General features: G+C 41.8%; 7 protein-coding genes across 22 annotated transcripts; 5 read left to right on the top strand and 2 right to left on the bottom strand.

Moving 5' to 3' along the window:
- Nucleotides 1-432: 432 nt before the first annotated feature.
- Nucleotides 433-20,519, top strand: UBE2D1 (ubiquitin conjugating enzyme E2 D1). Of its 3 annotated transcripts, none has more exons than XM_030452850.1 (7): nucleotides 433-537; nucleotides 11,092-11,155; nucleotides 11,253-11,284; nucleotides 14,013-14,090; nucleotides 14,358-14,463; nucleotides 16,195-16,288; nucleotides 18,303-20,519. In XM_030452850.1, the coding sequence occupies exons 1-7, from the start codon at nucleotides 514-516 to the stop codon at nucleotides 18,346-18,348; spliced, it is 444 nt and encodes a 147-aa protein (XP_030308710.1). In that variant the 5' UTR covers nucleotides 433-513; the 3' UTR covers nucleotides 18,349-20,519. The 3 variants fall into 3 exon arrangements, with proteins under 3 accessions (XP_030308710.1, XP_030308711.1, XP_030308712.1); XM_030452852.1 differs by lacking the exon at nucleotides 433-537 and adding an exon at nucleotides 8,127-8,202; XM_030452851.1 differs by lacking the exons at nucleotides 16,195-16,288; nucleotides 18,303-20,519 and adding an exon at nucleotides 14,744-16,165.
- Nucleotides 20,520-21,292: 773 nt separating this feature from the next.
- Nucleotides 21,293-27,851, top strand: TFAM (transcription factor A, mitochondrial). The gene is made up of 7 exons (XM_030453105.1): nucleotides 21,293-21,378; nucleotides 21,495-21,631; nucleotides 23,903-23,973; nucleotides 24,837-24,986; nucleotides 25,927-26,022; nucleotides 26,332-26,388; nucleotides 26,972-27,851. The coding sequence occupies exons 1-7, from the start codon at nucleotides 21,311-21,313 to the stop codon at nucleotides 27,179-27,181; spliced, it is 789 nt and encodes a 262-aa protein (XP_030308965.1). The 5' UTR covers nucleotides 21,293-21,310; the 3' UTR covers nucleotides 27,182-27,851.
- A 577-nt stretch (nucleotides 27,852-28,428) lies between these two features.
- DNAJC9 (DnaJ heat shock protein family (Hsp40) member C9) lies at nucleotides 28,429-38,144 on the top strand. Of its 2 annotated transcripts, XM_030453033.1 has the most exons (6): nucleotides 28,459-28,671; nucleotides 28,764-28,904; nucleotides 29,117-29,371; nucleotides 30,123-30,206; nucleotides 31,321-31,448; nucleotides 38,025-38,144. In XM_030453033.1, the coding sequence occupies exons 1-5, from the start codon at nucleotides 28,492-28,494 to the stop codon at nucleotides 31,438-31,440; spliced, it is 780 nt and encodes a 259-aa protein (XP_030308893.1). In that variant the 5' UTR covers nucleotides 28,459-28,491; the 3' UTR covers nucleotides 31,441-31,448; nucleotides 38,025-38,144. The 2 variants fall into 2 exon arrangements, with proteins under 2 accessions (XP_030308895.1, XP_030308893.1); XM_030453035.1 differs by lacking the exon at nucleotides 38,025-38,144 and having other exon boundaries at nucleotides 28,429-28,671; nucleotides 31,321-33,090.
- FAM149B1 (family with sequence similarity 149 member B1) lies at nucleotides 33,621-47,722 on the bottom strand. 2 transcript variants are annotated; one of them, XM_030453031.1, is made up of 15 exons: nucleotides 47,612-47,722; nucleotides 46,580-46,684; nucleotides 45,847-45,979; nucleotides 44,759-44,901; nucleotides 44,006-44,125; nucleotides 43,271-43,441; nucleotides 41,670-41,857; nucleotides 41,291-41,421; nucleotides 40,710-40,763; nucleotides 40,134-40,246; nucleotides 39,273-39,479; nucleotides 37,390-37,516; nucleotides 36,935-37,060; nucleotides 36,296-36,359; nucleotides 33,621-34,596 (listed from the first exon to the last, which is right to left on the bottom strand). In XM_030453031.1, exons 1-15 carry the CDS (start codon nucleotides 47,659-47,661, stop codon nucleotides 34,523-34,525), a joined length of 1,806 nt encoding a protein of 601 aa, XP_030308891.1. In that variant the 5' UTR covers nucleotides 47,662-47,722; the 3' UTR covers nucleotides 33,621-34,522. The 2 variants fall into 2 exon arrangements, with proteins under 2 accessions (XP_030308891.1, XP_030308892.1); XM_030453032.1 differs by lacking the exon at nucleotides 40,710-40,763.
- ECD (ecdysoneless cell cycle regulator) lies at nucleotides 47,713-58,321 on the top strand. Its single transcript, XM_030453030.1, has 13 exons — nucleotides 47,713-47,981; nucleotides 48,173-48,290; nucleotides 48,491-48,578; nucleotides 49,939-50,117; nucleotides 50,752-50,944; nucleotides 51,807-51,935; nucleotides 52,251-52,376; nucleotides 53,340-53,425; nucleotides 54,200-54,306; nucleotides 55,075-55,252; nucleotides 56,449-56,516; nucleotides 56,645-56,865; nucleotides 57,469-58,321. The coding sequence occupies exons 1-13, from the start codon at nucleotides 47,780-47,782 to the stop codon at nucleotides 57,670-57,672; spliced, it is 1,899 nt and encodes a 632-aa protein (XP_030308890.1). The 5' UTR covers nucleotides 47,713-47,779; the 3' UTR covers nucleotides 57,673-58,321.
- A 3,572-nt stretch (nucleotides 58,322-61,893) lies between these two features.
- On the bottom strand, nucleotides 61,894-71,461 carry NUDT13 (nudix hydrolase 13). Of its 9 annotated transcripts, XM_030453606.1 has the most exons (10): nucleotides 71,359-71,426; nucleotides 69,872-69,983; nucleotides 68,839-68,978; nucleotides 68,132-68,239; nucleotides 67,656-67,762; nucleotides 66,636-66,761; nucleotides 66,309-66,420; nucleotides 65,557-65,711; nucleotides 64,896-64,998; nucleotides 63,206-64,247 (listed from the first exon to the last, which is right to left on the bottom strand). In XM_030453606.1, exons 2-10 carry the CDS (start codon nucleotides 69,952-69,954, stop codon nucleotides 64,168-64,170), a joined length of 1,014 nt encoding a protein of 337 aa, XP_030309466.1. In that variant the 5' UTR covers nucleotides 69,955-69,983; nucleotides 71,359-71,426; the 3' UTR covers nucleotides 63,206-64,167. The 9 variants fall into 9 exon arrangements, with proteins under 9 accessions (XP_030309470.1, XP_030309466.1, XP_030309468.1 ...); XM_030453608.1 differs by lacking the exon at nucleotides 64,896-64,998; XM_030453612.1 differs by lacking the exons at nucleotides 63,206-64,247; nucleotides 71,359-71,426 and adding an exon at nucleotides 71,147-71,216 and having other exon boundaries at nucleotides 64,266-64,998.
- Nucleotides 71,462-77,163: 5,702 nt separating this feature from the next.
- On the top strand, nucleotides 77,164-112,658 carry P4HA1 (prolyl 4-hydroxylase subunit alpha 1). Of its 4 annotated transcripts, none has more exons than XM_030453041.1 (15): nucleotides 77,164-77,320; nucleotides 84,293-84,409; nucleotides 85,369-85,465; nucleotides 87,901-88,052; nucleotides 90,211-90,348; nucleotides 92,770-93,009; nucleotides 94,065-94,255; nucleotides 94,767-94,943; nucleotides 98,688-98,758; nucleotides 103,793-103,892; nucleotides 105,363-105,416; nucleotides 107,457-107,522; nucleotides 108,016-108,084; nucleotides 108,738-108,834; nucleotides 109,267-112,651. In XM_030453041.1, exons 2-15 carry the CDS (start codon nucleotides 84,322-84,324, stop codon nucleotides 109,335-109,337), a joined length of 1,611 nt encoding a protein of 536 aa, XP_030308901.1. In that variant the 5' UTR covers nucleotides 77,164-77,320; nucleotides 84,293-84,321; the 3' UTR covers nucleotides 109,338-112,651. The 4 variants fall into 4 exon arrangements, with proteins under 4 accessions (XP_030308901.1, XP_030308904.1, XP_030308902.1 ...); XM_030453044.1 differs by lacking the exon at nucleotides 98,688-98,758 and adding an exon at nucleotides 97,498-97,568 and having other exon boundaries at nucleotides 77,219-77,320; nucleotides 109,267-112,658; XM_030453042.1 differs by lacking the exon at nucleotides 105,363-105,416 and adding an exon at nucleotides 105,480-105,533 and having other exon boundaries at nucleotides 77,221-77,320; nucleotides 109,267-112,649.
- The last annotated feature ends 4,870 nt before the right edge of the window (nucleotides 112,659-117,528 follow it).

The raw sequence follows: 117,528 nt of genomic DNA, 5'->3' as shown, positions 1-117,528 counted from the left end.
GTGGTGAGACACTGGAACTAGTGACACTAGTGACTAGTGACTAGAGATACTGGAACCAGAGAAGCTGTGGCATGAAGACCAGGCTGGATGGGGCTTGGAGCAACCCGGTCTAGGGGGAGGTGTCCCTGCCCATGCAGCATGGTTGGGACCAGATGACTTTTAAGGTCCCGTGAATCCATGATATGACCTCACTTCGCACAGGGAGGCGATGTATGGAGGGAAGGGGTGTATGTATGGGGTGCTGTACGGAGGCCGCCGCCTTCCCGCCTCGCCCACCCCTCATTGCCCTTCCCGGCGCGCCCCGCGCACGCGCCCGGGTGCTGCGCAGGCGGACAAAAAAGCGTCCTGACAGCGCGCGCCCCGCCCCGCGCCCCCCCTCCCATTCCCCCTCCCCTCCCCCCCGGCTCCCTACCCCACCCCCCCCCTCCCGCCGCTGCGGCGCGCGCGGATGCCGTTACCCGCCCGCCCCGTCCCCTCGGCCGCGCTCCCCGGTGCCGCCCGCCCCGCGCTCCAATGGCGCTGAAGCGGATACAGAAAGTGAGTGGGACCGAGCCTCGGGAGGGGGGGCGGGAAGGGCCCCCGCCCCGCTGCTGTCCGGGAGGGGAGCGGCGGCGGGGACGGGCCGCGGCGTAGCGGGAGCCGTTGTCTCCGCCTGAGGCCCGTCCTTTCACCCTCCAGCGTCCGGGTCGTGCCCCCGCTGCCCTTCCCTGTCTGCCCGGGCCTGGCCGGCGACCCCGCGGGGTCGTCTCAGGGGGGTGATGGGGCCCAGGCAGGTTCGGGGCGCGGCAGTCCTGGGGGGAGCGGCCTGAGGTGGAGAAAGGGTGGTTGGTGCAGGTCTCCTCGTGTTTTCGGGACTCTTCACCTTCTTGAAGCTCCCCCCTCTCCCGGTCCCAGCTAATAAACCGGCTCGGGTGTTTTCTGAGGGAACGGCTGTGTGGTGGTGGTGGTGGTAAAGTACTGGGTGAAAGGCGACGTTGTGCTAAGGAGTTATCTATAGCAGAGGTGTGAGAAAGGTAGGTGTTGCCAAAATACTGTGCTCCGGTTATGCACAGCTTGGTTACCTCTGGGTGTAAGTTGGTTTTTTCCACATCAGAAAGTGTCGTCAGCCCAGTACTTGAGATGACCTTTGAATGTATCCTTGTTGAAGTTTCTGGGTAATATGCCTAAATAGTTAGGTTTTAATTGTGGAGTAAGTTTCTAGATTCTTGCTGTTTGGCAGGACATAGCTGGTCGTGGCACAGTACAGACAAAAATAGCGTTAAGGATGGTAAACACAGAGGTTAACCTTTTGTTCATTGGTCGTGATATAGAATGAATAGGGGGGGGGTTGTTGCTGTTGACCTATCACATTTGGTTGGTGTTTTAGTTCTAGTTTAGTGACAGACCTGTAATTTCTTGTTCTGAATTCCCTTTTGCTATTAAAAGTGATGGTATTACAAAAACAGAGTTCGATAATGAGCAGTTCACACTGCAGTGCACAGATTTGGGATACCTTACCATAGATATGAAGTTATTTATACTTTTCTATCAGAATTTGGTAGTTAGGACTTGCATTAGAAAACTTAGTACACTGATTATGTCAAATATTAACAAAGGAACTACAGTGATTTTTCTTTAGCAGTGAGTTCTTTTATATGTATTATGGATATGTTTTGTGTTTTCTTAGCTTTTTAATTTCATGCCATATCTTTGAGTACTCCTTACGCTTGCATTTCTAAGAAAAGGATTGTTCTAAATAACTTTCTTTCCTCTTGTTCAGTTGCATTTTGCTAAGGTGAACAGACAAAGAATCTTATAGTATTTCTGAGGTGGAGTGGTAGTTTGTGGGCTTACAAATGAGATCCTGCTAGAATAGGATCGTTCTCCATATTTTTATCAAATTCTTTGTCTAACTTTTCTGTCTGCTTTAGAGACTTATGGATGTATTCAAAAGCCTCAACTTTCTTTACCATGGCATTTAAAAACTGTGTTCGACAGGTGTGAGATTATGCGTAGAGTATTTATGAAAGAGTACCTTTCATCCTGTTAGCCTTATTAGGTTCTGTTTCTGCTCTTTGAAAATGAAGGAATGTTTACATAGGATGCTGACTCCAAGGTAGTGTAAGGTTTCCTTATGCAATAACTTCTGTCTGAAACATGATGAGGTATCGGGGGAGAACCTACCAGAAGTGTTGAGATTGGATTCAGAACTGGTTACTTCTTGCTTCTAGTTTGCTTCAGAAATCACTATTGCTGGTGGGTTTTCTTTAACTACACTCATCAATATCTGCTGCCTTTCCAGGGTAAGTAAAAGAAGAAGGATTTGGCCAGCAGCCTGACTCTGCAGCAGTAGAAAAGTGGCAAGGAAATAGGATTGTTGCAAACAGAAAGTTAAAACTAGAGGCAAGATGTTGAAAAATCAAACTGTCTTAATGTCAGTGGAATATGTAGAGCTTTCTTGAAAATTCTGAAGTGTATTTATATGATGGTATGGTTATCCCATCTATATTCAGATATAAGGGCTATAAAGGTTGATAGCTCTGCTGTATCTTGAGGGTAGGAAGAGATGTAGAGGAAACACTATAAGGGACTTCAGTTTCTCAAAGCACCTAGAGGAGGAGCTCTTGGGAGAAGAAAGTGCTGTCAGAAAACACAGTGAGTTGGGAGCTTTTCAGTCTAGACATACTGTCTCAAGCTGGGATGGTTTTAAGGTTGTTCAGTATTGTACTTTAACACAGCTGAGGGATTTTGAGGAGCCTGTATTAGTTTACCTTGGCAGTGCTTTACTCTGCTGTAGCATGAAAGTAGAGGCAGTGTATTTCTGCACTGTCAAAAACTTCAGACCGTGCTCTGTGTGTTGAGCTAAAATAAATGTTCCTTGGGGCTGTATTTGCTTCTCTCTAGTCTGTAATGCATCAGTTGAAGAATAACCTATGTCTTTGTGAACACTTTAAATTCCAAATGTTGCAGATTTTGAGAACTAAACAAATAGTGCAGGTTTAAGTTGTGAAGAGATGTTCTGCAAAGAAGCCTCTATTGTTACTGCCATTGAGAACTGAGACACCATGGCCTTTGTGCAAAGTAGACAATAGTTCAGGCTGTCAGATTATGTAAGTTAGTGTGTAGGTAAGTTCTGTCCAGACACTTTTTGCAGAACAATTTTCTGAGATCCCTGCTCCAGATCCTTTGTTTACATCTCTAATTGCAAGTTTACTGTCCTGTCAGTTCAGTATCATCGTTCAGGAGATGGCTTTCATCATAAATCCTGTACTTCTGGGTGTTCCTCCAGTGTTAATGAGGGGTTGATGTTATGCTTGTTAAAGGCTTAGGCTATTTTGAAATACAGAATCACAAAATAGTCATGGTTGGAAAGGACCTCTGAGTCCAACCATACACACACATACCAAAAAACAATACCCCTACAATCTCTGCCATCAGAGCATGCCCTGAAGTGCCACATCTACATATTTCATAAATACCTACAGGGATGCTGAGTCAACCACCTCCCTGGGCAGGCTGTTGCAGTGCCTAACTACCCTTTTCAGTAAAGAAATTCTTCCTAATGTCTAATCTAAGCCTCCCTTGCTACAACTTAAGACCATTTCCTCTCCTCCTCACTTGGGAGGAGAGACCAACACCCACCTCCTTTCAGGTAGATGTAGAGGGCATTGAGGTCTCCCTTCAGCCTCCTCTTCTGAACTAAACATGCCCAGTTCCCTCATATGACTTGTTCTCTAGGCCCCTCACCAGCTTGGTACCTCATCTGGACACCTTTCAGCACTTCAGTGTCCTTCTTATAGCAAGGGGCCCAGAACTGACCACAGTACTTGAGATGTGGCCTCAGTAGTACCGAGTACAGGGTCAGGATCACCACCTTACTCCTGCTGGCCATGCTATGCCTGTGCTGTTTGCCTTCTTGGCCACCTGGGCACACTGCTGCCTAATGTTCAGATGGCTGTCCACCAGCACCCCCAGGTCCTTTTCTGCTCAGGAGCTTTACAGCCATTTTTTGCCAAGCCCGTAGCATTTCCTGGGGTTATTGTGACCAAAATGCAGGACCTGACACTTGGTCTAATTGAACCTCATACAACTGGCATTGCCCCATCAATCCATCCTGTGCATGTCCCTCTCTAGAGCTTTCCTACCCTCAAGCAGATCAACACTTCCACCCAACTTATTGTCTGCAAAGTTACTGAAGGTGCACTGAGTCCCCTCATCCAGATCATTGACAAAGATGTTAAACAAGACTGGCCCCAAAGCTGAGCCCTGATTAACCCCATTAATCACAACTCTCTGGGCATGGCCACACAGCCACTTTTTTACCCAGTGAAGAGTACCTCTGTCTATGCCATGATTCTCCAGCTCTTTCAGGAGGATGCTGGGGGAGACAGTGTCAAAGGCCTTACCCAAGTCCAGGCAGACAATCTCCACAGCCTCCCCCTCATCCAGAAGGTGGTCACATGGGCATAGGAAGAGATCAGGCTGGTTAAGCAAGACCTCCCTTTCATAAACCCATGCTGGCTGGCCCTGATCCTTTGGCTTCCCTGTACTTGCTGTGAGAGCTCACTCAAGATGCTCCTCCCTATGATCTTTCCCAGTGCTGAGGTCAGACTGACAGACCTGTAGTTCCCCAGATCCTCCTTCCAGCCCTTCTTGTCAGTGGGCACCACATTAATCATCCAGGACCTCCCCTGTTGACTGGAAGTGTTGACTAGTGATGGAGAGAGGCTTAGCAAGATGCCCCACCAGCTCCTTCAGCACTCTTGAGTGAATCCTATCCAGCCCCATAGACCTATGTGTGCCTAGGTGCAGAAGCAGATCATTAACTCCTTCCTCTTGGATTAAAGGTGGGGGGGAGGTTGTTCTGTTCTTGTCCTTATCTCCCAGCTCAGGAGGCTGAACACTCTAGGGGTAGCCGGTTTGATTATTAAAAGATGGAGGCAAAGGCAGCATTAATTATCTTGGCCTTTTCCTCATCTTTGGTTGCAATGTTTCCGCCCTGCATCCAGTAAAGGGTGGAGATTCTCCTGAGCTCTCTTTTTATTGTTCGTGTATTTATAAACACTTTTGTAATTTTCCCTTATGTCAGTGGCCAAGTTGAGCTCCAGCTAGGCCTTCCTAATTTTCTCTCTGTAAAATCTAACAAGATCTCTGTACTCCTCTTGAGTTACCTGTCCCTTCTTCCAGAGGTGGTAAACCCTCCTTTTTTTCCTAAATCCCATTAAAATCTTCCTGTTCAAGCAGGCCATCCTCTTTCCCATCCTTTAATCTTTTGACACGTGGTGACAGCCTCCTCCTGAGCCTATAAGATTTCCTTCTTTAAGAGCATCCAGCCTTCCTAGACCCCTTTGCCCTTCAGGACTATTTCCCATGGGCTCTCTCGACCTGTGTTCTGAACAGGCCAAAGTTTGCCCTCCATTAAGTCCAAGGTAGAGGTTTGCTAACCTCCCTCCTTAGATCACTAAGAACTGAAAACTTGACCTCATGATTGGGCTCATGATTACTGAGCCCAAGACAACTTCCAAACACCACATCTCCCACTAGTCTTTCTCTATTTGTGAACAGGAAGTCCAGCAAGGCACCTCCCCTGGTCAGCTCACCTACCAGTTGTGTCAGGAAGGTATCTTCCCTGCACTCAAGAAACCTCCTAGCCTGGCTGCTCTCAGCTGTTGTATTTCCAGCAGACATCCGGTCGGTTGAAGTCCCCAACCAGAACAAGGGCTGGCGATCATGAGACTTCAGCCAGCCACTTGCAGAATGCTTCATCTGCCTCCTCATTCTGTTTGGGTGGTCTGTAACAGACTCCCAGCACAATATCTCCTGTATTTGCCTTCCCCTTCATCCTTACCCATAAATGCTCAAATTTATCATTACTGGTATCAAGCTCTGTACAGTCAAAATACTCTCTAATGTACAGAGCCAAACCACCATCTCTCCTTCCTTGCCTGTCCCTTCTGAAGAGCTTATAACCATTCATTGCAGTACTCCAGTCATGACGGTCATCTCACCACATTTCCTGGTGACAGCTATGTCATAGCTGTCCTGCTGCACAGTGGCTTCCAGCTCCTGTTTGTTGCCTGTGCTTCATGCATTAGTGTAGATGCACTTGAGCTGAGCTACTAATTTCACCCCCATCCTTGGGCCTTAACCTCTAGGCTCATCACTGGTAGGCCTGATTTTATCCCCTTCAAGTCTAGTTTAAAGCCGTGTCCATGAGGTGTGCTAACTCTTGCCCTAGTACCCTTTTCCCCCTGTGGGACAGGGTTTTCCCAATGGTTGCGAGCAGGCTTGGTGTCCTGTAGATCAAAGCATGATGAAAAAAACCCGAAGTCCAGCTAGTAGCACCAGTTTTGGAGCCAGGCTTTGATCTGTCTGGTTTTCTTGTTCACCGACTTATGATTCTGCAGGACTGGAGGGACAGCGAGCACAGCTTGTACTCCTGATCCCTTGACCAGTCACCCCAAGGCTCTGAAATCTTTCTTCATTACCCTCCAACTTCTTCTCCCTACCTCATCACTGCCTACCTGAAAGATGAAAAGAGGAAAGATCAAAATACGTACAAACCCAGTATTTACTTTTGTTGTAGGCATAACAAAATCAATTTAGAAGATTTTGAAATCAGTGACAAACTGTTTTCTCACACATTTGACGACTGGTTTTAAAATAGCTGGGTTTTTTGGTGCATAGGGCTGGGTTGTTTTTCTCTTACAAGTCAGAAAGAAGTATTCAAACACTTAGGTATGTAAATTAACTATATATCTTGTTTCTTTCTGTGTGTGTTTGGTGTAAGCGTAGACTAGCAGGACATAGTGACTTGAATATTTATGTTAAAAATAACTTTTCTTACTTTAAATTGAGTCAATAAATACAATTCTATCAATATCTGTAATTTAGGTTTTGACTTTAAACTGTTGTGTCCCGTGCTGTATTTGTATGGCAATAAACATGCTAAGGAAATCTGCAAATGGAATTCTTTAAATTTGCTGGCAAAACACCAGGTGTGGTATCACAGCAATTTATTTACAATAAGATGACATATTAAGGTGTTCATTTTCTGATTTTTTAATACTTAAGCTTATATTAAGAAATATTACAGTAAACATTTGCTTTACATTTTCCAAATTTTGATAGAACAGAGAATCATTTAACTAGTGTAAGTATAATTACTGGTGATTTTTTGACAGGTGATTCCACACATTAATGTAATAGTAGCAGTGTATGTTTGGAGTTAGTAGGAAGTGAGTCTGCGGTATAGAGTTTCATTTTGAGCAAGATATTAAGAACTTATCTGGCAAACATTTAAAATAATGATTTGGAAAAGAGCTCCCGGCTCTGTGGCTTTGTCTTGCTTAGAGATTTAAAATAGCTTTTAGTGATGCTATTTGCAGTGTCTTTTGGTCTTCTGATACTCTGCAGTCTTTATTAGGTGGTTTGGGTTTTTTTTACTGAAAAACTGGTGACATTTTTAGGGTGGTTTTGGTTTGGTTTGGTTTGGGTTTTTTGTTACTACTAGTGCTTGTAGCCATTGATTGTCCTGTCTGCAATGCTGAGACTATTTAACTCCTTATTATCAAAGCATCCTTTACAATTTTCTTTGAGTAGTTTTGTGGGAGAGAGTCCTGGCTGCTAATGAAGCATGCAAGTATTAAACTGACCTTGCGGTCCTCACCACTTGTATACCTTTATGAAATGAATACTGTGTTATACTTGAAAATGAGTACTAGTCCGTACATTCAGAAATATTTCCAACATTTATCACATCTATTTTACATCTGTTAAACTTGATTTTCTTTTTTTTTTCTTTTTTCTGTGCCCAGAGCTATTCCATTGTGTGTGTGGTGCAATGGAGAGTGGTGATTTGGAGGCTTTGTTGTGTCCAGTAATTGTTGCTTAGAGTCTGTAGCATTACAGTAGGTGCTCCTTTATTAGCTGCACCTCATCATGCATCCTGCTTACTCAAAACTGTGCTCTGCTACTGTTCTGTAATTACAACCAGGAGAAACAGTTTGCTCTGAGCACCTATTCATTGCAGCCAGTCAGGGCTATAAATTAATAGTATTCTATTCTACTGTGTTTGAGGTAATTAGCCGAGTTATTCCTACTGCTGTCTTCAGCTTAGCCTTTTTCTCTGTACAAGTTCATCCTGGCTGCGTTGGGATAGCACAGCATGTGTTGGAGCTCCTGATAGATGCTTTTGTGCTGTGACATTCACCAGTATTTGAAGTAACCAATAATACCAGTATTTCTGTTTGCACCTCTTGAAATTTTGGATCTGTGTATTCTTGTGCAAGATGTTGCACTGGTATATGCTGTAGTTTGGAGTGCTAACTTTCTCTTCTGAAACTGAAGCTGCACTGCTTAGAGTTCTAATCCTGTTTGTTAGCCTACATACATCAAAAGTCTTTCACCACCATTCTCTGTACTAGCGACTAACAGTATTGGGGTACTCAAGGCCTTGAAGTAACCAAACCAGCATCATGCAACCACAGAGTGATAATCCATAAAACGTGGACAAAACTGATGTAACCAATTAACTTAAAAATTCTAGTGTTGACGGTATAATAATGCCTCATGCAGTTCTCTTGCACTTCTTGAAGTTTCAGTACATTGTTCTTTATAACTCTTCAGCCTTGTCTCTTGACACAGCAAGGTTTTGGGCTTTTTGTGAAGCAGCTTTGCTCCTTGGTGTAGTTAATTCTTGTATATAGAGAATTCTTGAACAAGAAGCACCTTGTTCTTTTGTGAATATGGGAAGTAGGTTTGCTACATCTGCTTACTTACATCTTCATCTGCTTTACTTACTTTTATGTCTGCTTAGAGATAGATATTCTGACTGTCCATGCACCATTTCAAAAGATGTAGGAAAGCTTGAAACCTAAATTTTACAACTCTCCAGCTAATTTTACTTTGAATATGCAACTTAAACAGAAAAACTAATGGTATAACAGTGATAGTTTTTTGTTTTTATCACAGCTTGTTCTGAGCTTGTCAGTAAAGGCTCATATTCATAATGTTGTCAAATGCAGTTTATTTAATGTAATCATTTTACCATTTGTGAAATAAAATCAGATTAGCTACTATTTCTTGTGATTGGAAAATACAGCTTGTATTTGCTCTCTCATTTGAAGTTTGACCTGGTTTATTTTTCCTGGCTACAAAAGCTCTCGAAACAGCAGGTTTGCTCTCATTTAGTAAAGTTGGTTGAAGAGAGCCTTTTCATCATTATTAGGGAAATAGTAATAATAGGAATTGATAGTTCTGGGTTTTATCAATGTTTGATTAAAAACTTACGTTTTGTCATGAACAAATTGTAGTGCTTTGAGCTTGAACAAATTAGAAGTGGATCCCTGAGGAGCTTTCCCCAATTCCTACCAATTCTGAAGTACATGTGTACATATGAATGAAAACCGGTCTGGGTGGGTTTTGGGTGGATTCTCAAGCATGTAGCAAATGAGAGTGCTGTTATAGATTTGTGACTCCAAAATTAAGTGCTTGCTTAGCAGTTCACATGCATAAAGGAATGGTTGCATATATTTTAGAGATTTTCTGAAGTTTAAGCTACATGTTTATCCCATCGCCTTTAATTTCGTAGTCTGCCATGATTGCTGTAAAACACATTATTTCACTTCTTTGTTTCATCTAACAGTCTTGTGCATCTGACTTTTTTTTTAATATGTGTACAGGGTTTAATCTTTTGTTAGAGTAAATCTTGAGTTGCAAATTAGAGTAGACAGTGGCTGGAACTGCTCTGCTGCTGGTAATGCTTGTTTACAGCTCTCATGACTCCTGGAAACCTGAGACTTGTTGACTCCCTTCGTGTGTTGGCAGGAGTTTGGCTTTGCATAGGTTACTTTTTCTCTGTATCACTCCATTCTGAAATATGAATCCTCTGATCAAAAAGGGAACTGAACTTTTAAAGGGTTTTGCTATTGCCTTTATTGCTCAAAGCCTTGTCCATAGTGTTGTTTCTGGACCAGCATAGCAGTTTCACCAACAGAATAACATTCAAGAAGTGACAATTAACACTAGTTGGCAACCTAGTTGAAATTTTTCAGTATATGTATATCAAAGAATTGTCTCTTAAATTGCAAAGATTGTGAGGAGTAACTTCAGAGCAAGTAGTAATATTACTACTACTCTTTATCTGGCTTAGGGTATGTGCAGATCCAGAGCCAACAGTGGACCTGTAGGAAGTGTGCCTGGATTGAGCTTCCAGGTCCATGGTAAATTGAGTCCCTCAAAGAGAGAATTGTGTGAGCTGAAAGCTTACTGGGTGTTTTGAATGGGTAAATGTATCACAGCAGTTGAGAAGTGCTGAGTTTTAACCCTCTGGATTGTATGGAAGATCTGCACATTACTTACACAAATGCTGTGCTTGAGTTAAACTTAGTTCCAGTTTGAGTTTGGAAGTAGTCTTGACTAATGATGTTTTGGTAAAATGTTTGCGCTGTTATTCCATAAGCTAAATTCCAGGAGGTATTTGCAGACCCAGTTATGTCTACTTCTTCCTTAAATGTGTATATTTTGAGTAATTAGTTGACTGACTTATATGAACAGTAGCCTAGCATACATCTTTTCAGTTTTTTCAGTGGAATTACTTATACACAATCATTAAACTTTTCACAGTACAGTTCCTATCAGCTTAGAACTGGAAAAAGTTGTTAATTGTATAGTAAAATTTTAGATGTTGAAAGTATTGAATCAAAACAAGGAAAATGAACCAACATTAATGACTGGCTTGTTTTGCATTTGACATAGTGACCATAAATCAGATGAAAGGCTGAGCTAGTTTTGTCTGTGAGTTTACAGCAAATCAAGAAAACCTTAATTTTCTTTTCCCCTTCCCCACCTCCTCATGTCTACTTTGGTATATTTACTCAGCTTATTATGAACTGGGCTATAACTCTTAAATACTTCCAGATGCTAATTTATAGCATGGTGTTGTCTTTAGCCGCAGATCTACCTGTCAAAAAAAAACCCTTGGGTTTTTCAGATGTTGATTTATTTAAAAATACCACAGGTCCATCTAATAAAATCTGTTTGTCTTCTCACTGCCTAGTGATGATTATTTTCATGCAGATGTCTTTCCAGTGTTTTTTTTCTTTCTTGCAGGAACTAAGTGATCTGCAGCGAGACCCACCAGCCCACTGTTCTGCTGGACCTGTTGGAGATGACTGTAAGTTTGTTGTAGTACACTGGCACAGGTGACCTTTTTCTGTTATGGAGAAGCTCAGAAAAATCTCTTTTAATTGTTGTATCTTTTTGACTTTCAGTGTTTCACTGGCAAGCAACAATTATGGGACCTGTAAGTATATAATTTATGCCACATTTTGTTATGGAAGGATTAATTTGGGTTGCTGTAAACATGGCAGTCAAATTCATCTGTGCTGTGTACAGGTGAAATATTTAGTAGTAGTAGTAGTAGTATTTTTCTTAGTAGTCTGGTACTAGTTTCTTTGTTTAGTGATTGAAAAATCTGTTGTCTTCATGAACTTAAAGGTGCTCCATCAGCCAGCTGCAGTGTTTGAACTGGTGATGTGGGCTTTTCAAAGATGATAGTTTTGGTTAGGGAAGGTTCATCCATCTGAAAGGAGAAGGGTAGGTGTAATGCCATGCTAAAGTTGGTAACTGTAAGTAAGAGTGGGGTTGCACAGGGTGATTTTGGGGCTTTTAGAGTTTGTTTGATGGCTGTAATGTGGCTCTGACAAACAGATGGGTTTTCCAAACTGCAGACCAGTAATTGTGGGTACTTCTGGTTTCTGTGTGAGAAAGGTCTGCTTTCCTTCAGCTGAGAGAGATCTCTAGAAGACCCCATTTCTGACCCTTGTCAAAGAAATGACATAAAGAATAATAAACCTTAAGAACACAAAGTTTTGAAAGAAAACTAAAAAAGGCTTTTAGCAAAAAAAAAAAAACAAAAACCAACATGTAATGAGGGAAGACATGTTTATTAATATCATGGCAAGAAGTTTGTATTACTAGTGTTTTCCTTTTGGATTTAGGAATTTGGAAAGAATAGACCAGTTCAGATGGTGAGCTGAATCACTATGCGAGTTGAAGTTGAAATTTTGAGACAATCCTTAATTCATTAGGATGCAGCATCACATGGTGGAGAAAAGTGGAATCGTGACTGCTTTGAGACTATGTATTTTCAGCACAGCTGCTGTGAAGCAATGGAAGATTTTTTACTAATCTATCAGGGTTGTGCTGGAGTCTGTTGTCCAGCTTGTCAATGGCCCAGCAGTAACAGTTTTTCTTTAGGATACTAATCCTTTTGCAATTTTTCTGCAACTTTTCTGTTCTTTCAAATATCAAGTCATTCTGACCCTTGCCCTTAGCATTGCTTAAAGTTAAATGTCAAAACAACAAAGAAGTTACAAGTCAACAAAAGCTTACATGCAGTTTGCCACCTGTAATGTCTGTTCTAAAGAATGCTGATCAGCTGAGAAAGGGAAGTACTAGCATGTAAACACCAACATTTTTAAATTCCAGCTTGCAATTCACCTTTTCATATTCTGTAGTGGAAAATATTATTTTCTTTGCTTCAGGCTTCTCAAATTTCTCTAGTTAAGGATAAGAATGAGCATCTTGCCAACTTTTCTCAGTCACATCTGCTGAGAACATCAACCTCAGGATGTTCATATTTAGTCTTGATAACATCAGGAAATAGGGATGCACATACTGTGTTTCCTGATGGCTGGGGGAAGCATGGAACTAAAGCTTATCTCCAGAATTCACTTGCTTTGTGTGGAAGTAGGGTAACCTCAATCATCACTGTGCTTTGTATACCTTACCAAACATACTGTGACCTCACTTTGCCTTCTGACACTGAATGTGTCTCATCTTCAGCTTATTTTATCTTAGACAAATCCATATGCAGGCAGTCCTTTCAAGCCTTCTTGGAAGTACAGTGTCAGTCTTTCCTGATGTTACCTGATGCTGACTTCTTAGGAATACTATTTATAACCTGTCTTACATTGGAACAGTCTGCATTTTGAGTGTGTAAGATGACATGTCTTAGCAGACCACTTCTGACTTCACTTCTTGTAGTCATCTCTAAAATCAGAAATTTTTGCTCCTTTCCAATAAAAATATTTATTTTTTTAAAGTCTGCCTTTCATAAGAAAACCCAAAAACTTGGTATTTTTGCAGCTTCACTGTGGCTGAATTTCTGTGTTGCTGTTTTAAACTCACCAAGTAATGAGAGAGATTGTCTTCTCCCTTTAATCAGAAATGGCAGCACTGCTCTCTATTTAACAGTGAGGCTTTTCCCCTCACACTTGTAGTTAATAAAAATGAAAGCTTTCCTCAACAGATGCCTCCAACAAAGTTATTTCTATCAACTGTGTGCAACCTGGACATAAACCTGTGCACATGTTCTCTAACAAAATGCATGTTCACAGATTTGTACAGGTCACAAAGATGTTGTGTGTTTTAAAACTCCCTGATGTCATCATGATCAACTGAGTTTTGTTGGAAAATCCTACTCTTTGCAACTGCAAAGAGAAACCACTTCTTGAGGTATGTATATTTGTAGCTTAAGGATGGAGGAAGATCAGAGCAGCTGTGGTGTTGCACAGAGACAGGATTTGGAAGACCTGCTCCAAGTTTTGTATTCCCCTTGGTGAGGTGGAGCTGAGCTCCAGAAGTGCCTTACAGCCCACAAAGGGAGCTAGTTTGGAGCTGTGGATGAGCAGTTTTGTAGTTCCATCAGTTAAACACTGATCCCTCCCTTTCTCTCCCTGAGAATGGCAGCACTCAGGAGCTGTGTTGGGCTCCTGCAGCAGTAGCCATGGCTGGCTTTGCTGTAGCTCTGCAGGCCAGTGGGAAACTTCAGTTCTCTCTCTGCCTTCCCAGTATACAACCCACAGTGGGCAGTGGCCCAGAGGATGGGCTGTGTACTGGAAAAAAAATGGATTTTCTAAGATACACGCAGGTTTGGGAGGTTATTTGTGTTCAAAAGGGAGGCTCCAAAATAACTGAAATGTATTAATGTGTTTTGTTTGTTTGTTTTGTTTGTTTGTTTTCCCTAGCCTGATAGTGCATATCAAGGGGGTGTTTTTTTCCTCACAGTACACTTCCCGACAGACTATCCTTTCAAACCACCAAAGGTAAGTCCTTTCTTTGAGAAGTTATGCAGTAATTTGGTCAAATTTTTGTTTCCTTGCCTTAGTTGTTTGGGCCTAATTTTGGAAGTTAAAAGCAGAAAATCCATCAATAAGATACATATTTATAGTGGATGAAGAGATAAGACTGTACAATAAATTACGTTGGTAGATCTAGTATGAATGGAACTCAAGGGTCAATGTTAAGGGTTCTGGATATAATAAACAGAATATGTTGCTACTTGGGTGTTTTTTTTTATTTTTTTATTCCAGATTGCTTTTACAACAAAAATATACCACCCAAATATAAACAGCAATGGGAGTATTTGTCTTGATATCCTGAGATCACAGTGGTCACCAGCTCTGACTGTATCTAAAGGTAAACTCACAATTTGCTATAAATTTATGAAATTGCATACAGTGCCATGCAGTTTCCTTTTGTATTACTGAACTGTCTGAGGGTGGCAGTGGGAACTTATCCCACTGCAGGTTACAGAAGTGGCAAATTCCATTTGAATTCTTACTATGATCCAAGGTCTTGCACAGCTTATTCAGAGTGTCAAATAACAAAATATTTGCATGTCAAAGAAATGTTCTAAAACAAATAAGGTAAATTAATACATGTCCAGCTAGCCTGAAATGCAACTTCTGTATTATAGCTGACTGTGCATGCAGAACGGAGGAGAAAACTGGTGAAGAGAGCTTCAAAATCAAATGATGAATTTGGATGTAAATGGAAAACTCTTATACTAATGAATTTGGGTTTACTTCAGAGCTCTTTGGGTTGCCTGAGCATCCTTGTATGGGATAAGATCTTAAGTATGCTTTAATTTAAAATGAGGTTTGTTCTGGTTTGTATTCCTGTGTAAGATGAATATTTTAAAATGCAGCTGCTTTGAAAGCAGTGAGTGAAGTATTTATAAAAATATTCCAGTCCTGTAATAAAACTTTCTCCAGTCAGACACTGGATTTTTTGAACATTGAGGTTGCAGATAATTGATTCTTTTGTTGTAAGCAGTTTGTGTCACTTCAAAAGCTGCCTAAAATGTGTGTATATTAGTTTTTATCCTCACCCATCTTCAAGATGCTTAGCCACACTTTTAGTCATACTGCAGAAAGTTCTCATGTGACCAGAAAAGTCTGGTTTATCACGTCTTGTTTATTGCTAGAGAGCTCTCTAAACTATGCACCTTTTTTAGAAAGGTATGAAACAAATTGTCAGTCTTTTTCCAGTGGAAATTGCTCTATGCAATTGTTAAACCTCCATGGAAAAGCAACTTCACTCATGCATAACAACTCTGTGTAGTACTTAGAAGTTAAATACAACCTAAGTTTAATACTGTTTCTTGGTGTAGTTGCTAAAGACATGAATTATTCTTGTGTGTAGTTGTTATCAACTTTACAGGTAAATCAGTTGGTTGTTTCATTGCTGAGCAAAAGTTGTCTTATTCCTAGTTATTTAGAAGGTATTTAGCAAATAAGAGTCAGCACTTGCATTTAACAGTTGGCATTTACAACTGAAAGCTCCCAAGTTTTCAGCCCTGCTTGCACATCATGTATATTTTATAAACATGAGCTCAGTGGCTCATGGAAGCTTCTCTTTTGCAGTTCTTGTTTTACTGAATCAAAGGATTCCAGCGTACCAATAGGAACTCTGATAGGTGTGCCCAAATATTCTAATCTGATTTGCTAAAATTGATGATGCTTATAATACTTCAAAAATGAAACATCTTAGTATGAAGGGGTTGAACTTTCTACAGCTAAAAAAAAGAGAGCTGTTAGGGGTTTTTTTGTAACAAGATGAAACAAAGAAAAAATGCACTATTTTACATCAGATCCTTATTGTAGAATCAAATACCCTTTCAGAACATATTTAGAATTACTACAGGTCCATGAGCTGTGAGTTCTCTAGGCAAGTATTAGGTGCTGTTTGCTTAGGATCCAGAAAAATTATGCTATATAAATGTTTCTGAGCAGAACTGCTGTGTAAAAGTATAATATGCATTCTCTCTCCAATCTCTCTTCTACCATTCTCCTTTAGTCTACTGGAATATATTAAAGAATTATAGCAATAAAGCAAACTAATCTGTCTAGTGTCTCTTTTATTTAGTTTTATTGTCCATATGCTCCTTACTTTGTGATCCTAATCCCGATGATCCTTTAGTACCGGATATTGCACAGATCTACAAGTCAGACAAGGAAAAGTGAGTATAACATGTACATATTTGTGTGTGTGTTACTTGCAGATGCTTGTCTGCTATGCCACCTTCTGTCTTACTTTAAGATACTCTTCATAGATTTCTACAGGATTAGATTTTTAAGTCTGATAGATACCTATCAATGGAATGTCAAGCAGAAAACTGTAGACATACACCACTGCTGGATACTTTGTAATTTTTGTACTTCATGTTGCATAAAACCTTTACACTTTCCTGTTGTGTTTATAGTCATTGCATAAAAAGTCATTCCTAAATAGGAATTATTTGTTGCTATTGTGACCGTCTGGTTGTAAAACCTGTGTGCCTTTAGTAAGAAGTTGGGTATGCTGAAGGCCAGATTGGATGGGGCTTTGAGTAACCTGGTCGAGGGGGAGTTGTCCCTGCCCATGCAGGGGGGTTGGAACTGGATGATCTTTAAGGTCACTTCCAGCTGAAACCATTCTGTGAATCTGTGGTATGATTCTATGAATAACAAATGTGGTTTTGACATAATTTTGTAAATGTAGCGTAGGCTAATAGTCAGGTATTTTTAGTACCGAGAACCATTGTTACACTTGTTGCAATATGTAGCATCTTACAGAGAAAAAGAACCTCTTACTTTCTAGAGCAGCTGTAGAGCTTGGGAGGAAGTTTCTCGTCTTAGGTAGACAACATGGACAGCATGTAACTGAAGCCTTTGATTTGAGGACTTCCAGCTCTAAAAGTTCTACACTGACTGGAATATCTGGTTTTCACAAAATTCAGTTTTAAGGCTTGCTGACTCCTAAGGAGGGTTTTGAAATGCTGTCTTACAACTACATGGATGGCAGAACCTTCACACTGTCAGACAGCAGGATTTAGAAGTCACTAGCAAGCCTGGTACTTTGCTGTAGTGGTGTTTCTTTCCAGAGCACTACCTCTGCACAGTGATTCACTTGATCTGTCACCCTGTGAATAGTGTCATCTGTGGATATCTGCACCAAGTGATGCACTGATTTCTTAAGAGCCTGTAGCAGCTGTGGCTGGCAGTAAGCTCAGACTCTTTATTTCACAGATTAGACTGCATGATTTCCAAAGGGTTCCATGGAGAAAATACTACTTGTGTGAGATTTTCTATCATAGCTGCTCTCTATTGTTGTACCAGCTACACGGTTCTCCTGGACTTACAAACTTTAAAAATTTATGCATGGAAAAGGTTACAGAATCAGTGATCTGGGAAGGAGATACTATTTTGTTAACCAATGGGAGATTTTATTAAACTCTGCTGCTATAGGTGTTTTGAGGACAATCCAGGATGCATTCTACAGTCTTATCAGCATGGCCTGACCTGTCTTCTGTAACAGGGTTTTAGCACCTGTGGATTTTCTAGGTGTGTGTGGAATTAAGACAGACAGACTGAAACACAGAATTAGTTTAGGATAGTAAACAAGGAGTAGAAGCCGCTAAGCTTTTCCAACTACATCCAGTCCTGATTTGCCAAGAATGGAATAACCTTCCCCAAAATGGAACCATCACAAATTTTTCTGGTGGCCTTGACAATAAATTAAATGGTCAAAGCCATGCAGGGCATTTATAGCCAGCCTACATACTATTGTTTATCTGATGAGTTCTTCAAGGTATGGAAAAGGTTATGGATTCAGTTTGAGGCAGGCTTTTTATCCTTAGTACCCAAGATGCTTTTTGTTAGCCCTCCTGTTAACTATTATAATTGTTAGATTCTTTGTCATGTTCTTTTTAAGCTACAAATATGGGAACCAGTTGTGAAATGCAAATTAAGTATGTATAATGATATGCATTTTAATACAAACTCATGAGACTGATTTTCAGTGAGTTTAAGTAGCTTTGGTAGGTAGCTTTAGTAACTGAACATACTAAGGGTATGTCTTGGATTTTAGACCATTTTAACATTTGAATCAGTGCAAAGAGCTGAAAAGCTCACTAATGTCTGGATTAAGGAAATATGTGACCTTTGTCAATGTATTGCTAACAGCTCTTCACTGTAATGCCTTTTTTCACACAGATACAACAGACAAGCAAGAGAATGGACTCAGAAATATGCAATGTAAACTTGTGAAGACTTTTCATATACCACAGAGTACTGTACATTTTAGAATTTTTTCAAAATTAGAAGGAAATGGAGCACAGTTTACTGTTTCAGTGTGTCATGATGCCCCCCAAATTTATTTTTTTTCCACCCATGTAAGTGTGTTTCTGGAGCAAGGGAGAACAGACTTCTAAAAATAACCTTATGACTGTGATACAAATATTTATCCTCTTTGTATGCTTTGCAGAATACATTTATTATGGGTTTTAAAACTTGGACACCTGCATCTTCAGACTAGCAGATCCATAATGCAGTTGTAAAACAACCAAAATATTTTTGCTGGAAAAAGTAGCTCTTTTTATGTGATGAATACTGTACGTGTGTCCTTAAAGTACATTGTCTGTTTCATAGGGGTGTTTAAATTTTATTTTGTTAGTTCACTTATATAATTTTTTTTTTTTTACTGTATAGACTGAATATTTTATTTACCATGTAAGTCGTTTGATTTAGGACTTACTTGCTTGTGCACAATATTGACAAGATACAACTGCTAGTAATGAAAGTAATTGGACTATCCCACCCATCAGGGTATTCTAAATACTGACTGCAGATTTCTTAAAGTAATCTTTGCACTGTATTTCTTTGTACGCTGATTATGGAGAAACACTTGTTTTTGATTCTGTTGCATACTTGACTTAATTTTATTGCAATGTGAACTAATTGCACTGCTTTGTAGAAAGATATGTAACCGTTTTGTTGCTATTCACAACTGATTTTTGACATGTGGGCAACATAACACTATTACAGACCTTTACAAATCTAAATGTAGCCTTTTCCGTATAAATAAAATGCATTTTCTACTACTTGTCTTGGCTTTTTTTTTAAATAATGCATATTCATAAAGTGCTTCTTCTAACATGAGAGAATCAAAATACTAGATTATGCATGTGTCTTGTAAACAAAAAGGAAAATAAAGCCATGCATCATATACTATTCAGACTTGCATTGCTATGAATTTTTCTGCTAGCTTTAGCTTATAGCATGCTATGCCCATTGTTTTATGTAGGTTTTCCACTAGTTTAATTACAACTATTTTAATTTCTGGAGGAAATACCACAAGTGTTTTAACGTGGTACACTTCAGTGAAGGCTGTGCATCTGCAGTATCAGATTATTACAGTAAACTTCTTGCACTTGAAGCTAACTTTTCCCTTAACCAGCCTTGTGTTGCTTCAAACTATGCATGTGGAAAACCCAGCCTGCTGGAGAGGGGCAAGCTTTTTCTGAAGTGGATGAAAACCAGAATTTTCCTACTGTACGGTCTTCTTGGTTATCTGAAAATAAAAATGCTTGACTGATGTTTTTCTCTGTACCTTGCACATGAAAGAAAAGTGAGAGTTGGGAAATTTGTCATTATACATTTATAAGACTATCAAAATATTTGGGTTTTTCCCTGCAATGAATGCCAAACTGGAATTTGGGGTGTGGGTGAATGTTACCTTCATGATTGCTGACCCCAGTGGAGTTAAGTTGATCATATATGGGGAGAATGTCACTTCTGTGCTACAGTTTTATCTGTGATTTAATGATAACTTTTGAAAAGAAAAAAAGAAGCTTGATGGAGAGCGACTCCATTGATCTTAAAATAATCCTTGTTCACTTTAGATTGTAAACTGAATAAATGTTTTTTGTTATTAAAATGAATGCTACATTGCACTTGAACAAGGACAATGTAGCTCTGAAGGCAAAAACATTGTTTGTACTTACAGCTAAAATGGTGGTAGAAAACTTTGACCATCAGAATGTGTTCCCAGAGTTGTTATTTTTTCTGGATTGGTATTAACACGTTTGTAGTAGGAGTTACTTAAATGTTTGCAATATTTGTATTGAACTGTGTGAAACTGGAAGTTTGACTTGCATCTCAGCATATTCTCTTGGTTTCCTGGTTTGAAAATACTTGATGTCAGTTGCTGGGTTTGTTTGTTTGTTTTCTTTGCCGTGTGCCTTCTGTGGAGGGAATGACTCCATCACAGTGCAGGATGAGCAGGATGATCAAAAAACAAAGACCAGCAGCAATGAGTGAGTTTGCCTATGGCATATTTATATACTTTAAAAAAAAACAAACTCCATTTATGGATATGCTGTGTTAGAGGTGTGAAGCTAAGTCTTTGATTAAAAACTTAAGTCTTTCAAAGAGTTGGTCAGATTTAATCTATGGAGATGGACATCTCTGCTGTTGCTTCTTCAGACTTCCTTTGTTAATGCTTTTTAACCGGGGAAAAATTGCAGGTGAAAGGTTTTGCCATCCCGTAGTGTTTCCTGCGATGGCAAAAGGGGGAACGATCTCAGTGTCCTCTTTCCTACTCTGAGCTGCGCTGTCTCCCCTGCCAGGCACACCCGTAGGTGCTCTCTGCCTTTGCCACAGCCACAATATTGCTGGCAAGAGGCAATCAGTGAGCCTGTACCGTTAATTTTTGCCCGGAGCTCCTCAATTTCTGCTCTATTACTTTCTACTCTGTATCGGTTTCTGCCACCCTGAGGTCTGGCACAGGAACCACGGAAGAAAACTACCGAGAAACAGGCGTGCCTCTCGGGAGGGCTGGGGAATGACCTGCGTGCCCCGGGCGCTCGGTGCTCAGGGGTCGGGCCGGGGGGCTTTAATCCCAGGAGGGGGGAATTGAACCCGGCGGGGTTTAACCGGGGAAGGGGGGATTTGAACCCGGGGAGCCGGGGATGTGACCCCGGCAGGGGTTGACCCGGGGCCGGGGGAGCGGAGGCGCCGCCGCGAGGTGACCTTGGCCGAGGCCTCACCTGAGGGAGGGGGCGGGGCCAGGAGCTCAGGTCCCGCCCCTCGCCCCGCCCCCCGCCCCCGGGGCAGCCAATCCCCCCGCAGGGCCGCGGCGGGGTCTGCGCGCGGCAGTCACGCTCCCAGGGCGCCGTGCGGCGGGCGCGCGGGCCTGCGCGCGCAGGCGCGTCGGGGAAGCGATGGCGGCGGCGGTGTCGCTGCTGGGCAGGGCCGCGGCTCTGCTGGGCGGCGCGCAGCGGCTCCTCAGGTGCGGGCGGGACGGGAGCGGGGCTGCCGGGACGAGGGGTGCCCCTCGCCGGCCCTCTGGGGCTTTCGGCGTCTCGTCGGGCGCCGTGGCGGTAACCGACGGTGCTGTTTGTGCAGGGGCTGCGGCGTCGGCGGCTCGGTGGAGAGGTGCCTGTCCCGGGGAATCAGCTCGGATCAGCGCCCGAAGCGGCCCCTGACGGCCTATTTCCGCTTCCTGAAAGATAATCATTCTGCTTTTAAACAGAAAAATCCAGGTATGCGGGCTGGAGGACTCGGGAGCCTGGGGTTTGCTTTTAGAAAGTCCCAGAGGTTTTATGAACCCTAACGGTGCCCTCAGGTACACGGGGGGTTCTCCCGCCAGAATGTCTGTCATAAAAATAAAACTGGTACAAAATATCGCTTTGTAACACTAAAGGTTACAGAGTACTTGACCCAGAATTCAGGAGACTGAAGACACCCTGTTAGCTGTAGCACGGCAATGGTAAGTTCTGTATTGCCATAGGGGCTGCCTGTACATGGGTTAGCTCAGCATCCTGCGCTTGGTAACTCAAAAAGTACAAATGTAAAAATGTTTGAAGAAAAAAAACCCAAACACCTGGCCAGTGCGTATTAATAAGGATATGTGTTTTTTCGGTTCTTTTTAAATCTGCCTGCATCTGAAGTACACTATTTTTTATTTAATAAGCTGTGTATGATTTTGTTTTGGTGCCTAGTAATTAAAAGTTACATGTTCTGGATTGCCTCATTGGAATGGACTGCCCAGGGAAGTGGTGGAGTCATTATCCCTGGAGGTGTTTCAGGAAAGGCTGCGTGTGGTCCAGCCAGGGTTCTCTGAGGTCCCTTCCAACCCAGCCAGTTCTATGATTCTATGATTAGGTCATAGGCTGGACTTGACAATCTCTGAGGTCCTTTCCATCTTCAGTGATTTTGTGATTCTGTGATACATGAGACAAAAAGTAAATTTATTCAGAGGAAAATGTTTTTCTGCTAATATATGTTTCTATATAATATCACAAACTGGGCTGGAAGGGATCTAAAGGCCATCTAGTGCAAACACCTCCCACTAGACGAGGCTGCTCCAAGCCCTCTCTAGTGTGGCCCTGAACACTTCCAAGGAGGGGGCAGACACAGCTTCCCTGGGTGACCTGGGCTGGTGTCTCACTACCCTCACAATGAGTATGTTTAATTTATTCCCAGAAACCTCAAAACTCTTCTTGCCAGATCAGCAAAATGGCAAGGTGTCCTAATTTTGAAAATATTGTTGTAATGAGTGTTAACATGTTTGAAGACCTATGATCATATTGGGCAGGACATGAGATCAGTATAAGCAGGGAAAACCATTTCATACCTTGGTTTTCATAGTAGCTCAAGAGTGCAATGGTCTGAAAGGTTGAGAGGTTGAACTTGAGTTTACTGTAGGTATGTTCTGCACTAAGGTTTTCTGTATGTTTCCAAAATTCAAATACTCTGCAGATAAATATACTGTGTCCCAAATGAAGACTGAGAATTTGGGGCTTTTTTTTCCTAATGGAGTTATTATTACAAAGTAACCTGGATTTTTTTTTTTTAATTGTTGGCAAAACATTGTATTTTCAGAGATTTTTGGATTGATACACTTGAACTAAAACCTCACTATCTGTCTTGGAATTCTGAAGTTCTGGAAGCCTGGTTACTGATAAGAGTTTAGTTCTGCTTTTCCTCTGTTGAGATGGCTGAACTTTGCGTTTGAGGTGGGAGAGAAGAAATTCTGTTTGTTTTTCTTTTAGTGTAATCAGGGAAAACCTGAAAATAATTTTTCAGGACAAGAACATCTTATGTCCTCTTTCCAGCATCCTCTCATTTTTATTTGGGTTTTTTGTTATTTTTCCCCCTTCACAAGTGCAGGTCTTGCTGGAAACCTCATCAAATTACTATAGTGCAAGTGCCAAGAGTCAGGGGAAGTCAGATGAAAACCAAGACAAATTCAAGTCACTGTAATTCTGGTTTTGGAGGAAGGAAATTACTTTTTCTTTAACCTTACTGCTGTTGAATAATGCTGTAATGAAAAGACTTTATTTTAATGAAGATCAAGTATGTCTCCTGTGTCAGGTAGATATGGTCACATTTGAAGAATCCAGCAGAACTTTTGTGCCAAAAATAAATAAATAAAAGAGAACTGGGAATTTTGATTTATTGCCCAGCCAACCCCCACGTTCAGACTATTGAATGGTATGGAAAAGGATGCTGCTAGAAAGACAAAAATCCCAAAACTGTTGTGGAGTAGTAGTGGTGTCTGTGTTGAAATGGTGCTTCAGTTTACAACTGCATGCTTCATTTGAGTTTCAGCCAAAAGCAAGGACTCCTCCCTTTCCTGCAAACATTCCAGTTCCCTTTAGCTGCCACAATAAGTTAGTTTCATGAAAGGAGGAAGATGTATTTGTGCAGGGAAAAGATGCTAGTGACAGCTTTCCTTGGGAAAAGTGGCAAAGCTTACTACAGGTAAAATACTAATCTTCATTTTCTTGTTTTCTAATGTCAATGTACAGAAATTAGCAACATGGAGCTGGTTAAAAAAATAGCAGGTGCTTGGAAGGAGTTGCCAGCATCACAGAAGCAGGTAAGCACGTGTCCTTGTCCTGAGTACTTTGAACTCTGTGGAGTCTTAATGGTTGTTTTACTTAATTTGATGTCCTCAGAGGTGGTTTTATTTTGTGGGGTTGTTGTTGTGTTATAAACAAAAATTAAAAAACATTTTTGTACAAAAGTTCAGACAAAAACAGTACTGAAGATAAGGGAGAGCGTAAGGTACTTTGATACTTTTATACATGACTTTGGTTTTAGTAACTTATCTGTTGCCAGAGAAACAAATGAGATGGAACTCCCTCTGTGGGAGGATCTCATTTTCTTATGAATGGCAATTGTATGTGTGTGTGTGCTACATGTCTGACAATGTAAGGATTGTAAAGATGTTCTGCTTTCATATGCAGAAGCTAGGTGAAACCTCAGTTAATTTTGGTGAAAAGACCAACTTTTTTGTGTCTGCAGATTAGATAGTAACCAGAGACAGAACTTGCAGGCAATTTTCTTTTAAGTTTTGTCTAATAAACTTACTTTTGGGGATAGCCAGTGAAGTTCCTGTAAGAGTATAAGACAGCTCTTTAAGAGAAATCATTTAAATCAAGCCTCAGCTTTTTCTCCATTCATGGGAAGATTGTTACTGCCTTGAGCTGCACCCGAAGATTCACCTGATATTACTGGATTAACTGAGATAATTCATGGGAAGAGTCCAGGTTTGAATTCTTCTGAATTCATTCTGCTAATCAAACAGATCTGAAATTCCTACTTCACTTTAAGAATTTTATGCTCCAGGACAATCTGTAATATTTTTGTATCAGAATGTTAGATGTGTTAGCTTGTTTAATGGCCAGGTGGTTCTGACTGAAAGCATCTGTTTAGGGCTAGTGACTGTTTGCATTGTAGGTTTATGAGGAAGCCAGGAAGACAGACTGGCAAAAGTATCAACAACAGTTGGCTGCATATAAAGCACAGCTCACTCCAGCCCAGGCTGCAGCTTTGAGAGAAGAAAGAAGAAAACGACTGGCAAAAAGAAGATCATTCAGGGCAAAAAGAGTAAGTATTTTGAAGTTCAAGTTTCTTTTCTCTTAAGGAACCTGAAGTCTGTGTAGTGTACAGAGGAGAGTTTAGGCATATCTCGGAACAAAAAAGCCCAAATAAAACAAAAAACCCCATGGACTAAAATAATTGCTGGAGCTGGCAGTTATCTTAGTGTCTTTCCTATGCTTGAAGACCAAATCTTCCACATATCTTTTAGAAGTAGATTATTGCTTGTTTATTTCTGTGAATTAAACTGCTGGGGTAACATTTCCCTAATTGGCAAAAGTGAAATTAATTTGGTTTGAAAGACCCTGAGTTAGAGTTTTTCATCAAGGTGATTCTCTTGATCCTTTTTAGGATATGGCTCCACAAGGAATTTAGCTGGCAGACCTGACAGCTAAGCAGATGCTAACTTGCAGCACCCAGGTTGTAGTGGGAATCCTAGGGCTGGAGAAAACAGCAAGTGTAATTGCATACATAACTTGCTGTGCTTCCCATCATTCCTGTAGGAAAGGCTTCCTGACAGCAGAAACCTCTCCCTGTTCCCCTGGAAATCTGTTGAGTCTGTTCCACCTCTCTGCAAGCAGACAGAGAATTGCACACCAGAAATCAAAGCCTTATGAAGAGAATAGGAAGCCTCATGGCTTTCTTACTGAGTGGAATTTAGTGTCAATCTTTGATTTCTGGTAGACTTATCTGGAGCAAGAATCAGGTTTTAAAAGCCTTTTTATTTTATTTTTATATCTGAAAGTTCAAGTTGTTAGCTTGTATTAATTTGTTTTAGCATTAGTCTTGTGTCAAGTGAGTGAGAATAGCCAAATACAGGTCAGTTTTCAGAATAAAACACAAATTTATTCAAGCCTCATTTTTGTATGAAATATAAAGACAAGTGGTAAATATAGTGTTGGAAAAAGTCCATGCTTGGTAGATTGAATAACTTCTCTTGTTTTTAAAGGAACTGACTGTGCTTGGAAAACCTAAAAGACCTCGTAGTGGCTTTAACATTTATGTGTCAGAAAACTTTCAAGAAACTGAGGGAATTTCACCTACGGTAAGCCAGGAAAGATTGCTTTTTAAAATAGATTCATTATATTCAGAAAGTCTGTTCCAGGTTCTGTGAATTTCAAAGAAACTGTTCAACAGCTCAGCACCTGGATTTTGCTTTGCTTAGGTTTTTTTTTTTTAGGCTGTGGTGAACTTCTGGCTTGTGGAATGTCCTATATAAACTGCTGTGTGGGTGAACAGACCCACCATTTTTTGTTTATACTTGGCTTTACTAGTGTGGCATTCATCTCTAGCCCTCTGTGATCAGTCTGCTGTTAAAATAATCCTAAAATATTCTATATTCTATATCCTATAGGCAAAGCTGAAGCAATTATTTGATGCATGGCAAAAACTGTCCAGTTCTCAGAAACAGGTATGTCAGTGGATTTTGAGATTCTCACCTCTAATTAGAAAATTACAAACATGGGTGAAAATTACTTAATTCATACAAAATCTTGAACTTGGTTTTTCAAAATACAGTATGAGCAAAACAGTCTGAGATCTTGTTTATGTGTCTTGAAAAATAGATGGGCTACTACTGGAATAAAAGTAATGACATTTTAAGTATTCTGCACCTTACTGTCCTTTATCCTGAATGCCCTTCTTCTAGTTTGTTTTGAATGTGTACTAAGAACATATATTCAGTAGAAAAACAATTTGAAATAGTTCTACAGAAACACCTATTGCTGTTCAGTCAGCTCTCAGAGTAGTACTCCAATAAAAAGCCTTAACTCTTAGTAGTAATATGGAATAAAATTCCTCTTCAGCAGTGACTATCTGTTGACACAACAATAACTCAAGGCTAAGGTTTTATATTCTTGTTCGTGTTTGATGGGGTTTGAATTTTCTGGAGGTAAAAGTGTGCAGGTCGTGTTCTGAACAAAGGCAAAGATGGGAAATGGCTTTTACCTTGACAAAGCCCCTCCTGCAACTACTGATACATAATTTTCTTCCAGCCCTACCTGCAGCTTGCTGAAGATGATAAGGTTCGGTATGCAAATGAAATGAAGTCATGGGAAGCAAAAATGGTTGAACTTGGACGTGAAGACCTGGTACGTTCCAAAGAGCAGAAGCCAAAAAAGGAAGCTGCAAAGAAAGCTGGAACAGCCAAAGCTTCCTCACGAGAAAAAAAGGCAAAATTGAAATCAAAAAAATCAGAAGAATAAAACGGTTAAGTATTTTATATTTAATGTCCTTTGGCTGTCGTGTCCTTACCTGCTGTGCTAGTGCTGCAGTCAGCATTAGCACTGAAATTTGCAAAGCCTGGGAAGGGCCCGCTGGAGAGGTAGAAAAGATGATCAGGTAAGAGAGGATTTGGTGTCTCTTGGAACGGACTGAAATAATCATTGCAGGTGCAGCCTGAACTGTACAATAACAGGTTAATCAAGCTGTGAACACTGACATCAGCAGAGCTCTCCAATAATGGTAGATAACTGCTTTTCTAAGATACTTTTTTATGAAAGCCCGAGTATTCTACAATGTTACCATCTAAATAGGAAATTAAATCTGAGTTAACGCTGATGTGTTTTATTCCCTCCATGGTATTGATAGTGAAATGTTCTGCATTTCAACAGAAGGTAAAAGAAATACATAATACTAACTTGTATTCTATGCATCTGTCCTTTTTGTACGTTTCAATCTGTGTATACCACTTGTGCTGCATTTAATTAAAGACCATATGTGTTTTGTATAAACATGCCTTTATTGGACTTTTATTCCATATTTTTTGTTTGGATACATGCAGGCACTTTTGCCTTCCTGTTTTATTCTGGACAGCCTGAATGTGTGAACTGCTAGAACATCAGGTTTTGATGCAATAAATACAGGTATTTTGAAGACCTGCTTGTTTTGTTTTGTTTAGTTTTTCCTGGGGTCTGTGTCTTCCAGTAAAAGTCTCAGGTATTCTGTAGCAGCTGCATTTTTGGAAGGCAGACACGCTTTTTCAGAAGTCAGTGGGTTTCACCCAGCCTGAATGATCCACAAAGAGCCAGCAAATCTTACAGCTTCCCAGTGGGAAGGACAAAGCCACGTGGGAGGGAGCCCCTTGCTTTCTGGGGGGTTTGGGGCTTTGTTTTGTTTCCAGTTTACTGCTGGTGCCTGTGAGCGCCTCCCTTTGCAGCACCCGCACCGCGTTCACAGGCGGGAGGGGAGGCTCCTGCTCTGAGGCAGCTTCGCAGCGCGCCCCTGAGAGAACCATCTCGACCCAAACCGCTGAATCCCTCGCCCCTGGGCTCTCCTGCTGCCACGCAGAGGTTCAGGCGGGTTACGAGCGCTCCCCATAGGAGCTGACCCAGGTTCAGGCGGGTTACGAGCGCTCCCCATAGGAGCTGACCCCTCTCCCACCGCCCGCCGCCCCTTTCCCCTCCGCCCGCCGTCTCCTTCCCGCCGCTGCCCCTCTGCGCCTGCGCGGGCCCAACTCTCGCGAGAGCCGGTTGGCGCGCGGCGGCGTTCGGTGCCGGTGTGCGGGGGCTGCGGGATGGGGCTGCTGCGGGACTGCGAGGCCGCCTTCGGCTCCACCGACCTCTACCGCGTCCTGGGGGTTCGCCGGGAGGCCTCGGCCCAGGAGATCCGCCGCGGGTACCACCGCGCCTCGCTCCGCGTCCACCCCGACCGCGCCGAGCCCGATGCCAAGGAGGAGGCGACGCGGCGGTTCCAGGTGAGGGAGGGACGGGGACAGGGACGGGGGGGAAGCGGCGGCGGCCGCTCACCTGTCCGCCTGACCCACCCGCCCCTCCCGTGTCCCCCCAGATCCTTGGCAAGGCCTACGCCGTCCTGAGCGACGCGGAGCAGCGCGCCGTGTACGATGAGGAGGGCACGGTGGATGAGGAGGGTGAGGCGCTGCGGGGAGAGCGGGACTGGCAGGAGTACTGGCGGCTGCTCTTCAAGAAGGTGAGAGCCGGGCTGGGGACAGGGAACCGGCGGCCGGGCCCTGCAGGGATCACCTCTGCGGGACGCCCACCTCCTTTTTGGGGAGGGGGAAGCCCTCCTTTGCCGTGTTTCTCCCTTAGGAGCTTTGTGTCAAACGCTGTTTTTTTTTTTAATGCTGTATCTGAAGTCCTAAATAAATTCTGTAACTCAAGACGTGTCACCTCTTGCTCCAGATTACTGTAAAAGACATTGAAGATTTCGAAAAGAGCTATAAAGATTCAGAGGAAGAGCTTGCTGATATTAAAGCCGCATACATGGATTTTGAGGGTGACATGGACAGAATAATGGACTCCGTGTTATGCGTGGACTATACAGATGAACCCAGAATACGGAAGATCATAGAAAAAGCCATTGACGATGGAGAGGTTCCAGCCTACAAATGCTTTGTAAAAGAGTCTAAACAGAAAAGGACTGCAAGAAAAAGACGGGTAGGTTATATCAATCAGGGACCAAAGAGAAGTAGTATTTATGATAACCTTTTAATCTCCCGTGGTAGAAACAAATTAAACTGTTCTTAAGACAAACATTTGTCACAGGGTTGCTGAGTCACAGGTTTTGCCCAGTATCTTTGTCTTTCACACCTGTGTTCTCCACCCCCCAAAGATGTGAAAATCTTTTGAACTGTAATACACTGTCACCTATTGCTTCTTTATTTCAATATTGTTATACACAAAGGTTTATTACATTTAGCATGTCCCTGCCTTTCTCTACAAAGCCAAGAGCTGCTGGAGTTTACAAGTGTACATGGGATGGAAATACTTGCATGGATGTAAATACAATACCAAAATGCTTGCCTTCTGGCCTAAATGGACCTGATCTCTAACCTGGGTTTTTTTAGACACTCTTTAGAATATAACACACACACATCACAGTAACCTTTCTCTGAGTTGAGGCAAATTTAATAGCTCCTAGGACAAAAAAAGGGGGCTGGAGGGTGAAAGGGATGGGAATGAGCATCTCAGCACTTTCAGCTCTGTGGAACAGCAAAAAGCTGTCTTGGTCTACAAACTGGGGAACCAGAATGGGTTCTCTATTTCATCTCTCATCTGTGGCCAAACTCGGAAACTGTTTCCTTGAAGCTATTTGTGTACAGATGGGGAAAAAAAAAGTTTGGCAACTACTTTTAGACTGTCAAATAATGTGCAAAATAACTTTCTAAAAAATAGTTTGCTATTTCAGGCAGAGAAAGAAGCTAGAGAAGCAGAAAAGACTAAAGAAGAACTAGGTCTTGGTGATGAAGATGACTTGAAAGCACTGATTCAGGTAAGGCTTTCTGTATCTGCTGAAGACAGAAGTTACTGGCTTATAGTTGTTTTCCCTGAGCATCTTTTTATTTTGGATCAGTGCAACCCTTCTGACCATAAAGGCTTCCTGAGAATAAAATGCGACCTTAGTGTTACTTATCTGTGTGATTTAAGTGTCAGCATGGTATGGATTTTATTACCCATTCTTTAAAGATTATTGAACTTACTCAAACACATTTATCCTTACTGCATATACACAAAATTTTTAACTTCTAGTTTTAAGCACTTAGATAGTATTAATGACTTTTTCTGAGGGATTCCATGAGAATATGGAAGTTGACAGTCTTCCAGTTTTACAGCTTGGGAATCAAATAAGGAAACACTCTGTTAACATTCCCTTTTTCAGAACGTTTCCCATTTCTTCTTTCTTACTGCCCAGTGGGCTTCTTAGAATGTTCATGCTTGTCATGGTTTGAGTGGACCAGGATAATTTTTGGTACCAGTATGTCCTAAAGATGAAGTCTTTAGGACACTGAGGGATCCAACAGGGGCAGAACACAGAGGGGTCAATATTCCCTTCCATTTCCTGCCCATACAAGTCAGGAAGACTGAAAGCCACGGGGTCACTGAGATGGGGCTGTATGTACATTTGTGTGTTTGTTCCTTATCCCATCTGTTACTGCCCTTCTGTTCTAGAAAATGGGTTTCAGTTTTAATTTCCAACTTTTAAGTCTCAGCCTTACTACCCTTTTATCTTCCCTTGGGAGGGTGTAAGAGGGTAACAGAGAATAATTCTGTCCTCTGGTTTTTGGTCCACCCAAACTGCAACAGTGCTTAATCATTCCTCAAACTGTAATAAGAGTTTTGGGCTTAAACTAGAAATTGTTTTGCCTATCTTAACCTTATGCTTTAAATTTTTATAGCCACTTGATACTTCTGGAAGGTAGGTACAGAGCCAAGTATAGAAGCAGGCAATTTTGCTTGACAGTACTGTACTTTATGTAGTTTGTATTCCCTTCTTAATATATTCCAAGATTTTATGTAGCTATCTAATTTCAAAAGATTAAAAAAGAATAATCTGTATTGGGAATTAAAAAAAGCTTTGGTTTTGTGATGCTTTTTTTTTCCCCTAGAGAAGAAAAGAAGATAGAAAAAAGGAAATGGATGACTTTTTATCCCAACTGGAAGCAAAATATGGGAATAAGGGTAAAAAAGGAGGAAAGAAGACAACAGCTAAGAAAGGAAAAAAATAAAGAACTGTGTAGGTATCATTTCGGATGGGAACATGCAGATTTGGGAGAATTTCAGAATTTTTATGGACTACTGTTTCGGAGCACATGTACATTAACTTGTGTGACTGGGAGGTATACAGAACACATAATGAACAAAGACAAAGCACTGTGATTCTGATGTCTAAAATTCTCGTGGGTGCTCTTTTGTTAACATCAAACAGATTTTAGACTAAAAGCTTTGTTACAGTAAGGATGTGGTCTGATGTTTGGAATTGTGGTGTTCGTACACAGAACTGTGTTGAAGCACCTTCCTTCCAGACACCTAATGCATATTAGTACAATTGATGTTAAAACAAAGTAATCCCACACCTTCTGAGAGTCTTCAGTGGTGGTTACTGTGGTTTCTGAGTTGGAGACCTTACCTTTTTGCTATTCAGACATTTCTTTTGTAATAAACCTCCTTGTGTTTTTAAAGGTCTTTGCACTTAGCTGGAACAGGGGTTTTTCAGATATTCCAGTGCTTTTATAAAGATACTTGGAAAATTGCAAATTTAATAAAGGAAAGATGGGTTTTTTTTTTTCAGAATTCTGTGCTATGTTGTTTCTCTAGTCCTCTTTACTTTTTCTAAGTAGCTGTTTAAAACAAAGTGATCATGTCAATTGATCTGGTTTAAGAAAATAGTATCTACTTCTACAGCAGCTGCAACTATGGCTACATTAACTGGCATCACTGCTGATTGTGCCACGTTAGCTATGACTAGTAGCCACAGTTAGTAGTAGTGACCACCTAGTAGTAGTTAGTAGTGACCACCTAGTTTGGTCACTACTTGTGGTAGATGCCTTAGGAATAATTCAGGACTGCAGCATCTATATGACTGTGCAGAAATCCTCTAACATACTGAGGTGAGGTAACAGAATGGAGATGATTTGGTCTATTTCTAGGGTTTGTGATGTCCCATGACAAGGAATTCAAATGTATTGCATATTATTCTGGTAACATCACAGTCATCTGGTGAAGGACAACAGTGATGAGCTACCTCCCTGTATTTGTCAACACTTCTGTTATTTCAGACACTAATTGCTTCTGGAAGATGTGCAAATATTTTGGAGGTTTTTACTTCAGCTGATTTTAAACCCCATGATGTAGAGTGCAAGGGTATGAATTTGAAGGACAACCAGTTTTCAGCTTACCCTGTGGCTCAAAGAAGTGAGGCTGGCTTTATTGTGAATCATTCTGCAAGGGCTTATGAGCCACAGTGTGGAGAGTTACTTTTGTAGTGAACATCCTTACTGCATTCAGGAACTAACTTTAATAGAGCTTTCTGGGGGAGAAACTAGAGGTAGATGGTAACTGTTCTTCATTTACTTGGCTGCTTGCAAAAAACTACCCTGATTCTGAGAGAGTACAGCCTATCTTGTGTAGCCTGTGACTTCAATGTTACTTCTAGTATGCAAAATAGATGCCTAGCAGCCCAAGAGAAGTCTCTGGTGTCAGGCATTTGTACAGAAATGAAATTCAATTACCTTACTAATCCACTAGCTCATTCAGGCAATAAAATACAATACTAGAAGTCTATTCTAGTTTATCTGTGTATTTTTATAACTTGTGCACTAGGGCTACAGAATACTAACCTGTCCCTGAGGAATGGCACTGTTACAAATGGGATGCTTATCTCCAATTAGCTTGAGATAATTAAATGACACACTGTACAATGTTCCCATAGTCTTTACTATTAAAAAGAAATTGTATTTTGAAGAGATTTAGTGAATAGAGTGAACAGATGCCTCTCTTTAGCATCAGTTTATCTTTGCAACCTTAAGAGGCTAAGATTGAGCCCAGAGCTTTTTTTCCCTTCTAGAAATGCAAAGGGAAGTCAAACCAGTTACATTTGCATGGTTTTGCTTTGCTTTCTTTTCTCAGGGAGAGCATGCTTGGATCAACTGGACTCAAGCACTTCCATATACATTAAAAATTATTAGCTAGTTTGTATGTACCATTGACATTTGATAGACTGTGGAACTTCAGATAGGGGAGCCACTTCATAAAGAATACTGACAGGTTTTTTCATTGTTATTTGGAAAATATTAATGACATTTAGAAAAAAAAGGTCCTCTTTAATTGGATTTTAACAGAACAACTGTTTTCATACAGTATCCTATCTTTGGTAAAAAGTGTCTTTACACTGACTTGCAGTCTGGTGTTTACTGCTTGGGGAACAAGACCTTCAACTAATCATTTATTTTGAGAAGCTGGTATTTCATGGTTTTGTCTGACTTGCAGCCACAAGGGCAACTACAGGGATTATCTCCAGTGCACATTCTCACTCAGAGCAGAACACATCTACTAACAGCTATGCTGCATCTGTGGGCTGTGGGACTATATGGCAGAGTGCAGAAATCTTATAAAACAGCAAGGGAGACTGACCTATTCTGGGAAATTGCCATACTTTCTTTAAATACTCTTGCAGTAAGAAACTCCTTTTAGCCTCTTAAACCTTTGTTGGTCTCTGAGGAAGGGGTGTAGGTGCAGACCACAGGGTGAGTCAGTGGGTGCTGCCCGTAAAGCTGTCAGGTCTCTGCCGGTTTCCGACCGTATTTTTACACCAGTGTGTAAACATCTGCTGCAATTACTACAGGATTCCTAACTTGACTGAGTTGTAGAAGCAGTATCATGATCACTGCTTGCTTTTGATAGCATAATATTGTTTTAAACATATTTGTGTTTTAAAAATGTAAAATACTACTGCTATGGAAGGTGTGATTCATCTTTTGTAGAGCTAACGGAAAAGGTGGCAGGTTCTGCAGTACCTGCCTGTGTAGCAGCATCAGCCACTCACAATCCAAGAGTAGGAAAACAGCAACGACCAGTTTGCTAGATTTTCTAGGAGTTAGTTTCATTGTTTACTGGAATATAACTCTTTCTACTGGTAGAAAATGGAATGTTAAACTATACCCCTCCCAATCTTTGGCAGCTGCTTCCTAGATTTATATAAAAATAACTCTCCATAAGAAAGGGTGTTTGAAAACTCTGTAAACAGCGTTGACACTGCTGAGGAGAGGTGGTTCATGACTCTGGAGATGTAGAGGTACTTCTTGTGGCATGTCAGAACCCCTGCTTGTTTTTTGTGACTGATCCACTTCGACTGTGGGCTTTCACAGAGCCATGCAGCTGAAGACCTAATAGACACAGATCATGCACAACTTTTAAGACTTCTGCAAGCTATTAAAACTAAATACCAAACACATCTCCTTTAGCTTAAAAGTGAAATGCTTCTTCCAGGGTGTTTCATTCTTATATAAGTGACTGGCCTTCCAAAAGGCACAAAGCTTTTGCTTTTGTATTTCCTACATGCAGGGAACTCGTGTTCTTTGATTTCTTATTAAGTATTCAAGACTACAAAGTTCTGGTCATTTCAGTATTTTCTTTTTTTTTCTTTTTTTTTTTTTTCTAATACAGCAGTCAATAGAATTCAGCTTGCATTTAAAGATACTAAGGTGCTTTCTTTTGCAGAAGAGCAGGTATTTTCATTTGAGTAGGAACACATTTCTTGTTTAAAAATGTGTTACTTCAGTTGCATGCATTAACTAAACTGAAGCTGCCTCTGGTATCATTTATAATAGTGGTAGTAGCCCATTCAACTATTCAAAAAGCTAGAAGACCTCTCCTGTGCTCTAATAATCACCCACACACATGAGTGGTTAATATCTGCAGCTTCCATTAACTCTTCCAGCTTGTTAGTAAATTTTTATACTGGAAATTCACAGAGAACTCCATGAGGAATCCCAGAACACTGCTGTGAAAGGAATCCAGTGTAACTTGTCTTGACAGACCTAGTTTCCCAGAAGTGCCTCTAATGCCCTGCTCTCTGCCTCTCCTTCCAGGTGACTCTTGGCTTGGTATTGAAGCTAACAGGGAGTGCTAACTCAGCTGAGACCTATACAGATGGCATTCAGAAAACACTCTTCCAGGGCAAAAAAGTTAACCTTCTCCTCTGAAAAAAACCTCCCTTTTAACAGACTATACTAACCCTTGTGTGTGCCATAAGTTCAAAACCTAAATTTTTGAAGGTAGAGTTGAAATGTTTATTTCAACACTATGAAATTAGTCTTCATATATGGTTCAGAATAGCTGTGCAGTCACAGCCAGGGTTGTTCTGTGGTTTGTCTATTAACTGAACAATTTCAGGAGATGACTTTGCAGTGAAGGAAGGGAAACTGGGGGGAAGAGTACGTGTTACATTTGCAACAAAAATGCCTTCATGCTGCCTCAGTATTTTGATCAATTAAAAATAAATAATTTCAGGTGAGGTTCCTTTCAGATTATGCTAAATTACTGCACAAAGTTTATCCAGTTGTTACAGATTAAACACTACAAGCATATTTTGATTTCAGAGCATAAATGTGAATTGTACTGGCACAGTTACTGGCTTCAAAATACAGTTCTGAGTTGATCAACTGATTCTAAGATGCAGTGCAGATCTCTTACAGATACATAGTAGATATAGTGAGAGGTTTTTTGACATAGTGCAATTTCTTTCAGTTATATAATTGAGCAGAAGAAAAATCCTTGGACAGAAAGTAGTTTTAAATTGGGAACTGCTGCTCTTAAATCTGATGTGGGAGGCTTTGGGGGCTTACTGTATTAAGCTTGCTTAAATGATTTAAAATACTAAGTGGTAATAAGAAAAAAAACAACCCACTTATACCCAAACATACTCTACATGCAAGTATAGAACTTGGGTAATGGAAAACTAAAACATTAAGTAAAACTTCGAAAAACCTCCTCAATATAGTTTCCTTTGTAGGAAATACACCCAATACGTCCCAAAAGCCTACTTGTTGCTTGATCTTATTAAATTCTGACTGATGAACATACCTGAACCTGTTGATCCTCTCCTATAATCAATAACAGTGCAAGAACGGCGATGCTGTGGATCTGGCTGGAAAGACAGTTCAGGTTATTCATCTTTGCATGAAAATTCTAACATCAAGATTACATTAAAAACTACTTAAACATATCTGTTTAATTTGTAAGATGTTTTAAAGGCCCAAGCAGAACTTTCACAAGTTTAACAAGGGTTAAGTCAATCTAAAGTTCAACTACTATGGAGTAGGAAACACTTTTATAACACTCTTAGAATGATCACTGATCCAGTTAAAGCCCTTCCCACCACTTTGGAAATTGTTCTTTTTCAAAATAGATCTTAGAAAGTTTGAGTACTTAGCTGGTAAGGATGTTGAAATTATATACAGAAAAAACCCAGCAGCTCTTCAAAATCTACAACTGAAATTATAGCTTTTGAAACAGACAAAAATACTTTGTTAGACAAGGCAAAGTATCAGTTGAGTGGGTGTTTCAATAAATTAAACCAAGAGTATTTGATAATGAAACAGACTGGACTCTGATAATACAGCAAACTGTGTATCTCAAGCTTGCATTTTTTGGCCTATGTTAATTGTCAAGGCACGATACTCAGTAACTCAGGATGAGTTCCTGTAATTTGCTGTGCTTTACCAGGAATATGTTGGTTGTGTTAGGCTTGCAGACACGACCAGGTAAGAAAAGCCACTCCTGTAGCTGCTGGTTGGTATCTTCTTGGGTTGTCACACTGTGAGCTTGACTGGAGTTCCTTCGAGGTCTCTGCATTGAAGAATAACACGGTTTTGACTTATTATTATTGCAGTGGTATATTTAAAATAATTAGCCTAGGAATGAAAGCTAATTTTCCAAGTTGATCATTCTATGTCTACTTGAGGGGATGAAAAAATTCTGACATTAAATGGAGTTAAAATTAATCAGCTTTGGCTGATGCTGTCACTCAGAACTGATACAGCAGGGTTTTATGCATCTATTTCAGTTTCTATCACAAGATAACAAATAAATTGGAACTTTTAGGTTTGGTAATCTGATCAGCAGTGATTAACATTTTAGACTATTCAATAATAAAATTAAATTATTGTGCCTATTACCATTTGCCTCTGGGATCCTGCAGTGCTCACGTGCTCTGCCACGCTGGTGGCAGCAATAGGCGGTAGGAGAGTATTTCGGTTTAGCAGCAGTGGGGAGGGTGAGGTCAGCTGCTCATGTGCAGTCAGACTGAAATGCACCAACAAGAACAGAAAACAAAATTCAGTTTCAATGGCTGGCATTTTGTAAATGTCAGTGTAAATTTGTAAATCCTGTTTGGCACTAGGTAGAAAAATCATGTCAGAACTAAGAGCAACAACAGCATTTTGCTGGAAGGTGCAGGTGTTAAGGCTGACTATTGGAGACCAAATGTAAAAAGAGTTCTGCAGAGGGTGAAGCTGGGCAGAAATCTTTTTCATCTATTAACAGAAACTTCTAGTTTTTTTATGTCTATGTTTTTTTAATATTTAGCATATAGGCTAAGTGAGTCTGAGAACATGTACCCCAGCAGAAGTCCTAGTAATTGGTCTACGTAAAAGCTGGTTGTGGCCAAAATACACCTTGCCCAGTGAACTTTGAAGGAGGGTGCTGGGTGGTGGTTACTGCAGCACAGAGGTGTGTGCATATACATGGTAGAATCTTGTCTGCCTATGCCAAGACATGGAGTTATTTTCTGCTCTTATTTCATATCCTTTAGGATGAAGTGCTCCTCACTGCTAACTTCAGCCTAACAACTGAAGAGAGCCTAGACAGCAGACAGCAAGCCTAGAAAACAGCAGCAACCTGTATTTTGAGCAGAGCAAGTAAAAAGCTACATAATACAAAGGGATATTGTGGCTCTCACTTATTCCAGGCATCATAAAATGTCCGGGGGTTAAACAAGGCTTCCACATTCTTCATATTTTGAGTATCTGAAGAGGTGCAAGAGGCTTTTAGAAGCCTTCTAAAGGGAGCTAATCCAATCTAATTGCACAAAGTACAAAATTAATTAAGATGGAAGAATGTAGAAGTTTAAGTCATCAGCCCTTGCACTTGAAAGGTGTCTGTATATTACTGTAGGTTGGAGAAATGCCAGAAATGTTCAACAGCACTATACGTGTTCTGGAACTGACTGAAAGAAAGATGATGTTCTTTAAGAATACATCAGAAACCATAATCAGCATCTTTAAAAAGATGTTCTTAGTGCTCTCTATGTACATTTAAATATATATGATAATGAAGGGTAGATGTTAAAAATTGTTAAACTGATCAAAGCCCCTGGAAAAGGAACATAAACCAAAACTATTCCAAGTAAATATATCAGTTGTGCAGGGCCAAGGAACAAGTCTCCAAACAGTGCATGACACAACAGGCTGGATGAGTTTCCAGGTGAACTGCAAAACTGGAAGGAACTCCATTAATTTACAATACATATGAATATAAAAGTATATTAAACCCTGCACTGTAGTTCCTGTAAATCAGGTCTGTTATGCCAAACAAAAATGAGATATTCTAGATGTAACTGTGGGTTCACTAAGTTCCTTTAAGAGTCCTTTGGTAAGTCCTTATCTACCTAAGGTGAGCACCTTCTTTATTGCCCAGTCTGGGCTAGGACAGCAGCCAGCAGTTTGACTACCAGTTAATGTCATGTTGAAAACAGGCTATTGAAAAAGAAAGCAGATGTAAAGAAAGAGAAGGTGGTATTTGCTTTGCTTGTAGTGAGGTTTGCATTTTTCAGAACTAGCTAACTATGTATATGATTTATTGAATCACAGCTTGTGGCACAGTAAACACTAACTGCAGCAACTTGGCTTCCTCAGAGGAAATTGTGCTTTAATGGGTAGTTCATTTCTTTAGTCAAATCATTATTGTTCTTTCTGCTCAACTGAATGCTTTTTGTAAGCTTGGTTCTCTAAGTAGGTAAGACACACAGAAACTGGCAGTGAGAGCTGCTTTTAGGACATACAGTCGAGTTCCCCTGCAAGCATCATCCACAGACCCCGGGGTCCCGGTCCGAGAGTGGCTGGTGCTGATGGGATGCAGGGTACGTGGGGGAGGGTTTCTCCTTCTTGTGGCTCGTGACAAGGATGATGTGCTGAGCTCTAGAGGAGGATTTGGCCTCGCTCTGGAAGAGGAGATGGTACTGGAGCCTGGGTGTTTGTCATCCAGGTCCCTAACAGCAGAATCACAGAACAAAAAGAGGTAAGTCAGCATGGCTGGTAACTACCCTGCTACCAAAGCTCTCATCCTCAGGTGAGTAGATCTACTCATCTACTCAAATTATGTGTGAATAGAGATGTGTTTAAATTTTTTTTCACATCTGTATCAAGTAATTTACTGGCAAATTAGAAAAGAATAGGGGATGAAAAAAAAGTCCACCTTTTTTTTTTTTACTGAACTATCAACTTCCTTATTTCAGATTTAATATTAAAGTAAAAATTAATTGCAGAAGAGATGTAAAAAGCCCCTGTAGACACCACTTTTCACACCCATAGCCTTTTCACACCCATAGCCTAGATCTAACACAAGTCCATTTCTAGGAACTGGGGAAACTGGTTTCTCAGTCACATTCTGAGCTTCATCTCTTTTCAGGATGTCATTTAGTGGCAACAGTAGTGCCTCAGCCATTCACTAAGTGGTAAACCAGCAGCAATCAAACAGAAAACCTGTACTAGAAGTGTCCTGTTTCATGGAGGACAAATAAATAGACAAGGAGGAAAATAATTGATAATTGCCTTCTCCAGTGTAGAAAGTTACAGTGATTTGGATTGAACCCCTTTCACTGTGAGAGTGCTCTGCTTTAGAACAGACAATCTCTAGTTCTTACAGTGTTTTCTCCATTGCAGGCAGATTCCTTTGCTGTAACTGGATCCCATGTATCACCATCAAGCCATTCAGATTACGCTGAGAGCCACTACTTGACCCTTGAGAGAGAGTCACCTGAAAGTTTAAAAAATAAGTGAATTATTGTGTGGCAGAGGCATCCACACATATTATTATTATGTGTAGATTATATACTTGTAAATAATTTTCGAGGAAAGAAGTTAATTTCTTCCATGACACACAGATACATATGTAATTATATTATTTCCCCTTTTAAGATCAGCATCTTTAGCATTATATTTTTCTTGCAAATAATAGTGCTTAGAAACTGTATCCTACCATGCTATGTCATACTTAATATTTTTTCAGTGAGCTTCTCATTTGCATGATACAATCTTCCAACAATGTCTATAATCAGAAGCTTTACAAGCTGAATTTCAGTCTATGTTGGTATGTCAAGAATAGAACTGTAAGCTCCCTTCCTGGAATACAGACTGGTCTGGAAAAAACATCAAATTCCACCCACCATAATGACAGCAAATAGAAAATACCAAAGCTTTAATCTCTCCAGCATACATACTTGAGGTGTTTTTCTCCTCTTTTTGCTTTTGCTGCCGCATCTGGTTTTTGGACACTACACATACAGTAAGGGGAACACCAGGAAGAGGCAGGGGTAAAGATAAAGGAGAAAAATAAAAAGAAATAAGAACGAAAGATCTGAATTAAAACTGAATGAACAGATAACACTTTGGTGCTCACTAAACAAGAAGCAGATTATACAAAGCCAGTGTCTGAGAAAAAAACCTGTTTTGCAACCGCACTGAGATTTGTCCTCTGTTGTCTGGTAAGTTAGTTGTAAGATAAGCTACCAAGAACAGGACTTCACAATTTAGTTTGAACATTATTAAAATGTGGAAATAACTACAGAATTAACAGTCACCACATGACTGTTCAATACATATATAAAATACTAAGTTTTGAAAAGAAAAGAATTAAATTGCGCAACTGAGGAATAATAGAAGTGTCAGAAAGGACAGAGCATTCATACCACATCCAGACTAGGTCTGTATCTGAGCAGTCCCTGGCATATTCAAAGCTGTTGGCTTAGGTAGTGCTGTATTGATCTGGCCCTGCACAAACTAACTGGCTAAAAATACTTACCAGATCTGATGTCACAGAGGGCATTTTATTTTGTGGCACACGAGGTAACAATGCTGGCAGAGGTTCAAGCTGCAAAGGGCTTCCAGCATCTGCTCTGATTGTTTCTACTGGAATGATGTTTTTCTCATCATCTATGCAAAGCAACAGATAATTCCTGTAAATACCTACTTGTTGGCATTGCTAGTTGTGAACAGTGCTACAAATACATTTTTTTAGAGAGTCCTCTTAGATACGAAGCTCTATTTAATCTTTTGAAGGCAGCTCTCACATTGCCATCAAAATAACTGTTTTCCTCTCTGAAGAGATTACTCCCAAATACATCTCTCTCTCATTGCATCCTTGCAAAGTTAAGTAACTGAAATCCCCTTTTGAATCTTACCAAAGATTGACCCTTCCCAGTGCCTGCAGATTAATTCTTCCATGCAGCCTAGAACTTCACTCCACACATCATCAAACACAAATGTGAGCACAGAATCCTTCATGCAGGAATATGGAGAGATGGGAGGAAATCCCAACTTCTGTCTGCCAGAGGAGAGTCCTATCTTCCTCTCTTGCAATTCTTCCTCCCTGTAAAAATGTGAGCATTAGCTGTACCATAAACACGTTTTGTCTCCTCTATTTTGTTGCATTTAATTAATAGGATTATCACTGCATACCTTGGTTTCCATGTATAGAATGACCACAAATGATACTTCAAGAGTAATAAATAATTTACCAAAGAGATCAAAGCTCCATTTAAAAATAAATATTAATAGTTACAGTGGTATTTGTTCATCACATTGTTAGGCTCCATATCTAATGTCATTTCAGAACTCTGATGAGAGGAATGTTACTACTCATGGCTGTTTAACGCTCAGTCTGCTGCTCTCCCAGACAGGAGGTGTTCAGGGAACAGACTTGATTAAAATCAAAGAGAGAGGACAAAAAAAAAACATAATTCACAGCAGCAAGTGGCCTGTGCTGCAGACTCGTCAACAGCACAAGAGGTATAATGAAGTGTAAAACCTGGAAGGCAACTGCTCAAAAAAAAGAAAAAAAAAAGTTCATCTCCCAGAAGAAATTATAGAAGGGAGAAAACAGTACTGATGCACATTTATTCTGGCTTTTATATCTACTTTCTGAATTAGTATTTAACATTAAAAAGCTAGAAACCTTGAAAAAAAAAGAAGCAGCAGCACTAGAAAAAGCTGTAATACTTCTACCATTATTTTATAAAAATAGCAATATTGCTTGCTGCAGCAATGTCTCTCTGCCTATTTGAAACTCATGGTCCATGCAGCTAAGTGGCTTTATTTATTAAAACAAATTAAATACTAAGCAACAGACAGTACCATCCTGAGCCCTTACCCAGGCCATATGTTCATACTGTTGGGTTGAACTAAGTAAAGGGACAAAAAGAATCCTCTTTTTACTACTCTTAATCCTTTCTTCTCAGCATAAAAACAGTGGTAATTATTTCTTGAGAAGCATCAAATACACTCTAATTCTTAAATTACCACAGAAGATCTGGAAAGAAAAAATTCCACCCTAAAGTAGAAAATCAAAGCAGTACACTGCTAGTGCATAACAAACAACAACTATTTGACTTAGTATAAAATATAAATGGCATTTAAACAGGTTTTATTAAATATGTCAATACATAGCAGGCTGTTAGTCATGATGGAATGATTAAACCATCATTTTATACCTAAACCAGGTACAAAAATAATTATGAAAAATTACAAAAAAAAAAGAAAAAAAAATCAGAAACATAATTTAGCAAAATGAAACTGTTCTAGGAAATTGATTGCGAGAATTCCCTGTGCCCTACCAACCTCAGGCTTTTGGAAGCTCTCTAGAGGAATGAAATATAAAAAAGTATCAAATACTTTCTCAACCAACATTAAAATCATATCTTTATGTATCTATATAATCTATGTATTTAATAGCAAAAATTTCAGGACACTGCCACTAGTTGCTAACTTAATATTCAATACCTACACAGCTCTGCAGTCGAATGCAAAATATTCCTCCATTATGCCTTCAGAGACAATTACTCCATCTTCACCTTCTTCACTCTCTGGAGAACACAAGGTTGGAGACTTGGAATGGTCAGCCTTTGTGTGAACAGGAGTAACAGAAAGAGGCACCTTCTTGCCAAAAACACTGATTCTGAACAGGTGACAGTTTTCAGAAAGCAGAAATGAAAATATGAAATGAAATGTTATTCCACTTCAAACATCAGCATTAGGTGATCTGAGAGACAACACGGTAGCTTGGCCAGCCAATTATGCATTGCAGTAAAAACTTCTTTGGTTTGGGTATTTTTAATTCTTACAAAGGAACCTGAAAACTTCATTTAAAAACTGCTAATTAAAAAACCTTCTAAGACATTAAATAATAAAACTCGTACCAATGTAGTGCTTTGTGGGTTCGAAGTACTATCCAGGTTTAATAGATGATTAACAATAAAACCAACTACAATACATTAATTTTCTTAAGAAGCCACCAGCAGCAAAAGTATTTCTATTCACTGACTGGTTTACTGTAGTCAGTAAAGCACAGCTATGGAGCCTTAACATTCTTGGTGTACTACTTTTAGTTAAAAATTAAAGTGCTGTACTCGAAACAGCCTCACAGAAAGGCTTTGTGTCTAAGAACCTTATCCCTACTGACCACTGAGACCAAAACTACCTTCCCAGCTTGGCACGGTCTGGATGAACCACTGGTACTTACTCATTAGAATCTTTTTCTTGTAGTGAACTTACATCTGCAGAAACTGAACTGCCAGAAGGTGAACTTGAATACCAGCCATACCCTTCATCTGTGGGGATCACCATCTGTGTCCCCACAACCCTACCACAGCAAAAGCAAAAGATAAATGAATCAGAAAATGTTGAAAGTCAGATTATTGAAGCTATAAGAACACAGAGCAGCAAATCCTAAAAATTCTGTAGAGAATCTGTGCCATTTTCTTGGTGACAGTAAAGTGTAGTTGCAGTTGCTTTGCCCAGCACTGATTGCTTTGAGTCAAGTAAATATATGAAGAACCTTTTGCTTGACTTCTTATGCTTTGCTAATTCTAAGACTTCTGAATATGGACAAAATTGTTCAAGTGCACATAATGAAGATTTAAAATTTAAGTTTCCAGATAGCCATAAGTACTGCTGAGCTAGGGTAGGAGGATGTTTTGTTTGTTTTAAGCAACTGGCTTTTAGCTCTACCATACATATTTTCTAAGAGAATATTGCTATATTATAAGGCCAAGTCAGTTGCAAGTACCACTAATCCTCTGGCAAGGAAACAAATGTGAGACAGCAAAACGTTTATTAATGACAACTGCATGCAGATTACCAGAGTGATCTTTTTATCTACAACACAATTGTATAAAACCACCTTGACACTAACTTTGTTTTAAGAGTAATCATTTCCATCCCTACCCTTTTATAACTCCGTGATGGTACTGGCATTAGTCTACTAATAAAATACCTGAGATGAGGGAAGTGGGATGTCCACTGGTGGCATTCCTCCCGCAGTCCCTCAACATGCACATTTTCTTTCTGCTCATACAGAAGCTCATCAATTTGTCTGAACATTTGCTCAACTTGTTGTGTGGCAGCTTTATCAAATTCCTAGAAAGGAAAGTGATGTGATAAATACCTAAGTAATGTGCAGACGTTTTATTTTTTTAATTGATTCTCCTTACAATTGAAAAAGACAACTATTTATTTAAAGACCAGTGGGACTAATTTAAACAGTTTATTTATTTTGCATAAAAAGACATTAACTTCAAATAATTTTTTCCCCAGAGATGATGCAGACTGCTGTTAGGACTGGTAGTAGCTACATAAAATGCTTACATTGACACAAGAATTATTAAAACACTTTGAAATGTCTGTATTATTATATTAAGTTAAAGACATAACAAAGAAATCATCAGGAAGAATGAAATTTGGTAAATTTTAATGAAATAGCAAATCAGTTGTTTGCAATGTCCATAGACAACAGCAAAACAAAAAGCAATGCAAACTGCTGTGAAACACTGCTAAAATGAACAATGTTCAGGACCTTTGTTACATTTTCTCATGTAGCTAGAAAATGGGGTCGGGTCTTGGGTAATTTACATCAAAACAGTTCTACCTCATCTCATCTCACAGAAACCAATAGCACACTTTCGTTTGGTAGATGAAGAATAAAACAAATATTTCTAAATGAAAACAAGGTTTTAGGGGCTCACTGTATTTTGAGAAAATTACAAGTACGCAGAGGTTTGCTACACGCATACCAAGTCAGCCTTTCATGTTTGGCATTCCACAGTAATAGCATCTGTATTATGTGGTACAGGTAGGCGGATGCATTAAATTATTTGCATTCCCAAATTTTACATGGAAATGCAGAATATTAACTGTCTGAGTATATGAACCTAATACATTTTAATCCATGAGAAACAAAAGATGTTTCTGTTATGATCTCTGTTATGATTCCTATTTTTTATCCTGAACTGTATTACAATGGTATTTCAAATGTCTTTCTACCCACTGTGCTACACTGAGCTTGGATGATTCCATGTTACTCACATCACAGCCCCAGGAAAAGACTGAGCTGTCTTCTGTGGAGGTGTCAGCGTAACTCTGACTGTCACACCGTGAAGTCCCATCATCAGCTGGAACAGCACGAGGGTTATCTGATTCCTTACAGGTTTCAGACCCCCTGAAATGCACACATTGAGGGAAAAAAAGGAAGAAAAAAACCCCAGTAATACACAATGGCAAAGTGGGTAACTGAATTTTCTTTCTGTACACAAGAACACAGATATATAAGCACAGGATTTAGTTACGAAAGCACATTGTTTCACTAGACAGAATTTCATTTCAGTATACATTATATAAATTCAGAATTCCAATAAAATATATGTTTAATTCCATAGCCACCAGGCTCAATACTCCAGAGGGATTTAAGCAGAAGCCATAATAATTATAACTGTAATTCCTAATAATCTCAGAGACATAGGAAGTCTTGAATGAAAGCAAAATACAGATTTTTTCCAAACATTATCTTACTTATCTACTCCTGGTTATGCACAACTCAGGAACTTTCTTCTCTTGTTTGTGCTATCAAATGAGATGACCTGGGAACAGAACACAGCTACACACTATTTTCCAAAACAGGAAGGATATGTTCTATGGTGATACAGTTCTGAGGTAGCAACAGCTAAAAAGCTGTACCACTTCTGTAAAGGTAACTTAGCACAAAGGTGCCTGCTTTGCCATTGTCTCCAGGCAAACACCTATGTCACGATATGACAAGTACCTTGAGCTGTCACAGTATTTTTCCACCGTGGGTATGGCTGGGCACAGCTCAGCTCGTGGTTCAGGCAGGGGATGATGCTGCAAGACATGTTTTGGAAGGCCTTGTCTGAAACAAGAAATGTAACTTGGCATTACTTATCAGAATCAGTATTATAGAATTCCCAAGATTTACAGGGTTTTCTTTCTGACTTTCAGGGCATGCACTCATTTGCATCCCAGAGCTCATTTGTTGTTACAAGGCTAATTCTTGTTACCAAAGCTTTCCAACCACAAGCATCAAAACTAACTTTAGGCTAACTATGGAGCTAAAGGTCTTTGTTTACAAATTAGCGTCTTCCTTTTAAATTTAAAATGCTGTGATCCAGGTTACGGCTCTCTGAAAGCAGGTGTCATTGTCACTGTAAGAGGCAAAATCAAATAGTTCAAGAGTGGCCACCAAACCGAGCAGTAGGAAGTCAGGAGAAAGAGCACTCTGCTGGGGTTTTTTTGTCTGTCAAGGTTTAGGAAAGAGGGACAAGGAAAGTCAGTAGTTGGAGACAGAGAAATCAACGCTGGAACAGAGGGTAGGTAACGACCAGACTGGATGTATTTATTTAAATCTCTTACTCCCGCAAAAAAGCGCCTGCATGTCCGTCACCTCGGGTCACAATTTTAAAAAAAAGGATTTAATCACGTTCTCTCACACTGTATTTTCCAATCGACGGGCAGGCTCGGTGTGAAGGCGTTACCGCCGGGGCAGCACTCTTGGCCGCCGCCTCGGCCCCGACCCCCGCCCCGCGGTCCCGGCACTGACTCCGCGGAACTCCCCGTCACCTCCAGCCCCCCCGCCGGGACGGGCGAGCAGCGCCAGCGCCGGGGCAGTAACCGGGACCTCGGCGCGGCCCCGCCGCCCCCAGCCTCAGCTCGGGGCCCGGCTTTCGGGATGGGGGTGAGGGCTGGCAGGCCTAAGCGCGCACACAGAGCGGGGGACTGCGGGGACCGGAGCGGCGGGTCCGGGGTAAAAGGATGGGGGAGCGGTTGCGCAGCCACTCACATCTCCAAAGCGCCGCGGGGCACCGGCTTCCGCGCGTATCGCGATATCATCCTCCGCTCCGCCGCGCCACCGCCCGCCGCCCCGCTGCCGCCATGACACCGCCCCGCCCCGGGGGAGGTGGAGCGACAGTGGCTCCCGCCTCGGCACCGTGTGGCCCGGCGCGGCGCCATGGAGGGGCTCTGGAGGGCCGAGGTGCCTGAAGACACCGTTCGCTACCGCCTCTTCGCGGCGGCGGGTGCGGGAGCGGGCGCGGGTGTCGAGGCGCTGCTGCGGCGCTGTGCTGAGGCGATTGTGGTGCGCTTCGCGCCCCTCCTGTCCGCCTACATCTGGCAGCGGCAGCCATTCCGCCTGCGCTGCGTGCCGGCGCGGGGTGAGCTCCGGGTGCCGGGATGGGTGTGAGGGGAGCCGGGCGGGGGAAGCGGGGCGGCGTGAGGGGAAGCTCAGCCAGACACAGCGGGGCGAGGTGAGCTGAGCCCGGCCGGAGGGAATCGGGGCTGGGGGAGAGAGGGGAGGGACGTGGCGGGGTGCTGAGCCGCCTCTTCGCTCTCTGCTGACGGCCAGGCGAGACCCCGGCACACATCGGCGGCACGACGCAGTTTGGGGATAACGTGGAGGACGAGTGGTTCATCGTTTACCTCATCCAGGAGATCACCAGGGAGTTCCCGGAGCTGGCGGCCAGGTAACGGCGGGGCCCCGGGAGTGGGGATTCGAAGGTCCCTCCTGACGGGGAACTGACGGGAGGTCGTGTCTGTGTGTGCATATATATATATATATGCATATACACACGCACACATGAAATGCACGCATGTCTTTAGAAGAGGGTATTATTTTTGCTGTGTGAGACTTTCCCCGGTAAAAAACCGATTTCTCCTTGGACAGGATCGATGACAATGATGGAGAGTTTCTCTTGATAGAAGCAGCTGATTTTCTCCCAAAGTGGCTGAACCCTGAGAACAGTGACAACAGGGTAAGTGAAATGTCTGTACCAGCTGGCAAGTGGCTCACAATGGCCTTTTACACCAGCTGGAGTTTTCTCTTGCTATCTAGCCAAGCCATCAGAGGCTGCTACTGAAAATTATGAGTGCTGTCTGTTCCTTGCTAGTGAAGAAACTTCTGGTCAGGGCTCAAGACTCATTTTAATTAACATATTTTTTTCAGCATTGTGTGTTTTCATTCTAGTGAGCTGCTTTATGCTTGCTGTGGATGTTGAATGAGAGGCTTAAGCACTGGAAACCTCTGGTACTCGATTTTGTTTCATGTGCTTGCAGAATGCTCTGTAGAGTGAGAATGTCCTGAGAAACTGCTGTAGGGATATCTGGAAATAGTTACAAAGTGGTTCTTCCAGAAATGGTTTCTGGAAGGAAGGGAAAGATTCTTATATTGGTATATTCTAATGGTAAGTCTGTGAGACTGAGGTAAAAATATGGAGACTGCAGGCCTGCATGCTGGGCTCTAGTCTGTTGTCCAGATAGATCACTCTTGCACAAAAATAATTCTTTAGTTGTTCCATAATGCAGAGCTAACTGAACTTTTTAAAACTTGCTATTGATGGTGGAAAGTATGAAGGCAGTGAAGCTGTTGTGCTATTGACTGATCTGTAAAATCAGTAAGTTTTGGCAGCTTTGTTTTCTAGGCTGTTGGAGTGCAGAGAAAGCTTAGACTATATGAGAACTGTGGAATGTATTTCACAATGTAATACAAACAAACCATATTGCTCTCCTCAACTTTCATTGGGAAAGATTTTTTATGTGTTTGTTTTTTCCTGCAAGACCCTTAAAAAGGAAAGGTACAGAATGCAACACAAAAATTAAGTGGAAACCTGTATCTGGACTATCAGCATTATATTTTCCTTCCATTTGAGGAAATGGATGGAGTGAGGGAGTTGATACTGTTACATTTAGTTTTCTTCACTTAAGATCAGAAGCCAACGGGGGTCTCATATAGCCCCTGAAATAATGCTTTGCAGTCCCTGCCCTATAGTTGGCAGTGTAATTATGCTGTCTGATTCTCCTGAAGCAAATCTCTTGTTGAAGAGAAACTTTAGATATTACTGCTAGGGAAACAAGATATATTGGACCAAACTTGTTGCACTTAAAATAGGGGGGCTTATTTACCGGTTGGATCATGATGTACAGCATCTGTATTTATCTTATCTCCCATTTAAAAAACAATAACAAAACATGCAGCTGTTTACTGCTGTATTATTTTTCTGTTTCTTCAGGATTTTCTATGTATATACAAACACATTCATACATTAAATTAAATTTATCATTGCTTAGCATGTGGTGGTTTTCATCCTGTCTGATGAGAATGTTCCTGTCTGTCAGGTGTTCTTTTACAAAGGAGAACTGCACATCATCCCTCTGTCAGACACTCAGGAGCAGGACGGTGACCTCTCTGATGCAAGTCCAACAATCTCAGAGGCTTTAACCCTGTTATCCAGACGTTCTGAGGAGTTCCTGGCTGCAGAACCTATCAGAACAGCACTGCATAAACGTATTAGTGGGTATGTGTTCCACAACACTAAGTGTTGATTTGGGGCTCTCTGGGGTACTTTGTTATTGTAAATTGTTTTACTGTTAGATGTGATACAGTAATTTGCTTTTCAGAAACCACCAGCTAGAGGTTTTTCTGTGGAATTCTTCTAAAGAGGGGGACCAGTGTCCTCTAGACTGTGGTGTTACCTGGGGGCTCTGAAAGTGGTTCACTGCTGTGATGTCACACCTAACTATGACAAGAATTATTCTTCCTTCACATCCTTCTTGTTCTGAAAAATTGGAAGTGTCATCTTGTCACTGTAAATTTCATTTTGCAAGGATATGAGAGCGTGAGGCAGGTGACATCTACACTTGGTGCTGTAAAGGAGGCTGTATAGCTGGACGTGTTGGTCAGGTTCACAGTGATTCAATCTGCCAATGTGGGGATAAGTGTTAGCTATATGTATTTATAGATGTATAAACAGGCATTCCACGTGTTACATTAGCCGAGTTTTACCTTTAGTTTAGAATAATCTAGCACTTGCCCAGATAATAAATCTTAATATAGATTAATATTAAAGTGAAAATAGGAGTAATAATTAAAAAGGAATTGTTGGTGCTTGCAGTACATGTAACACACTGTGTTGCTATTGTATGATACAGGTATCCAGAGAGAATCCAGGCCTCCTTTCACCGAGCCCACTGCTACCTTCCAGCAGGCATTGTGGCAGTGCTGAGGCAGCGCCCTTCCCTGGTGGCTGCAGCTGTCCAGGCTTTTTACCTCCGAGATCCTGTGGATCTACGGGCATGTCGCTCCTTTCGGACCTTCCCTCCAGAGCAGTGTGTGATGGCTGCTGTAAGTGATGCTTCTGACACAACTTGCACTCCCTTAGTTTCTGTAACTGGTGGAGGTTCTCTGGTTGATAGATACAAATGTCTGGATTTTATTTTTAAAACAGCGTGTTTACACTGGAAATCTCTTTCCAGTTCATGACATTAATAGCATTTTCCTGCCTTCAGATGAACATGGCTGGCCTTTCACATGGCTCATCATGAGATAAGGTTTGTGAAATCAGAGATCACTGCTAATAGTTCTGCTGAAATGTTCCCTAATAAATTGATCTAGTCCTGTGATCAGAGCAGTTTGGCAGCACTGCCAGCCAATGTAAGGAGCTGCTTCCAGCTACTCCTAGCTGTTTATTCCAAGGCTTTTCACTTTCTCAGCTGTGCTTACACACGTCTGCAAAAGCTTTTATGAAGTGTTTTATGAGCATTATCCACGCAGTGTTGTATCTGATATTTTTGCATTGCAGATTTATACCCCAAGACTCCTGAAAATAAGCTTTGGAATCAAATTCTAGACTTTTACACTACTTTTGAAACCTTAGCTTTTGTTTCACTAATTGAAAAGAACCCTTACCTTTTCCAAAACATACCTTGTTAGCAGGCATACTGAGTATTTTTTCTAATGTATTGAGACTGAATGAAGCTAATGTTTATTTAGAGATGTAAACTGGAAATATACTTTGTAAGATCTGAAAAGTAACCAATCTTAGAGGAATGCACCTAGGATGTATTTTTAATTCAGTCTCAGGTGTTATCTGTGATATGGGTGCTTTAAAACAAAATTTATAGGAGACTGGTGGAAAGTTGATGCCCATACACAGCACAGTCACACTACAGTGGGTATTTGGTTCTTTTTGCTCTGGCTTTTTCAGGTTACTTTCACAAAGTGTTTATATGCACAGCTGATGCAGCAGAAGTTTGTTCCAGACAGACGCAGTGGATACGTGCTGCCCCTCCCATCTCACCCTCAGTACAAAGCCTATGAGCTGGGCATGAAGCTGGTAATTATTTTTTATGCATTTTTGTATTTAATCTTTAGTGTGCTTGTTTACATGTATCTGAGAAGCGACTCTTTGCTTGTAAGTTACCTGTTTGTACAGAACAATGCAAACAAATTCTCAGGTTTTTTTTTTCTGGAATGATACTCCCACTATCATGGGAGCTTTCTTTTAGAGAATAAAACACTCTTGTAATAGATCTGTATTGTAGGTTGCTTTGCCCATGTAGAGGAACTTTGCAAAGACAAGAAGTCATTTAAATGTGCACATAAATTTGTCACGTCTTGAGAACCTTTTGTTGTTGCATCTTGTACACAGGCTCATGGCTTTGAAATTTTGTGCTCCAAGTGCAGTAAAGTACATCCTGATGCCAAGAGAAGTGTGTTAAGTGGTCCCCTGTGGGAGAGATTCCTCAGCAGTCTGAAGGAAAAACAATATTTCAAGGTGAAGTGGCTCCTTTGTGTGTGTGGGGGGTGTCATAAACGTTTCAGCAAAGATGTATTTTAGCTCTTGAACTTGCCTAAGTAGCAAGAAATGTACTTGCCAGAGCAAGAAATGTAATGCTTCTGTCTATGGAAAATGAATTAATGTCTTTAAAGCAGGCATATGCAGTTTGTTCCCCTTTTAATTTTATTTATTTATTAAATTAAAAAGTAAAAAGCAAGAATATGAGGGTGACTTCATTCATCTAAATCAAGGGAAATACACTGCAGTAAAGGAAACCACAATATGGTTGTGTGTCAGTAGAACTCCTTTCACTGCTTTACGTTTTATTTGCATGCCTCAAGTTAAATACTCTTAGTTCTATACTTAATACCCATGGACCCATTTGGGCCCATGTAAGTGTATTTTTAGTTTGTGTGGGTTTTTTTGTTGTTTTGTTTGGGTTTTTTTTTTCTTATTTAAAAATGCCTTTGACTACTTACTTGAAGTTTATAAATGGAGCATAGACTGAGTACTTCCTTGAAGGTTATAAAATTGAACAACTGTTGGAATGCGTAGACTAATACCTTTTAGATACAGGAGAGAATATTCTCAAAGTACTGCATTGCCACTTCTGTGGATAACTCCCAAATATGAAAAGATTAATTCACAATTCCTGTAGAATTGTAACCAGTGTGTGGTAAATCCACCCTGTTGTGGGAATCATGCTATTGTCTGTGACTGGCTTTAGTATAAACCATGTGAAGTTGGAGCATAGGACTTGAATTTGTATTTGACTCTGTAAACACCTTCTGCCCATTTCCTACATTCTTCTGTTCCAAGTACACATGGCAAAGCAGTATTACTTGTTTTGCTTTTCTCAGCACTAGATTTCTGTGTGTGACAAAGTCATTGTTGTGAAGCCTGACTGGGAAAAGGAAGGGAGAATTGTTTAGATTGGTACATGTGACTTGCATTAAACAGGGAGAAATGGAAGGATCTGCTAAGTACATGGAGCGGTTGCATATGGCAGAAGATTACTTCCAGCAATCTGTTACCATTCCAGAAAGGTAAGAGCTGCTTGAAATTAATGAGTAATCATACACAGTACCTACAAGTACTTTAACTTAACTTTTTAATGCTTCTTACAAAAGAACTGAACCCCATCTCCGTCCACTTAACATAGGTGCTGTGGCTGGGACATATGGGTATTAATTCCTCTAGAATACTCTATTAGTAGAAGTTACTGCTTATGTAACTATTTATCTTGGTTTTATGAAATGCTGCATTATTCCAAATGGGTTAAAAGGTGAGAGAAAAGCATCATTTGGTTGGTTGGCTATAGAAAGTGTTTAAAAGTTTCATTGAAAAACAATCCCAGTCAATAATCAACACAGAGTAACGTGTATCCTTTACTCAAGACAGGCAGCTCACTGTAGATTTTCCAAAAGATCAAATCCAAAAAATAAATCATTACAGAACTATCTGTGGGTTTGCCAGCTCGTAATATCTGGACTGTTTATTGAATTTCTCGTCTGTGCTCTTTGGGACCTGGCCATGCTAATGTTTACCAAATGAAAATATAAAGAATAAAGGAAAACAGAGAAATGTGCTGGGGAGCCATCAACAAGGAATTACAGTAATTGACTGTGCCTTGTTTTGGCTAATACTATCTGTGTAGTATTCTGATACTTCTCTCAAATTTACTCATCTTTTTGATGTATTTTCAAGAAGGAATAATGAGGAATTTGAGTGAAAGCCTGCATGTAGAGCAAGTGATGTCATTTGCATCATAGTGCTGGTAACAATCCATTTCAGTAAATTGATTTTCTTTTTTCTTCTAGCTCTATTGAAGTGAGCCCAGGGGAGGAAATCTTGACATTGCTACAGACAACAACTATTGATGTCAAGGAATTTGAGAGAGAAGCAGATTGTCTTCCTCCAGAGGATGGTGAGCAGGATGGAGAGGTGGACATCTCCTATCACAAATTATTATTTGTGGGGGTAGAGGGAGAATGTTCATAATGCTGTATTAGTCTCTTGATCTGCTTAGTGTGTCTTCTGTCCTGTGACTTCTAGAGATGTTATTTCTGGGTTGTAATGTAAGATGTGAGAGGCAACCAGTTCATTTGTATAAGCCACAAAGGCTGGGGCTGTCAGTTGTCCACCAGACAGGAAGTATTTAAACATTTTATAATAACAAACTAATTTCAGTACCAACAATATAAGTTAATTACTGTCTTGTCTACTCTGATGGCCAATGTAAGACCAGAGTAAACTTTTTTTCACTCATTTGGCAGAATCAGTGAACAGCAAATGTTGCCAGTGTGCACTACAAGTCCCATCTGTATTTCTGAATGATGCAGTAGCAAACAAGTCCAACATTCATTGTTGATGAACATAGTCAAAGGTTGGATTTGCTTTCCCTTTATTGTGTGAGCCTTTTCTTCCTGCATTTTATGGCAGAAGGATTATCTGTGATTAGAATAACATCTGCTAGTTTGAAGCTGCATATAAAGCAGAGTTTTAAAGTAATAAAATGAAATCTGACATCTTCTCAGCCTGTCAGTGTCTTATATGTGTTATTCAGTATAAACAAGAAAACTTAATAGTGCAAAAGTAAAGTATAAAATGCCAATAGTACTCTCACCCATCTAGACTGGGTCTGATGGACTGGCAGACCTGTGCAGAATACCAAGCATTTGCCATGTTCTTTCAGATGACAGCTGGCTGGAGATTACACCAGATGATCTGGATCAGATGCTGAAGGATGCAAGAAATGAGCCCTTTCCTTCCTCAAATGAGGAAGAGCAGAACTATAACTTGGAAGCAGTTGCTGAAAGTATGAAGGCTTTTGTATCCAAAGTCTCAACACATGAAGGAGCAGAAATGCCATGGTAGTTGTACTTTTAAGTTTGTTGTGTGGTGTAGAATGTGTTTTCGTTCTGCTGCAGCCCTTTGGTTGAGTCTGTAATGCAGAGAATTAAAGTTTGAAAGAGTTTTACTTGGCAGGGACCTGAAACAAACCCATGTTAGTAATGAGTATGTAGTCACTTTACCATAGTTCTCAGCACTGTTATTTAAAGTGTACATTTCAAGTTTATTTGTGCTGGAATTTTTCTACCATGAAGGACTAAATATTCTGGCTGCTAAGGTGCTTCTGATGAGGCTGTGCAGAAATAAAAATAAGACTTAAGTTGAGGGAATTTTCTTGATGAATTAAGACTGTTGATTTTTGTGGTACAGTTGTATCTAGATTGCCTGTAGGTGAGGATCTTGGATATCCCTGGCCTGCTTTTGTGCTATTGAAGCACACCTATAGAAACAGGAGAAAAGAATCCCTGTGGATCCCTGCTGTTCCCAGCAGTGGAAGACGAGTGCTAAGTGAAGTTACTTAACTATTTAGACAACAGCAGAATGCCCTAGATAAATTGGTGTAGTTAAGAAAAGTGTGTATGTGTGAAAGTTGTCTGGACAGGCCTTTAATTTTAAAAAACAATGTGTGGTAGTACCATATTGTCCAGGTTCTTTTTCACAGCTATAATATTGAGCAAAATAACTACTCTTCATTTTAAGACTCTACTAAATTTATTCTCTTAAGTATTTGATACTTTTAATTAATTTTAGTGTCAGTGATTGACAAACAAGCAATAAAATAAAGGCAAACCACTGATCCTTATCAGAGACCATGAGGAAATCTTTAGTTTTCTTTCTAGCCAGAAAACACTTTCTAGGCAAAAAAAAAAACCACTTATCTGTGTCTTAAGGTCAAACACCACTGCTTTGTTCCAGAAAGATTCAGGTATGCTTATTTGGGTTGCCTTCAGTGCAATTTCTGTTTGATCATGGCCACATTTGACCAAGAATTCAAGTTGTTGGTTTTGTTTTCTCCTTCATGCCAGTTCTTCCACTTGCTGTCTTACTTCTAATTCATACAGGCACTGGATTTTTAAACTCTTTCAAGTCTATCAGTTTAAATGTCCCAACTTCAGTCTAGGCTTGAAGGAAATCAGTGTGCCGTATGGTTTATGCCTCTGTCAGGCTTATGCATGCACAAAAGACTTATTTATTTAAAAATATGTTTATATTTCAGGTCATCTGATGAATCCCATGTTACCTTTGATGTAGATTCTTTTACAGAAGCACTGGACAGAATTTTAGGTGAGGATGCTTCTTTGGTTCTTTTGTAAGGCTATCTCAAGGTTATTTGGCTTTCCTGGGTTCTCAAGTCACTCATGGTTGCTGTGCTCATTTACTTGCTATCTGTACTGACACAAAATACTACACAGGGGCAGACTCAGAAGAGCTGGATTCTGATGATCTGGATGAAGAGCAGGAGTTTGACTTCTCAGATGAGGATGATGAAGACTCAGTCACTGAAAATCAAAGCCAAGACCAGGAGGTGTCACCTGATGCTCTCATAGGCAGTCTCAAGTCATACATGGACGAGATGGACCGTGAGCTAGCACAGACCAATGTTGGTAAAAGCTTCAGCACCCAAAAGAAAGCAGTAAGTATGCCCTGAGTTCTACTTTGTAGCATAATAGCTTTGAGAGCTTTAGCAGGAATGACTAAAAGTTGTCATTCTTAGGATTTTGATCATGTTACTCTCTTGTGATCATGTGCTAATTATTAACAAATAACAATCCTGTGTTCAAGCCAAATGCACTGCAGTTGCACCATGGTATATTTATTTGGAAAAAAAAAAAGAAAAAACAAACAAACAAAACAAAACAAAAAAACAAATACCAAGATTTGGCTATGCTTCTACTTCTACATCTTTTCCAAAACCTGGTTTCATTTCTGTTTTCTACCCTGTTTTAGCAGAAAGGCAAGTAGCTGCAACTAGTAGATCCTGTAGTAGATGACTTGCATTAGAAATTGAGTCTCTGTAACCTTTTCTGTCCTTCTCTTTCAACTGAATCTGTATAATGGAAAGTGATGATTTTTAACTGGTGTTAGCAGTTGGTGACTAAATTTCTCTCAGGACAGTGTGGAATGTACAGCTTTGTAGGTTTCAGAACTGTTTCCTTGTTTTCTCTCATGGTTTGTATTTTTTTAGAAAGAAAAAAAAATACAATTTGATAACATTTTCTCTTTACACTTCCTATAGGCAAGTCCTGGCCCTGATTCTGGAGCTGAAGATACTGAGCTGACACCAGTTGATGTGGATATGAATCTAGTAGCCAACCTTCTTGAATCTTACAGTGCTCAGTCTGGACTGGCAGGACCAACCTCTAACATTTTACAGAGCATGGGAGTGTTTTTACCTGAAAATACAGATCGTATTTGCTCTAATAAGGGAGGAAAAGAGTAAAAGACTGTCTTAATTCAGAAGGTATGGCTGATTGAGAAGTGAAGCACAGAGAACCAGAAGTATCTGGAAGAAGTAACAAAAGGTTTGAATTTAACACATTGTGTGCATTAATTATGTGTGACTCCAAAGGTACACAGTGAATTTACCTGCAAGAACCAGCTACTTGGATTCTATCTTGGATAGAAATAGGATTCTTCCAGTTCTAACATGTTTTCAGAAAACAGATGTGATGTTCTGACTTAAATCAAACTTCTCTCATAAAACCTGTCTTCAGGTTTATAAATCAATGATCCAATTTTCTATATGTCTAAAATGTCTTTTTTACCCAGTACAAGGTGGTTTCACTATCTGGAAAGCATTTCATGTCCTGAAACTGCTCCTGCCTTCAGGGGGAGATGGAGGAATACTGTATTATAGGAACAGTGTTCTCTCACAGACTGCAAGTGCTGGGTAAGTGTCCAGCAGACATTTAATCATCATTACAAAGTACAGTAAGTACAGTATTGTAAGAACTTCTGATAACTGCTGTAAGAATCTGTTCTTTATTAACCAGAAGGATTTGAAGAGTAATTAGATTGAATATGTACAAACTGGCTATAAGTATTTTTTTAATTTATTTAAATAAAACCAGAAATACAACGTGATTACTGGATATGGTTTTGTTTGAGTTTTTTCTTTGAAGGTATGCACAACTTCCTCAGTGCAGTGTCGGAAGTTGTTGGAGTTAAAGTGTTTTCATAATGGGGCATTTTTGGAATTCTGTTATCGCTGAATGTTGGTATCGTGCCAGCAGTACATGTACATGAGCCCAGTGTGAACAGTTTTGTTTTGGTTTTCAGTGAAAATGTAGCTAGAATGGGTACAGCATTTTGCTTTCAGGTGGAATGAAAAATCTGTTTTAGATATGAAGATTTATTTTTAACAAGAGAAATTTGAAATAAAATATGTAGAAATTAATAATTTACAGACAGCAAGAATGCAGTCCTGCCAGATCTAAATCAGTTTCTACAAGCCTTTTCTTTCTGTTTTGTTCTTCACAATTAGTCAGGTGTCTTAAACGGTAGAAGAGAAGCTCATTGTTAAAAAAGAAGCTATTTGTTTGGATTTGGTTTTTTTGTCATTTTTTTTTAAACATACTTAGAAAAATAGTATTCAGCAATACAAAAAACTGATTGTGAAGATATAATATCTAATTGCTTTTAAAGGACAGAAGTGTTATTATTAGTCCTAAGGTTTGGAGTCCATTTAGATGAATTATTGGATTTAATTTTTTTGCACGTTAAGTATTGGCATTATTTTAAATGACAAAACAGAATGTAGCAAAAGTTGTTTTCATATAGGCCTTGTGGCTTGACCCTGAAGCCCCAGTTCTCAATGGCGTGGTTGTTGACTCCTGTATTTCAAGCAAGAAAACAAATCATGGATCTTCCATCAGCCAAATATGAGAGCCAAACTAATTGCAGGGGACAGCAGAGACCTGAGCTGGTTTAAACTCTTATAACCACCCAAGCAGTTTGGCTGCTGCCACCATTCCCACTGGTAAGCTTTATGGAATAGTGAGGGCTTTTCTTCTCCCTATGTGAATGGATGTCAGCCTCCCCAGTTGCAGTGACAGTTCACCTCTCTGCATGACACTTGCCTCCTGCTTTTCCTTTCCTACACTGCTATATGGGAGTAACAGTTATGTGCTAGTCCCAGTGGTGAAAAAATGTTTTTAATGAATGCTTGTGCAGCTACTTATCTGACTCATGTGAGAAACTGGATTTTGTTTTTAATAGCAGAAATCAGGGCAGGCCCTTTGTACCACCTCGGGATCCCTTGGGATGCTGCAAAAGCTGCAGCAGCAGCTGCCCTCCCTTTGCCATTTCCGTCTTTGGAATGGAACACGAGAGTATCTGTTCTGGCAGGTCTGAGATGATGGAAAATTATTTCTTTTCCCAACTTTGTTTATTCCCCCAAGAAAATACCTCTATGGAGGGCAGCTGGGCTTCTTGGCTTAAACGGCAGAATACAGAGCAGATATGCAGATACTTTGGGGTGGTTTTTTTGGTTTTTTTTTTTTTTTAAAAAGTGAATTGCTTAAGAATATGAAGTAAGGGGTGTGAAGCCTAAAGTATCTTTTTAGTTGATGTCCATCAAGTGTGTTCCTCATCCACCAGCTGAGAAACCTGGTTACTACCTCCTGGGGGTAGAGAACATTTCCTATTATAAATTCCAGGTGCCAATAGTGGATAATTAATTCAGTTTATCTTGTGTTTGAATTCTTACAGTAACATACAGCAACAACTTGTTCTGCAGAACTAGGATAGAAACAAAGGCAGATGTAGGAGTATGTGCTGACTGTGCTTCCAGACTAGGGAACTGCAGCTTCGTGGAAAAGGGCATCATGACCAACTTAAGAAGTTTCTTCTATGAAACTACAGCTAAGAAGCAAAATAATTAACAGAGGCAGAATACCACACTGTCTGTAACTCTTGTGTAAAGTGTGGATTGCTGTTTGGAATAGTGCCAATAATGAAGTGGGTCAACACTCCCAGGTGGAGATTCACAATCTTCCAAACATACAAGGGTGGGAAGTGAAGAGCAAAGCTGATGTGAAAGTAGAATTCAGTTTATTCAGGAAAAAATACAGAAGATCATTATTGCACACCCTATCTGACTGTAGACATATATTCTTTCACTAATAAAAACTTCCTTTTTGTTGTTGTTGTTCAGACAGTTCATTTTATGTCGTATATCTTTGGTTTTGCTGTGTTCCTGTTCCACAAATCAGTCAAATATGTTTCCTGGGTAAAGTTGCTCTTGTCCTGGTCAACGTGCATTTATTTAGCACCCTGACCTGACCATTTATGCATTTTCAGCTTCCCATTCCTTAAAAATCTTGAGATTCTTCAGACTTTTATTAATAAAAGTGATGTCTAATTTGATTCAGTCACTATCCCAAACCTCATCTTTCTTCTTTTTCTGCCTCTATTAATGTAGTAGTAAATCTGAGTCCCTTTGCAATATTTGCACTCAACAGAAATTGGGCCTTTTCTCCCAGTCACTTCAGATCACTTACTGAAAAACCTTCCTTGCCTTGCCTCCTAACTATTCATTCTGTTGTTTCTCTGCAGCTGTGTTTTGTTTAGATGTGAAGTTTTGTGGAGAATGCTACATAAAGAGATGCTTATGTACAGCTGAGCAGAAGGACTGGTGGAGAAGGATGTTGTATCAGTATTTACTGCCCTCCCTGTGACAGAGCCAGGGAAGCTTTGTGTTTCTTCTCCTGTGATATTTCTCATGTTTGTGACATCCGATGCCAACTTCAGTTTCTCCACGTAATGATGATTCTGGACATGACTGAGTGAGTGCACATGGTTGCCTGCAAAACACCACTGATGGCAAAATGCAAGTCACACCATAAACAGCCTGGCCTGGCCTGGCCTCTTTTTTTTTTTTTATTTTTTTTAACAAGTAGTTTTGGTGATGCTCAGTCAATCCCAGGTGTGTGTATTGTTGCATGAGTGACATCTGCAATACTTTTTCCCTTATACAGCTGCTTTCCATCTGTACCTAAGTTTAAAATTGAACAAGGAACTGGAGGAACTGAAGGCTCAGACTGCTGAATTCATCTCAGTAGTGCTTCGGACTGAAGCACGGGGATTGTGTCTGTTTACCTAAAGTTGTTCTGATAACCTGCCCCCTGCAGCTGCCAGGGTCGAATTGCCCATGGTTACTTGAGAAATTACTACCTGAAAAATTACTTGAACATGGTCATGTTCTCAGGGTGTTCCATTAAGTCCACATCCTCTCAGGCTAAATGTCAGCTTCAGCATGTGTCCCCGGTGTCTCAGAGCATGTTTTAAGGTGAAGTCATTTCTTGATGTAAGAGCTTCCTCCTTAATTTGTAATGTTGAAGTCAGACTTTCTGCCATTCACAATGGATGAGTACCCCCCTGGGTAGGAAAATATGACCTTGCTGTTCAGGAGCTGAGCAGCCCAAGGTGATGAGAAAGTGTAGTAAGTGAATTTTCAATTGTCACCATTTAGGATTTTTCTGAGCTCCCTCAGTTGGAGCTAGACTAGTAGGGTCATGTGGTTAGGTTACATTAATCCTCTGCAGACACCTGTTGGAGATAAACATGACTTCTATGCCCTGCTGCTTATGGTAGGTAGGTGTAATGCTGCTCTGGGCCTGCCTGCATCATTCTCCAAAAAGATATTTCAAATTAATTATTATTTTATAGCTGCCCTCATATCCTGCTGGCTGGTAATGCTTGTAAACAACTGGGCTGTAATGCCACAGGCTGACTGCTTGCCAGAGGTGGGTCCTGCTCCAAGTCCAGAGCCTTGGCAGTCTCTGAAAACAATGGAGTCACACAGATCTATGCAAGCCAAGTGTTCCCAAAGAGGATTCATTCAACGGATGTGTTTTTGAGAGAATTTGTTGCCATGTGCCTCTTTCCTGGTATCTTTTGCATGGGAAAGCCCTGCTGTGTTTAATGGAAGAAGCACCTGTTAGGAGTTGCCTGCTGCTTTTTCCAGGTCAGCTGCCCTTATGGAGCATGTTCCATCTCAACTGCACTGAGTACTACTCAGGCTTCAGCTAGATTTCTGCAGCAAATGTAAGTGAGAATAATGTCTCCTCTTGGTTTTCTGTCCTGTGTATTGCCAGTAATTGCCTATAATCATTCCTGGTTTCTTAACACCAGGAACAGAGGACACTGACTGTTTCACACATAAATCAAGAAGGCTATGGACTAAGGATATTATAAAACAGTTTAAAATATAAGGCTTTTCAAAAGATATGAGAGCCTTGGAGTTCTTGCTCTATCAAAAATCATATTTGCATAGATTGAAAAGACTTTCTTCTTACTGATACTTAAAAGGTGTTTAAAACTTTTAAAAGGCGAGTCACAGAAGCAACAACAAAATGAGAAGATAGTGTTGCTTTTTCTCTAGATTTCTTCCTGTAGCAAGCAGGCAGTAACTGATGAAGTCTGAAAAATTTCATCAGAAATTTTTGTGGTCAGAGTGTGGTCAGAGCATCAGACTGCAACTCTTTAAGAGCTGCTCTGAAGCCCGTGGTATCTACCAGCTTCAGCCTGGGCAATGTCTGGCTCACCAGCATCGAGCAAGGGGCAGCAGTAGTGCTCATCCCTCCCATGCCCAGCCTGTCTGCTGCTGTGCTGCCCACATCTCCCCAGAGGGGCAGCCCACCAGGACAGGGAGGTGTCAGCAGTGTAGAAAGGACAGTTCAGAAGGACCTGGAAGCCTGTGTGTTGATGTTAAAAAACATAATTTGACAAGCAGACTAACCCAATGTTTCCCAAACACAGGTGAATTTTCTCTGAAGTTAAAGCAGATTACGCTGCATCTGGTTTAACAAAGACCGACACTGCAAATATGTACTGTAAAAGTAGAAAACCAAAGCAGACAAAACTCAGATTACTGCAGCAGTCACACAGCTATTCCCCCCTTTCATGCACAGGTACCAGGTTTTTGGCTGCTTTTACTTCTTAGTCCTTTTATTGCCACTGGGAGAACAGGTCATCTGTGGATATTAAAAAGTACTGAGTACATCGAGCTGGATGTTGTACACTGGAAGCAATCTCAGAGTGTGTTAATGAACTACATGAGGGTGAGTTGCAAAGGCACTAAGGAGAAGTAGGAAAGGTAAGAAGTGCCGGCAGAGTCAAACTCTTCAGTATCTTTCACTGCAGAGAAGGGGAAGGAAGAAGTGAGGCTGAAAGAAGCAGATTCCAGAGATGTGAGAGGAAGAGGTAAATGCTGAGGAATTAAAATGGTGTGATGGGAAAGAAAGCAGGAGGAACCCCTGCAAAGAGAGGCAGTGCTTCAAAGGCAGCTGGATGCAGGAGCTTTGGAGTGAAGTTCAGCAGCATGTGGGCTCCTGTGGTGTGTCTGGTTGGGCTGGACAGAGGCCACGGTGCCCTTGGCTGTACCAGAATTACATTCCTACTGGAATGACTATGAGATGGAGCTCACAAACACAGAAGACATGCTCTGGCACACAGGTTTTACTGAATGAGAGCTGCTGTGCAAAAGGTCTTTCATGGACAATAAATCCTTCTGGTGGCAGCCAGTGACACATTCCAGGTCCCCACTCAAGCATCCATACTGTTGGCATTGTGGCCCTGGCATTTCAGCTCTGACCAAGCAGGCAGAAATGCCTCCCAGCTTGGCTCAGCAGCCTGGATCAGCAGTCCCTTCTGCCTGTGTTTTTCACTAAACTTCCCTTGCCCAGAGACTGTATCTTTCCTGCAGAGAAGTGATACCATTTAATAGGTAAAGCAAAACCATGTCTCCAGACAAGCTACAGACTTGGTACAGGGTAGGAGGTATTGTGCCTTTCAGGATTTTTGTCTGTCCTTTATTGCAGCAGTTCCTCTCACCTTCCCATTGCCTGGGTTCTTCTGATAGGCTTACATGTAGGTTTTGCTCTTCTGCTCTCTTCCACCAGATAGCTCTGTTCTTTCTTCTTTGGGATGGAAGTCACACTCTTACTGGTGGGGAAAATGGTGCCTCTAGAGATATTTTCAGTTGCTCAGATCTTTCAATGAAGTAAGAGCCCACTTAATATTTGCAAAAAAGAAAAAAAAAATTTAAAAATTAAATAGTATGTTTTAAATGAAACTGGAAAACTGAATGGGAAGGGAAACTGCAGAAGGGAAGAGCATAGAGGCAGTGGCTTTTAAAATTTTTTTTGATCATTCTTTCAGATGCATATAAACACTGAAAAGTGCCACTGTCCCTTTATTTTTTTATGCAAAAATTATGTGTTTGATATCTGTCCAAGGTAAATAAATGGACAACAATGGGCCATAGGGGCTCCATTTCTGGTGCTTGCTGGGCAACAGCAGCAGCTGGTCACAGTAAACTTGATACGCTGGAACCAAGAATTTTACCCAACAGTTACTGGAAGTCATGGGATCTCAGAGGTGATCCACTGCCCCTGGAATCATCTGAGAGTGATCAGTTTAGAAATGGCTTTGTAGGTCAGTGTGTGTTAGCCTAAGACTGCCATCAGTCTGGTGCTGCCCTCAGACTTGGCCTTCACTACGTCTTTATACAGCTTTTGTGTCGAGCTTTTGTAGTTCTGGTGGAGTCTTAGACTTGCAGCAGTCACACCTAAGCCAGCTGGGAAGTCTGCTGCTGAACCCACTCACATATCAGCTGGTGAGCAATGGCCTGTTTGGGAGGGAACCAGGGTAAAAAACTACCATTGTCTTGCTTTGAAGATCCATGGTCTCTCTTGAGACCCTCTACAACTTCCTCTAGGCCAAACCAACGGGCTTCTTCTAATTCCAGGCTGTCCATATTGATCTGGAAAGAATTGGGAGAGTACCAGTTCCTTAAATCAGGTTTAAATGTGGCCTTATTATTGCACCCACAAAGATCCCATGCTAGAATTCCTGGAGTGCTTTATCCATGCCTGAATTAAGAGCTGGTGCCAACACAGGAAGGGACCCACCAGTGCTTTCTTGTCTTGGTTTCCATAGGGAAGCCATGATTAGGGTGGCCCTATTCCATCAGGGTATTGGCCTGCAAAGTAACAGGAGTCTGAGCACAGTAATTAACATGGCAGAACCTGCATGTTCTATGGAGAATATGAGATTAATATTAGACTGTACCTCCTCTGCAAAGTTCAGAGGAAAAAAAACATAGAAGTGCTGGGCTGTGGGCTTGTATTTATATAGTAACCCTTGTAAAACCTGGCACGTTGCAACAGAAGATATTATTATTTTGAAGTTTGTTCTACACTTGCAGAGAAAGCTAATGGAAAACTGCATTTAGAGAAGATCTGATGCTCTCGAAACTGAAGTCTGTGGACTGAAAGAGATTTTGCTATGAAATGCCTCCAAAGAACCCAAGTCTGCTCACCTCAGCCTCCTGTGCCCTCACCAAGGAGTGACAAGCAATCATTAAGGAGCTGTTGGGAAAGGGCCAATGCTGAGAAGCTGAGTACCACACTGACTCCACCTCCAGGCCCACCTCTTCTGCCACCTCTCTCTGGACTGCCTCCTCCACATTTTCACCTAGAAGCAAACAAAGGTAGGTAAGGACAGCTTGGCCTTGGGGCAGCAAACCATGGCAAAGAAAATGTAGGCACACTCAGTTCTGAGGTGTTCCAGCTCTGACTGTGCTGACCTGGAAATATTTGTCAGCAGGATGCTCAATTAAATTAATCAGTTATGCTTACCTCCCTCAAACAGAGGCATCAGAGATATTTTTTTGCTTTGTCTACAAACAGCTGGTGAACAGAACCTCTTTGCTGCCTCTCTTTGCCATTTCCCTCTTCAAGACATTTTCCCTCCTGTAACAAGAGGTCTGTAGTTCTTCTGAACCAGACTGCACTAGATACAAAATGGACTAAAAAGGTATCTGGGGATCTGACCCAGGGAGCCTTGTTTTTACAGTGAAGGATTATAGCAACTCATACCCACCCTTGATTCCCATTCTCTTCAGATCTTTAGAGCTATTTGGAATTCTGCCTGAACGGTAACACCAATCTATTTAGATCCATTACATTTTTCCTGATACCACCCCTGTTTCCATCCTCCTCTTTGAATAGGTGTTTGCATAATGTCACACCCTGCTGCCTCCATGGCCCTGCATGTCTGAGGCCACCTTACCTATGTCACAGAACCCCGACAGAGCAGTGTACATCCCCTGGGGAAATGAGGGCTGTCGTGTGAGGAGGCACCGGCTCCCATCAGACACCAAGGTGATCACCACAGGAGACATCTAGCAAATGTATCAAAAAGCAAAGTGAGGAGCTCAGACCAAATAAGTGCAAATTTTTGCTTTTCTGCGCTGTTTGGGGATCACTGGATGAACACTGAAGAAAAAGCACTCAGTTACTTGCTGCCTTTCACAGGTTCCCCTCTGTGCCACCCAGGAGCACTGGCTTGTCCCCACAGACACCCTATGTCACCCACCTGTGTTGTTTAGGTGCTCACCTGTGGATAATAAGTTATTCCACTGGCATGGCAGACTCGCTTGCTGCCAGCCATGTTTTTCTGAGTGGGCTGCCCAGTTTTGCTGCAGTACTGGTGGGAATCGTGCCACCGGAGAAGGGACTGGGCCTGCAAGCACCAACAGAGAACCACAAATCTTACTCATATCTGGGGCAAAGACATCATTCAGAGCAGTCTCCCTGCACGATAGTTTGCTGTCTTCTCCCCAGTTGTGTGGATGAACTCTGAGTTTGGAAGCCTCAGAAAGGCAAATGAAGTGTGGGCACTGGTTGTGAAAAATGGCAGATTTGCAACCCATGTTTCGTGCTTCTTGCTTTAGCATACAGACTGAAGGATGTTTGGGGAGGCAGGGAAGAGTTGTTCTTTACTGGGATATAATGAGAACTGAACTATTCTAAGCCTCCAGCCCTTAATGTCTTCTTTAGAAATAGCCCAAGCGCCACAAATATTATAGAGCAGGAAAAGAAACATGAGTTTTTTCTAGTTAAGGGTCAGGACAGCTGATTTTCAGACACATATTTTCTTAGGGGTTCCAAACATAGACATAGGGCATCTGGAGAGTAACAGCTTGTAAGTGAGTAGTTTAAAAGAAAAGCTCTGAGAGATCTGGAAGTTCATTTGTGAAATTTTGCCCAAAAGATTACAGAAAACTAGTGCCTGGTAGTTGCTAAGCTATGGACAATCTGGGGTTGTTGTGACCCAGAAAAGATCAGTATATTTTATGCTGGACATACAGCAGGGTGATACTAAGTGGCTAATTACTGCACTCATTTTTAAGCCACTTGTCTGATTCTCTTTCTGTCACAGCTTGCTTTTGGGATCACAAATTTGGGAAAACTGCTGTAATTTGTAGTTTGTTTATATGCTTGTACCTAGGTCAGTGAACATGTACAGTAGGTACTTCCACAATATGTATTAAACCATAAAACAATATCGTAGACAAGGAGGAGTCAGAAACGTCAGAAATAGCAACATCTTGAAGTGAAAAATTGTGCACAGTACCGAAGCCATCAAAGAGGAGTCCTTCCCATCCACTATGAAGAGAGCCTTTCGTAAGTCAGTAAATGATCCCTTGAGTTCAGATTCAATGACTGATTTGTCCAAGGCTCCTGTTCAAAAAAAAAAAAAAAAATTTGATCATATAAATTGCAGATAATTATCCCAACTCTATGCCCTTCATTGTTTCAGTATACAATTTCTGGAAGTTCCCATGGAAGTGATAACACATCAGTGGTAATGTTCCCCAAAGTTAAGTGACCAGCCAACAGCCCACCTTTATGAACACAAGCATAGGAACAGCAGTGTATTTCTGTGGCTCTGACCCCCCACCCTCACAACAGCTCCTACAGAGCCTCAACCAAGTCCTCTTTGGCTGTAGATGTTCACCCAGCAAGGCCCAGGGATGCTGCCTGGACAGCATCTTCATCTCAGTGCACTGAATGTGATGCTGACATGGATAGAGGAAGAGTCAGCCCAACCTAAATCCAGGGCAAAGTGTGGTACGTGCTCGTCTGAACAACCAATCAGCACTGACTTCTCTATCTGCTGTTCTGTCTCTCTGAATTTCTTCAGGATCCTTTTCATCTCTAAACAACAGGGGAAAGGGAAAGAAAAAAGTAATCATAAAAGCAAAATCATACAACCATGATGCACTCTCTGGATCTTCAAGGCACATGCTTGGTTCAGTGCAGTGTGACCACCAGAAAAAGTGACCCCACCCAGAGGGAGAGCAAAAGTCTGGTATTTCTCCTAACTTAGAGCTTTTGACCACCTCAAGCTAAAGATGCAGATGCAGTAATGCTTGGGGAGCAGCTGTCCTTTCTGTTTCTGCCCTTCACCAGCCAATACCTTTCTCTCAAATAAAACTTTTCCTACATTACACCAAATAACAAACCTTGTCACTTAAATCTGTGTTTTCCTGCCAGCCCTTTCTCTTCAAAAGATTTGGTCCCAAACGTTTCAAACTGAGCATCTCAATATAGATAAGGTATATGTTGATACTGTACATGTGTGAAGAGCATGCCAAGGTTTTAACTCTCAATAGTCTTTTGCTTTAAAGAAAGAGTGCCACAAATAGGAGAAAGTTCCTGCACAGCTTTATAGATTTTACCCCCAGTGTATGGGGTTGCTTATTGCACATGACTCTTGTACCATTGCAACTATGTGATCCAGGAGGTGTTCTTACCTGCTGCACTGAGCTGTGGTACCAAATATTTCTTCCCAACCTTTTGCAGGAAGGGGGAGAGATTGTGAAAGAGGCAGAAAGTTCCTGAATTCTGGGCTTGTCTACAAAGGGTATCATCTTCTTTTAGCTCATTTAAGTATCTGTAGGGAGAAAAGAATTGGGATGATGAATTCAAGATCACGTTGAGCTCACCTGTGTTATATTTGGATGTGTTTATTTTGCACAGAGCAGGAGGGCTGAAAGGACAGTACAGATTTTATGTATTCCACATGCTTCTAGAGCTTTTTACAGCTGAGTCTACTCTTTGGTGGGCTGTAGCCTGTGGCAAAGGTCCCATGTGACAGAAAAGATTGCAGTTCTTAGTACCACACAAGTAGCCTCAAATCTTGAACATCTAAGAAGATGGGTAGGTAACCCAGTCTCTTAATCCAAGAGGTCTACTTTATAGACATGATCATTTGTGTGCAGGAAACCTTGATCTTTCCTTTTATCTCTCTAGTCTGGATAGCTCCAAATCCTGTTTGGGGAGGCTACCAAGCACTTCAGGTGGTAAATACACTTCCCCTCAGGGGACAGGGATTACTGCAGGGTATGTTCTGTCACGCTGACCTGAGGGGTAAAGAGTCTGAAGACTTAGGACCCAGCCAGGGCCTGTGTTTGGAAAAGCAGTCACTGGAAAAAGGGTGTCAGGATGTGCTTCTTTCAGATCGTTTGCAGTAGTATTTAAAATGAGAGGAGCAGCATCACTTTCAAGTCTGCCTTGTATTTTAAAGAGACATTTAGCTAGAACAGCAAGCATATCATTCATCAACAGAACTTCAGCCTGAGATAAATGGCTCTTATCAGTGGTGAAGGAATGGAGAGATTTAGACTGTTAACATTTATAGAGCTCATGTAGCATTACTATATTATTGCTGAACTGTTAAAATATTAACCCTCAGATTAAATTTTGGTAGGGCTGCTTTTGACAGTGGACTTGAGACTTCCAAACTCTGGTCTTCTCATTGTACACAAGAATGAGATGAGAACTTACCTCATTTTTCTAACATAGGTAGAGTGTAACCTGCAGAAGAGAGAAGCAGCTCTTCTATACACTGCTTGATAAATCACAGCCATAACCAACACCCACAGGTAGCTGTATCTGTCTAAAAAGACAAGCACAATATAATGCAGTGTCCCTGGAAAGTTAAATTTAATCTCAAAAGTGCAGTACCAGGAACCTCCATCTTGCAGAGTCTGCAGAATGGTGGCATCTGCTTTCTGAAGTTACTGCTTTGGTCGTAGTCTCTAGTCATACATCAAACTCAGTTTCAGGCAATTTTTAAGACTGTTTAAAGATACCTTGGTTTGTTTCCATCAGTTAGTGTGCACAGTTCTTCCAAAAACTGCTATAAGACCAGATTAAATGTTCCTCTCCTAAACTCCTGTATCCCTGAGGGAATAAGCATGGAAGGTGACTGCTCTCGTTTGTTTCCTACACAGTTGTGATAGACTCAATCCAACTGCACGTCCTATTGCAGCCCACAGTAGATCTGTGGGAAAGGCACCAATGCCAGAAGAGAAGGAAAGACAAAATATCAGCTGTGGAAGAGAATTCCTTGAGTTAGATGACAGCAGTTGCAGCTGAACGGAACCATCTCCAGCCATGGATAGTTTTTGTGCCAAAGGATTCTGCCACATTTTCAGGTCAGTCACAGAGTGCAGTTTGAACTCAGCTTTGGGATGTCAGAAAATAGCCAGAAACACTACCAGCTATAGTATTCAGATGAAACAGGGATGAACTGATTCATAATTCTTAACAATTATTTTAAATATTTTGCTTTTCAACCATAGAATTTGAAGCCTTTCACGGAGGAAGTTACGTCTGCTTTGATTCACAGCCCCCTAAGCAGTGCCAAAGAGCAGCTTGTGACTCCTTCCTTCCCTGGGGGTCAGTGCCTGCTCCCGAGCAGTGCTGGAGCTGGGCTCCTGTCTCTACACGCGAGCTCTGACATTCCCACCCCGGATCCCTCTTTCCCACTGTCTCAGCCCCGGTGGGCTCCACCGGGGTGATGCCAGGGGAGCAGATCCTGCTGGGGAGTCCTGCTCAGCAGCAGCACCGCTGCCCCCCGGCTCGGGCAGAAGCCGGAGAGGAAGGGAAGGGCAGCAGAGACATTTTGTGGTGTGACCATTCCGTGCCTGTCACGTCTCCACCCCCACGACTCCGATATCCCGGCACGGGAAAACCCCCCAGCAGACATGGATTTTACAAACAGATCTGCACTTTGCTGAGGAAAGAACAGCGGGGGACAAGAACAGTAAATTGTACCAGAAACCACGAAATGCAACGTACGCAGGCGTTTAACCCCTTCCTTCCCGGGACTGCCACGTTTTGATGGGGATCACTCAGAGACAGCACTGAGCTGGTTCGCTGAGCCCATCCCCACGGGCCCTCTGCCTCGCCTGCCAATCCCACGGGGGCTGCGTGGCTACAGGGGCGGGACGTGGGCCCGGCCTTCCCCGCGGGTTCTCCCCACTCACTGCGCTCCGTGCGGGAGGAAGGAGCGGTATCCCCGCAGCACCAATGGCCCCGGGCCCCGCGCTGACCCCGCCGCTCCTGCACCACCCAGCGGAACGGCGGGGCGGGACCGCTCTGCCCCACCGGGAGCCATGGGAAATGTAGTTCTGAACAAACTCCTCTAAGCCCCTGGTCAAACGAGATGGCCGACTCTCTGCTCTGGATTGTTATTCTCGAGTTGGTGGGGCCGCCAAAACTTTTTTTTTTTTTAATTTATTATTATTTTCATTTTCTTTCCACACCTTCTTCATTCCATCAGCAATCCAGACACCAACTTGGACCAAACAAAACAATGGGAACAAAGCTACTGCAGTAATTTGAGCTGTTCTTAGCAGAGGACTCTGGTTAGTTTCTTTTCCCCCCCTTTTTTTTTTACCAAGCTTTTTTTTTTTTTTCTGTATCAGCAACATAAGTGCATTGTTTAAAGCAAAGGACCATATGTCCTCAAGTAGGAAAATATGCCAAGAGCTATATATATATCTAAAGGACTTAACTGTTTATAGTGTTCAAACACCCAAACCATAGTTGAATTTGTAAGTGAATAGCTGTGATAAGAAAGCTGGCTTTGCCATGACAGATGTCAGAATAATGACAGATTATTTTCATGCCTTTATAACTGAGCATACAGATTCCTCTCGAGAACTGAAAACGTAATTCTGGGCTGGAACCTACCTGCCTATATTTAGCACAAAGAGAATTTTATAAACATACACAAGTAAATGTTTTCAGGGCAGCCTTTTGGTTATGAATTGAGCCATTCTAATTGAGAAATCATGTCATGTAACTTGAGAGCATAGCTTGTAAAAATAATAAACAGAGTATGTAGGGAAATAGCAGCTTTGTTACCAGTGTTACTTAAATGTTTAGTATTAATTATGCTTGACTGCTGTTTGTGTGCTTCCTGAAACAGAGCAAGATGAATTTTATTAATCCACAAAGTTAATTGGATTAATGGAAAAAACACACCTTCCCTTAATAAGATACAGGATTGAAATACAATCCCTAAGGGAAGTACCCACCCTGTTGTTAAAACAAGCTCACACTTACCCACCCTAACAGCCCTAAGGAACAGATCTTGGAAGAAGAGGTGGTTTTAGATGGACACACTTGGGGAAGATAGTTTGGATCTCAGATGCTGGGAACAGCCTCTCAGCTTTCTTCATCCCAAAGCAATCAGTGATTTGGTCAGTACATCCCTATCCACGTGCAGGGTTAAAAGCCAGAGCACTGTGCTGCAGTGTGATCACTCCTCTGAAGGCAGAGCAGTGCTATAGCCTCTCATTGCTGCATGCAGCTGAAAAAAAAATAAAAAAAATAAGAAAAGAGATAGAATAGCCCAATCCTGGCCTCTGCGCTGTGCAAAGATATGCAGAGAAAATGAGATTAGAGCCAGTTTTGTGACAGATCTTACCAGTGGGAAGACATTCCTCATGCCTTCTCCAAGGGTTCATCTGCCTCCTTGGGATCCCACATTAGGTATTTCTGCAGCATGTAAGATGGGGGATGATTTTGAAAATAAAAGGCTCTCTTGTAATTCATTCACATAATTATTTAATTTAAGAAGCACAAATATCAGTTTTCACTTTCACTCTGAGTTTCTTCTTTGTAGGTACTTTTGAGCCAGGGTCTGAGTTGTGTGAACTGCATCTGTAAACAGTTTTTTGTCTCCTGTACACCATGTGAGATGCAATCCTGTGGGTGATGTGAAGGCCTGGCCATACAAATGCATCTCTGATGGCTTCCTGGAGGTTACTAATTTGAGCTTTGGCAGGCAACCAGAGGAAGTGGATCCCTGAGACTCTCCCAATGCAAGAAGTGCAAACAAAAGGAGCAGACAAGGAGGCCACAAATATTTGTGATCTCTTACATGGACAAGATTGAAAAATAGGCAAATCTTTGATTTTTTTTTTTAAATCTGAATTTGTAAAAGATTTTCCAACCCCAATAAGTGGCTGGAAAATGTAATTCTAGGCTAATAATGGTTATAGTAGTAATCTTGCTTTTCTTGCTGTTGTGTGTCTTTCCAGCTGCCCCAAATAAGCAGAAACAAGCATTAAAATTGCTAGCAGCTGGCCTTTGCAAAACAACTCTTAATTGCTCTAAATACATAAAACCAGCAATCTTGCACTGAAAATACACGGTCAAGCCACAAGGAATCTCCTGGTAAAAAAAAAAAAAGCTTTCTTTTTTTTTTTTTTTTTTTAGAAATAGGCAAATGAAAGAGAAACCACTTCTTTAAGTAGAAAGTTAATGAGTAGTCTTTCTCTCTATCATTAAATTTTAGATGCAAACTAACCAAATCTGGCTGTGCTCTTAAATCTTACTTGTACCATATATTACGTATACGGGGGACTTTCACATTTGCTCATACTTGGTTGGAGTGGTGACTTTGAAAGACCAAAACTGTCTGATTTGCTGCTGCTGATTATATTGTGTTCCTAAGGCTGGCACAAGTGTAGAGGAGACACCTCAATATCTGAATGATATTTTAGTATTATTTGCTCATTTCAGCTTACCAAGACAGCATGTATGGTCTTTCTTTTTCCTCTCCCTGCTGCTGCTGATTAGGAAAGATCCTCAAACTCTGGCACTAAAAATAACTTTGCATAAAATAACTATTGCCTCTTGACTGCAGGCAATGGCTTCATTTTGGGAGCAGACAAGCACTATTTGATTAACGTGTGTGAAACTAGAAGAGGCACCACATCTTCCCAACGGGCAAACCTAAGCTGTTAATACACTTTAAAGAGCCAAACAATACTGTGGGGTAGCTCAGTGTGATATGAAGATGACTTTATATTTTGTATTTTTATACATTTCATGTTTATTTATATTTTTATAAAAACTGCATGCAGGTCATGGCCTGTCATCTCCAAAAGGATGCTGAAGAACTGGAAAAGGTTCTCAGAAGACAAAAGGCATGCCCAAAGACTTGGAGTATGGCCACCACAAGAAAGTAGGTAGGCTCTAATCCTCCAGCCTGTGCAAGGGAAAGGTAGCAACTGGTTTGTGTCTCTTTCCATATAGGAGGCTAGGTAATCACAGGCTAGATAATCACATCTAACTAGCTGGAGCCAAGTTCCCAGTGAACAACCAGAGGTGTTTTGTCATGGTCTTGCTAAGGGATGGTGTAACTGCTGGGCAAAGGGTGTTGTGGATGCAAAACAGCGCTAGCTCAGGAGAAATACTGAATGGAGAAACTCAACTGGGGGTTACTAAATAGACCACATCAGGGGGAGAACATCCCTAAAGTTACAAGCATTTGGAGGCTGGAACAGTACTCTAGGCAGCATGGGTTTGAGGAAGTTGAGTAAGGCAGGAGCAAATTATCGAGTACTGTGTCCAGTTCTGGGCCCCTCAGTTTAGGAAAGATATTGAGGTCCTGGAGCAGGTCCAAAGGAGGGCAACTAGGCTGGTGACGGGACTCAAGCACAGACCCTATGAGGAGAGGCTGAGAGAGCTGGGGCTGTTCAGCCTAAAGAAGAGGCGGCTCAGGGGAGACCTCATCACTCTCTACAACTCCCTGAAAGGAGGGTGTAACTGGGTGGGCATTGGTCTCTTTTCCCAGACGACTTTCAATGAGATAAGAGGGCACGGTCTTAAGCTGTGCCAGGGGAAGTTTAGGTTAGATATTAGAAAGAATTTCTTTACCGAGAGGGTGATCAGGCATTGGAATGGGCTGCCCAGGGAAGCAGTGGATTCTCCATCCCTGGAGATATTTAAAAAGAGACTGGATGTGGCACTCAGTGCCATGGTCTAGCAACCGCAACGGTGGCTCAAGGGTTGGACTTGATGATCTCTGAGGTCCCTTCCAACCCAGCCAATTCTATGATTCTATGATTCTATGAAATGAGTTATGCCAGCTAGGTAGAGAGCACTTAAGCACTGTTAAGGGGCAGAAACAGATTCACTGAGCAAAATGATGCTGTGACTATTGGAAACAATCTTGATTTGACTACTTGGTAGATGCCAAAAATCCTAGGCTCCTTTAGCAGAAATTTGTCTTCAACCTCATGCAGACCAATGTGGGCAAGCCCACTGCTAAACATGCTAATAAACCTTTTGTCCTTGTTCTTCACTGCCTGCCATACTTTCTAAAAATATCTGAGTAGTGCAGATAGTGAGAAAGCAGTGAATCTCGCTAGAAAGAATCTGAATGCCTCTACAGTGTGTGAGGTTTTGCCAAATCTCTAGAAGCTGCTGTTAAAGCTCTGGCTAGATCTTATGGACTCTTTTTTGGATAATAGGGCTTTAACTAGATGCCTCTGCTAGAAGCTTGGATATCATTCCAGTGTTTCCTGCTAGTTGTAGGAGTTATGTTTCTGTTGGAAGACAGCCAAAATGAGAGGAAAGGAAGGCTTAGTTTTTGACGGATAGTTTCACTAAAAATTGGCCTCCTTCCCACACTGGCGCAGCAGCACTCACAGTGCTGGTGATGTAGTCAGCTGCATGGACACATCTGTGTTCACATCTGGACAAGGAATTATTAAATTTGCTTGATGTTGTTGTTTGTTTCTTGTGTGAGACAAGTCATATCTCATAGTCTTCCCCAAAGCGGGGCAGAGCACCAGGTGTTGTGCTGGCTGCTCTTCAGAAGCCATTGCTGAGGGAATGGAAGATGAGGTAACACTTGAAGAAAACTTAGTCATGGATCATGCTTCAGCTGCTTCCTGTGACTGAGGTGGTTTTAAGCCAGTTGACAGTAACCCCTCTAAGGAGCATGTGTCAGGAGGGGGCTTGGCCCCTGTCACCTCTTTGCCAGCACTCTGTAACTGCTGTCAAAGCCTTCCAGCGAGGGGTAGCCAAAAATGTCTTGTCTTTAAAAGAAGGGTCGAGACTGGCTTTGCTGGTAAGGAGGTGATGCATTGCTTCAAGTCCACATCTAAAAGGAAAGGAAAAATTGCTTATGGATGCCCCTGATTCTAACTTAACCGCTGGAACTATAATGAACAAAAACCTTCTCTATAAACTCTTAAAAAGGAAAGGTCGGTCAGCACAGGCCTGCCATGATAAGCCAAGAGCTTAACATCTTCCTGTGACAGCCAAGAGCTCTTGCGCACCAGGAGAGGGGCGAGAGGTGCTCTGTGCCTTTGTCATCACCAGAGTTGAGATGAAAGCCCTGGGAGGAGAGAACGGAGTTTCAGAAACGGCACTTGATTAAGGTACTATCAACTCGGCAACACCTTCACCTAGGATTTGCAGGGAACCACTGAAAGAACCCGCAGCCAGCAAGGACTTGGATAACGGGACAGAAAGTCCGGTGTGATGGCAATCCCGGGTTGTGCCTCCGGCATGAACCGCTGCACGCCGTTGTGGCTGAAAGGCAAACGCCAGCCTGGCCCACGGGGTGTGGGTGTGAGCTGTGGCACCCATCCGTCCCCTCCTCTCCCAGACCCTGCTCCGGGCTCTGCCCTGCCCGTGGGTGATGCCGAGAGGGGCAGCGGGGTGGCAGCGCTGCCGGCAGCGACCCTCGCGGTTCCCGCTATTTTAAGGACTTTTCTGGGAACTTTTACTCCATAAATGCCACTTTTGGCTCAATACTCCTCAGGGTTCTTCTTATCGCTCTCCGTTATCACCTCCCCACGTCCGCGGGGCTCCCCCGCTGGCGGCACTGGGGGTGGAGGGGGACGGGACGCCCCGGGTGCCCGCCCACGTGGAGCGGCGGCGCGTGCGCAGTGGGGCCCCCGCCGCTGTGACCCAGCTCACGTAGCACGCGCCTCCCGGCCGCCCCGCCCCCGCCTCGCGCTGGCCGGGAAGGGGGTGGGGGGAGGGGGCGTGGCCCGCACCTTATAAAAGCCGGCGCGGGGACGGTCGCGCGCGCGTGTTGGGGTTACGCCACCGGGAAGCGCGCGCTCGGGCCTCGGTGCCACCGTCCCGGTCCCTGTCAGCAGCAGCCGCTCCACCCCCTCCGCCCCCCGCGCTCAGGTGAGGCCCCGGGCGCCCCCGCCCCGCGTCCCACCTGGGGACCGGCGGCGAAGGGGAGGGGGGGAGGGTCCGGGGGCCGCGGCGCGGCGGGTTGCGAGACGTGGCGGGGTGTGAGGGTGCGTGAGGGCGTGGGGGGCGCGATACGTGGCAAGGCTCGCGCCGTCCGTCCTCGCTGCCTCCCGGTGAGGGGCTGATGCCCCAGCCCTGCCGCCCGTTACGTAACGGGAGCCGGCAGCCTCCGGAGGGGGGCGGGAGGGCAGGGCCGCAGCGGTAGACTAAACACTGCCCCCGCCGCCTCCTCCGCTGCGCTCAAACGTGGCCGCGAGCAGCTCGGAGCCTTCTCCCCTTCCCGGGGCACGGCACCCATCCGTGCCCCGCCCGGTGCCCCTCTGCAGATGGGCGCTCGCCCCCTGGTCCCAGCCCACCTTTCTGGCACCTTCTTGGCTGCCGGGTTCTGGCATCTGGAAGCCGGCATCTCCACGGCATGAATGCTGCTGCAGGAAAGGGAGCTCCGTGCAGCTGATGGGCCGCTTAGTTGTGCTGCCTCAGGAGTTGACCGCTCCTGAGCGATTTCATGCTGAGGTGGATGAAAAGCTGTTTGTCTGAGCACTGAAAGGGATGCCCTGGTTGTCACACGCCGTGTTAGTAACGACGGGCATTGCGTGTAGTAACTGCATCGTGAGATGCTTATCTTCGTTCTCTCACTTTCCACTACTTTGAGTTGGAGTGAGCCATTTGCATGATGTGACACTTTGCATCTAACTTGGCAGTGAGTTGAATCCTTGAGTATCGATCTTGATTGTCTCTAACCTGACTAAAAGGAAAAACTCCTACTAGGAGTCTTGAGGATGACGTTGAATGAAAACAAAAAATGTCATATATGTTTAGAATAACTCATCCATTTACCTGAAAAGTTGGATGCTCTTGAAGATGCGATAGAATGGTCTGGGTTGGAAGGGGCCTTAAAGACCCATTTAGTTCCAATGCCCCCTGCATTTGGCAGAGACACCTCCCACTAGACCAGGTTTCTCCAGACCCCATCCAACCTGGTCTTGAACACTTCCAGGGAGGAGGCATCCACAGCTTCCCATGCCACCTGTTCCAGTGTCTCACTACCCTCACAGAGAAGTTTTTCTTCCTAATATCTCAACTAAATACCAATTTTTCCAGTTTAAAACCATTACTCCTTGTCCCGTCATTACATGTCCTTGTGAAAAGTTCCTCTTCACCTTTCTAAGATACTTTGGATTATAGATAGAAGATAACTGAATTGCCCAGCATACAGGTTCATGCTTTTTTTCCCCTCCTGAATAAAGAAGAGTGAAGTGCTTAAGTGCTCACCTACTTTGGGTATGTAGAGATTCAGTGCTCAAGGTTTCAGTGAGTGAAAGAAGCTGTCTGTGACAAGAAGTGGTTATGTGTTAAATGCTGCTTCTTGTGATGCCAAAACCTATCCAGCTAAGCATGTAGTGAGTACTCTAACAGCAGTGGAAAGTAAAGGTAATGAGTTCCCAGTTTGGGATGGGGAGGCGTGATTTTGGGGCTGGAGATGTTCTCTCTCTTACTCTCTAACCTGTAACTACTTTTGGATCACTGCTGACTATATTTGAATGATTTAAATTGCACTACAAAGCGTTTGATTCGACCTAGAGTATTCTGTACTGCTTCTTCATTATGTGCTGAGAGAATGAGCACTGATTTTTTTTTTCTTCTTTTTCCTGGGAATCAAATTAATAAGGATGTGCTCAAATCTTGCTATGCTAAGTGTTAATTCTACTGTTTAAACAGTGATTGTGGCATAGGGAGGCACATCTTTTCTAGCTGTTAATTCATGTAGAAGCTGAAGAAGCAGCACAATTTCATGAACTGCTCTCCAGTGGCTATGGTGTCCTAAGCAGTTCATAATCTGTGCTCTTCACACAGGCTGATACATCTGACAAATGAAATCAGAAATGGGGGTATGGAGGACAAGAGAGGAATTGCTACCTTGCAAAAAGCAGCTGATGTGGGTTAGTTCCTTTTAATAATAAGACTGCACAGCCCTTACACCTAACGAGTCGTCTGCTGGCACAGCTGAGGTGGTGGTGGTGAGACAGGAGCTGCTTTAGAAAATTGAGTTGAACAACAGGATTAATGTAGATTAAGAACCAGAAGAAAGTGGTACTCTGACTTGGAGAGATTCAAACATTATTGCATAATGAATGGTTTTACAATCTAAGATTTAAAGCTGTGATTCTGAGATGTGTTGGAAAATACCCAGTGCAGTTTGAAAAACATAAACGAGAGATAATGATAACACTGTGGAAGGAGTGAGAATAAATAAAGGTTTCTAGGAGGAAAACTGTCTCCATGTTGAGGTTGATATAGATAAGGACACTTTTATTTTTAAGAGAGTGGTCCAGAAGAATATTTCTTGAGGAAAAAAAAGCAATCTTACTGATAGTGTCTTTTTAACGAAAGACAGACTGCTGAAACAGCATCTTTGTTGTCACTTGTGCTGTGTGTTTCTAGGCAGCATTCTTGCAATAGCTTCAGATGGATTTGCTGTTTCTCTGAGAGAGGAGGAGGCTTTCTGTTAGTGCAGGACTACCTGCAGGCTACTGCTTTGGGCTAAAAGAGCTCCTATCTGCTACTATTTTTCAGCTCTCGATCATTGGGATTTTCTTGTTGTCTTTATAATCACTCTTTATATCTGAAAACATTTCCTATATCTTTGTACTCTGCTAATCCTTGAGCAGAAGGATAAATAGAAGGATAGCCTCCTGCTTGTTTTGTCTAATAAGATAAGTGTTCTGCTCCATTGCTACTGTTTTTTGTTTTGGCTTAGAAAATTAAACCAAGCAGGCTCTGAGAGAGCTGTGTCCATTCCATCTTCCTCTGGAAGAAAACAAGGAAATCCTTGCTTCAGTTGGGTGAAAATCTGTGTATGAACACATCTGCTCTATGATGAGACACATCAATGTTGCCTTCAAGTTGGCAATAGATGATACTTAAAACGCAACATCTATTTGACTCTGAAACTGATTCTGATCAGGTATAGGATTGCTTATATTGCAACTTTATCATTAAAAGAAGCCTAAGCCATGTCTTGTTCTTTTGCTGTCAGCAATTCTAAAAAATTCTCTTGCACTGCATGTATTTTAGTTTTAAAACAGCCTTTAAATAAGACATGCTAGAGAACTTCTCGTTTTGAGTAGTATTTCCAGTCACATTGTGTCAGAAGACAGAGTTGTCCTTGAGACAGGAGAGGTTTAGTGCAGTGAGCACCTATCATTTCTAGGGCTGTTCTCTTCTCTGCCACCTAAACTCCGATCAGTGTAACACATACAATGGATATAGCATAAGGATTTTGATAATAAACGAGTATTTAAGTCAGAAGTTGAGGACCTTGATAACATCTTGCAGCAGACTTAAGTTTGGGTAGGTAATTTCTTATTGAAATAAAGAAGCTATTTTGGAATAAAGCTAGAGCGATTCCAAAATAATTCCATGTTGAAGTACACCCTCAGTTTCCATTTTCTGCCTTATTTTCTGGATTCTGGTAAGCTGCTGGGAGCTTGAAATTGACAGTGAGGAAACTTGTATAATAAGCAACTTAAGGTAAGTGCTTCAGTCTTCTGTCACCAATTAACAGGACTTTGATTGCTGTGAGGTTATATCACTCGCTGTAGTTTGTATTAACTTCTGCTTGCATGGTTGCTATGTCTCTTATGACTTGCAGGATGTTTCTCCTTTCAGAGCACAGCTGAACTCTTTAGAAGTCCTTTAAAAACCCACTTCTGAGTTTTATCATTTGCAATGGCATTTGTAGTGTATCCCTATGTTTGGGGAATCCTGTGCCACACTTAGCAATGTATTTTGTCTAATTGCTGCTTTGTTTTGCATGTTTGTTTGTTCTTATTTTTTTTTTCCACTTTCATTTTTTTTCTGTTCTGCCATCTTTTACTGTTAGAAAGCTTTACAAATGTGCTTGTGATGGGAAGTCAGGAAGCTCCTGTGTTAAAGATGTCAGCTGGGCTCCCACTTCTGCATGTGGGTAGTAGTTCCCCTCCTCTATGAGATGCTCAGCTGCCATCCTTGTGTCTGCCTGAGGGACATGGTTGAGGAAGAGGGTGAGATTGACAGGAATAATCTAGAGAGATTTTAAATCTTGTTTTACTTCATGTCACTGACAGGAAGAAATTAAGCCTACTTATTTGGCAGCTTATGCATCTAAGATATTTCTAGCATCTATCTTAACTGAGCTTTATTTTCTTTTACTTAAGCACCTGCAGCTGATCTGTTTGTAGTAGTTTTGAAAACTGGGCTACTAAGCAACTGGTATTAGGGCAGTGAAAGTTTGGCTGCTCTCTGCTATGGGCTGTCTTTCCAGTTCTAAATTCTGGCTGAGAGGGAAGCAGTCTTGGGTAGCTGAAAGCTATTATGGGAGTCTGAGTCTTAGCAAATGACAGAAGAGCTGGACAAAAGGAACAAATGATGGTTTATCTGGGACACCTCTTTGAGTGCCTAATTGCTGTCACAGTTAGAAACTTTATTTACACCTATTCAGAACTTCCCTTGTTGCAATGTGTGGCCATTGCCACTCACCCACCCGTTGCTGGGTGCCTGTGAAGGTGTTAGGGGGGAACAGGGCTGGAGCTGTGTTCAGGGCCAGCCCAGGCACGAAGAAAAGAGGAATGGTACCTAAAGCATGCTGTGCATGTTGTGCAAGGTATCAGGCTGTCACCGAGAGCTGTAGGTAGAGAGGAGACATTGTTTGCAACATCTTTCTGGTGTTGTTTTTGCATGTGTGTGTGTTTTAGAAAAGTTTCATATTGATTAATAGTAACAAGTAAACTTTCTGATGCTTTTGTTTCACTGAGTACAGTAAACAAATAGCTCAATGAATTCTGAGTACTTATAATGTTTGCAAATATTTATCATGTAGTAGAACTGTTTGTGCTGTGTAGTTGAATCACAGATGTATTAGCTCAAGTGCTGAATGAGCAGGAGGCATGTGGCTGTCTGCAGAGCAAAATATGAATTGAGCAGTGTTTTTAATAAGAGTGCAGAGTACACATCAGTGTCCTTGTGTATGTGGGTACAGCTTCTTTTGAGTAAAGAATGAAAGGAAATTTGCTCCCAAGAAAGCCTCATTCCAGATGTGACCCACTAATTAACAACAATTATTCAATTTGAGCTCTTGTTTAATGAGCCTGATGTTAGAGAAGTAGGTACAGTTGTGTTGACCTTGTTAAGATCCCTAGTTTATGTTGAAAACTAGGTGTTACTGGCTGTCTGGAGGGTTGTATGTTTATTCATGTTTTACAGACGGATTAAACCTGTGCTGCTACCAGAAACAACAATTTTTCAGTCTTTTGCTGTCTTTGGCTGCCAGTTCTGCCTCCAAATTGCCTTCTTGTGCTGGCATAGATGTAATGTGGCTATATAGTGAACTGTATGAAAGCTGAACCAGGATGAAATGCGTGTTTGAGGCAATTTTTTTATTATTATTATTATATTTGGAATAGTCTGAATTAGCTTTTTGCCTGGCTGCCTGTGGAGGGGACAAGTGCCAGGGGAGAAGTGCTGCTGTGGGCAGTGGGGCCAGTTCAGAGCACTGGGGAGGCTGAGGCGCCTGACTCAACTAGGGGAAAAGCAGGACTCCAGGCTTCCCTCTCCAGATTTCTACTTTGCAACTTTCTGCTGGTGATCATGTCACAATGTTTCAGCCCTTTAATTGTGGTCTTTACGTTTTAAGAGGATTTACAAGAACTGGAGGTTGTGGTGCTTTTGTGCCTATAAATTTCCTGCTGTTCCTGTTAGTGGCACTGAAACTGTGCTGGTCTTCTCAAAAATTCAGTCCATGGAGTCAGGAAAAGTACTGCACTTCTGGAATGATAGAGGTGGAAAGGAAGGGAGGGAACTGCTTCTTGACCCTTCAGGTGCAATATGAGAAGAGATATGTGCTTTGGAGTCAAGGGACCCACTTGTGGGTGGGATGATTTTTCTCTGAGACTCTTGCCACTTCCCTAGTTTTTATTACACCTTCCTTGTATGAAAGACACAAACTATTCCCTGTCAGCACTGCCAGCTCAGTCAATAGCCTGTTGCATTGCTTGCATCCCTAAAAAGGCTGAGCAACTTTGTAGCTGCACTTTGTAATGCTGCCTTTTTTTAATTTTTTTTTTTTGTTCATTAGTTGTCTTGCCATTGGAAGAGTTGTAAACCACTTTCTGTTAGTATGTATGGTGGTTTTTATTTTTCTAAGGAGATACAGTACTTGAGAGTCTTAGGTTTCATGTTTGGAAAAAAGTAAATCTTGTGAATTCCAGGGCAGCATAATTACTTTTAATGTATACAGCAGCGAAGAAATCTAGCCTGTTAAAAGGGCTCAGGGTCTTGAATGGCTGAGAGCTTGGCAGCTGTTTTACTGCCTGTGAGCCTTACCCAGGGATTAACTGTGGACTAGTGACATAGAAGCCTTTTGTGTCAGGTTTGGAGTCTGGCATGATGGTGATGGCAGCTGAAGAGCAGGGGAATGCATGTAACTTTGTGGACTGGTTGTGCAGCGTTTTCATTCAGACCTCTTCCACTGGCACTTGTCTAACTGATGAAAAGATTTTTACTGGATGAACTTGATAGTATTTATTTTAATGTGATGTTATTTTTCAGTGTTTGATCTCGTGGTTTTTTTGTGTTTTTTGCGAAGCAGCTCTATCTGTGTCAAAAAAAGAAAGAATGGCTGTAAAGGTCCTGTCTCCAAGCCATTCCTTCTTCTTTTGCCTCACAAGACAGATTGTAAGAAAGTCTGCAGAAAGGCACCAGTCCTCTGTGAGAGCTGCTCCAGCTTGTTGACAGTAGAACTGTTAATGAAGTTCTGCTGCCTCAAGGGCTAGTGGCAACCCCAAGAGAATCAGCTTGGTCTTTTGAAGGTAGATTCAACTCTCTGGTGAATAGGAATTTTTAACCTACTTTATGTTTCTTCCACAGGTAGGTGGCGAAGTGACAGCTATTGAACTATGGCATTCAACAAGATTTGGTGTACTGTAGCCCTTGGACTCCTGCTGCCTTTTTCTTATGCCCACACAGACTTCTTCACTTCTATTGGTGAGACATGCTTTGGTGTATGCACATAAGAGCTGGAAGATTTCACTGATGCCTCTCAAAACTGATTCTGCAATGATGTGTTAACAGCATGCAAGGTTTTTATTGATCCAGAATTGAACCCATTTACTAGCTTGTGCAGCCTTACTGACTTCTTTCTTTTGGGAGAAGCTTTGAGTTAAGCCAGTCCAGTTAGTCTAATGTCACAGCCTAGGTTTTGCATTCACTGTATTCTTATAGATTATAAACATCTATAATATAATCTTACGGATTCTAAACAAAGTTGTGGTGTCGACTGTTGCACATCTGCAGAAGCAAGCAAAGCAAGGGTACGTAACGATACCAGTATGTCAGCACACTCTCTCTTGTGTTCTGATGGCCAGTGACACAGCTGGAGATGTGGACTGCATCACTTTGTGATTAATCAGTTCAGCTACCTGCTTGCAGGAGATAAAGCAATTGCTACTTAATAATAGAGCCTGTTAGGGGACCTGTGGAAGTCAGACAAGTAATCTTAAAACTAAAATGCTGAGTTAGTATTAAATATCAAATATGAAGGCTTTGTATATTTCTGTAGCTTGGTCTTTATTTGCTCTAGGTTATATATGTATGCTTGGATGAAAGATTACTCTGTTGCAACTTACTTCCTTTTCCAAATGAATCTTAAATGGGTTCTAATAATAAATATGTGATATTAAGTTCCTTTCCATGGCAACAAGCTTGGTCCAACATGAGATTTCTCTTAAGAAAACCAAACCAACAAACAAAAAACAAAACAAAAAAACCCCAAATGCAAGAAACCTTACTCATATACTTCTTCAGGATTATTTAAACAAATGCAGAAGGACTTTGAGGAAGAAAGCTGCAAAGAGGAAGAAAGTAGAAGAGGGGAAGGATGCCTCTACTTCTCAATTTCTGTGTTTTTGTTTTTCCTGGTCTAACCAAACTTCTGTCTTTTCTAGGTCATATGACAGACTTAATTAATACAGAAAAGGATCTGGTGGTGTCACTGAAAGATTACATCAAGGCAGAAGAAAGCAAGTTGGAACAGATCAAAAAGTAAGCAGCTGGTTTCATAATGCTAATAGCTAATAATCTGAGTCCACCCTTATGTAAAAAGTGCCTCCCAAGGCTGATTAAATTTGTGGAATTTTTTCTCTGAGGAAAAGCTTAAACTGTCAGGTTTTGCTAGGCTTTTGTCCTAAGTCATTATCTCCAAGCCATTGGTTTGTTTTATGGAGCTTTCTAATGGTGGAATCTAATCAACCCACTTTCAATTTGACACCTTCACTTCAGGTCTCCTGCTTGTATGTAATTCCCAAGGGGATGTAGTTCTTGAATGACAACTTGTTTAGTGGAAACCCAGGGCCTCCAAATATGTGTTAGAAGGACTGCAATGATGTACTAGATGTAAAAGCTCTAAAAAGCATTGTTGTGTCTGTATCATTCATGAGTGGCTGACCAGTGAACAGTAATAACACCCTGCAAGAACAGAGTCTTTTTCTACATCCTGTATTTAAATTTAAAAGTAAAATAAAGCAAAATTAAATTCTTTACTGTTTTTAAAAATGAGACCTGACCATTGCCATTACTGTGTTGCTGGGTCTATAGGTGTGAGGACCAGAGACAAACATCTCAGATTTTATCAAGAGCTAGAAATAAAAATTTTGTACCAGTGATTCAAGATGGTTTCCTGGCTTTCAAACATGTGCATAAATCTGTTATCAGGATGTTCAAAGTGTGTTTAAAGTGAGAAATGCATTAATTTTATTTTAGCCATTCTGCCATGCAGGAAGAAAGATACTTTGTTGGAAAGTATTAATTTTTATCACTTCAAGTATGTAGTTGGAACTGTTTATAGATTTGGAACAATATAATTATATTCTTTACAGCTACAGATTAATATAGGAGCATGCCAACTGGACATCCAGAAGCACCTGAATCACATAAGCATCACAGCTCTGTTTTATGTTAGAGGTGCCCAGTGTGAAGTCAGAAAAGTTAAAATAGTTGGTGCTAGAGGAACCTGGAAAAAAGGCCAGCACCATGAGTTTGTTGGGCTCTGTACTTTGGCTGAAGGATATTGGTAGCTTGTGTGGGCTTAAACTCAGTGCAAATGATACACTGAAACCCAGAAGGTGGCTCACACCTTGTGGATGGCTTGTGGTGGTTGCTTTTAGGAAACTACTTGAAATAAATCCTGGCCTTGTGGTTGTGGCTCATGATTGCAGTGACTTTCAGCTGCTCTTTAGGGTTTGGTAGTCATGAAGTGAGAAATGCACAATGGATGTGACCCTGTGCGATGGGAACTGGAGTTGGTTTCTTCAGTCTTTGGCTTGCAAGAATCTGGAGTTGGTCCATGGTTGTCTATTAATGGCACCCACTTTGGGCACCCTATTTTGGAGGGAATCCCATCATTCATGTTGCTGCTTCCAAGATCCTAGGCAGGTGCTGTTAGTATAGGAAAACAACTCATGAGTGGGAAGGGGGAATGCAGTAACAAACATCTGCCTGTCTCAGGTACAGCAGGCAAACTTAATTCAGGCATACCAAATTCTGCAGCAAGCTGCATGTTGGCTTGTGTAGGGAGTTCCCTCCAGGCTACAGATTTTGGTGTTGATGTTTGGTATTATCTGTAGGGTGTGGCGCTTCTAACATTAGTTTATCCTGGTTTCGGGGTGTTGTTTCATGCCTTCATGTTCTAGATCCTGCCTTGTTTCAGAGGGAGGGAGGTTTGGCCACAGGCATGTAGCAGCATGGCACTGGTGCTTAAAGCATGACAGATGAGCCTGCTGGTTTAAGGCTGGAGCACTCTTCCAGATTTACCCATTAAGATAACGACTGAACAGCAGTAGCTGTTGAAAGATGTGCTTGTATCAGAGTGCATTAGAGTTGGGCATGACTTCTGCCCCTGGCAAGATTTAGAGTGATTTGAGGAGTCAGAAGTGTAGCACCAGAATGCTGATCTGGACTGTACACTGAGAGATACATGTTTCTTACAGTATGAAGGACAGTTCTGTGGTGGGAGACAAGGGGCTTATGGATTTATTTAAAAGTGTGTATTTAAAAGTAAAATAATTTGAGACAAGTGTTCTGTATTAGAACTATGTTTTTGTAAATGTTAGGAAAAAAGGCTATTTAAGAAATAAAAGATAAAAAATGTGGGTAAGGCTTTGTTTCTGATTAAGTCCTGTGTGAATACTCATAATGGATATGCAGGCATCCTGCATGTAATATTTGTAGGAAGAAGTTCATTCAGCAGCCAACAAAGACCACAAGAGTAACACAAGATTTAGGCTGCAGCTGAGAAAGAAGATTAAAAAAAAGAAGAAAAGAGTCCCTTTCATTCCTTCTAGGAGAGCGTTATATATATGTAAATGCTTGCAATTTAGGTTGAGTTTTTTATTAATCAAGACTGTTGAGTAGCCTGAAATTAGTTTTATAGTGAATTGGCAGACACAAGAGACTTTAATTGATGTATATTTTAACTGTAGATGGGCAGAGAAGTTGGATCAGCTGACAGATACTGCTACAAAAGACCCAGAGGGATTTTTGGGACATCCTGTAAATGCATTCAAGTTGATGAAACGGCTTAACACAGAGTGGGGTGAGCTGGAAAGCCTGGTTCTGAAGGACATGTCAGATGGTAAGTATGACTGTAGTAAGAACAGTTATCACATTATAATTGCATTGACTTGGACTGTGTCTTTCACACATTGTGTTTTGAGTTAGATCTGTGTCTGCTTTTGAGGTGCCTTCATAAAAAATAATTCTGGAAGACCTGTCACTTTGCTGTCAGTGTGCTGTAATTTGAGCTTTACACTCCTTGGATGCTTAAAATTTTGCAGTGGGGTAGGGCTTGGTTCATGTACACTCCTCCTTCTTCTTATTTTAGGAAATCTCATCTCTAAGTGTGATAACTCCATTGAACAGGAAAAAAGTAAAGAAACTCTTCTGAGCGTAGGATACATGGGGTTGTCTTTGAGTATGGTCAGGTGCTGTTGGTATGCCCAGAGCTGTTAAGGTGTGATGGTTTGAAACCTGAATGTTGTCAGAGACTGAGCATTTGTAGAATTGGTCTGAACTGGTGCAGTGAACACTTTACTGCCTCTTTCCCTCTGTAAGGTCAGAAGCTCTTCAGTAGGGAACAGAACATAAAATAGTTAACTGTGAAAGATATGTAGCAGCAAGGAAACTAGGATAATTATATTTGACCTGTAAGAATCAGTCTCAACAACTAACACATACTAGGTGTAGGTTTATAGTAAGAAATGATGAAGAAAGTGGAGCTTTCAGAAAAGACCTAGGGTTAGTGTCTGATAAGGAATCAGCACAGTCAGCTTTGTCCTCATTCGTGTGAGGAACTGAATATCCAAACTTAAAAGGCTCTACACCCACCTGCCTGCCAGAAATCTGGACCCTGGGCATCTTTCACCTTTCTCAATAAAAAAGAAGCTGGACTGTTATGTTTTCAGAAAATTGTCAGGAAAAAGGAAAATCCTGAGATAAGCATAGTGTAGTATGGAGTGAAAGGATATGGAATATAATTAAAGCAGGACCACCTTTCCATAACTGTGTTATCAGGTCTGAATAATGAAAAGGGATGACTAGAGTGTGAGTAAAATCATAGATTTGGCCAGTTCATTCGTTTTTTAGATGTTTTTGCAGCCAGTCATTGGATACTACTCTTTGTTTTGGTCCTGCTTCTTGGTATTCTATTGGTGGATATATATATATAGCTTAGCAAACATCCTGCTGGCACTGTCCTTAATTAACACTGTAAAACTTGTTGTGGTTCTGAATCTCGAGACCAAGGAATTTGTGGAATAGAAAAGTTGCTTTTCCAAAAATGCCAGAATGACTGTCACTTTGTTCAGTCTGATGCCCTCAATGGTTGGCCTTGTTGGTGCCATTTCTTTTGGTGGCTGGTTTGTGTGTGTGTTCACTGAGAGGAGCATGAACCTTTCATAACAGGGAGATGGTTGCATGTGACTAATGATCAGAGAACAGTTCCTGCAGAGAATGTTTTTCTACTTTAAAGAACATGCTTGTCTTCTGTTCCATAAACATCACCCTAATGCTTCTTGATAAAGCTCCCAAGTCCCCACATTTTTTTGTTTCTTTGCTTTATTAAAATAAAATTAAAAAAAAGAGAGAGATCCTAACTTTTCAACACCTGAGTTCAGAGTTGTGTGAGGAAGGATCTTGAGAAACCTTTTTAACTTCGTTTCTCAAATTTCTATGTAAATACATTAATGTTCAAGCCCACAGAAAGCATTTAGGTTCATAGCTTTAGTTGCCTGAAATCTGGTCAAAAGCTGTTTGCACTTAGAATTCAGCATCTTTGGTTCTTACCTTTTATTGACAAGCCATAATCTTTACACTGCTATTATTAGAACTGTTTGTTTTGGTTGGTTTTTTTTTCCTCTTCTAAATTATTTGTAAACCCCATGTTACTAAATTAAAAGCTTTTTGGAAGGCAGATTTGAGTGGAATTGCTGCAAAAACTACCAGTGTATTATCTGTAATGTTCTCCATGTGGGGATTGTCTTTTTTTCTTTGTAACTTTTTTTTTTCCCTAGCTTGTTAAAACAGAATAATTTGTGTGAAACCAAAGGGGTATGCCTGTCCTTTAGAAACAGAGTCATGACATTTGTTGGTGCTCTGCAGAGCTAACAGCTCTTCCTGACTAATTAGTGGCCTTTCTTGAAGTGTTACGTTTCCCTGGAGCAGGGAGTCATTTCATGCAACGAGTTTATAGAATCCTTGGACTAAGGAGGCCAAGTCTTTCCCTGTCTTTCCAGGCTTTATCTCCAACATGACCATCCAGCGGCAGTTTTTCCCAAATGATGAGGATCAGACTGGTGCAGCAAAAGCCCTCTTGCGACTTCAGGACACGTATAATTTAGACACAGACACCCTCTCAAGAGGGAATCTACCAGGTAACAAATCACTGATATTTTCAGAAGATACTGTGAACTTTACTAAATGTCCTGATTACAAATAATTTCTCTCTCTCCCATCTTCAGCTGTGTAGCATGAATGTAGCAATGGGAAAACAATTGGTTTAGCTAATAATCCATGAAACTGGTGTGATGTGGGTTATTGAACACAGGTTAATGTAGGTGTCAGTTTTAATTGTGCCACACCTCAAAAGAGAGGAACTTGTTACTTCAGGCTGTACTGAAGAGGAACCCCAGTAAGACCTGGCATGCTGCAGAGTCCCTTGCTGTGGTGGTTCTGTTGGAAAATGCAAGCACTTGGCTTCTCTGCCTGGTGGGCTGTCTCCTGCCAGCGCACTGCCCACTGCACGTGGGTAATACATGCAGCTTTTACTGCTGTTCTCCTCCCTCTACTCGTGTGCTTATATTCTCCTGTGCCAGAAGCTGAATATTTCTTTTAATTAAAATGTTAGCTCCTTTATACTAGTTATGGTAAGATGATTCAGTGTTAATAGTATTTATTTTAAAAATCAATAGTAATAAAATCTTGCCCGGGTGATGATTTTCCTTGTGTTGCAGTAGTTATGTGCTGGCAGATACCCAGTTTTACTGCACAATGTAATGGATTTTATCAAAATAGTTGTATTTTTTACTATAATTTTACCACCTATGGCTAAGATGGGCCTTTCAGATTAGGAACCATTTTTTGAACTTAAACTTTATGGACTGTGTAAACTGAAAACCAAAAACCAGCACATACAGTTGTGAGCTTGTGTGACATTACATGAGGTAATCTGCAATAGGTTTATATGCAGGAGAAGACACAATTCTTCCTTTTTAAAGGACGCTTCCTCTGCAGAGTTCTCCTTGTTTCCTCTGTTTGAAAATAGTGCTGTGCCAACTGGCAAAAATTCAACTCTCTACAGTCCATCTGTTTTTGCAAGCGCTCCTTGTGGTCAGATGCCTAATAAAATTAAGGGTGGTTGGCTTTATATGTTATGATGTATAACCTTGCTTTTGGTTTTAGTTCAAGACTGCCTCAAAGACCTACAGATTAATTCTAATACAATAAGCAGTTTGTTACTGTTTTCTGAAAACAGCACAGAAATACAAGACTAAATGTTTTGGGTGGACTGTAGTTTATATCTTCTCTTGAAGATAAAAGCTGTGCAGACTGATGAACTGCAATGGCAGAACCTGAAAGTCCTAGAGATAAAAAGAGATAACAGGTTGATCTCTGCAGAGCTCCAGAGAGAACCTTTCCATGTGGTTGCTTGTTTGTGCCCTTTGACTTCCTTCCCAGGGAATTTCTGTTTGGCCAGGTCACTAAGTTATGATCAGTATCTTAACTACTGTCAGACTGCTTTTTAACTCTCCTTCCTGCATTACAGGATGTGCTGTTTCTTTCTAATAATTAACAGCCTTATTAGATGATTGCTGTCTTAAGCACCCTTTTAAGAGTTGTCTTCTCATATGTGGGTGTTGTGTTTTTTCTAAATGTACCAGGCTACAGCACTGCAACCTGTTGCATGTTCCAGAGGATCCCTCTGGATCCCTGAAATCACTGGCCATCAAAGGATGTATGTGATTAATTATTTGGATTATCTTAAATTAAAATTTAAATTATGTTTAATTACTGAGCAGAATCAAAGTTGTTTTGTGGGTTACTGCATTTTATGGTCTGTCTCTTGAGTTATTTAATCTCCTGTGGCATGTCTTCAGCAGAAAAATTCCCCTGTTGGAACACAACTGTGTGAGAAATTAGGATGCTATTAGAAATTCAGAATGTATTAAAATATAATCAGGAAAGTAATTTTAGTTGTAAAATTTGCAGGTCCTGTTCTCTTTTTACAAAATTAAATCTGGTTTTTCATTGGGCCTTAATTTGCAATGGCAAAAATTGGAATCTGTAATTTGCTTACCAGTGCTTGAATCTTTGAGAGGTCTCTTCAAATGTTTCTAAAAATTATTGTCTTGAAAAAATCTTGAGCAGGTGGTTACTGACTGATAGTTTCTTTTTCATTTCCAGCTAAATTGTCACTAATGAGATGACCTTCAGTAACGTTTTTAAGTGATAATGTTTTGAAAACCAGCTGCTGAAACTTTGTGTTAGGCTTACTGTTGCTCTTGCTCACAGTGTTTGGGGGTTAGAAGGATGGTTTACTTTGTGTTATTTGGACTAGAAGACATTTAATGAGTTGCTGGTGTTCTGGCAATGGAAAACTGCACCTAACCCCTTATATGTTTGGCCAAGGATTTACATGCTTTAGATACTTAAACTGAGTCTTCAACAAATAGCCAGTAACTGGAAGAATGGGAATAAACTGTGCTGTGAAGAATACGAAGTAACCAAATGTGACTCTGAGGACTGCTGTGGAATTCCGCTTAAATTCTCCTTGGTTTGGTTTGTTTCAAACACAGGTGTGAAGCACAAATCGTTTTTAACAGCTGAAGATTGCTTTGAGCTGGGAAAGATAGCCTACACTGAGGCTGACTACTACCACACTGAGCTCTGGATGGAACAAGCCCTGAAACAGCTGGATGAGGGAGAGGTGTCTTCTGCAGACAAAGTCTACATCCTGGACTACCTGAGTTACGCCGTGTATCAGCAGGGGGACCTGGGCAAAGCCATGATGCTCACCAAACGCCTTCTGGAGCTGGGTATGTGGGAGAGAGGCCTGGATTATTCCAGTGTTGTCATTGATCTCATCATGTGTAGTTTTCAGTTAAATAAGCCTTGTATTACCATAAATCATATTTTGCTGCTTGTTTAGATGGGCAATGACTGACTCAATCACAATGTCAGGAAGTGTCATAGTTAAGGATTGCTCCTGTCTATTGCTCCTGTCACTGGTTGACTTCTAACCATTTACCTGTCTTACTCAGTACTGTCTGAATTATTTTTTTTTTTTTACTTTGTCTTCCCTGTGTTCATATTACTTCTCCATGGTATGGGCAGGAACAAAAGTACTTAAATTGAAACTGGTGATACGAAAATCTCTGCAGATTTAATTTAAATGCATTTTAAGCATATTTGAGATTAAAAACATGGAAAAGTAAGAAATACAGCGTGCAGTATAGCAAGCTAAGACTGTTTTCTGAAATATGAAAAGTATTTATACCTCTGTAAATATTGCACTGATTGTGAATGATAGTGTGGGAAGTTCAGGTCTAAACCTAATACAGCAGAGGCTAGTGATGAGCATTTATTAATGAACTGAATCTAATTATGTAAATTTAGTGACTGTCAAATGCTTCATCACCAGAAATCCTAATTCCCACTAGGGAAGTTGCTAGGTTTAAAACTAGTCAGGTTGTCCCAGCTCTCTCCCTGTCCTGTTCCCTTGCCTCTCCCTCTCTGCTGAGATTATCTGGGAGGGCCAAACTCTTTTTCTTCATACTTGAACCCCTGTGCTGATCAAGGATCCTGGCCTCACAGTAAGCAGGTTCTTAATGGTGAATATGTTGAGCTTAGCTCTGAAAGTTGTTTGTGTGTTTTCCTGCAGATGAGTGAGGATATGTGCATGCTGAGGGCTAGCAATGCTTCCCGTTTAGCTCAGAGTTTTAGCTGTGAATACTCTCAAACCAATGTCTGTTACTTCTATTTGAGAAACAGTAGTATGCATCTGTTTTGGGGGGTGGGGGTTGCCTCTTCTGGATACTTCTTCACAAGCTGGAAACTTGCCAGTGATACTTGTCTGTTTCTCTGTCAATAGATCCTGAACATCAAAGGGCAAATGGGAACATGAAATACTTTGAATATATCATGGCTAAAGAAAAAGAAGCAAATAAGTCCAGCACAGATTCAGAAGACCAGATGGAGAAGGAAACAGAGGTTAAGAAAAAGGATTACCTGCCTGAGAGAAGGAAGTACGAAATGCTGTGCCGTGGGGAGGGTCTCAAAATGGTAAAGTGGAGTAGACTGTTTTCAAATGTATGAAACCAACTGTAACAAAGCAATGTCAAGAATTTGTATGTGGCATGAAAATGAGGAAGTTATTATAGCAGTTGGCTGAGTGTGTAGAACTGAGGATTAGCATTGTTGGATTTCTACCACATTTCATTCCGTCCAGTAGACAAATGGTAATACTGCCACAGGCACTGCTGACAAACTTGGATGCACTACATAATTGTAATTAACTACATACTAGGCTTACATGTGGAATTGAATGAGGGTATCTTTTTAGTGATATAATTATTTTTAATAGGACTGTGGTAAAGTACAGTTTGTTGCATTATTACAGAATAATATTAATGTGCTGAAAGTACTCATACTTAAACCATCTCTTTATCTTGTAAAATAGCATTATTTTGCAGGGAAAGTAAATTGTTTCTGTATCTGACTCTCAGGGCATCTGTTCTGATATTAATGTCATAGGGAAGTTCTCTGGTGATCTCTTGCTCCACCTTGCTTTCAGACTCCTCGGAGACAAAAAAGACTTTTCTGCCGCTACTATGATGGGAACAGGAACCCTCGGTACATTCTGGGCCCTGTCAAACAAGAAGATGAGTGGGACAAACCTCGAATTGTTCGCTTCCTTGAAATCATCTCCGATGAAGAGATCGAAACTGTGAAGGAGCTAGCAAAGCCAAGGGTAAAATGACTTACACTTCTTTGCCTTTTCAAATCTTTAATTTTGTGTGTAGTTTTCTGTGAGCGTGTGTGCAAGTCTGTCTCCTACTGAATGCAGCAATGTCCTCAGCGTGCTCACACGCTGCTTTTCTCACCTTGTAGCTCTTGAAGGAGGCAATGGGGAAGCTGCAAATTCTGTGTATTTAAGAGAGCCAGGTAGCAGCAGAGCAGGATTATCATACTCTCCTAGCAGATACAACTTCAGTGTGCACTGTTTCTGATAAGGAGAAGAGTGTTCTACAATAGAAAGCAGATGTTTTGCAGTGAGGTTGTCTGGAAGCATACATGTGGTCTGGTTTTTATTTTTTTCTTTAAGTCTGTATTTGTCAAAGTTGTGACACAGAGAACAGTGCCCTGCAGGGAAAGGCTGCCATTCCTCTGCTCCTGGAATGCCACAGTCTTGTGTAGACAAGAGTAAATGTTGTATTGTCCAGTCAGTATAAAACTGACTTATTCCTCCAAGGCTTTTAAGTTGCCTGCAGATGAATGAGCTTTAAGTGGGTAATAATCAGTGGCACTCACAATGCCAGCTCATCAAATCCTATTTCAGAAATTGGATTCTGAGATTCTTGACTCTGAATGTGGAATAATCCAGGACAGCTCGACCATCAGAGTAATCAAGAGCGTCCAAGATGAACAGTAAACAGACTGAGTAGCCACCAGTAACCAGTTGGTGTGACTGCATCTCAAGATACGTAGTTAGTGAAAATGATTTGTTATTCCATCAATTACTAGTTACTTCTACAATGAGACTTAAACTTGTAGAAATACAATTTTCCTGCTTTTTTTCTTTGGTTTTAACCTGAATGGCTTTTCATTCAGAGACAGCTGAGCAAATGGAGATTAGGGGGATAAGTACATTAACAGTGAGCCTAGTCTACTGCAAAGCTAACCAGCTGTGGGTTATAGATGGGCACATGGAGAAGGAAGCTGTGCTTGGCCACTGTGCTAAGTTGCCTGAAGGTGATTTTAAAGCTTCCTAGGGGCTGATGTATTGTATTTCTGAGGTAACATTATGAAATGTTAGCAAGAAGTACCAGCAGTTCTCTTTGCTTAGCTGTAAATCTCTTCCTGCTCTCCTGTCAGGCTGCAGGTCTTAAGATGATTTGTCTGTGGATAATTAAGGAAGCCCCTTTGCTGCTGTGAGAGCTGTGGCATCACATCTGGGGGTTATGACTGAATCTTACCTATGGAGTAGAAATAAGTCTCAGCACTGAAAACAAAAACCTGTGAACATGGTGATTTTAACTTCTGGACTTGCTGAGATAATTGTTTTCCTGTCAAATGTTTGGTTCATGGTAAAGACTTGGAGAGTCATAGTTTATTAACATTTGTGATTAATGTTCTTCATACTTCCTACAGCTGAGACCCTGCAGGGCACAATAATGACTGTAGCAAGAGGATTTTGTGTTTGACACTGAAAGGTCATTTTCATCTTGATGCTTGGAAGGCAGTGTGATGTATGCCCACCCCTCTGCTATGCTGGTGGCATGCGCTGGCAAGATGAGCCCTTCAGACTGAGATTTGGAAATCCCACTGGAATTGTAGTTTGTGCTTTGATTGTTATGTGTGCTGGCATGGGATGAGAGGAGAGGCAGCATATTAAAGAGTTCCAGTATCTTTTCCTGGTAGTAGGCATGGAGAGGTCTTCGATTTACTTAGTTCATTTAACAACAACAACAAAAATACTTCTCATTCTTTGGGACTTGTGTGCCATTTTGTGCCCTTTCCAAAATCTGGGCTCTGCAACTCAAACTGTTCCAGTTATGAGTGATGGAGAGTGTCTGACAGTAGGTGAAAGAAGTCACAGGGTACACATGGTGCTCTGAATCAGAGTATTCACAGAGATGGGATGGTGTCAAGGAAGGTGGAGTCTAATAGAGGGAAAGAAAGGCCTTGAACCAAGAGTTCTCACTCTGTGTAACTTAGATGTAGTTGTGTCCATGGACACATTAGTTTGCATTAGCAGTCAGAGTTAAAGGAGTTTAGTGCTGGGTTTGGTACAGAAAGAGCCAAAAAGGTAGTGTTTTATTCATCTTCTGCTTGCACAAGATCAGTGTTGCCTGGATTCAATTTAACTGTAAAACTCATCTTACACATGCAGGAGAGAGTGCTAACAAAGGGCCAGTTGTGCACATGCCATAATACTCGACTGCTTCCAGCAGTGGTTGCCCTATGGAGGAAATGAAAACTTCTAGTTTACTTTATTGAGACAAACGTGCTTGTTACAGACATGGAAACATTACTTCCCGGAAAACTTGATCTTCTCTAATGCTCCGTTTGAAAAAAGCAAACCAAAAAAAACCCCTTAAGACTCTGTTTTAGTAAAACCAGAGACTTCCTCTCCTTCCCCATCACTACTTTATGAATTTCCACCCCAAAAACCATGGCACGAGGTGACGGGGTGGCTCTCGTGGTGGCTTGTGTGACATTTCCCCTTAGGCTTCTGAATGGTCGGATTGCTGTGATGCAGTATGTGCTTTGTAATGCAACTATTCTGATGGTTCGCTTCACAGCTGAGGCGAGCCACCATTTCAAACCCCATAACGGGAGCCTTGGAGACGGCACATTACAGAATTAGCAAAAGGTAAGAGAGCTCTATGCCAGATATCTTGCACCTGTAATGACTGTGTAGGTCATGCTCATTACAGGGAAAAAGAGGTGGTCTAAAAAGACAACTTTGACTTTGTAGTCCACCACTTTATTACACGCAGATCTGTAACAGGCTGTTACTGCAGAGTTTCTCAGTCTTTTCCTTCAGCTAGAAGTTCTGGGGGCATATTTTGATTTCTCCTCTTCCTTTGTTTTTGATCACCTTTTCAGCGTGTCTTCTCATAAAATGATCTGCATATAAGAAAGTCTCTATAGTCAGCATAAAAATCCGTCATGCTACAAAACCTTCAGTAGAATCTCCATTTTTTTTTAATAATCCCTTCTGGTTGCTCTTCTCACCAACTAAAAATTGTCCTGCCTTTCATTATAAAATCTAGCAGGACACTTGAAGTGCCTTTACATGTCTAAGAGGTGCTTCAGGTCCTCACGGTGCATTACAGCTGGACAGACATGCACAACCACCACATTTCATTGTCTGAGATAATCCTGCTCTCCTGCCTGGGCTCTTTTGTCTCCAGCTAACACAAATCTGGTAGGACACAGGTTTGTTTTCACAGGACTCCTGGTTCTTTCCAGTTTGTCCATTTAGTACTACAAATACTGAATTTAGCTCATGTTTTCCAAAACTGGCTGGTTGTAAAAGCAACCACCTGCTTCTTGCCCGCCCCCCCTCCCTGCAGCTCTTGGTTTTAGTAATGGTGATTAAAGATGGGCTGCACGTTCCACCACAATCAAGCTAAAATTCCGAAAGGAGCTACACTTTTGGGTGGAAAGGAATTGTCTGTGAAACTCAGCATCACAAATTATTTGCAGGAAAACTCTAGTTAAAAAAAAAAAAAAAAGGAAAAAAAAAGGAAAAAAAAAAAAAAAAAAAGGAGGAAAAAGTGAAAGGACAATCTAACCAAATTTTTCCAATCAATTTGATTTGATTTGATTTGGACATGGCAGCTACAGCTTCTGTTGCCCTTCTAATATTGCTAATATAAGAGCATTGCATACCATCCAGACCAATCGGAACCCTTTCAAACACCTGTGGCTTGGCAAAAAAGCAGCCTATGAGGTGGGTAAGCCCTTGTCCTTTCTCTTTTTGTAGCTGAGCCGTGCTACTGTTCATGACCCTGAGACTGGGAAACTGACCACAGCACATTACAGAGTCTCTAAGAGGTAAGGGGAACGTCTTCCAAAAGTATACCTAGTCTGAGGAAGTATGGTCTGGCATGGTGCTGCTTCATCTCTAAACATGGAGCAAAGAAGGATTTTGCATAGCTTAGTCTGGCTTTAGGAAAAAGTGATTGGCATAAAGCAAACGGAGCTGTAATGTAACACAGAGAGTCTGCTAGAATAGAAAATAGTTCTAAATGTTAGTGGTAGCCACAATGGAAGTGCCTCAATTTCACTCTGCATGGCTTGTCTGGTGCAACTAACATACTAAAAGGTGAGCACTGCACGGGGTTCTGCTCATGCTAACAAACAGTGAAAATTGTATTAATTTTTTCAACCAGGTTGAAATTGCCTGTGATGCTCCCCTCTACCTCTAAACTTCACTGCTGATAGTTGCTGCTTCAAACCAGGCACTGATGAGCTGTTTTAAATCACAGGAACAGTGCAAAATAAAGCTAGTTGGTAATTGTAAAGAACTTCCTTGTTTGAAGGTAGTTGCTGCTTTAATAGAGAGCTAGTGTTCTCACAGCTTCTTTGAGGAAAAAAATCTGAAATTAGAGTGGCTAGTAGCTCAAAGGTTTTTATTTAGCTGTAAGTCATCTTTAAAAAGATGAAAGGCCTTCAGTGTACTTGATTGCAAGAAGGTAATTGATTCAGGAATGATTATAACTGTCATGGAAACTAGAAAACCTTCGTAGCAGAAGTCTGATCCTTGAAGGCATGCTTGTTACAAGTAGTGGCAAGTTGGAAACTTTTTTTAGACATTGAGGACTGCCTTGCACTTTCAGCATCATCCAGGTCTGCCCACTTACCAGACCATGTGCAGGTAGGAGGAGTCCTTTGGAAATTGTTTGATGAACTCTTACAAGCTTGATCCTTATCACCACCTTCAGAATGACTTCAGGAACATAGGTCTTCCTGTTTGACATGTTTTGCATTTAATTTTTTTTGTGTTTGTTTTTAATTCTAAAATCTGTCCATGTCTTATCTGTCTTAGTTGTCTGTGACTGTCTATTTTAAAGAAAGCATTTATTCAGTCTCAGGGTTTGTCCTCTGATGGAGGCCACTCCCTTATGTGTTTAAGGTTTGGTGCTCTGGGACTTCCTTCTGACATTCTGAAGGAACTCATAGCTACTGTTTTTAATTCTGTCTCTCACTGGAAACTGGAGTTAGTATTGCAAGAAACACACAAGTAAATCACAGATGGGGCACAACACATTGCAAAGTTAGTGAAGACAGTTGTTTTGAGGGTTGGAGGGGACTTCAGGGTGGAGGGGGACTTCTCACTCTTCCCCTTGCCTTTGCATTCTTCTGTGTGCAGATTGTTTAGGTTTGTATATACTGTAAAACAGAACTTAACACGTAAATGTAAGGCAGAAGGTAAAAGCCACCCCCAAAGCCCCCAAGCCAGGCTGCTTTAGAAGGATCACGTTACTAATGCTGGATCACTGGACTTCTGTGGAACCAGTGGTAGAAATGCCTCTCTGTTAGAACTGTTGGAGCTGGTTTGGATTCCAGATGAATCATTGCTCCTGAAAACTGAAAAATGCTTGCTTTATTTTTTTTAATAGCTGACTACTTTTCCCACTTCAAACATTCTTTCCTAGCAAATGTACTTCTAAATTACAACATTCTTCTCATTGAGAGGACTACTGTTCGCTGTGCAATACGTGGCAGGCTGTATAAAAGGGGGCACCTTGCCAGCAGTTCCAGGAGCACCATCAAGCCATGCTGTGTGCTGAACCAGAATAAACTCCACCACTCTGACACTCCTTTTAAAAAAGCTGCTTTTTTTCTCTCTCCTCCCAGCAGCCAGTCAGAGCTTGTAGCATATTATGTTAAATTCCACTTCAGAAATACAAGTCTGTTCTTTTATTCACTCCCTGCTGCATCTCTACCAGTACTTTTTACACACTAAGTACATTTTAGAAATCTTTTAAACATTAATGGCAATATTTTGTGTGACTAAGGACATGGACTTCGTAATGTTTGATGCCAGGCTGAGTAATGCAGTTGGAGGACATGATCTTTTCCTTGTATGTCATGTAGCTCTGGAGAGTTGGTTTGTTTTTTTTTTCCTAATACGCTGCTTAGTCTAAAATTATTTCTGCGTATAAATCTTGTGCTAATAAACTCACTAATAAGATACCTGATACAGAAGCATAAAAGGGAGGAATAAATGTAATTGCTCTTAGCTGTTTGTAATGGCTATAGAAGTTGTTAAAAGCCAGATCTCAGTGTGAGGAAGAAGAAATCCCCCCATGAATTCAGCCCACTAATTCAATCCTTTTGGTTTCTGTAATGTATTAGTCAAGTTCATGGGTGCCATTTTACAAAGCCAAGTGGGACACCAAAATACTATTGCTTTGTAGTCTGGGAATTTTGCCTTATGGAAATACTGAATCCTCCAGTAGGTAAAGTCACCCACACCTTAAACTACCATGTTTGTGACTTCCCAAGAAGTAAGCTTGTCCCTTCTTGTTACAACGTTTTCTGCCCAGGTTGGACTCATAGGTGTCAGCAGCACCCTGGCCTATTTCTGAGCAGTTCAGGCAAGTTATCTTGTCAGATGAGCAACTGAACAAAAGGATATCAAAGAAGAGAGCTGTGTGCATTTACTGAATGATGATGAACCTTGGACTATGAATATATTAAAAGAAACAGGTTGCTGAGCACATTTAAGACTGTAATTCTGCACCCCATAATACCTGCTATAAATGGTCCTCAGCTAGGCACACACTTTCATGTAAGTAAGGAACCAAGGCTGAGAGGAGCAACAAGAGGACAATGTAGGACAGGTGGTTATATACTCTGAAGGCTGCTAGGCAAAACCTTCAGTAACAAAAAGTCCTCATGGTGCATCCTAAATACAGCAGCAGGCATAAAGAGGTGCTGCTGATGCAGGGGTCTGCAGGCTTCCCCTAGCACCCTGCCCCTATAGAAGCAGGTTTCCTGATGCTTGCAGGGTTAAATCACGCTGTAACTCTTCACAGAAAATTACTCAGCACTGCATGCCTCCCTTCAAGTTCTGCTCATCAACCAGCAGACAGACTGGCACTGCAAATATGATTTCAGTTCTCTGTTTGCTTCACCTTTTTTTAGACTTTCTTTGTATCCTCAGGTAATTAAATTTATTTCTAAAATACATATATAGTACTTTAACTTAATGAAAGGGTATAGCATTATCCCTGTTGGAATATTCAGAGCACTCATTGCTATTCTAAATAACCAATACAGAATACTTGCCTTTTTTTTTTTTTTTTTTTTTTTTTTTCTTAAAGTCTTTCTGGTAGGCTGGACAGAAGTAGTGAGACCCTACACACTGATGGCTCAATGGGCTTGCATGGACCTGTCTTGGGGCTTTTCTTGTTTATTAAGTGTGAGGGTAGGGTGCTTTGTAAGCATTGTCTTTCAACATGGCTGCACAGCATGTGGCTACTTAGCTGCCTTTTTTTGTTGTTTTGGGCAGGTGTCTCATGTAAGTAGTCTTTGCCTTCTATCACTTTAAATCAAAGAAGGTTGCATTATAACACTTCCTTATACTAACAGTGTTCAGAAGTGAATGAATCTGTTTCTGTGTTTGTGCAAAGTCTGTTTTGAGAAATCCTATTTATCTGTAGCTCATTTGTCATTAAAAAAAAAAAAATGCTCATAGAGATTCTGTAACCTGTGTCAGTGCCTTGTGTCATGTGTCACGCTACTGTTCCTCCCATGCAGAATGTTTTGGTGTGAGGGTTTTTTTAACTGCAATTTTTTTTCATTAAATAACCTTAATTTAGTATAGATGTGAAGGGTCACTTGAGTAGAAGCACTATGTTGTACTTTCAAGCTAGGCTCTGAGCACAAGTATTTCTGTCCAACAGCCTTGTAAAACCAGGAATCACTGATGAGCCCAGAAGGGCAGAAAACAGGTAGATCTGGCTGCCTCCATTTTCCTGCAAAAAGAGGGAAACATGGAGCCTGAATTATTAATATTGTCATGCATATTGGTGACTAGCAAGGGAGCTGCCTGGGTGAAGGAAGATAGCAGGAAGGGTAATTAGCATGCCAAGAGAGGAAAATGAGGAGCAGGTAAAATGCAGATGCATGGGCTACAGTGGGATGAGGAGAGCAGCAAGGAAAACAAGGACTATGTGAGCAGCAGCTGAGTGAGGTTTTTTTAAAATGAAAAAAAAAAGAAAAAAAGAAAAAAAAAAAAAGACTGGGTAGATGAAATTGATATTTTTGTCCAAAGAAAACAAAATGTTTATCTTGTAAATAGAGGAAAAAATGTGTGTGCATTTCCATGTGAGCAACAGGATGTGTTCGCAGCTGTTAAGGGTCCAGCAGGGATGTTGGGTTGTTTTGTGGTTTTGTTGTTGTTTTTCCTTAAAAATCATTCTGTACCTGAAAGGTGCTAATACCAAATTCATGATAGGTTGCTCTGGCAGAAATAGTTCAATAGGGAAAATAGTAAAGAAATTTATGGTAAGAGTTTTAATTGCTTTAGTATGAATTTTTTAATACCATTGCACAGGTGAGTGACATGAAATTACAGAGGACAGTGTGCTTGTCTGCAAGTGCATGATGTAGAAGAGCCTCTGAGTGACAACCACATAGACTCAGAGTATGCTAACTGAAGTAACTCACCTATTCCTTTCCCAAGTGTTGCTTCAAAATGCATCAAACATGGAGTTTAAATTAGCTGTTTTGAATGGGTAAGCACAAAACCTTTTTGCCTGTTTTAGAAAACAGCATACAGCAGATTTCACTGTTTGGAATGTTTTCTTTGGCTATTTGGTACTCCAATATGAGAATTAAAGTCCTCAGAGCTTCCTTAAACCAGTTTGTGTGTCCTTTAAACATGTTTATTAACTAAATGCAGGCTTTAGTAATGCCCTGGAACTATTTTTGTTCATCCTACCAAATTCTTTAAAAATACTTAGAATTTGAGATTTTTTTTTTTTTTCATAATTCCAGATATTGCCTCTGTACTGTTGGCATACTGCCCATTGCTGCCATATCTTACTAATGTATTTTTCCTCCTCCCTCACTTAGTGCTTGGTTGTCTGGCTATGAAAGCCCTGTGGTATCTCGCATTAACACACGGATACAGGACCTAACAGGACTTGATGTCTCCACAGCAGAGGAACTACAGGTAAACTGTTAAAACAACTGTGGTGGTGAATGTCAGTTAGCATTTAATTTTAAATGGCTTAGTGTGCAGCACTGTGCTCACTCAGGTGGTGTTGGTGAGGTGGTCACAAAAGGTCATTCAGCTGATTTGATGGGTGGTTTGATACCAGGCCCTGGGAGGAATGAGTGGGTTTTCCACGGGGGAGAAAGCAACAAAGTTGTCTTTGCAGAGCAGAGTAGTGCTTGCTTTAGTGTGAAGTGGCTTTCAGTTGCTTGAGGGAAACAGTCACAGATAAAACTCCTGAGGTGGATGTGCAGTTCTTTTCTGTTTATAGTAATACCCCTGAGTTCCATTGCTGCAGGGTCAAACTTTGCTCTGTGGTGACAGTAAAAAAGTTCAGTTTGACTGACACTTACAGGCAGGCAGAGTGAATAGGTGATTAGATTTGCCATCCTGTCCCTGGTTCTAGAAGGCCAGCAGTATGTCTGGTGTTCGTAATATGGGAAAGACTGACAGACTGTATCTGTATCTTAGTAAATTTAATTCCAGCAGTACTCATTCCTCGTGTTCATTTGCTTGAGGCTTTTAAATGAACAACAGCTGTTTCACTGATCCTGAGGAAGTGTGAATAACTAGAAAGCAGGACACTAGGACATGGTTCCTGAAAGCTATTGCACTAATGTGCTATACCAGTAAGACTCCTGATAAAATGCCCAAACATCCAGTTGAAAATAGAGATTATGCATCCAGGGAAGATATGGAAAAAAAAAAAAAGCAAAATGGGCATTGGATCCTCTTTATTGACGTAGAGATCAAAAAATTATTTAAACTTGAATGATGTAAAAGCTCCATGAACTCTTTTGAAACAAAAATATAGCCTGTAGTGTTAGTATAGCATAAAACTAGTAGTTAGTATAGTATAAAACTAATTTTCTGCCCTGGGACAGTACCAGGTTCCTTACCTGGAGCACACTGCAGCTTGTGGCGCCAGACTTGGTTGTGCTGCTGCTCTTGTAGCCAAACATCCAGGGCCTCCTTGGCACCTGTGGCTGTCCAGGGTTCCAGGAGTTTCAAAAGTTCTGTGGTCAGGTTCTTTCACTTGAAGGTCATTAGATCAGAGACTAGGAGGCACTTAGCAATAGAGTGCCTTACTGGCACAGACAAAAGAGCTTTCAAGGAAAGAACCCTGGGAATGGGAATGCTCAGCTGCGGCTTTTCTGGGAGCTGGTGTTCAGTTTAAAACTGCAGAGGCAGGAGGAAGGGCTAAGACTCAGCATCAGGTTCTGTCTCCTCACTGCTGAGGAGCCTGGATGAAGTCAGAGTTGTCTGCAGGACTTTGCTGCGTACAGCACAAGTTAGCTGGCAGAGACTCATCATTTCCTGAGGCTTGATTTGCAAATTTTATCTATTGAAAGCTTGTAGATGACAGTAAAATTCTTGTCTGGGTAAAATACTGCTTTACTAGAGTTTGTGCTTCTCCTTTCACTGTAGGTAGCCAACTACGGAGTAGGAGGCCAGTATGAGCCTCATTTTGATTTTGGAAGGGTAAGTCCTGTTTCCTCTCTTCACCTCTTTCTTCTTCACAAGTACTGTGTTTCTCTTTTTCAGGTGGCAAATTATGGAGTGGGAGGACAGTATGAACCCCACTTTGACTTTGCACGGGCAAGTAAAGACATGGAGGAGAGATAGTCACCTGGTGAAGCCTGGGCCTGTTGGCTGTGGCACAATTTGTGTTCTTTAATGTGTATTCAGTTTCGTAGACTTTTCAACTTTTCTAATCCACATTAGTGGAAAAAGCCCTTTAAACCACCAGCTGAACTGATAAACTTTTTAGGCATTACAGAGCAACAAGGCTTTTCTTCAAAAGCAATTAAAAATTATTCTGAAGAAGTGACTGGTATTAACAGAACACAGGGCAGTAGCTTTAGTCTACAGCTGGAGGAGCATTTACAGAAACTCTAGCTGGCCCAAGGTACTGGCCATGTAAAGCCATTTTGTTTAAAGTTACTGAAGGATATACTGCACAAATTGTGAAGACTGTATAAAAACATGGTGGGCATCCTGGGACGGTACCAGCAGCTAAAACACAGTGATGCACTGAAGCTACCACAGCCCTGTTGGTAGCATTTATTGCACTGCTGAGTAAGACAAATGTGGCTGCATGGGGAGAGCTCAATGCCCTCTCTGTAGTTTGTGGGCAGCTGAGGAGAGCTCACGTTGCAGCTGACACTGTAGGCCCACAATGTGGGAGAGAATTTTCCACAGTGCTGAGACTCAGGTGTCTTGCATGCTGTTGAAGAAATTTTGAAAAACATAAGAGCTCTGCTGCTTGCTGGCAGACTTGTGAAACTGGAAAAAGCCCACCAGGGTCTCATCTCACCATCTTGATTTTCTTTTTTTGAATTTGATGTAAATTTCCAACCCATTTCTGTTCCAGCTTAAGTTGCAGACTGCTGGAAATAATGCCTCTGAATTCAGTTGGTTATTTACTGGGCGCACTTACGTGTGATTTAACACCTTCAGATTAACCTTATGCTGAATCCAAGCTACCAACTGTTAATTGGAATTACTGCTCTGTAAGCACATGCCAAAAAGCATCACAATGGTTAATTATTGTTTGTAAATGCATGGATTAATTGATTGCCTGAATTTTAGCACACACAAATAGTGGTCACGGGCTGGGCTGTGACGTGTGACACGAATTAGTCTCCTAACCCATCAGAATGGGGTTTTCTCCTTGTAAGTCAAGCAATGAAAAACTCTCAGATGCCCAGATGGATCTCATGGCTGCTTTGTTAGCCTGGGACACTTCTGGCTCTGCCGAGTTGCACTCGGGCTTCCTCCCCTCTTCCCAGCTGTGATGAAGAAGCAGCGGTAAGTGCCCGGCGTGTAGATGGGAGGAGCACTCCCCTTGGACCGCAGCACTGGGGTCACAGCCACACCACTCATATTCTTCTGCCTTTTGGTGAAAAGCTTCAGGAGAAGCTGCCAGAGGCCCTGCGGCTGGGATTGCTGGGCCCGCCCTCCTTAATTATACTCCCTGGCATTCGGCAATGTCCCTGTGCCGGTGTGCAGCCCAAGCAGCAGCCTGCCCGGCGCAGCAGCCCCCCCGGGCAGTTCCAGTGCAGGGTGGGAAAAGCCAGAGCAGGAAGGTGGGCGAGGGCCTGAGTGGCCCAACCAGCCCCGGGGGCACAGGGCTGGCAGCAGCCCTACCCCTGCAGCAGAGCACTGCTGGAGCAGCACTGGGACTGAAGAGCTCTCCTCACACTAGGGAAGAAGCAGGTGAAATTAAGCAACGAAGTTTGTGGCTGGGAAGAGGATTTATATACTCATTTTCAGACAGCACAGTTGTTCTTACCTATTAACAGTTTGGGCTTATGCCTCCCCTGTCTTACAGAATTTTAAAATACCTGGTTTATTTAAATTAATAGATACACTCATACTGAAGTCTCCTCTCCTTCCAAATAGAGGGATTGAGTTAATTCTTCTGCATGAATTTGCTGCTGGCTCTGCAGCTGTGTGTCATTGGCTTCTCTCAGTAATCAAAATGAAATGCTTATTAAATCTGCTTGTTTTTATTTGTAGAAGGATGAGCCAGATGCTTTTAAGGAATTGGGAACAGGCAACAGAATTGCTACTTGGTTGTTCTATGTAAGTGATATATTTCTGTCGTGTCTGTGCTAGTGCCAAAAATATCTATCACTGTATTATAAAGCCTTGAATGATACCATTACATCTTTTGTACTGAAGTGACTTGCAAACAAAGGCAGCAGTAACTTAGCAGTAATACACATAGGGAATTTACTTACCATAAGCAGGAGTTCTGCCATGTGTACAAAAGGAGGGGTTTTTTCCCACAAAAGTGAGCGTCAGCTTAAATTTTTTCACTTTCTGTTAATTTTTATGTCTGCATGCTCTTTGCCAAAACACTTGAGGGTGAATGCTCAGGGATGAGGCTGACTGTTGCATTTTGAACAAAATAGGTGGGGTTCAGCAATACTTAAAGCTGTTAATCACACAGCCTTTGCTCACTGATTAGTAGACAGAAATGCAATTGTTCAGTCACCTAGTTATTTTGTGCTAAAATGTGACACTTGGGAATAAATCATCTTGCACCTTACCTGGGCCTTTCCTCACCTTCCAGATGAGTGATGTGTCAGCAGGGGGAGCTACGGTCTTTCCTGAAGTGGGAGCCAGTGTTTGGCCTAAAAAGGTAAGCAGGTTTGTTACCCCGTGTCACCACTCCTCTCTCCACCTACTCACAAAGACAAAATGTACAAATGTCTAAAAAGAAGCTTTAAAATGAGTTTATATAAAGAAGACTGGAGCACATAGGAGCACAGCAGTACTTACAATTAAGTGTACCTACTGGAGTAGTCCTGGTGCTTCCAAAGGCCCCTGATGTTCTCTGTGTTAACAATAGCATTTTTTGGACTTAAATGCTTCTAATGCAGACCTTTCAAAACACAATTTGAAAATACTCAGATCTGTCAGTCGGTTTAGTCTTGAGGCATCTATAGGGAATTCTTCCTGAAACTATGTGTTCCTGTTGTGTTCCTTCCTTCAAAAGGATCTTGCTAGCCTGCTGTTCTTTTCTAGTAAATTATCTTGCTTTCTAAAACTGGTCAGAGTTGAACTAAACTGGCTTAGGTCTTAAAAAAAATTAATGGCCAAGTCTATATAGACTCCCAGTGAGTCAAAGGAGGCTCATTCCTGAAGGAAGGTACATGGTAGATGAGGAAAAAGCCTTCAGTTTAAAAGGAACACCTGAAATACAAGTACACATACCTTTGCCTTTTTGTTAAGCTGGTGTGAAAGCATGTTTCACACAGAGCAAAATGCTGATTGTTTGCACTGCAATTCCAGGGAACAGCTGTATTCTGGTACAATCTCTTCCCAAGTGGAGAAGGAGATTACAGCACGAGGCACGCAGCCTGCCCAGTACTAGTTGGAAACAAATGGGGTGAGTGCCTCTCAGTTTATTCTTGTCTGTGACCAGGAGGGAGGTCTGGGGCTTTGGGTTGTCTTGCTTTTCTTTTCTTTTTCTCTGGACTAATTGGTGGAATAAAACCAGCCAGAAATCTGGTCCTTTATAGCTATATTTACTTCCTGTCTTTCTATATATATTATATATATTAGCATATTTTATTATATATATCAAATACATGTCACAGTTTATCTACTTTAATAGTCTTTTGTAGCTCTGCAGATACTGGAAAGTTTTTTCCCTCTTGAAGTTATTAGACCAATTTCACACTTGCACGTGTATTAAAATACTTCGGAAAATCAAGATAATCCCACACTTAACTGAAGAGTGGCCATTAGCATATATTTAGCTTAAATGGAAGCAGGAGCTAACCAGATGCAGTGATCAAATCCCTTTCTGTCTTTGCAGTATCCAATAAATGGCTCCACGAGCGGGGACAGGAATTCCGAAGACCGTGCAGTTTATCAGAGTTGGAATGATGGAGCCTCCTCCTTTGTCTCTCCTGTTTTCTGTGTAAAATGCACACATCTCCTACCGTTTACAATTGACTAACACTCCACTACAGGTTCAGTCTTCAACCACACCGGTGTTTCATCTGTGGACAAAACAAACATGCTTTTAGTTCCCTCTAAAATATCCCTTTAAGGTTTTCTGATCAAAATACAATGGTTTTTAAGGTTTATGAGTGTGACAGAAAAAAAAAAGGACAAAATACAGATCAGGGCCACAACAAAGAGTGGTGTTGTGTGTGGTGTTCCTTCACCATCGCCCCTCTGAGCAGCATGGAAAACCAGGAGTTGTTTGCTTAAAGTCCTCCTTGCAACAGTCAGCCTGCTGAGGCTGGGACGACTGAATAGGAAGGCTCCCTGCTAAGGAAGGATGAATTTAAACCCCTTCATATTCCTTAATTCCCAGACATTTAACTCCTTGCTTCCCTAGAGTGCCTGACCACTACTGTTGAGAACTGCGGGCATGGCTTGTGTTTCTCTGGGAATCAGGTTATCATGTTTTAGCCTTTTCTTTTGCTTCCACAAAAGGCCCCATTTTTAAACTGTCTTCCTTCTCAGTCTCTTTGGGAAGTCTGGCTCTTAGCCTTGCAAATGGCCAGCAGTTAACATCTGCATCAGCAAGATGCTTCAGCAGTGCTGTGTCAAACATGTGCCTGCATCAGACCAGCCTGACAATTACAGCCCAAGTTCCCTCTTTTTTTAAAAATGTTTGTCCACATAAACAAATGCTGCTTTTATTCTGTCTTGGTAGTCAACTCTTACATCTCTTCCTTGGGCAGTGGGGATGGGGATGGGAATGTTACCATCTTAACAAAGCAAAGTAATTGTGCCTTAGGATGGTGGAATTTCAAACTGGTTATGAGACTTTGGGTGCTGAGGTGTAACACACAGTTTTCACAGAATGCTCTCCATCCTCATCCTAGTTCTCAAGGGTTTGTGAGAAATAGATGGCCTATTTATAATCCTAAATCTTTTCTAGATGCTTCTGATTTTGCCAATGTCTTTTTCCTGCTGCGGATGCTGCGTGCAGGCCGCAGCTGTGCCTGTGGGCACAGGGGGGCGACTTCACAGAGTATGGCAGAGAAGGTGCCCACTCTGGATGGTTTGGTGCTGCTCACCTTACAGAGGCTGCCTCCACCCCAGCCTCATGCTGCCTTTCCTCTCCTGAGCCATCACTGGCACTCCTAAGCGAGGAAGTGCTGGGAAGGGGCCTCTCCAGAGGCTCTGGTGCTGTTCTTCCCATGAGCCAGGGCTGGAGCCATTCTGATTCATGCCACCCACACAGAAAAAGTGTCACCAGAGTCAGCAGTGCCTGCACTGGAACAGCTCACTCCTGGTGGCTGTTAGGGACCTTAGTTTGTGACAAGTCATCCTTAGGCTGAGATGGAGTGGAATCCTCTGAGGGAGATGAGACTCTGGCTGCTGTAGCTGCTGAACTTTGTTCTGCTTGTCAGATTCCTGCAGGAGGAATAACTGCTGTCCCTGCTGCCCCCAGCACGGGAAGAGCTGTGCAGCATGAGGAGAGGCTGCTGGGAGGCTCACCTGTCTAAGCTAGTTGATTCAACAGTAGGATTTTAGGCAAAATGTCTAAATATTACACTAGCACAAGAAGGGCAAGAAGCCAAGTGAGCTGCACCAGACTTTACCTAAGCAGTCTGATTTTCTGGATGATGATGGTTTTACTGATTTTAGGGGTCAAGCCTAAAGTCTTTACCAAGGAAAAAAAATCTGATTTTACTTAATTGGATTTTCTGCCTCAATGAAATCTTGAAAATTGAGCCAAAACATAGACAAAACATGTTAAAAATACCTCTGGAATACTGAGAATGCAAGTTAAAGGTACTATAGTTTGAGAAACTGCATACTTTCAGAAGACACTTTAAAAATCTGCTGGAAAATGTGTTTTTAAATTTTTACTGAGCCTGTTAGCATTGGGACCTACGTAACTGTTTATCCTGAGCCCTGCATTTTGCTTGTTCTTCTGACAGATGTGAAACAAAACCCACCTAGCTCTTAAGAAAACAAATAAAAAGGAAAATCAGAAGTAGTTCCTCCTCACATCTGTACTGCTCATTTATTCAAAATGTGTGGTACACTAGAGCAGTATTCGTTCTCTATTTCTATTGGTTATCAGAGAATATTTTTGGTCACTAGATTTTAAGCATTTAAAAGAAAAAACCATAACCAGCTCAACATTTCTACTTGCCTGAGTGTTCTCCCTGTCACTCAGTGTCATTCATCTCCATTCTTATCCATGGTTCTCTCTCCCTCCCTTTTTTTTTTACTTTCTTAAGCTCCATAAAGAGGCAATCACTGCTGCAGTAAGTCCTGCCAATTCCCTGCAAATAAAAGAATAGAATTTTACTGCTCCCACCTCTGGGACATTGGTTTTCTCCCATGCATCTATAAATGCTTTTAGAAAAGCCAGTCCTGCATCATTAACAAGCTCAGGAAAAAAACGATGTATTGTCACCACAAGCATGTTGAGAAAACATTATTAAAGAAATACTGGGGTTTTTTTCCCTAAAGTGAGCAGAGAAGATACTTTAAATGCTAAAAATTGTGTAATTTTCATATGGTTGGTTTTTTCCCTGCATCTGTTTAACCAACAGCAGAAGGTGAATGACAAGCTTGAGCAAAGTCGTGGAATGTCTGGAGAAATTTACTAAGAGTTAATTCCTTCTGCTCACCTACCATTGAGTACCCCCAGTGCTGAACAGCAGATGAACAGTTTTTAGAGACATTGCCTGGGGAGTAAAAATGTTTCATTGCATGAGTTTCTAAAGCAGTGAACAACACAATGCTTTGCAACTCTTTGGGGAAGAAAAATAGTTTGTCTTTTGACTTTGGAAAATTTCCCTCGGTTTGAAAACAACCAACCAAAAAAACCCCAAACAAAACAACACCTCATAAGTCTGCTGAGACACAGCAGACCAAGATGTTCGAGATTATTAGAAGAGAAAAAAGGGCAAGCTTTTTATCTGCAGACAGTCCATGTATCCTTTCTTCACTGCAGGAGCATCCATGCACCTCACACGAGAGGTGTACAGACTACCCAAGTGCTGCTGCTCCCTGCCTTACCCCTTCATTTCTCAAAGGGCTTTTGGATCAAGAGTGTGGCTCCTGTGTGAATCTAGTTTTGTATTAAGGATGACAACTGAAAACTGGTTGGCTCACAGTGATTGACAAACTGCCTGACTGTTTGGTTTTTTTTGTAATTATATTTTTAATGTAAAAAAAAAGGGCTTAAAATAAAAGCCACTGCCATTAGCAGTGAAAAAAACCACAAAACATCCTCTGCATCAAGCTCTCCTGTTGTAAATGTGATCACAGATCTATAGGTGTTACCTTGAAACTGAGCTCGCTGGTTTCTTCCATAATTTAGGTAGGCAGGTGCAGAAGATGCTTCTCCTCTCACAAATTAATATTAAGTGTGTTCACAGACCCAAAACTTTGTGTCTCAGTTGGGAATACACAACACTAGGGGACTGCAAAAGGGTCAGGAGGGTCTGGATGGGGCAGCTAATGCTGTTCATGTTGTGGTGCAAAAATGTAGGAAAAAGCAGAGTTCTTTGCAGGAGTGTGGCTGAGCCCCTGTGTCTCCTTGATGCATTTATTTATGGCAGTAGCTGGTACAAGATTTAAGACTGACATGGGAACCACACGAGCTCCTGAAACAAAACAGGCACAGCAGAGGATCCCCGTTCCCAGGGCTGACAAGTGCCTCCACATCCCAGAGCCAAGAAGTCAAACAAGCAGTTTGCTCTGACCAGTTCCAGGGAGGGGGAGAAAGATCAGATCAGACTGTCCTGCAACAGGCACCACCTGCTTGGGGGCTGTGGGAGGGTGTTAATGTCACCTGTAATTGAGACTTTGCAGTTTATATACCACAGGCATGTGTCTCTCTTAACTCTCAAACTTAATTTGTGGTCATCAGAAAGCAGCAAAAAAAGCACAGCAAGGGCTGGTTAGACACCATGGTACTGCTCTGTAATGGGGTCTTGTGGGGTCTGGAGCTCTTGGCTGGTAGGGAACTGCCCCATGCAGCCCCCAGACACAGGTAATGCTGCAGCAGGTTTGGCAGCCACAGGACAGGAAATGAGTGTAAAGCATAACAGTGTTTTTATTATTTTGGGAACATGAATCAACTCCATTCCCAGCTACTCTGCATGCTGCTAAAGTGCTGCCATGCCTCTCTTGGAAAGGTGGGCCAACACCAGGAGAATGCCAACAGCCAGATGGCTCTGTCCTTTCAGAGGACAGGGCTTACTCCAACCTCCTGAGATTTCTGAGGTGTTTGTGACCTTTAAGCCCTCTCATGGAGGAAGGGGAGGACTGCGGTTCAATCTTGATTAACCACTCCAGCTTCCCAGCATCCCATCTGGGCATCCGGGGCTCTTCCAGCACAGCAGGATCATGGGGGATCGTGATGATGGGAGAAACCTTCACTGGGTAAGAACTGCAGCAGCTGCAGATAAACAAGGTAAGGACGGGAAAAGACCTGGGAATCACCACAGGGCGGGACAAGACGAGGAAAGGATCTGAGAATATTGGCACCTGTGGATGGGGCAAGGCAGTGCGAGGCTGCTCTGTCTCCTGGAGACGCCCAGACCACAAACGAGCGCAGCGCCCCGAAAGGAAAGGAAAGGGTCTGTAACCATCCGCCCATCCTCCCACTGCTGGACACCGACCTAGCGCTGTGAGGGACCCAGATATTTCATCATCGAGATACATCTCTTGTTCGATAATCAGTGACTCATCTGGCTCCCAAGCCCAGCGTGGAAACAACCCGAATAACCCACTAACCTTAACCACCAGCTGCCTATTCCCCTCCTGAGGCCATGCTTCTGCTTCCCTCAGAACTCAATGAGCTGACCGAAACTTAAAGATGAAGAGTTCAATCCCTCCCTGCTCTGTCCCCGCCCCACATCCCCAGCAGCACACAAAGGGAAGGGTCCGGGCAAAGTGCCTCTGCCTGTGACAGCGAGCTCTTGAAAAGAAACGCACAAAAGGACGTGGAGCAACCCCTGCACTCCCAGGAGCCGAGCCCAAGATGTAAGGGTCAGCGTTTGCTTTGGCGTGGCTGCTAATGTGAAGCCAAGAGGGTTTCCAGATTCACCCAGGCCGGGGTTCACTGAGTCTCGAGGGGGAGGGGACGGGACGTGGGCAGCTTTTCTTCCCATCTGACAGCACACGATGCTACCAGCAGTCTGATGGTGGCACTGGGGGTGAATGTCGCGTCCCAGCCGCGGGGCTGCTCTGTGTTTCAGCATCATGGAGTCTGAAACGAACGCGTGGAGTCAAGAGCTGCTTTACCCGGAGGTCAAGACACGGTTCAGAAACCAGTTGTCAGAGTTCACCGTCGTGGCAAACAACATCTGCACCTTTCGAATCTTTAGAGAGGGGGCATGGGAAGGGGGAATCTGCAACTGCAGCGGGTCAGACTACCTGCAGGTACCCACCGTGCACATCCACTTCAGCAGGAACTCACTTCTGCAGCTGCTGAGCCTAAGCAGCAATTCCACTGAGACAGCTGTGTGTGGGGAGGTGTTGTGCAGTGTTTGTTAGCTTCCCTCAATCCTACATTTTTCCTGCTCTTCAGATCTTGGCGTTTGGGTGCAATCAAGCTATTTGCAGCTGGACTCAAAATGTCTTGGGAGAGTGGGGTGGGGAGGGGTGAAAGGAAGGAAGAAGGAGAAAGGAAAGAGGGTGGCTCATCCCTGGGGCAGGGGAAAAGAGCTGCCACGCTTTGGGAAAGCAGTCAGTCTGCTTTTTTACTCACCAACTTCAGGACAGTTTCTAACTTTTTTTTTTTTTTTTTTTTTTTCCCCCCCCCAACTCTGCATTTCACCAGCTGCTCCCTCCACCCCCGCCCTGTTCAGCTTTCCTAACCCATTCCAATTGATTTTGCAATCAGCTTGGGCTCCACACTCTGGCCAAAGCCACCCCCTCTCCAGGCTGCATGCCCTGCGTGGCGCGGCATGGACAGCTCATGCGGCGGCCACTGGGTTCTGCATCCCCTGCAGCCCTGCCAGCATTTTTTCCCTTCAGCAGCTCACGGATCAGCCACCAGGGACTAAGGGATGACGACGAAAGCCTTGTTCTGAAATTGCCTCCAGGGCAACCCTAAAAGGCTCCGCAGAAAAGCACAGGACCAAGCACAGCCACGCAGGGGCTCTAGATGGTGTTTCCAAGCTATTTCTGAACAGCTATTTTGCTCTTTTTTAACATCAGTTTCTGCCAGGCTCTTTCTAAGGGCGGGGAGCACCAGGACTGCAAACCTGTGTGTCACACAGGACAGAAACTCAGCCAACAAAAATGCAAATGGCTCCATTTGGCACAAGACGCAGTGTGGGACTGTTGAACCCGGTTTTCCCTTCCCTAGGTCTCCTTGACAACAAATTCCAGAGAAAGCGGCCCATTTCCACCCATGGCTGACAGACCAGTCCCCAGCATGGTCTGAACAGCAGGACAGGCATGAGCTCTCTGGTCCTGCCCTGCAAAGTCCTCCTGTAGAGGAATCCTCACTTTATGAGCACCCCCACTGGTCTGTGCCAGTGCTGACACCCTGCCCAAGAAGAACTCATCAGAGGCAGGGACTTGCTGGTTCCCCAGCTTCAGGGAACAGACCTTCTAGTAGCAATTTGGCACCTCTATCTCAACTTTAACTTCTCACCAGGCATCAGTGTTCCCCCTCCTTGTCTACAGCTTGGATACTGCCAGCCTGGCCTCCCTAATGCTCTCTGCCTCTCTCCTTGGGTTCCTCTCCCTAAAGCCAAAGCTGGTTTGAGTAACCCTTGGGACTTGCTGCACACTCTGTATGCCCAATCACTGAGTAACCTGGGTTCCTCCCATGGGCTGGGACAGTGGTGGGCAGCTCTGGCTATGTGACAGCATTTAGGGAGGCACCATGCAGGTATCAGCTGTGGCTGTACAACAACTGCCAGCCAGAGGAACCCTCACACCCCTCCTGAGAGGCACTGAACGGGAATGCAGTCAGTAGTGGGCACCAGAACAGAGAAGGTGTCACACGAAGGCAGCAGCTGGCTCCAGCTCCACACCATTGCACAGGAATGGGTCTGACCAGCTTGTTTGCTCCTCTTCCCCACTTCTCTGACTTACCTCTCTGAGAAACTGAGACTTGGATGTAGTCCTTCCTCCTTATCCCACATCTGGAGCACATAACACATGGCTATGTCACAGAAAGGTGACACAGGGCTCTGCTGCTTCAGCATCAACAATACAGTGGGGCTGAGTCTTCTGCAAAACATCAAAATGTCAGACCTGGCACTTATTTGCCATTTCTGTGAAAGACCCACTGCCTGGTTAAATTCAGCAATGCTGCCAGCATTACACAAAAGCTGTACCAGCCAGCCAGCCAACACCAGCCCTTAGGAATCCCATCAGTGACAAATACTTCCATCACTGATCCTGTAACAGGAGGGGACATGCCAAAGGGTTGCCCTGAATGCAGTGTTCTTAACCTGTCACGGTTTAACACTGGCCCGGCAATTAAACCGAATAACAGACGCTCTCTATTAATCTCTCTCTCCTTGATAGAGAAAGGAGAGAGAATAAGGGAGAGAGACTTATGGGTTGGAAACTAAACTACACAACTTTAATGAACAGTAATGATAAATAGGTAAAATTACTAAATATATACAAATATACAGGAAAATGGAAACCACATTCCTTCTCCCCTTTCCCCCAATAACTCTCACGTCATCACCGAGGCTGCAGGGCAGCCCTGGGAAAGTCCAGGCTGGACTCCTGGAGTCGGCAGCAGTCGGGAACCAGAGGCAGGAACACACAGATATGGGCTGGCACGGATCAGGACCACAGGCAAACGAACGGACGGGATCCTTCCAGGATGCCAAGTGAAGGAAGGGAAGCAGGAAATCAGGAAAAGATCCGGAAAAGATCAGGCTTGGCCCTTGTGATGCCTCAAATTTATACTGAGTGTGACGTATATGGGATGGAATACTCTGTTTGGTCAATTCTGGCATCTATCTTGTCTGTTCCTCCCTAAAGGAGGGCTCAGGTGGGACCTCTGTGTCCTCCTGGACGGTAAAATGTTTTCCTCAGAGCTGAGCAGTGTCCTTGGCTCTGCATACCAGTCTCTAGCAGTAACTATAAACATCAAGTGTTATCAATCCTAGAA

This window comes from Calypte anna, chromosome 6 (genome assembly GCF_003957555.1).
Source record: "Calypte anna isolate BGI_N300 chromosome 6, bCalAnn1_v1.p, whole genome shotgun sequence".
Taxonomy (NCBI): domain Eukaryota; kingdom Metazoa; phylum Chordata; class Aves; order Apodiformes; family Trochilidae; genus Calypte; species Calypte anna.
The sequence above is the reverse complement of the archived record's forward strand: the minus strand, read 5'-3'. Positions and strand labels throughout refer to the sequence as shown.

Bases quoted from the DNA above. Each gene is read 5' to 3' on its own strand.
- UBE2D1 (XM_030452850.1), top strand. From the start codon at position 514: ATGGCGCTGAAGCGGATACAGAAA. The intron at 538-11,091 runs GTGAGTGGGACC...TCTTTCTTGCAG, and splicing joins CGCTGAAGCGGATACAGAAA to GAACTAAGTGATCTGCAGCG. The intron at 11,285-14,012 runs GTAAGTATATAA...TGTTTTCCCTAG, and splicing joins AAGCAACAATTATGGGACCT to CCTGATAGTGCATATCAAGG.
- TFAM (XM_030453105.1), top strand. From the start codon at position 21,311: ATGGCGGCGGCGGTGTCGCTGCTGGGCAGGGCCGCGGCTCTGCTGGGC. The intron at 21,632-23,902 runs GTATGCGGGCTG...GTCAATGTACAG, and splicing joins TTTTAAACAGAAAAATCCAG to AAATTAGCAACATGGAGCTG. The intron at 26,023-26,331 runs GTAAGCCAGGAA...TATATCCTATAG, and splicing joins CTGAGGGAATTTCACCTACG to GCAAAGCTGAAGCAATTATT.
- DNAJC9 (XM_030453033.1), top strand. From the start codon at position 28,492: ATGGGGCTGCTGCGGGACTGCGAGGCCGCCTTCGGCTCCACCGACCTC. The intron at 28,672-28,763 runs GTGAGGGAGGGA...GTGTCCCCCCAG, and splicing joins AGGCGACGCGGCGGTTCCAG to ATCCTTGGCAAGGCCTACGC. The intron at 28,905-29,116 runs GTGAGAGCCGGG...CTCTTGCTCCAG, and splicing joins GGCGGCTGCTCTTCAAGAAG to ATTACTGTAAAAGACATTGA.
- FAM149B1 (XM_030453031.1), bottom strand. From the start codon at position 47,661: ATGATATCGCGATACGCGCGGAAGCCGGTGCCCCGCGGCGCTTTGGAG. The intron at 44,126-44,758 runs GTATTTTATTAG...TTGCTGTGGTAG, and splicing joins TCCCACTTCCCTCATCTCAG to GGTTGTGGGGACACAGATGG. The intron at 41,858-43,270 runs GTAGGTATTGAA...ACATTTTTACAG, and splicing joins GCATTCGACTGCAGAGCTGT to GGAGGAAGAATTGCAAGAGA.
- ECD (XM_030453030.1), top strand. From the start codon at position 47,780: ATGGAGGGGCTCTGGAGGGCCGAGGTGCCTGAAGACACCGTTCGCTAC. The intron at 48,291-48,490 runs GTAACGGCGGGG...CTCCTTGGACAG, and splicing joins TTCCCGGAGCTGGCGGCCAG to GATCGATGACAATGATGGAG. The intron at 48,579-49,938 runs GTAAGTGAAATG...CCTGTCTGTCAG, and splicing joins CTGAGAACAGTGACAACAGG to GTGTTCTTTTACAAAGGAGA.
- NUDT13 (XM_030453604.1), bottom strand. From the start codon at position 69,954: ATGGCTGTGATTTATCAAGCAGTGTATAGAAGAGCTGCTTCTCTCTTC. The intron at 68,979-69,871 runs GTAAGTTCTCAT...TTCTCCCTACAG, and splicing joins ACCTATGTTAGAAAAATGAG to ATACTTAAATGAGCTAAAAG. The intron at 66,421-66,635 runs GTGAGCACCTAA...TACATTTGCTAG, and splicing joins GAATAACTTATTATCCACAG to ATGTCTCCTGTGGTGATCAC.
- P4HA1 (XM_030453044.1), top strand. From the start codon at position 84,322: ATGGCATTCAACAAGATTTGGTGTACTGTAGCCCTTGGACTCCTGCTG. The intron at 90,349-92,769 runs GTAACAAATCAC...TTTCAAACACAG, and splicing joins CTCAAGAGGGAATCTACCAG to GTGTGAAGCACAAATCGTTT. The intron at 108,085-108,737 runs GTAAGCAGGTTT...CTGCAATTCCAG, and splicing joins CCAGTGTTTGGCCTAAAAAG to GGAACAGCTGTATTCTGGTA.